General features: G+C 32.2%; 5 protein-coding genes across 5 annotated transcripts; 3 read left to right on the plus strand and 2 right to left on the minus strand.

The window, feature by feature from the left end:
• Nucleotides 1–2,812: 2,812 nt before the first annotated feature.
• On the minus strand, nt 2,813–12,646 carry LOC139518238 (protein aveugle-like). The gene is made up of 6 exons (XM_071309897.1): nt 12,533–12,646; nt 9,537–9,662; nt 8,999–9,164; nt 7,984–8,050; nt 5,280–5,356; nt 2,813–4,636 (listed from the first exon to the last, which is right to left on the minus strand). Exons 2-6 carry the CDS (start codon nt 9,582–9,584, stop codon nt 4,566–4,568), a joined length of 429 nt encoding a protein of 142 aa, XP_071165998.1. The 5' UTR covers nt 9,585–9,662; nt 12,533–12,646; the 3' UTR covers nt 2,813–4,565.
• A 3,006-nt stretch (nt 12,647–15,652) lies between these two features.
• Nucleotides 15,653–16,450, plus strand: LOC139518222 (profilin-4-like). The gene has a single exon (XM_071309896.1). The coding sequence runs from the start codon at nt 15,725–15,727 to the stop codon at nt 16,199–16,201; it is 477 nt and encodes a 158-aa protein (XP_071165997.1). The 5' UTR covers nt 15,653–15,724; the 3' UTR covers nt 16,202–16,450.
• A 5,747-nt stretch (nt 16,451–22,197) lies between these two features.
• On the plus strand, nt 22,198–67,066 carry LOC139498878 (cell death abnormality protein 1-like). The gene is made up of 26 exons (XM_071287503.1): nt 22,198–22,452; nt 23,544–23,632; nt 31,669–32,135; nt 32,874–33,043; nt 33,221–33,451; nt 36,623–36,754; nt 37,912–38,049; nt 39,127–39,261; nt 40,219–40,330; nt 41,077–41,186; nt 41,452–41,504; nt 47,145–47,286; nt 47,442–47,564; nt 48,166–48,481; nt 48,852–49,039; nt 49,659–49,853; nt 50,958–51,073; nt 52,576–53,054; nt 53,344–53,507; nt 53,706–53,948; nt 55,574–55,705; nt 56,343–56,477; nt 62,478–62,612; nt 64,098–64,209; nt 65,303–65,427; nt 66,498–67,066. Exons 1-26 carry the CDS (start codon nt 22,407–22,409, stop codon nt 67,004–67,006), a joined length of 4,797 nt encoding a protein of 1,598 aa, XP_071143604.1. The 5' UTR covers nt 22,198–22,406; the 3' UTR covers nt 67,007–67,066.
• Nucleotides 67,067–80,385: 13,319 nt separating this feature from the next.
• LOC139518254 (uncharacterized) lies at nt 80,386–99,080 on the minus strand. The gene is made up of 15 exons (XM_071309898.1): nt 98,920–99,080; nt 95,396–95,489; nt 93,771–93,865; nt 91,791–91,924; nt 90,735–90,833; nt 89,939–90,091; nt 89,209–89,367; nt 87,324–87,437; nt 86,659–86,787; nt 86,186–86,290; nt 85,821–85,979; nt 84,035–84,130; nt 82,973–83,666; nt 82,334–82,467; nt 80,386–80,504 (listed from the first exon to the last, which is right to left on the minus strand). Exons 1-15 carry the CDS (start codon nt 98,987–98,989, stop codon nt 80,412–80,414), a joined length of 2,328 nt encoding a protein of 775 aa, XP_071165999.1. The 5' UTR covers nt 98,990–99,080; the 3' UTR covers nt 80,386–80,411.
• A 180-nt stretch (nt 99,081–99,260) lies between these two features.
• Nucleotides 99,261–110,627, plus strand: LOC139518416 (coiled-coil domain-containing protein 25-like). Its single transcript, XM_071309962.1, has 9 exons — nt 99,261–99,371; nt 102,523–102,570; nt 104,369–104,408; nt 106,560–106,611; nt 106,866–106,941; nt 108,052–108,155; nt 108,477–108,679; nt 108,828–108,873; nt 110,231–110,627. Exons 1-9 carry the CDS (start codon nt 99,347–99,349, stop codon nt 110,261–110,263), a joined length of 627 nt encoding a protein of 208 aa, XP_071166063.1. The 5' UTR covers nt 99,261–99,346; the 3' UTR covers nt 110,264–110,627.
• Nucleotides 110,628–125,331: the final 14,704 nt, after the last annotated feature.

Genomic DNA, 125,331 nt, shown 5'->3' on the forward strand with positions numbered 1-125,331 from the left:
AAGGTTTGTTTCTTATATACTATAAGCAATAACAGGCTTTTTGGTTTACTGTATGATTTTATGGTTTCTGTCTTTAGGGGGTTTCCTTCAATATTTAGTTTTTTCTTTTGGGTTTCTTTTTTTGCAAGCAAGTGCATGGTTGAATCAAAAGTAGCTATGCAATTGTAATAAGACCAGTTCTGTTAACAAAAAAGTATTGACTACCATTGATAACAAATATCTTTATTACAAATAGAGTTTAGTACTAAGTAACATGTATAAATAAAATTCATACTTCACAACTCTCAATATACATAAAATATAATTATCATATTCAATGAGCCTAATAATGAAATATTTTTCTAAATAAAAATGAAGTCAGTATAAATTCTGGTCTGAATAATTTGAATTCACCCTACTTGCAGTGTTTTATCAATGCCTAGATTGAGCTTATGGTTGTACATTGTACGTATTAAAGACTAAAATTTTCAATTTGTTTTTCTAATTAGTATGTTGATAAAGAAATATTTACTTTAAATATTTGAGTAATAGAATTCTATGTCTTTTAAATCAAAACATCAAAAAATTACAACATCAATGCCATAATTGTCTTATGTACCAGAAATGGAGAGAAAAAAATCCTTTCAAAATGCAAAATGTAACAATTTTTAATGATTTGTTTCTTTTAGAATCATTGGAAAATGAAAAGGTTGCATGTTTTTACATATTTGACTTTACAACATAGAAGAAATCTTATATTAGTTTTTGCTTTGAAAATTCTCATTTTACAATTATTTAGCAAAAGTTCTTTTTTGAAAATCTTTATAACTGAAACAAAAAGAGAAAAATTCAAGTGTTGCCACTTAATTTTCGTTAATATTTTAGGGAACAATTATATGAAAAACATGATCTATGCTCAGAAATGTTATTGGATAGTAAAAAGTAAACCCATTTTTGTCCTCTTTCATAAAAACATGTTTAAGTAATCATTGAAATTCCTTCCAAAAAATGTTGAACAATATATCTGTAAAAAAATAATAAAGTCTAGATTGTTAGTAAGATTAATAACAAAACTAAGCAAAAATCAACAACAAAAATAAAGAATACACTTTAAACAAGAAATAAACTTTAAATAACAAAACAGAACCAAAATCAAATGCAAATTGTTAACTCACACAACCTAATGTTACCTATGTAAATGAAACTAGCAACTACCATATAAGTCTAAGCTATTACCTAGACTAAATATGTATTACAAGAGACTGAATGACAGAAGAATTATAACCTAATGTTACCTATGTAAATGAAACTAGCAACTACCATATAAGTCTAAGCTATTACCTAGACTTAAAATATGCATTACAAGAGACTGAATTACAGAAGAATTATAACAATTATCAAAATCCAGCAAAAATATCTTGCCAAACATTTTTTTCGGTAAATGCAATTACATTATTCTAACATTTTGTACAAAGATAATTGAAATTTTCATGAAGAATGAGCAAAAGCATTTTCACAACCATTTTACTTTATCATTTCATGTGATAACTACTGGCGTAAACATCTACATAACCAAAACACATTCTACGACAGCAAAGCTTATATGCCCATCTTTAGACTTTACTCACAAATGTTCAATATTTTCATCGAGTTATCAATTTATCACTTTTCATCTGTATACTTGATTAAGATGCACCTAAATCTAAATAATTAACATTTTCACTAGACCTGATAAGATAAATTGATGAAGTAAGAAATCAAAATAATCATACATTTATCCAATGTACATGATAGGCCCTATTGAAGTATTGCACACAAACTATGATTAATAAATGTTCATGAAACTGAAGGAATATGATTTAAATTTGACAGTTAATGCCCCTTAAATGGTTGAGATTGGCCTATTGAATTTAGTGAATATTCAAAGGTCAACTGGTACCAAGTGATGACAATAACTTACACATACCTTTGGTAAAAGGTAAACTCAGTGTTTTCCATTCGGCATTTAAGCCGGGTGTGTCGACCACCTTCTTTTAAAACCCGACCACCTTTCGATTTTAGGAGGTGGTCGGGTTTTTTTTCAAAATCGGAATTTTTTTTGGTTCCGTACCGTTAAAATTTGAATACTAATCCCGCCTTGTTTTCATTGACAAAGATGGCGTCCAATCGTCAAATTTCAATGCTTTCATTAATCAATCGGGGGGAAAGAAAGGAAGATGACGATGATGATAAAGAAAATACTAGACCAAATAAGTTAAATAAAATTGATAGTAATGTTGAAGTTGTGGAAATTGAACAAAAATCAACCAAACAACGGAAAAGACACGCAAGTGAAGACAAATATGAGCAAGACTTCAAATGACTTATAGTCACAGAGGAAGGATACTACTGTTCTGTGTGCCAAAAATACGGCACAAAAGCAAGAAATAGAACAGAAACCTAGATCGAAAGGCCTTAAATCCATGCTGATGCATAAAATTGTAAATGAGAGAAGAGATAAAAGAGATAAATTTTTGAAAAAATAAAATCAAAGAATATTTGACAATTAATATGATTACTTCTATTTATGTTTGTTCAACTCCATAAAATGTGAATATTATACTAATCTTTATTTCTGTGACCCCCACGTGCACCCACAGTAAATTAAAAAAGGTTGGACACTTAAAAAAAAACCCACCCGGTTGCAAGTTATTTTTTTAAAACACCCACCTTACCTTAGTGAAAAAAGGAAAACACTGTAAACTGAAAAAGATATTTCATACCCTTAGAAAATCTAGTAAGTAAATCAATGTATAAAAAGCGCATTCCATATATACCACATAACTTTCATAAATATTTCAAAATATGTATAATAATTGTCTAACATTGTCTAGTGTGTTTTCAAAAATTTAGTTCAATTTTTCCAAAACTTCTCAAAGGAAAAAACAATGAAACATGGATTTAAATAAAAAAAGAAGAAGAAAGAACTGAATTGAAAAGAAAAATAATAAGTATATTTCATGATATAAATCATACTCAATGCATAACTAACCTTGCAAAAAGGCCAGGTGTATTTCATTTGGTCAACATAATATTTTTTCCATATAGATAAGAAATGTTTTGTCTATGTATAAGAGAAACATTAAAACAGGTATATTTACTGATATTCTAAACATGTCAGTTCCAGTTGACTTCCTGAGTTATCTCCCTTTCTTCATAATAATTTTTTTAAAGGTCGTGCAAAATAGGTCTTGTTTTTGTTTAGTTTATATTTTGCTAAAGGAAACCTTTTCTTTTTCATATACACTTTTAATTTCAAATTCTATGATGGAATATGAGATAAATTTGCATAAGTAAGTTTGAAATCATTCATATAGATACATTTTAAATCAAAAGCACAGCTGCTTTAATTCATAAATGTGGTTCTTTCTTCTTTAATTGGTCAAGTAAATCTGTATAACTTTCTTATCTATCATTGAAGACATAATATTGGAAGTGAGTGAAAAGTTTTCTTGTTGATATTTAGACATATTGTAAACAACACTATCATAAAATAACAATTTGATACAATATTACCAATATATGATTAAAGCAGTTATATACTACCAAATATTTAAAAGAACTTGATTAATTGATTATGATTAAACCAGAATTGAATAAATAAAACTCATAAACTTATTTAATTTACGGTAAGAATGGTAAAATTCAAAAGAATCCACAAATATAAAAGGGCAGACGAGCAGATCTAAAGTTATTTATACAATTATTATGCTTCATCTCAATGACAAAAGCACCCCTAAATCAGACTGACATATAAACTAACAAAAGAGGTACTGTGGATTCATTATTATTTGTTTAATACCAATTTTCATTGGTACAGATGAACCTCAAATTTAAATGTTCAACAAAAATACAATCATAATTTCAACAGGCTTTGTATACAGGGAATGGCAAAACCATTAAATCAAATATCAACGAATATGCAAGTTTTCACCAATTGATGCCCACCAAAATAAATGAATTCACAGTATGATAGTCATTGTGAATGCAGTGAACCATTTAACTTATTAGTAGCATGATTGATGATATTAATTTAAACTCATGGAATGATCTGAAAGAATATCATTTATAACATGTGTCATACATGCTTTGACTAGATTGTTCTTTCTCAGTACTCTATTTTCATATAGACTTTAATATCAAAGAAATCTTACTTATAGAATACCATTTGTTTTTCAAAATTTACTTTTAACCTTTAAAAACCAGATAATTGTCACTATGACAAAAAATAAAATATAGTTCATTTTTAGTATAAAATGAACACAGGTTATACTCTACAACTGAATATATTTGAAATAAACAATATTATGACTATAATGCTTTGGTTAACCATACTATATTGCACATTGATTACACATATATAATGACTTTTCATTTACTACTTATTTTCTTGAATTTCTACTGGAAAAAAAACCTTTAAACCAAACAAGGTAATATGTTATAAATATGAATTCAAAATAATATATCTACAACATTTAAATGCAAAACGGCAATAATAATCATATCTGAAATTGCATTATATGATTTAAATAACTCGTTTCTAGTCTTCACTTAGGCGTATCTACTTTTGGTGGCTGTAGTCTATTTGTATTTGGCAGACGAAGTTCAAATCCTGTCCCTGAAAAATAATAGCATTAAATTGTTAAACATAGCACTTTATGTGTACATGGGATTTTAAAGAATTTGTTACATAAATGACCACATGATCACTAAAAATACAGTGCAAAGCAGATGAAGGCAACTATTTGCTGTTCCTTTAATTAAACAAACTATCTTTATTGACGAAAAAGACATAGGTGACCTGCTTGAAAATAATACAACACTATATTTAAACCAATTTGAACAAAGTTAAATGATACTCTCATCTTATTTCAACAAATTCTTATCATTGGTTGTTTATGTTTCCTTGTTTTGACGACTTTCGGATTCTGAGACATTCTAGCATTTAACCATAGAATGCTTATATTCTTATATCATCGTTTAATGATATCATTTACACTGATTGACCTCATGTAGCTCATTCATAAAAATTATACCATGCGGAAGTATGATTGTAACAACCCAAATAAATCATGACATTGCAGATCAGATGACATATGATTTATTCATATTTTTTTAAATGGGTGTGTTCTCAAAGCTTTTTAGAAATGTCATATAAGAAATATAATTATAGATTTTCTGTAATTATTTAAAGTCCAAAATCAACTAAATTCAAATTTGGCAATAAGGTGATTTAAAAATATATCATTATTGTATATTACCCTTTTGTTCTAAGTTTTTTAGGTCTATTGCTTCGTGTTTCAGTCTTAGTCTCAGAATGTGTTGTATTATCTCTCTCCTGTTACAAAAAATAAATATAATTACTAATAATTTTCTTGGAAAAAGAATGTTAAGGACATAATATTATATATATATATCAGAATTAAAGGATAACTAAATATAAATGTTTAATTACATTCTATCACTGTTGGTCTTTTTTTTTTTTAGCCTTGGTGTTGTCAGTTTATTTTTGACTTGGATTTTGAGTTTGATGTCCCTCTGGTAAATTTTGCTTCTCGTTTGCAAAAACATTTTAACTATATTATACTAAATCAATTTGTTGATGAAATATCACTGTAAAATTATAAAAGATATCTGAGTACAGAACATTACCTCTGAGCTTTGCCAAGACAACCCAAACAGAAAATGTCTGCAATAGTGACCAAAATATTACTGATCAGCACTGTATTTGCAATACCAGTTAACTGATTTATCTTTCATATTAAACAGGGTGAGCAGATTAAAGGGGAACCAGAAAAAGAGGACCTATAAATGTCTGAGAAATAGAAGAGACTTTAAGGTTGACTTTTTATATCATGGAACTAAAATGTCAAGTTTACAACAATTAAAATTATACCTTTAAAAGGCTAGCCCATAAACGAATGATGTAACTTTTTATCAAATTTTACAAAAAACTATATGACCTAAGAGAAGGTGTGGCTTTAATTTGTTTACAGATGAATCATACATGTGTTCCTGAGATGTTATTTCCTGTAACAATATCTGGTAGGAAATCAGTAATTGTTTGTTGATTATGTTAACTGTATCTTATATCTATTATAACATACAATGTAATTGTTTTAAGTGTTACAATACAGGAGGGGTTACTTGTTTGAGATTCGTGTAAACAATCCCTTTTATATACATTTGCTCTTTATAATAAACATGATAAATTTTGCATTTAATATTTTTGGTTTCTCTTTTTCCCTATATCCTTTGTGATAATAATATTCATAGTTAATCTGATAAGATTTTACATAATGTATTATTTTGATTGGTATATTTTGATTTTTTTTTCGTTTTTATACCTCTTGAACAATTTTAGCTCTTATCATGTTTATAATAATACATTGAACTGCTTGACTGTAAATTAAATATGTGTAAATATCCGTTTTTGATTGTACTGTAATTTGAAGTGAGTGCCTCATGAAAGATTATAATACAAGAATGTGTCCCCAGTACACGGATGCCCCATCCACACTATCATTTTCTATCTTCAGTGGAACGTTAAAATGGAGAAAAATCTCTAATTTGGCATTAAATTAGAAAGATCATACCATAGGGACATGTGTACTAAGTTTCAAGTTGATTGGACTTCAACTTCATCAAAAACTACCTCAACCAAAAACTTTAACCAAAACTTAAACCTGAAGCGGAACAGACGGATGAACGAACAGAGGGACAGATGAACGGACAGACGGATGAACGGACGGACGCACAGACAAGAAAACATCATCCCCATAAATTGGGCATAAAAAGATGTTGTCAATGAGACAACTCTCCACAAGAGACCAAAATGACACAGAAATTAACAACTATAGGTCACCGTACTGCCTTCAACAATGAGCAAAGCCAATACCGCATAGTCAGCTATAAAAGGCCCCAAAATGACAATGTAAAACAATTCAAACCAGAAAACTTATGGCCTAGTTATTAGTTTGTTGTAACTTACTAAATAAAGAATTTGTTATTATATTATGTTTGGCAGAAAAACTGGTTTTTAAACTGATTTTAACATGTATTTGTTAGAACAAATTATTTATTCATTTTATATAAAAGTATCTTATTACATGTACTTCTCCTTAAAAGTATATGCTATTTTTAGGTTTAAGTTCACTAGTCATTTATCTAAAACATAAAATTTACTAAATAATCTTTATCAGAAAATAATGAAACAAAAAATAGTAATTTATATCCTGTAGATTTAATATGTGTGACTTGAAGTAGCCAATTATCTGTAACTATCTCTTAGACACTTATTTAAAAATATTGTTACATTGTTAAAAGTTTCATCTGTTTTTTTTCAGAATTTGAAGATATTTTATAACACTTTGTAACACCTTCATTGAACTTTCATGAAATTAGCTTGCACATACTTTTTTTGTCATGCCTGTAAATACTGATTTGATTTCAGTGTATGCAAATTTTTTTATTTGTTTACATGTATGTAGCTCTGGAAGGATCAGTTAAAGATTGCAAATGTGATCCAACTCATTTACTTTAAATGAAAATATATCAACTATGATAATTTCTTTGATATTTTAGTTCTATAGAGATGAGTTACAGATTGTTTGGACTTTTTTCTGATAGACCTTCTTTTAAGCAGAATTTTAGGCTGTATCTCAACCTTATTTTTTGCAGGAGGAGGTTTGTTTATATTAGAACATTTGTTTAATATCACTAATTCTTTATATTAACCTTTTCTTGAATTGTGATTTATATAAAAGCTGCTCAGCAACTATAATCAATAAATCTGTATATCAACATTTTCCCTGTGATATACTGTTTTGATGACAGTCTATATTTGTTAATCTACACTGATATTCACCATTTATTGGATAATGTGTAATAATTACTTTATCATTATAACTTAACTCAATCATCATTTTTTACCTGTGATTTGACCAAAGAAAGTCAATGTTTTACCTGTGATCAGCTGATGTTATGCCTAGCCTCTCTAGTTTAATATCATTCATTCGTATCAATGTTCTACCTACAAGATATTAAAGAAGCAAAGTTAAGACATGTGAAATTGCTGAGGTATATGGCTCATCTAGGGCTGAAACTAACTTATAAATCTTATATGATTTGCATATCTACAAATGCTTCAACTGCATTGCTTCGTTAGCATTTTTTCCCTTGGTTTAGACTTGAAAGACCATGTTTCTGAACTATTTTCATAACATTCATTGTGATCAATTCATGTGCGATACAGTTGCATGGGATGAAGGGGTTAAAGCAAAACAAATACACAGAAACTGTTCTAAAGCTTGGGAAATGTATAAATTTACAATAAAATAAAAGTCTTCAAAAGTTCATGAATGAGCTTGGCACATTAGCATTACAGGAACCTCTCCATCCAAGTCACAATGTATGAAAAATAAACATTTATAGGTCAAAGTACAGCCTTCAACATGGAACCTTGACTAAAACGGAACAGTAAACCTGTATTTTCAAAGGCAGGTAAAAACAAAAAAACTACTCATGTGACTTATATCAATGTGCAGGTATACCCCCTAACCTTTAACCCTTACACATTTGTTCTTGTCCTCTAGAAATCAAAGTAACAAAAGGTTCATTTGGTCAAGTGAAATTAAAATGATAAAAATTGCAAATTTTATGTTTAAAATTTTAAATGCAATTTGATAATTCAAAATGTATTTTAATATTAGATCACTCATTTAGACAAAAAAACAGGAAAAACATATATTAGAAATATTTGAATCTGTCATTATTACATTGGGTTCTCAACTATGTGAGATAGTTTTAGTTTCTTAAGTGTCGTATTCTTACCAGAATTACATGTATACCTACATGTATACTAGTACTGTTGTCAGACATTAAAATTCATCGTTATTTTTAAAGCTTTCATTGAGAATACTAGTTTTGAAATTAAGGAATTCTCATTCCACCATGTAAATTTAAATATAAGTATGTGTACCTGTTATTTCTTGACTAAGAAGAAGATCTCCATACAGCTCAAAATATTTTCCTCCATATTTTTTCAGCCACTTATTAACATCAAAACTATTCCAAAAATACAATGGCTTTGTTTTGGTTTTATTAGTTTTTTTCCCTGAAGTTCCAGAGGTTTCCTTTATTTTGGACTAAATGAAGTTAAAAGAAAAACACAATTAAAAACATAAATCTAAAGTTAAAATGGCAAATAATTTGAAAGTTGCTTATTTTTGTAATCATAAAACAATGTAAACAATTTTCAAATAATTTTTTTCCTGTATTTAAAATTAGAAATAAGAAAATAAAACAAGCATTTGTATAAAGTTTACTTTAAAGAACTTGCCATCTCAAAATCATACCAAGACAGAATAATTAAGAATACTGATCGCCTTCTTTAGCTAATCCAGTGACTATCTTTTATAAAATGCATGATGGACCAGGGTGCTAGTAAAAGTGTTGTTCATTGTACATTTGTAAGCGCTTGTGTTGAGATTAGATCTATATTAATTTGAAATACATACATGCATCTTTGGTTCCTGTTTGGTAGTTCTATCTATCTCGGCTTCCATAGTTTAACCATTATTCGTCTTTCCATATATGTGACACTTATCTCCAATATTTCATGTATGTAACAACAATCTACAAATCTAATTAAAAAAAGACATTTGTTTTTAAATGTACCATATTTATTCTAATTCACATTCCCCATTTCCATTCTAATAAACGCCCCGGGGGCGAAAACAATTTCCGACAGGGGGGCGTCAATTAGAGAAACGAATTTCGTACCTTACTTCATTGACCTTTACAATGTATCTGAATTTTGTTGAAACAGTCTAGGCATGACACGGGTTATGTTCTTCTCATATATGTTATGATGGTATGATACTAAACCCCTAACGGGAAGGATTGTGCCTGATATTCATATGATGAAATCATAATCTTTCAATCAGTTTAATTGAATCTGGAGCTGGCATGTCAGTTGACTGCTAGTAGTCTGTTGTTATTGATGTATTATTGTCATTTTGTTTATTTTCTTTGGTTACATCTTCTGACATCAGACTCGGACTTCTCTTGAATTGAATTTTAAATGTGCGTATTGTTATGCATTTACTTTTCTACATTGGCTAGAGGTATAGGGGGAGGGGTGAGATCTCATAAACATGTTTAACCCCGCCGCATGTTTGCGCCTGTCCCAAGTCAGGAGCCTCTGGCCTTTGTTAGTCTTGTAATTTTTTTAATTTTAGTTTCTTGTGTACAATTCAGAAATTAATATGGCGTTCATTATCACTGAACTAGTATATAATTGTTTAGGGGCCAGCTGAAGGACGTCTCCAGGTGCGGGAATGTCTCGCTACATTGAAGACCTGTTGGTGACCTTCTGCTGTTGTTTTTTCTATGGTCAGGTTGTTGTCTCTTTGACACATTCCCCATTTCCATTCTCAATTCTATAGTAACATACACGTGTTTCTTATTGTCTCCATAGTCTATGAATAGCGTTTATCGGTAATGTGACCTCATCAAATAATTTGTTAAAATTTTCGAATGAACAAGCGTGCACATCAATGGAACATAATTTCAACAGCGTACTGTGTAACTGACATATCTATTTTTGGAACTTGTACACACTGTGTTGGATTATCGGAGTGGATTAAAACATGGGCATTATTGATTTTTCGTTTCATGTTTCTGAGTGACCGGGTCGATGTCTTTGCAATATTGTAATGGTTAAGTTTCAATTTTATTTTTTAACTACAAAATGGGGGCGTTTATTAGAAGTCAAAAGTTCTGAACGCACGATTTTCGGTAGGGGGGGGGGGGGGGGGGCGTTAATTAGAAGGGGGGCTTTAAATAGAATAAATACGGTATATTATTTTATTTTTTTTTAATTTACTTGTTCAGGTTAATGCAAATATAATGGTTGAGGGAATCCATAAAAATCATCTGATAATACCATCTACTTGTATGGGAGAAAGCAAACAAAACATTCCAAGAGAGATCAACAAAATCATGTTAAAAAATTAAAAGACAATGAAAAGACCCACATCAGTCCACAAAAACAGTTATAATATTTTAACAAGCTTCAAAAGGCCCTGAGAAGGCAAATGTAAACCACACTTCAAGCAGTAGTTTAAAGTTACCTTGCATGGAATCATATCTTATTTTATATTTACATTTGGAAACATTCTGAAAATATATTACACTGAAGAGCACACAAAAGGTAAGAATTTGTAAATATGCAAAAATTTCTAGCCATCATTGAAGATTTCTTGGCTAAATTGGGTCTCCTATTTGAGAAGGAAATTCTCTCTCAAAGTCCCACTGTAAAAAAGGGCTTTGGTGTTATGAGCAAAAAAAAATGAATACTGTAAATTCAGAAATTATAAAGAGGTTTTTATTAATGCAAAAATTATAAGTGAGTGACTATTGCAATAATAAGAATTTGCATACAAATACCTGTTATACATGTAAATACCTGTATAAAAATGTTCCTGATATCCCAATAACAAATTCTTATTTTTTGTGCATTTCCATTCTTGAACAATAGCAATAATAAATATACGCAATAATTTCCACACTTACAGTAGCCTTTCAAGATGTTTTAATTATTTGGACTAGTGTCCTACATGCACATGTACCTGTTCACACTTCATTAAAATTTTTTTGTAAAATTCCATGGATGGTTCCATTGAGATTCAAACTCTCAATCTTGTGATCTAACGTCAGTGTTCAAACCAATTGAGCCACAGAAGATGGCCACTACTTTACAATCGAGTCTTTCACTTGAACACCCACTGACCAGATCCTTACAGGTCACCCAGACACGTCACAGTCATCCAATGACCATATCAAATTACCAGGCACTTACATAGACCAGTGTGTACATGTACTAGTACAAATGTAGTAGATGCTGGCAGAGCCAATATTGTGAAAATCCATTAAATGACCATGGATAATACATGCAAGGTTCAAACCCTCAATCTCATGATCTAATGGCTGCACACTAACCAATTGAGCCAAAGACTTTACTTTACTCAACAAAATAGAGAACCCTTATACATTGTGTGTAATTCCAGGTACATATGTACATGCATATGTACATGTATACAACAAAAACTATCATTTACCAGTTTACTGCACCTGAATGTAATACACAAATACCAATTACTGTCCGTGCACAGGGATTTGTAACAATTAGCCGGGTATACTATCTATACGAACCCAGAAAAAATCACCTTCGTATGGATAGTAAACCCGACAAATTGTAACAAATTACTGTGGTTCCGTGTTAGAATAAAATAGGTAAAATACTACATGATCAGTTTGGCAAACACAGGCACTTGTCTTTGTAAAAAAATATACATAAACTAAATACTTTTACTGAACTGTAAACAGGTAAAGCCTAAAGGTAAAAATGTATATATTTTTGAGACATGTCACAAGGGGAAACTACTATTTTCAATAATCTATGTGAGGGCATGAACACATTAAAACGAAGAACATAGTGTTGGAAGTTTACCTTAAAATTGGTATTGTAATAAAATGTTGATTTTAACTGCCCTAAAACACTATTTTCACTTTCAAAATATTTGTTTTCCTCTAACCGGAAGTTACTTGAGAAGAAAAAACTAATCGAAGTTTTGCGGAGCAAGTTCGGAACGGATACGATCTTTTCGACGGATAGTAGTAGCAAGTTTAGATGACCAGACATCTTGTGTCTTGAAAATAGGAGATAAGTTAGAACATTCCTGGTATATGAATGATCAAAAGTTAAATACACCGACTTATGCTACCCACTTAGGAATAAAAAGGGACATAAATTTTAAATTTGGAGTTAAAGAAGTTGTACCAGATAGAATACAAACTGCTCGTAAAACAGTATATGCGTTGATGGGCGCTGGTCTCTGTGGTGGCGGTGTATAAGTGTATAAAGAAGATGTTTTTAATCCAAATGTGAACATTCAACAATAAGGGATTCTACACTTCAAGAGGATTTTCCAACTGAAGTGGTTCATCTGCTAAAGGTGGAAAATACAGAATAGGTAACAGGTAACAGCTAGTAGCTACGATTTTGATATTCTACCATGTATAACAAAATTATGTTAATCATTGATTTTCTTTCTCATCTACCTTAATATTGGGTGGGGTTTTTTTCAGAGACAAGTGTTATATATCTTTAACACAACTAGCATCTTAGTGGCAAGGTTCCGCGGACCTGCAAAATATAGTTGACATGCATTTTGTGTCCGGACATATGGACACAACGATAAATTACAAATAATGAGTTTAAAGGCTTGATTTAATACAAATAACCAAATGACAAATGACACAAATGTAAATTTCAATCAGATACAATTTTCTTAAAATTAAATACAAAATAAAGTATAACTACATGTCTACATCCCCGGACACAAAATGCATGCTAACTATATTTTGCACCGAAAATAGGACATAACTAACACAGGCACTCGTCTCAGAAATTTTTTTTTAATATAAAAGTATATAGGAATTTGTTTTTCTGAGAGCGACTGCCTGTGATCCCTAACCATGAATTCATTTAGCAAGAATTTTTTATAGCAAATATACAAATTCTTGATTTAAGCTGGGACTATTATAGTAATAGTCCCAGATTTAAGGCTAGCCTAACGATTTATGTCTAGACTTATGGCTAACCCTCCGATGAAACTATTCATGCCTAGGCATGAATATTTAGGGCTAGCCTTAAATCGATTTATGCCTAGGAAAGTTCCCTGGTAACCAGAATAGATTATCATGTAGTTTGAGACATTTGGAAATAATATGCGTATTATGTGAATCAATGATTCATCCCGGCGTGACATCGTTTGCACCAAATATCTGAAATATTAAACATTGACTTAAAAAATGAGCTGAGCATCTAAGTTGAGTCAAAATGAGGTTGCTTTTACGATTTCCAAATTAGGTACTTATGTTTTGAGCTTTTAAATTTAGTTTTATATTTTTTAACTTCGGTTACCCAAATATTCATTACTGCATGTAAACACATTAAGGTTATTCCACAGTCGTATGGTTGAAGGTATACAGGATATTAGGTACATAGGTTCAATGACAAAGAACAAATTCATATGTTATGGCCGGCCGAGTGTATGGATGGAGTTTAATGAATTTACACAAAAGGTAATACTTACATGACTCTATCATCGGCTGGGCCAGTACTACAGAAAACTGGACGAAAAAGTAAAGAATAGAGAAAATAGGCAAAAAAAGGAAAGAAAACAGGATAGTGCAACGTTGTAAGCATATCAGTGACAGCGCATACATGTACTATTCACCAAGCACAGAATTTCTGATAGAATATGATTACCAATGCCCATAACTCAGTGATATACAATGAATTCTTTTAACATTTTAACTATCGAAAGGAAATATGACGGAGTACAAATTTAACTTCAGTTGCTCTGGTATATAGCTTTCATATCTTCAATGATGTCGGTAATATTAAGTTAAACAGTATGCAAAATAATGATGCTACTCATTTAGGCACTGCTTTAGAAATAAGGAGATGTATGATTGCCAACGAGTAGCTTTAAAAGATCATACTCGGCATTTACGATACAAGGTTTACCTATAAATAAAACTATTTTCACCAAATCATTGACATAAGCTTATATATTGAAATTGAATTTCAATACGTAATATGTACCCGCTATTGTCATACTGAATTAAATGAACGGAAATTAATGGTTGTGAAAGTAAAATATTGAAGATATAGGTATTTAATAATTGCCTTTCAATTTAGATACCGTAAATTATCTAAGAATCGCATACGGATATGTCGGTTGTATTGTCCGACAATGATGTATACCGATGGTCATTGTCTGCTGCAAAGACAGATAAAGGCCGAATAATGTATCCTGCGAACTGAAACCTTGTCAGGGCTAGCTGCTGTTAGTTTGGGGGTATAGAAAAATGCCGGATTCATACTTATATCACATTATAATTTTATCCTCGTTCTGAATATGGTAAAAGGTCGATCGCTGGAGGTTTGCCAGCCATACCTAATCTTTCCATACTTATTTTGGCTTAAACTTGATAATATTGAACTAATTTTTTTTTATGAATTTTGCAAATACTTGAGAAATAATTTATAAAACATTTAACTATAATCATGTTCAACCCGAATAAGTGAATAAATAAATAAATAAATAGAGATAAGGTTAAATCGAGATAAACTTAATCAACAGACATCCATTTTTATCAACTACATTTCTAAACAGCCAGTGAATAATTCTAAACCAGATCTTAGAACCGTATATCTAACAATGTATATGTTCCTGGCAAGATGTATGACTTGGCCAGACATACGGAAAAGCATTGACTTGTTTACAATCGTCATCTTTTACTTATAAATACGATCGAATTTTGTTTACTTGTTTTCAACAATTCCCATGACAAATGCATGAAGAAGAGCGAAATTAATAATTGAGGATTGTTTAAACTTTGATTAGAGTGCATTTAGAAAATAAAACATTTTTCACACACAAGTCCAGTTGTGACATGCTTTAATCAGGTTTTATCACACATTTACGGTAAGCTACTCTTTTGATCGCACGTCAATACAACTGATTAACTCTTTCAAAAAGTTTAAATGGGCTTCTAAATATTTCAATTTAATTTATTATCAACAAAACATACCTATATTCTTAAGCTTCATATTATGTGTGATTTATAAATGGCCACTGTCGGTGAAACTCCCGTATCTTATGACAACAGTATGGACGTTTCCCGAATCGGCAATACTAGTCTACAAGAAGAGTGTCTTTTGAAATTGTGGAACGAATATATTACTGAAAGTCTTATAGAATCTACACCATGTGAGATCGGGATATATGAATGGAAGAATAACAGAACAATTGTTACTACTAAAAAGTTCAAAATTTCTGCTGAAGAATTGGACCATATCAAGGATGGAATGGAATGTCCGAACATTGTCTACAGGAAAGGTGTCACCGTGGACGGTTATCATTATAACGTACAAGTAGCTGACGGTAAATATGGGATATACGCTCGGACATTAGACAAAGGTTGCACCGTGTGTAAAACATTTAGTATGTTGATTATCGCTACCAATGGGAATGGTGTCAAGTCCTCCAAATGTAATGAAGAAATCATGAAGTTGGGGGACTATTTACAGAGATTAGGATTGTAGAGAGAAACGGAGTATTTCTTCTAATTTCAACAGTATTAACAATCATCTTTTTTGCTCACGCATTTATCAGCTTCTGCATTTAAAATGTGATTTGCCTACCATAGCGAGATTTTGTTCGGCTGATGTGGAATAAACACTGCCGTCTTGATTTAAAGTCTTTCTTTGTATAATGTGATAAATCTATGTGCAATGACTGGTAACTGTGGTATTTCTATTGTTAAACTTTTATTAAATATTTATTGATATAAATAGTCTTTATAATTTAAATTCCATGAATATACAACACACACTAACTTATGGTTCTTGTTAAATTCTGTTATTTCTGTAGACCAATACATATTAAGATTTTGACAACAACAATATTCCAAACAATTAACAACAAGACTAAATTCACTAATGCCTTCTTCACAGAAATCTAAATGATACCATGTATTCCCTTATATTGATTAAATAGAAATTAAATAGTGTATATGCATACAGAATCTAGTAAATTGATATTTTTAAATGTCTGGTATATTATATTGCTTAGACAAATGAATTTTTGCTGATTGGTAAATTGTAATACAAATACATGTACCAGTATACAGAGATTATGGTCCGTTATTGGTAAATTGTAATACAAATACATGTACCAGTAAACAGAGATTATGGTCCGTTAAAATTTTGTGGTTATTTATTAAAATAGACCATATTATCATCTTTAATTACAACAACGTTTTTTTCAATTTTTCGTGATAAACGATTACTCTCAACGGTCAGATTCACGACTTAACTTTTATAAACGAAAAGGGTCAATTTAAATGCATTCGTTTTGCACTTAGATTAAACGCCACTATCAAGAGATTGTGATTTGGAGTAAAAGACAATGAAACAACGACACAATGACAAAACACTTTAAATTTGGAGCCATCCCATCGAAGTTGTGTTAAAAGATATAACAGATACGAAGCCTCATATTTTAACTTGAATCTAGAAATTGACAATGACGCTCGGATGAAAACAAAACTTTACGACAAAAGAGATGACTTCCACTTCCTAATTGTGAACATACCAGTTCTATGTAGCAACATTCCAGCAGCGCCCACATACATAGTTTAGTTGATACGATATTCAAAGGCTTGTATTTCCTATCAGGATTTCCTCAAGTTGCTAGTGGGTTGCTGCTCACAATAAAGTTATCAAACCAAGAGTTCCAAGTGGTGAAGCTGAAATCATTCCTTCGTACATTTTACGGACTCCATCACGAGTTGGCTGACCGTTATGTAATATCTGTTTCACAGATGACAACAGATATGTTCCAATTAATGTAACTACAATTATTGTCCCCTTTCCTGCAAATAGGACCTACCGAATTAAACTCATAACTGGTTTCCTACTTACATGAGTAACACGACGTGTGCCAGATGTGGAGCTGGATCGGTTACCCTTCCGGAGCACCTGATATTACCCCAACTTTTTTGCGGGTGTTAATGTTGTTTAGCCACGGTCTTTAGATTTCTATGTTGTGTTTTGTGAATTGTTGTTTGTCTGGTCAAGTTGTCTTTTTTTACTTTTTTGGCCTTGCCGTTGTCCGTTTATTTTCTACTTATGAATGTCGCTTCGTTTTTGCCTCTCTTCTATTGTTTTCAATAACGTATAACAGTCTAAACACCCCTGTACTGTATATAGTATGAAATTCAAAACAGTGTAGCTGTGGCCATTGATTGACCCATCAAAATCATCCATTGACTGGGACAATTTACGTGAACGTTTGTCTGTAACAACCACTGTTCATGACGTACCTACGATAGACATTTAAACTGTGGGGTCAACAAAGGTTTCTTAACGCCTTTAATTATAAAATAATTCGAAAAATTAATCAGGAATAACCTTTGTGTTTTGATTTATATAATTGATATAAATCAAAATATCGTGTTATTTCTGATTAATTTTTCGAATTACTTTATTTAGGTGTCGAGAACCTTTGGTGACCCCATAGTTTAAGTGTCTTTAAAAAGTACATAGTGAGCATTGGTCGTTACATACAAACGTTCACCTAAATTGTCCCAGTCAATGAATGATTTTAATGTGTCAATCAATGGCCACAGCTACACTGTTTTGAATTTCATACTATATACCTTATGCACGCTGGATCTTTGTCATGTTCTTAGTAATAAGCTGAACGTTATTAATATCACCCTCTGACAAAACTTACAGGGGATAATACAGTATAAATTGATGAAACCTTACATCTTATAATTATTATATCATTTATCACGTGCAACTCTATATATGTCACAATGACTTGACTTATCTATGTATGTGGTATCACAGTGACAGAGCACTTTTTAAGAGAAATGACAGTGTGTCACTTCATTTTTGATCAATTAAATAAATTGTGTAAGTTCCAAGGGAAAGAAATATACTGTTACGGAGTAAAGGGTATAAAATACTTGTTTATATGAATTGCCCTGCCATAACATTTAATTGAAAATAAAGTAAAAATATTACCTCTCTTGCAGTTAAGAAAATTGAATTATTGATACCCGAACTCCTATTAATTTTTATGTTGACTATAAGTTCACAAAAAATATTTAAATCTGCAAAGATTATTTGTTTTTCAACACAGTAGTTACGAGCAATTATCTCGATACATAATGTAATGATGCATTTTAATGTATATTGTATATTAGTACAAATGTGGGAAAAAAAGGACGATTGTAAAGTTTATCCTATATGACAAGAAGACTGGTACTTTCCCGCACCAATTCGTTCCCTTTCATAAAGTCAATCATCATAGTTAGTCAATCCGAGTAGTGCCTGTTGATGAGTCATACCCGTATGAAGGATACTTTGGAGCCCTGTAGGTTTTCACTTTGTCCGTTTGTCTGTCAATTGTTAACGCAAATACTTCAAGTGTAAGTAGAAGGCTAATTAAACTTTACCAGTTGTTATGCAGAGGTGTATATTTTATATTGGTAAAATTCGGTTTGTAATTTTGGAAAAAACTTTTTTCTTTTTCATAAAGCACAAATTTGAAAAAAAAACCAACTTAGAAAACTTTTTTCTGTGGTAGGATTATAATGAAAATTTAAAAATAAGCATACTATACTTTACCGAAATGATTCAAAGTCTAATCTTTGCAACAAAAACTTGTCTTGTGTCAAAATATATTTATCTGTCAGTCATCTTTTTCAAATTTGCGCCACAGTATCTGATTTCAAAAAGGGTCGAAAGATACTCGAGGGACAGTCAAACTCATTGATCTAAAATAAACTGACAACGCCATGGTCAAAAAATAAAAATGACAAACAAACAAGAAATAGTACACTAGGCAAAACATAGAAAACTAAAGACTAAGCAACATGAACCCCACCAAAAACACGTGGCACCCGTCGTGTTGCACATGTTATTATAAACCCGGTAAATAGTCTAATTCGGTAGGTCAAATTCGTGGTGAAAAGGGAAGTGGATAGTAGTTACAGCATAAGAAACATATCCGATATCATCGGTGAAACGGTTATTCCATAACGGTCAACCAACTCGTGATGGCGTCCGTAAGATTTACGAAGGAAAGATTTCAATTTCAACCCTTTATCAAGAAAATCATGATAGGAAATACAAGCGTGGGAATATCGTATCAATTGCGAGATATATACTCCATATGAGGGCGCTGCTGGAATGTTGATACATAGAAATGGAAAGTTCACTATTGAGAAGCTGAAATTATCTCATTTGTTTTAAAGTTTTGTTTTTTAACCGACCCTCGTTGTCAATTCTAGATCTAAGTCAAGATATGAGACAGACTTAACTGTATCTGTTTTATCCTTTATCTCTAGTTCGATGGAATAGATGCGTTCAACATAGTCACCAAATTTTGAATTATTTAGTTTAGTGAGAGAACATCATCTATACTATATATAGTGGAAAGTAAAGTTAAAGGATATTGCTAACTTCTTATCTTTCTTCCTAAAAAAGTTCCTGCATGAAGGCAGCATCACAGTAATAAAGAAATAAGTCGACAAGAAGAGGGGCATAATTGGTTTCCATTGGAATGCCGACAGTCTATTGAAAAACACGTCCTTCAAACGTAACAAATATGTTGTCAATGATAAATCTCGTCTGTATATATATATTATATATATTTTATTGTGAAACTACCCCTTTACAACGGGGGCAAGCGCCAGCGGGGTACTGACACCTGCGTCATCAAACATGCACATCATAGTATTTACAAACAACATTATATGATTGTAGTTAAAATGATATAAGATACTTGCAAAAGGCTTTATAAGTCTTATAAATACATTAACGCTAAAATATCATAATAAATTGGTTATTTCGTAAAAGTACATTACAGTGACAATTTCATATGCATAAATACTTTAAAATCTTTCATCCATAAAAGATTAAAAAAATCAAACTTAAAACTAAAAACGTTCACACACAGTTCAAGATATTATACATTGGAAATCTTATCAATTTGAAAAGAACGATCATTCATTACGTCTACAAGGTATTTTTTAACGATCTTATCTAAACTATTACCTAAGTCTGGAGAATACAAGTAGCCCAGATCACCTATCATGAACTGTATTTGTGATAAGGGTGGTAACTCTGAAAAACAGATATCCATTTTTAAATTCTCGAAACATGCTTGTATGTTAGTACCTGTTCTTTTTCTGATAGCCGAGAAAAAAGGACAATCTAACATAACGTGAAAGATATTCTCAATCGCATTTGAGGAACATAGCTGACACTCATTATTTGTTGTCAGATTCATTCGTTGAAGCGTTGCATTTATAGGCAGACAATTCGTTCTTGCCAAAAATTTTAGCCTTGTTGAGCGGAAATCGTCAACATTTGATAGATACGGCTGCTTACGACTAACAACCACAAAGGATTGGTACAAGTTTAGGCTACTCTTTCCTAAAATATTACATAGTTGAGTATTGGTAGTTTCGTTACCATAAAAGGAGTAGGTCCGGTAAGGACCGATTTTGGCCTCAAATTTCAGGTTCATCTGACGAAAGATTTTGACCACTTTTTAAACACTTAAGTGTCTATTTCATTTGAATCAATTAGTTTATGTGAAAGATTTTAACTGATTTAGTCATTAAAAACGATCCGATTCAAGCTTAAATATGAAAAATCTACCAAATATGCCGAAAAATGTCACTTTTCAGATAGTTTTTGTCAAAAATGAAAGTGGCCGCATCCATGTTCATCCTCAACCTTTATATATGTTATGTATTATCATAAAATACAACTTACATTTCAATATTAAGGATGAACACGAATGCGGCCACTTTCGTTTTACACGAAAACCGTCTAAAATTTAACTAAAATGCTAGAATTGTGAACATTTTAGTAAATTAGCATGACTTAATGGTGCTAGTACCCGATATATGTGCATTGTATTGTAAAAAACAGCCCATATTTATGTAGCAGAAACATTCTACTGTCCAATAAATAACTAAACGTTTACATTTTAACAAATTTGTAAAACTGCTATATTTTGGGGCCAAAAAGGGGTCTTACCGGACCTACTCCTTTATTAAAGATGTTAACGTTTATGTTTCCATTTGCATAATGGTCAAGACCCGCAGTCTGTAAAATAGTTTCGATATTTTCGATATATTTCCATTCATTACATTTAACAGGTATAATTTCATCTAGGATAATTTTAGACAGCCGATTATTGGGCAGGTTTTTTAATCTAGCGTAGTATGCAATTCTTTGTCTATCCATAAATCTGTTTATTGACTCCCACCCAAATTCAGCTAGGAGCGCACATTTAGGAATATTCATTTTTGTGTTTAAGATTATTTTCCCCACTTTATATTGAAAACTTTCTAGTAATTCTTTACATTTACATTTCTTTACATTTCTTGTAAATTTTCGCTAGTATAAATACTATAATCTTGTAATTGATTCAAAATTAAGGTTTTAACGTCATATAAGCCCTTTTGGTCTGTAAGATATCAAATGTATGTTTTCTTTCAAAAGTTTGAACTAAATCCGGATTGAATCCCGACATATGTGTAGTGGTCACGACACTCATTTATATAGTTTTTCCCGTTTTCTTAGTATTTGCCCGGTCACGGAGGCGGCGATGGTCAAAGATATACAACCGAAACTTGTATTTCCTGCTAAATCACTTTTATAATTATATTTCCTGTCAAATCATTCATAACTGGTTGCTATCTATTTTATATGTATCAACATGGACAATAAACAGAATGTTATAGTGATAAACATATTCCTTTTATGTAAGTTTTAATTCTATAATACTTTGATTTAAGAAACAAATTGCTAGATATTCCTTAATATCTGGAAATATATTGTTCTTGGTAACATTTGTTCTAAGTTGATATGAGTGAGTTTAGTGTAAAACAATATCTTATTTAAAAAAGTTAATGAATTGAATTGGATTGTGCAACAGGCTAAACCACACCATTATGTCCACTAAATTGCATTCAGCCGACATAATTTTTACATTATGATACCACAGAATTATTCATTTTAAAACTTCCTCATAATTGACTGGTAGGATGCTTCAATTAAAACCTTTTTTGGCACATTTGAGATCCATAAATGTTTAGTAAGCTATGAGTGAGTGTTGCTTATGATGACAAATTAACAAAAATCCGTCATCTTTCCACGAATATATGAGTTCCCCAATTGCTTCTTATTTCCTCATGGTTACATGACATAACTTGAAAGCAAAACGACGGACACTTATAGTGACACAGGAACTATCAAACTTTCCGTTATTCCTCTCGCGGTTAAATAGGGTTCTAATTTTCCAATCTTTAGTCATTTGTATTGAGTTTCATAAACTTTTAAACTTTTGTTTTTTCTTTATTTCTATATTTTTTAAAGAGAAGATGTTTAAAAAAAAAAATCACAAATATATACAGAACTTCGAGGAAAATTCTAAAAGGAAAGTCCCTAATCAAATGACAAAATGAAAAGCTCAAACACATCAAACGAATATTCCTGACTTGGTACAGGCCGATTTCTAATGTAGAAATGGTCGATTAAACCTGGTTTTAAAGATAGCTAAACCTCTCACTTGTATGACAGTCGCATCAAATTCCATTATATTGACAACGAGGTGTTAACAAAACAAACAGACATAATAGGTAAAAATGCCATAAGTAGGGATACAGCAGTCAACATTGTGTTATAATCTTAATCTGTTAATTTTGCAATACAAGTTATCCAGAAGAAGTTTCGCTTCATTATTTCTACAGTATTCAACAATAACTCTGTTTTCATAACAAAATAATTGAATAATTATAACAACAAAATACCCAATGTAAACCTCATACAAGAACCTAATTTATTTATCATGCAGGTTTCCTTTGCTTCGGAAACATATTTTGTAACTATGTATGCAATACCAAGACAGAATGTAGCAATACAGCTGGAGATGGTGTGTGTGATGTAAGTACAAAATAACAAAACAGAATGTTACATAAAATCTGACAATGGCAAATGTAAAGTAAGTACAAAATAACAAAACAAAATGTTACATAAAATATGTCAATAGCAAATGTAAAGTAAGTACAAAATAACAAAACAGAATGTTACATAAAATATGTCAATAGCAAATGTAAAGTTAGTACAAAATAACAAGACAGAATGTAACATAAATCTGGCATAGGTAAATGTAAGGTTAGTACAAAATAAAAAGACATAATGCGACATAAAATCTAGCAATGGCATATATAATGTAGCAGAGAAGTTAAAAACATTTTGAAAAAAGAACCAAAATATCGTCCGCCATCTGAAATAGATTGGAAACAGTGTAGTTAGGTCACAAAAGACGCCTTTTCCTCGTTTTGTAAAAATTGGTATAAACGGGGAAAATCTGATAAAACATCTCTTGATTGTTATTTAAATTAATTTACGAATGTTGTGGATATTCGAATTTCACATTTAGAAAATAACTCAGAACTTAATAAAACAGTACATAATACGCCTATTTCTAGAATAAGAAAAAAACTTCAAGAACTCTCAAATCGATTTGTGTTTGTACCGGCCGATAAAGCAGTCAATCATGTGTTGTTGGTATGCCGTAAATACTACACGGACGTTCTAAAGAATGAAATTATAAATTCATCTACATCAAGTCTGTGCTGTCTGAAAGCAAACATATTGCCTTCTTCCCTAAATAGAAAGGTAAATGTGCTAGATATACTTACTAGAGTCGTGGTGAGATAATTGAAGCTGTTAATTTTCTCCTTGATATTATTTATGTACGTTTCGGTAACAAAGTTTGTCGACAGGTTATAGGTATTCCTATGGGCACTAATTGTGCCCCTTTGATAACAGACATGTTTTTTGCACTGTAATGAATCACAGTGTATGACCAAGCTTAGTAATGATCCGTCAAAATTGCATTTAATTGACATATGCACCAACACTTACTGTTATCTTGATGATATTTTTTCGGTAAATAATCAAGAATTCTATAAGAATAATTCCGAAATTTCAAGAAACGAACTTACTTTAAAAAAATTCAAATGAAAACGGTAATAACTGTCCTGTCCTAGATTAAGATACATTTAGTTTTACACGGGAAACCCCACACTTAAATTTACGATATTAGGGACGATTCTTCGTTCCCTAGGCCTATTGTTAATTTTCCTTTTTCGGATGGTGATATTCCTTTGGCACCAACTTATGGTGTTTAAATTTCACAACTCGTTTGTTATGCCCGTGTCTATTGTGACGTTTTTTATTGTAATGAACGTAATCTATGTATCACTGGTCAAGGATTTCGTTCCCTCAAATAACTTAAAATAGTTATCAAAGGTACCAGGATTATAATTTAGTACGCCAGACGCGCGTTTCGTCTACATAAGACTCATCAGTGACGCTCATATCAAAATATTTATAAAGCCAAACAAGTACGAAGTTGAAGAGCATTGAGGATCCAAAATTCCAAAAAGTTGTGCCAAATACGGCTAAGGTAATCTATTCCTGGGATAAGAAAATCCTTAGTATTTCGAAAATTCAAAGTTTTATATTCAGGAAATTTATAAAAATGACCACATAATTGATATTCATGTCAACACCGAAGTGCTGACTACTGGGCTGGTGATACCCTCGGGGACGAAACGTCCACCAGCAGTGGCATCGACCCAGTGGTCGACCCAGTGGTCCTTTACTAAATTCTTCCATAGATATAAAGAGTTGGTTTTGAAGTTTGGTTGTACCTGTAGAAAACTAATTTCAAATCTCTGACTGTCTTTGACGTCTTTACACTAATTCAATTGGATGTTGGATGTGTACTGATTGCTAATAAGTCTTAGATAAATGTGATTTTTATTAGTTGTTATTTGCATTGAACAAATGTTGAACTAGCTGTCAGTAACTACGAACTCTCAGATCTGTGTTTTTGTTGTTGGGATGTACAAATACCCGTCCACACCCACTCTGTGTTTTTTTAAGTTGTATTTCTATTTGTATCCATCAGATGAGTTTATCCTTTTCTACTGATTTTTATGCAGTTAAGCTGCATTATGCGAGCACCCTAGATTTGTGTTCTACCCAATAAATGCTGAAATACTTGCCATTGTTATTATCTAGCTTGCTACTATGTTATATATGACTATTTGAACACTTTTTTAATACTTTTTATTCTGGATTACAAAAAATATGACCAGAAAAACCTTAAGTGATCGTCGATTTATCCAAAAGTTTTGAAGTTACACATAGGAAGTAGTGCTTATTGAGAATCCTTGTGTAGTTCATTATGACTTGTGCTTTTGGCCAAGATGTCAAAGAACAATTGTATGAAATATTTAATCGCCGAAAATCTCTTAAGACAAGTAGTTTAGATTTCCCAAATGAAAGTCGTAGGAATATTGTTTGTCATCAATACGTAGTACAACTACGTCAGTAGTCTATTATATAATAAGTTCAACTAGTTCAACTGTACATGCTATTGGCGGCAATTTCAAATTAGAAAAAGAAATTTTCGTATCTTTTCAATTTGGAGGCAGGTGTGCAAATTAGCGGTGGTCCGAGGTCCGCGACCTTCCACTTTTGCAAGCGGAATTTCGACTAGGATAGTTGGTTTCTAGCTACGCCCGACGTAGTCACCTTCCACTTGAAAGAAAATAAGAATTAACTTTGCAAACCTTTTCACCATGTTCATCGTATCTGATTGACAAAAACAACACTGTAAACACATAACAATGGCGGCCGTGAAGACAAAATTTTACAATATCGGATCCGATTCCGGAAGCGGATAAGGGTAATTCCGGGTTTGGCGATCAATTACAAAATTAACCCAAACAGGTGAAAAAATACATCTATGCATGGTAAATGAATATAAACACTAGAATTGTAAACCAAAAGATATATGTAAAGGAAAGAAAAATCAGAAAAATATTTTATACAGAAACTCAAAATTCTTTTTGACAAATTTTAATTTAAAAATCCAATACAACGTGACAGCTGGGAATAGTGTATATCTAAGAATATACATGTTCATGGTCACAGTCTAAATTTTCTTTATCAGTGATAAATGATGATAATGCATGTGAGATGCTTTTAAAGTGTAAACATATTACTGCAATTTCGAAGGGTTATTTTTTTATCTCAATTTTGAAGGGTCAATTAAAGTAGCTGAACGTTTCTTTCTTTCTTTACTATATTATATATACCTGAATGTAAGTAAATCATAAGATATATAGGTGGCATCCTTTGGGCCACTCTACCTCCTCCTGTTTAATAACTTGGAAACGGTCGAGATCCACACCCCTTAACCATATATATTCATGTTTGTGACAATATGAAAAATCAATGAAATATAGGAAGAGTCGCTGGGGGTCACCCCTACCCTCCTGTTTTGGAATTTAGAAATGGTCGAGATCCCCACCCCTAAACCATATATATTCATGTATGGGACAATATAACAAATCAGATGAAAAATAGGGGGAGTCCCTCGGGTCACCCCACCCCTTCCTGTTTGAGAATTTGAAACCCGTTGAGATCCCCACCCCTTTACCATATATATGCATGTACGGGACAATATAATAATTCAAATGAAAGATAGGGGAGTCCCTTTGGTCACTGTACACCCTTGGGCTCCTGTTTGAGAACTTGGAAATGGTCAAGATCCTCACCCCTAAACCATATATACTCATGTATGGGACAATATAACAAATCAAAAATGAAATATAGGGGAAGTCCCTGTGGTCACCCCAACCCTCCTGTTTGAGAACTTGGAAACGGTCGAGATCCTCACACCAAAACAATATATATTCATATATGGGCCAATATAACTAATTAAATGAAATATAGGGGGAGTCCCTGGGGTCACCCTAACCCTCCTGTTTGAGAACTTGGAAACCAATGAGATCCCCACCCTTAAACCATATATATTTATGTATGGGACAATATAACAAATAAAATGAAATGTAGGGGAAGACCCTAGGGTCACCCTACCCCCAGTGGGGGATCCAGAAATTTTCATAAGTAGGGGCCCACTGACTTAACTAAGAGGGGGCCAGCTCCAGATACGCTTCAGTGATTCCCTATATAAGCAACCAATTTTTTTTCCCAAAAAAGGGGGGCGCCCCCCCCTAAATCCTCTGCCTACCCTACCTGTTTGAGAACTTGAAAACCGTTGAGATCACCACCCCTAAATTATATATATATTCATATGTATGGGACAAAATAACAAATCATTTACATTTACTATGGGCAAGTCAGTCAGACCTCACCTTTGATCCCTATTGTAGTGAACATTTGTCTGATTTGTGTCTCATAACTTTTGTACTATAGAACACAAATTCAGTTTTCTTTCCAGGGAAACCAGTCCATTCATACTATTACATGTTCATACTAAGTCAACTTGAACTTCTAGCATTCAAATAAAACCAAGGTTAACTACCAAGTAGAACAACTGCAATCATTGGGAACTTGTACCACTGCAGACTCACCATAAAAAATATACATTGCTATATGCATTGCTTTTGAAACCTTGATAACATATAAATTATTTGTCTTAATAAATAAATCATTAGATAAACATAAATGTACTATATATGAATGTTTAATGTTGAGGCAACTTTGCCACAGTTTTCATAATTACGGTTGCCTTGGTTTTTGGTTAACTGCCTTCAGCGCTTACAGCGCTTTGATTATAATTTGTTCTTATGTTGTACTGTAACGTTACACCAATGTTCCTATGTAAGGGGGAGGGTATAAACCCTGCTAACATGTTTAACCCCGCCAAATTATGTATGTAAGTGTCAGTCCCAAGTCAGGAGCCTGTAATTCAGTGGTTGTCATTTGTAGCAGTGTTACATATTTGTTTTTTATTTTTTTTTGTACACAAATTAGGGTTTTATTTCGTTTCAATTGTTTTACATTTGTCATCGTGGGGCCTTTTAAAGCTGACTATGCGGTATGGGCTTTGTTAATTGTCGAAGGCCGTACGGTGACATATAGTTGTTAATTTCTGTGTCATTTGGTCTCTTGTGAAATGTTGTTTCATTGGCATTCATGACAAATGTAAGGTTAGTACAAAATAACAAGACAATGTAACATAAAATATGACAATAAGGTTAGTACAAAATAACAAGACAGAATGTAACATAAAATATGGCAATGGCAAATGTAAGGTTAGTACAAAATAACAAGACAGAATGTAACATAAAATATGGCAATAAGGTTAGTACAAAATAACAAGACAGAATGTAACATTAAATCTGTCAATGGCAAATGTAAGGTTAGTACAAAATAACAAGACAGAATGTAACATAAAATATGGCAAAGGCAAATGTAAGGTTAGAACAAAATAACAAGACAGAATGTAACATAAAATATGGCAATAAGGTTAGTACAAAATAACAATACAGAATGTAACATTAAATCTGTCAATGGCAAATGTAAGGTTAGTACAAAATAACAAGACAGAATGTAACATTAAATCTGTCAATGGCAAATGTAAGGTTAGTACAAAATAACAAGACAGAATGTAACATAAAATATGGCAATGGTAAATGTAAGGTTAGTACAAAATAACATGACAGAATTTAACATTAAATCTGTCAATGGCAAATGTAAGGTTAGTACAAAATAACAAGACAGAATGTAACATTAAATCTGTCAATGGCAAATGTAAGGTTAGTACAAAATAACAAGACAGAATGTAACATAAAATATGGCAATGGTAAATGTAAGGTTAGTACAAAATAACATGACAGAATTTAACATTAAATCTGTCAATGGCAAATGTAAGGTTAGTACAAAATAACAAGACAGAATGTAACATAAAATATGACAATGGCAAATGTAAGGTTAGTACAAAATAACAAGACAAAATGTAACATAAAATATGACTATGGCAAATGTAAGGTTAGTACAAAATAACAAGACAGAATGTAACATTAAATCTGTCAATGACAAATGTAAGGTTAGTACAAAATAACATGACAGAATTTAATATTAAATCTGTCAATGGCAAATGTAAGGTTAGTACAAAATAACAAGACAGAATGTAACATTATAACATTAAATCTGTCAATGGCAAATGTAAGGTTAGTACAAAATAACAAGACAGAATGTAACATAAAATATGACAATGGCAAATATAAGGTTAGTACAAAATAACAAGACAGAATCTAACATAAAATCTGACAATGGCAAATGTAAGGTTAGTGCAAAATAACAAGACAGAATGTAACATTAAATCTGTCAATGACAAATGTAAGGTTAGTACAAAATAACATGACAGAATTTAACATTAAATCTGTCAATGGCAAATGTAAGGTTAGTACAAAATAACAAGACAGAATGTAACATTAAATCTGTTAATGGCAAATGTAAGGTTAGTACAAAATAACATGACAGAATGTAACATTAAATCTGTCAATGGCAAATGTAAGGTTAGTACAAAATAACAAGACAGAATGTAACATTAAATCTGACAATGGCAAATGTAAGGTTAGTACAAAATAACAAGACAGAATATAACATTAAATCTGACAATGGCAAATGTAAGGTTAATACAAAATAACAAGACAGAATGTAACATATAATATGGCAATGGTAAATGTAAGGTTAGTACAAAATAACATGACAGAATGTAACATTAAATCTGTCAATGGCAAATGTAAGGTTAGTACAAAATAACAAGACAATGTAACATAAAATATGACAATGGCAAATGTAAGGTTAGTACAAAATAACAAAACAGAATGTAGCATAAAATCTTGCATGGATATATTTATGATGAGTACTAAAATAAACGAGACAAAATGCTAACTAAAATCTAGGAATGGCATATGTAATGTTTCAAAATAATTAGGCAGATCATTAGAGATTATTCTGTTATATGTCCGTTTTATCAAAGTTCGGTTAAATCAAAGAGCAAAGTTTAGATGTTTCATTTTTCTCTCATTTACTATTCAGGCAGATGATTGAAATGCAATGTTATATGTCATTACTTGGTTAATCAAAAGTATAATGAATAACAATACAACCAAAATCTGTTAATGCCATTAGTGATGCAGATAGACATATTGATGTTTTCAGTTTCATATTTTTACAAAAGGATTTTTTTAACTAAATTAATAAGTTTGCTATAGATTGAACTTTCGTATTATATGTAACCTAATTATTGATAATCAATGTATGAAAATGTTAAATATGGACGAACGATGAATATAAGATACCTTTTTTTGTACGAGTCGTTTAAACCCGTTGTACGTCATTTGTTTGCGTCTAATGTATTAACATGAGCAACACGACGGATGCTCAGTCTTTAGTTTTCTATGTTGTGTTATGTTCATTTTTGTTTTTCTGTTGGTCGTTTTGCTTCTTCAGCATGGCGTTATCAATTCATTTTCGACTTGTGAGTTTGAATATCCGTTTTATATCTTCGCCTCTCTTTTTCAAATTTTAGAAATTTACCTGTGACATCACTTTTTGTGGCGTTTATGCATTCATATGTCGGACAGTTCGTGATTCTATTATGCTCTCTTTGTGAACTGTTCTAAATTATTTTATGTTTTCGCTGTTATAACGGATTAACATGTGGAAATGTACATTTATATTATTTAAATATTTCTCTGTCCTGAATGTTCTTGCATTTATTTGTATTGTATTCCTGTAATGTAATGTCATTTTATTTGTATATTCAACATTGCCATTAAAGTGCGAAGTCTTGTTATCAACAAAACCAGGATCAACCCACCATTTTTTCATAAAATGTCCAGTACCAAGTCAGTTTTTTCAATAGTTCGTTTCTATGTATGTCCCATTGTCCTTTGTTTTTTGTTGCACTTCAATGTTTCTGTTGTTTCGTTGTTTTCCTCTTATAGTTGATGTGTTTCCCTCAGTTTTAGTTTGTTAATCGGATTTGTTTTCTCTCAATCGATTTGTGTTTTTTGAACAGCGGTATACTACTGATTCCTTTATTTTAAACTGTTATAGTAGCATGCTGATCTTTATTTCAGTCAAGCTGCAATAATCTGAACTGTAGTTACGACAGTGGTGATTGCTTAACGAATACCAATACGTGGAGTAAATGTACTGAAGCAACCAGATGTCAAACTAGCTTTTATAATGAAACATGTGATCCTGCATGTAACAATGAACTGTGTTTATACGATCAGCTGAAATGTAAGCCTTCATTCACAACTGATTGTTTCGCTACCTGCTTGAATGAATGGGGAAATGGCGATTGTAATAATACATGCAATAGTGTAGAGTGTGGATATGACGGGAACGACTGTAATGTTGTCGGTAGAACTGTATCAGGTACCATGTTAGTTTATGCTAAGTCAGTTATGCCACTACCAATCGACACGGCAAGGTTCATTGGGTTCTGCTTGAGTCTAGCAACACGGACTATTGTATCTATGAAATTAAGTGAAAAATACAATGAAACAGTCCCAGAAGTTGAATCTTTAGGCGATCCTGGGTAAGTACCGTGAATTCATGTATTAATAAGTTGATTGTAGCGTTCTGCATAGGCGTCTTATGTTATCCATGTAAATTAAGGCAATAGCAGTTACTAGTTACTATTTTTCAAAAATGTGTAAATAAATTAATTTATAAAACAAATCTAGTTAAAAAAAAAAACTGAAATAGGAGCGGGAACGGGTAAGTTGTCAGAATAAGCGTCTCCTGCTGTGCACATATTACCCATTATGCGATCTTACGCTGAAGTATGTTACAATTAGGAATAGGACACACTCGATATTATTTACAGATTAAAATGTATCTAAACGAGTATATAAAACAATTTTCTCACCTCTTTAAATGACACCTGAATAATTGAGTTTTGAAACAATAAATCAATCAATCAATAATAATTATATGGATATTCATCTAGTACCTAAAGATATAAGACCTCAAAAACATGTAATTCACCAATCAAAACTACCTCAAAGATTCTTTTAAATTAATTTATTTCCGGTTTGACCTATTAAAGAAATGAATATTGCTACATAATGGTTGTTGCCACATTTTATACGATTTTGTAAACCGATTTATATATTTAAAGAATAACTCGTGTACATGACTCATAATATGTGAAAGATATATTAATTTTGAAAAGACTTAGTATGGACATTTTAGAATAACATTGTCCTCATATTCTGCAACACTTATAAATCATTATTTTTAAACTAACAAAAAAAACCTTTGTATTTTGAAGAATACGTATGTTATACCAAGTCAAGAACACACCAGACTGTAACACAGATACTCATACAGTATGTTGGAACCGTATGAATCAGTTGGCAATGTACAGTGCCGCTTTCAGCAAAGAGATGAACAATTTGGTACACTCTCTGGGTGTTAACGTGACAATTACAAAAGTTTTAGGTATATACAATCTCTTAACTTTTAAGTAAAATATATTATGACAAGGTGGTCATATTTTATTGTCGAAATGAAGAGATATATATATATATAAAATAACACATAAAGCACATGAGAAATGAGAAAATAGCCAGTTTCCGTATGTTTATAACGTGCAATCATTTTTTGTTTTTATTTCAGCTTGTCAAGATGGTTTCTATGGAGATGAATGTAACCTGCCATGTAATATTAACTGTAAATCTGGTTGTTACCTTTTTGATGGATCGTGTATTGGTGGTTGTCTGGGCAACTTTAGTGGAGATATGTGTCAATCCATGTGCAGTTCTAATTGTAGACTGGGTTGTTTCTCTGGTAACCAATGTATAAGCGGTGAATGTAATGAGGGGTATACTGGCGCTGACTGTACTACAGGTAGGTTGATAATGTAAAGTAAATTGAGAAATTTGGTTTGAAAAAACACAACAGATGTTCTTCGAATACAATTTATTATTTACAAAGGTAACAACATTTAAAAAAAAAAATCGGCAAAAGTACATTTGTATAAATATCCTTCACAGGACTGAATTGGAATAAAATCGTAGACGTGTGTCTTTGAATACTTCATGCAGTCGAGCCTTCTGAAACAAATACCAAAAAAAATTATTACAAATTCAATAATTACAAAAGTGTATAAAATTTAAAAGTAACAATTTGCGATTTCGAGTTTCGTTCAACCACCTAATGACAAATAAAGATGATAGTTTGCTTTTAAACCTTTTTTTATTCGAGCATCACTGATGAAGCTTTTGTCGACGAAACACGCATCTGGCGTGCAAAATTGTAAGACTGGTTTCTATGATGACTTTATATAAGAAAAGCACTAGAAAAAGCCTTGTGCAAGTATGTGCTTTAACAATAAAAGCTCAATACTCAAAAGAACAGAGTACGTTCAACGGCGCACTAGATTTTTTTTACAGCAGTAATATATTTCCATTAATGCTGTTGAATTGTAGATTCTTGCATGAATAGTCGATGTGGGGAATCTAAAGGGGCGGACAACTAAAGTATTCTCTTTTATTATATCTAATTGAATGAACTTTATATTGTCCGACACTACAGTATTCCATACAAAATAAATAATTAAAATAAACATTAAAACAGATAACACACATGTGCCTCTTTATAACAGGCCTGTTCTTGTACTGTTTATGGCCAAACTTAGTAAAACCAGTCTTAATTCCAATTTATTGATAAATGTAACAAATAAAGGCAACAGTAGTATACCGCTGTTCAAAATTCATAAATCGATAGAGAAAAAACAAATCCGGGTTACAAACTAAAGCCGAGGGAAACGTATCAAATATAAGAGAACTACGACACAACAGAAAAACATCACCGAAATGTAACACACACAGAAACGAACAACACTTACCGTTCCTTGAGGATATGTCTCGGTATATAATCACGAATTATCGAAATATACTGCCGTAATTTACTGCCGAAATATACTGCCGAAATTAACTCAAAGGAACTTACTTTAGATAAAGCAATAACTGTTCTGTCGTAGATGTAGACATTTCAATTTTACACGAGAAACTCTGCACAAAAACTTACAACAAAACTGTCTATTTTTTCCCTTATTGCTAGTATTTTGGACGGTGATTGTCCTTTTGTTTCGTCTTTCGGTGTTTATTTATCCCAACACGTTCGCAATTACCGTGTCTGCAGTGGATTTTTTTATTTCAAAGAGCGTAATCTAAGTATAACTATGTATAACTGGTATGTAATTAAGTCAAGGAATTCGTTACCAACCTTTACCAAATTCTTCCATATATGAATATATAGTTATACATATTTTGTTTGGCTGAACCTGTAGAAAACTATTTCAAACGGAGTAACTCATAATTTTATTGATATTGTTTACCATTAGTTGTCTCAATTGATTAATTTCTAACCCATCTCCTCATCTTTATATCAACTATATTGTTTCAAAAGTAACAGGGTTTACCATGCCCTCTTAATCATTTAAAGTTTTCCGTTTCAAATATATTTTCAGTTTAGTATCATTTGACAATGTTGGGATAACCCTTAATTCTGTGAGGCAAACACAACCCGCTTACTTGTAGGATAACAAATACCAGTTTTCCAAAAGTTACTACATTTTGGATTTTTTTTTATGTAGGGAAACACAATTACAGGAATAGAAATAACATTTACTTAACATCGACTACTTGAATAAAAATAGCTTACAATATTGAGTTCTTTAAGAACTTCTATAAAAAATGCCAAACTTGTGTGTTTTTTTTTAATTGTAGCATACAATATCTAATTCTTTGAAATTTCTAAACTAGAGGCTCTTAAGAGCCTGTGTCGCTCACCTTGGTCTATGTGCATATTAAACAAAGGAAACAGATGGATTCATGACAAAATTATGTTTTGTTGATGGTGATGTGTTTGTAGATCATACATTTCTAATCATTCTTGCTACTTACAATTTTCTCTATCTGTAATGAACTTGGCCCTTTAGTTACAGAGGAAAACATTTTGTAAAAACTTACTAAAATTTACCAAATTAATGAAAATTGTTAAAAATTGACTATAAAGGGCAATATTGGTCATGTTGACTTCTTTGTAGATCTTAATTTGCTAAACATTATTGCTGTTTACAGTTTATCTTTATCTATAATAGTATTCAAGATAATAACCAAAAACGGCTATTTTTTTTTTTAAAATTACCAATTTGGGGGGGGGGGGGGGGGGGCAGCAACCCAATAACAAGTTGTCTAATTCATCTGAAAATTTCAGGGCAGATAGATATTTACTAGATAAACAAGTTAACATCTTGTAAGATTTGCTTTAAATACTTTGGTATCCGAGTTATAAGCCAAAATCTACATTTTACCCCTATGTTCTATTTTTAGCCATGGTGGCCATCTTGGTTGGTTGGCCGGGTTACCGCACACATTTTTAAACTAAATACCCTAATAATGGTTGTGGCTAAGTTTGGTTAAATTTGGTCCAGTAGTTTCAGAGGAGAAGATTTTTGTAAAAGATTACAAAAATTTTTAAGGGGTCAACTGACCATTTTGATCATATCATTTATTTGTAGATCTTACTTTGCTGAACATTATTGCTGTTTACAGTTTATCTCTATCTATAATAATTTTCAAGATAATAACCGAAAACGGACAAATTTCCTTAAAATTACCAATTCAGGGGCAGCAACCAAACAACCCATTGTCCGATTCATCTGAAAATTTCAGTGCAGATAGATCTTGACTAAATAAACAATCTTACCCCATGTCAGATTTGCTCTAAAGGCTTTGGTTTCAGAGTTATAAGCCAAAATATACATTTTACCCCTATGTTCTATTTTTAGCCATAGCGGCCATCTTGGTTAGTTGGGCTGGTCACCGTACACATTTTTTAAACTAGATACCCCAATGATGATTGTGGCCAAGTTTGGTTAAATTTGGCCCAGTAGTTTCAGAGGAGAAGACTTTTGTAAAAGTTAACGACGACGACGACGACGGACGACGGACGCCAAGTGATGAGAAAAGCTAAAAAAAGGGCTAACATTGTTTTTTTTTAAATTTTACTTAGAATGTAGTAGTGGAACGCATGGCTATAATTGTGAACGTAACTGTAGTTTAGGATGTTTAGATGGTAATTGTAACATATTAGACGGATCATGTAACTGTAGAAGTGGATATAATGGTACTCAATGTGAAATAGGTAATTACAACTAATGACACCACAATATACATAACCCCTCCTCATGTAAATATAGAAGTGGATATAATGGTACTCAATGTGAAATAGGTAATTACAAGTAATGACACCACAATATACATAACCCCTCCTCATGTAAATATAGAAGTGGATATAATGGTACTCAATGTGAAATAGGTAATTGCTACTAATGACACCACAATATACATAAAAAGTAAAAACACAAAAATACTCAACTCCGAGGAAAATTCAAAAAGGAAAATCCAAAATCAAAAGGCAAAATCAAAAGTCCAAACACATCAAACGAATGGATAACAACTGTCATATTCCTGACTTGGTACAGGCATTTTCTAATGTAGAAAATGGTGGATTGAACCTGGTTTTATAGCTAGCTAAACCTCTCACTTGTATGACAGTCGCATCAAATAACCCCTCCTCATGTAAATATAGAAGTAGATATAATGGTACTCAATGTGAAATAGGTAATTACAACTAATGACACCACAATATACATAACCCCTCCTCATGTAAATGTAGAAGTGGATATAATAGTACTCAATGTGAAATAGGTAATTACAACTAATGACACCACAATATACATAACCCCTCCTCATGTAAATATAGAAGTGGATATAATGGTACTCAATGTGAAATAGGTAATTGCTACTAATGACACCACAATATACATAACCCCTCCCCTGAAAAACTAATGGGATACTGTAAACCACAAGATGGGTAAATAGCAGAGAACGAATAATGTGATAGAGTATATATTCACAATCGATGCAAATAAAAAGTAATAAATAAACTCATCATAGATACCAGGACTGAAGACGATCAAAGAAGAATATATTTGTATGCAAGATTAGACCATGGCTTTCATTAATACTAGTAGTAGATAAATACTTTTGTTCCGATTTATATGACACAAATTGGACAAGACAAGACATGACAAGACACTTTATTACACATATAGTGCTACAAAAGGGTAACAATTATACTATTATATATATGACACATGATACATTCCAAGTGTGCTTTTTAAAACTGAATCACAAATTTTAATTTACAATTAGGGAGAATTTTCTTCTTCAGCAAGACAGTATTATTGTTAAATGGTATGTTTTACTAAGGCTACTAATTATTCTATTATTAAACAGAATGTACAGAGGGCACTTATGGCTTAAACTGTAATGGAACTTGTGGGAACTGTTTATATGGAGTCTCCTGTGACAAAATGAATGGATCCTGTCTTAATGGTTGCAGTGCTGGATACTATGGATCTATGTGTACAAACGGTATTGACTATTAAATAACACATCCCATTTCATCGTTACGAAGTAATTAATTCGACTATTATTTTGATTAATGAGACAAAGTCTTAATATAAATCGCTTGTAACTAGAAGAAAAGCTCACATTACAAATTTTTTTGGAACAGTCAGTATTTTGGATCGTCAACAATATGTACCAATTACGCCAATTAATTCTATCAATCGCGAAAATAGACGCCATTGTATAAATGACGCGATGTCAATTTAGCTCCTAAAAACAGATAAATTTATCCACATAGAATCATTACCATTTTGAAATGACAATTGTATTTTAAAAGACAAAGATATATATACTAGCTATTTAGCATCATGTAATGGATATCTACGCCTTTTTCAATTAAACAAAGCAACAGTAGTATACCGCTGTTCAAAAGTCATAAATCGGTTGAGAAAAAAAAATCCAGTTTACAAACTAAAACATAGTGAAATGCATCAACTATGAGAGAAAAACAAAGGAACAACAGGAACACTGAATTGAAAAAAAAAAACCAAAAACGCCGACATATATAGAAACGAACTCTTTGATTACAACTGCCATATTCCTGACTTGGCAAAGTACCTTTTAAGAAAAACACACATACCCTTGTTATGGCTCATTGAGAAGATAATGTGCTTGACCCGTATATTTTTTTTGTTGGTATTGTAAATGTTATTTTATCAAATTGTAGCCTGAATATACAAATAAAGAGAACCTGAAGCGAGACTGTGTATCAAAAAATGTTGCTTAATACGTTTCCCAGACAGTCAACTCAAACAAGCTTGAACATAAAAGTTATACCTAATTTTCTCTTTTTGATGAATTTGTTTTTAAGGAATTTTTCCAAAAAAACTGTTACTAGGGATAGAGATGTAATTTAACCCTTTAAAAAGACAAATCCTTTTGTTTGTATTTCTATAAAAAAAATTACGGTAGAATTTATGCTTTTGCACAAAAAAATAGATCCGAATTTGCTGCTGCAGATTATTTATTATTAATGCACGTAGCAAATGTTGAATGCTTCAACATTTCAATGATAAACAGTACTTTTTTTTTATCTTTCAGTATGCCTTGATGGAACATATGGTTCTGGTTGTTCAATGAACTGTACACACTGCGTAAATAGCACATGTATCCCAAAAACAGGAAACTGTAGATCAGGTTGCGTAACTGGTTGGACGGGCGAAGACTGCTCAACTGGTATATATAAGTAATATGCCAGAGACAATGTTAGTCTTTGTCAACTAGGCATATATCTTAAATTCCAAGTGACAAGTGCCTTCATTTCATTCATATTTTGCTTTTTTAGTAAATATAAAAAAGAAGATGTTGTATGATTGCCAATGAGACAATGAGACCAAAATGACACAGACATTAACAACTATAAGTCACCGTACGGCCTTCAACAATGAGCAAAGCCCATACCGCATAGTCAGCTATAAAAGGCCCCGATATGACAATGTAAAACAATTCAAATTTTTCTTATATTTCAATCTCACAGACAAATGTTTTGTAAGTACCTTGGAGTCTGTTTAAATTTGAAATATAATTCATTACACAATTATTTATGAACAGAAGTGTGAAATGTCTATAGATTAATTAAAGTAGGTTCAGAATAAGTATTTAGTAGTAAATAAACTCATCATATATACCAGGATTAAATTTTGTATTTACGCCAGACGCACGTTTGGTCTACACAATACTCATCAGTGACGCTCAAATCAAAAAAAGTTAAAAATGCCAAAATGATGTTCGAATTTGAAGAGCATTGAAGACCAAAATTACTAAAAGTTTTGCCATATACAGCTAAGGTTATCTATTCCTGAGGTGGAAAAGCCTTAGTATTTCTAAAATTCAAAAGTTTTGTCAACAGTTAATTTATAAATATGACCAATTCAAAATATCTATGATTTATAAATTAAACGTATGGATGTAACATATCATCAAGGTATGCAATTATTATTACATAATGCTAAGGACAAACATATCATACATGAGGTATGGTTCCTAATCAAAGTCACAAATATCCCTGATAATGAACGTTGGAAGAATAATGTCCAGACACTTTTCAGTATAAACGGAAATGACGTTGATCGTTGCAATATGTCTTTGAGTTTATTACTTTTATTATTTCCGATTAAATATTTATGATTTCAGAAATAACAACAATAACATATACAACGAACACTACAACACAAATAACCCTTGCCATTGTTGGTGTTATAGCTGCCTTGTTCGGATGTGGCATTATTCTCTTTGTTCTCGTCTGGTAAGTACATGTACTATTATTAATTGCAAGTATTTTAAACATATAATTAACAGCAAACATGCTTAAATGCGTTTCGTATTGCTTTTGTACGAAATTGAAAAAATAAATGACATAATTTGTAAATTCGTTTTTAGAAAAAAACCAATAATAAACTTTCATTACAGACGTTCAAGCTCTGAATGATTATGTGTTATCTGATTTGAAGAAACTTTAAAAAAAAAAATATCGTTTTTATTTAAGCATTATCTTGTAGAGTATGACAGGACCAGCAACATTTCAGGTTGACTGAATTCGTTTGTGGCGAAATGATTGTTTATTATTTGTGCGAAATGTTGATAGTTTACAAGTCTTAATGAAGCAATTTGAATCCTTTCAAATGACAATACTTGTTGCTCAAACTTTAGTCTCTGTCTAAAAGTTAGATATAGTAATACTGAACTCTAAGGAAATTCAAAACAAAAAAGTCCCTTGTCAACGACAAAATCAGAAGCATACACATCAAAATATATTCCTGACAGACATTTCCTTACCGTAGAAAATTGTATATTAAACTAAACTAAGTATTTTAGCTAAATCTCTCACTTGCATGACATTCTATTTTCTTGTTAGCATTTCTTTGTCAGTTCTTTTCTCTGGTCGTTACGTTGTCTATTTCTTTTTGACATATTATAGTGGTGTTTCCTTCCCTCTGTAAATAGGTAAATTCTAAATGATTAGCTTTATTTTTATAATGATGTATTATACAGGAGAAGAGGCAAGAAAGACAATTACCAATCTCATCTTGATACACAAATTATCATAGGCGAAGGGAAGAAAACACAGCATTCAGATACAGAAAGTCAACCATCTACATCAGGTATACCTGATCAAACAAAAAGATCCTTCACTTTAAGTTCCTAAGAGATATATCATTACATCATGTTTATCAAAATGAAAAGGGATTAAGGTTACCATGAATATTTTGTTCTTTTGTCCAGTTGTAGATAAAAAGGACATTTGTTTTAGATGAAAAAGCTTAATAATCTACTTTTCGTCAAGTTATTTTTTTATGTCGTCTATAAAATTCTTTTTTACTTCAATTAACTTGAATTTACTTGAAATTATTTGATTTATCTTTGTAGATGCTTGCGGAGTTAATGAAGCAATACATGAATCCGATGATGAACAAATAACTGTAATAGGATTATAATCAAATTACTATGAGTGTTCATACAACATGAAAAAAAAAGGAAAAGGAAAGAAAAACACTAAAAGAATAACAACCAAAATTTAAAAAAAACCAGACAATTACTATTTACAAAATCACAAAACACATCAAAGACAAATGCTATAAGAATGCTCAGAATATTCAACATGTTAAATGTGGGCAGTAGACGCAAGATCGAAACTTGATCAAATGATACAATTTTCTTAATTGTTTTAAAGGGGAATGCTTTTATATAAAATGAATGATTTTTGAAATATAAGATATATCTCACATGCAATATCTTATTTTTAAAATCTCTAAGCTAGACATGTAACATATTAGATACCATTGAAAAAACAGCATTGATATTAAATGTACTAATGTAACTGCACCTGGTATACAGTTCGACAATTAAATGTCTCATCACTCATAATGTCAAAAATATTTAATATTAAAAAAAATCATGCTTTTTGTGATTTTACTTTTTAATAATGTTTTGATTTGAGTTTTATATAATATAAAAAATGGAGATGTGGTATGATTGCCAATGAGACAACTGTCCACAAGAGATCAAACTGACAAAGACATTAACAACTATAGGTCACCGTAAGGCCTTTAACAATGAGCAAATCCCATACCGTATAGTCAGCTATAATAGGCCCCGATATGATATAAACACGTTATTATTATAAGGCTTTTGACTAAAACAAATGAAACAGCAATATTAAAACCGCCTCTACAGAACTTAGCACCACATCATATCGACAACACTGCCTTTAAAAACAATGGAACACTATGTTTATAGAAAAAAATGAATTTGAATGCTTTTGAACCAAATATTGTTTTGAAAGGCAAATAAAGGCAATAGTAGTATACCGGTGTTCAAAAAGTATGATCATGCAAATTATAGGTTGTGTATGGATTCCCATATATTAGAATATTGCACTGAAAATTTCACTATAGACTTTATGTCCTTTTTTGCAAAAGTAAGATATGATAAGAGACATGAAGCGTTGTATTTCAGGAGACACTCATTTATGAAAATAAGGAGATGAATTATGATTGCCGATGAGACAAATATCCACCATAGTTCAATGAAGTAGATATTATTTGTCAACTTTAAAACCCGGCTTCTTAATCAGTTTAGTAGATTCGAAGATACTTTTATACCCTGTATATACACCCAGTCTCGCTACATTTGGAGTTAAAGCGACTCCCCTAATTTATCTTCTTAAACGACCAATGGGATTTGATTTAAAAATTGGTAAACTACTGTTGACTATAGAGATACTTAATGTAACCTTTAGATAACTACTTATTCTTAAATTCAGACCATTATACATATTGTATTGTTTGTAGCACAATAAGAAAGGGATTTACTTTTATTGTTTTTCATAACTTAATTATCACAATAATTATTCTAATGCAATTATTTTGTATCTATGATTCTGATTGGATGACAGTAAGCGTAAAATTCTCTATCTCCTTGTCTGTAACTAAGGAAGCCGACATTTTGAATTGCTGAATGTATTGACATGTAATTTCTACAATAATAAGCAAAAATACTCACATGTTTCAACTAAAAATCTTCTTTTGATCAGATTTTATTACATTTTGAAGCGGCACAGAAGCCAGAAAACGCCCGGTGTTTATGTTTGACGCCGGAAGCATACATATGGCGTCACCTAGTGTAGGGACCAATTTGAAAGAAGATAATTTCTTTTCGCGGAATTTTATATAATGAAGATTTTACCACTGAAATAATGATTAAAATTTAATTATAAACTTGTTTTGCATTAGAATAGAGATAACTGTATTGTATTTGAAGCTTTGCGGACGTCTATCGGTAGTTTTACTGTCGCAAATACCCGTTTACCTGTTTCCTCTACGCGTCGCCAGGTAAACTAAATTTGCGACAGTAAAACTACCGATGGACGTCCTCAAAGCTTCAAATACAATACAGTTATCTCTTAATTTATAAATTTGATAACTTCAAGTAAAGCAACAATTGGCATTAATAATAGGATACTCAAGTCATTAATATTTCTTTCAACTTGGAAATAACATACAAGGGATATACAGGCGCTGCTACCGTATTGTTACAGATATGTAAACTTACAAATCGGAAATTAGAATATCTATTTTTGTAAACCGAATCTTATTGTTAATGTTTTGATGTGAGTGAAGAATAATTCTTTAACTTCATTGTATTTTCAATGGGTTCAATAGAACAATTGGGACCAGCAAAGTCACTTACTTTCTCATTTACAACAATGATATTGTGTAGATTTTGAAAAATAATAGAACAATAAAATCGTAGGTTTCGAAGTAAATGGTCGACATCTTGATTCCTGATCAAACAGTTGAATTAGTGTGATTTACACATCAACCGATATTTTTTGTCGAATTTTTCTGCAAGGATATATACAACAATATAATTTGTTTGTACAGGTGTTTACTAACATATGTTAATTCATAAAAATATAAGAAGGGTGGGCGATTGTATATTATATAGTGTATTGTTTTTAATTCTTATTGCAATGAAACATGCAAATGTGGAGCAGGATCGATCTGCTAATCCTTTTCGGAGCACCTGTGATCAACCCCAGATTTTGGGTTGGGTTCATTTTTCTCAGTCTTTAGTTTTCTATGATTTGTTTTGTTTTGTGTTCTGTTGTTTGTCTTTTGGTCTGTTTCTTGTTTTGTCATGGTGCTATCAGTATATTTTCGAATTCTGATAGAAAAAAAGGAAATGAGGTTTCCATCCATGACACAAATTCAGTACATATAAAAAGAAGATGTTGTATGATTGCCAATGAGACAACTCTCCACAAGAGACCAAATGACACAGAAATTAACAACTATATATAGGTCACCGTACGGCCTGTATCACCATACCACATAGTTAGCTATTAAAGACCAATAAATATCACTGTAAAACAATTCAAACGAGAAAACTAACGGCCTACTTTATGAACAATAAGGGAACGAAAAACATATATGTATAAAAAAATGACAATAACTGAATTACAGGCCCCTGACAAAGGACATGTTAGCGGGATCCCAACCGTCTCATAACCTCGAACAGTGGTGTGACAGTACAACATGCACAACAGAATACACACTAAAAGCAAAGGAACAGCGGTTTTATCGTTGTTCTTCAACTCAAAGTCACAGTGAGACTATCAACACGTAGTAAAATCACTTTCGCCTCACTCCAGTTTAAAGAGTTTATGGTGTGAGCGGAATTCTTTTTAAAATACGTTGGGTACACTCTGCAAAAAGAACATACTGAAAAGTAGAACATATTTAAAACAAAATAGTTTGTACGTAAAAAGGGTCTATAGGCCGCCCCAAAAACATACTTGGATTAAAAAGTTTTGAAATTGCGATTGAATCTCTCTTTGGTATATTTCTCCTCTCTAATAAAAAAAATCTGGAAATATAGATATGCCTTTTTTCATCTGTTGCCAATTATCTCGTATTCTGGTTATCCTAATTTTGGCTCACAGCGATTCAACCCATTGACCAAAAAATTTCGTAGAAAAGTATGATTGACAATATTTAAGAACGTGCTAGTCAAATTAGATTTTAGACTCGAATTCGTCAATATATAAATACTGTAATGCGTAATTTAGACTTGAACAATATTTGAAAGAGTTAATGGCTTACAGTATATCATCAATATCAACATATTTGTTTGCAAATTAAGATTTAAAAAAGACCATTTCTATTGTGTTCTTTTGATGAATACCAAGTAGTTTGGAAAGTCGATAAAGCAAATTTCCAAAATAATTGACGATAAGTTGATTCTTATTGATATGATATACCATATGGCTTATGTAAAGATATTAGAAAGTGAATTGATGATGACCATTATTAGCGCTACGCCGAGAAGAACATATGGAATATACATAAATCAAGCTACAGGGGAATTTAGATAGAATACCTATGCCACTAATATCAAGGTAATACAACAATATGGTGATAGTTCCCAGTTCTAAAGGGTTGAGGTATCAGATTGATTAAAATGCCCAAACCACAATTACATCGACCCAATAATGATATGAAGTCGAATAATAAAAAAAAGAGACAAACAATAAAAAAGGTAGTGTAAACACTGATAAGGCGAAGCCAAGACCGACAGAACACAATAAAACAAAAAATGCCGAAAAGACGGACAATAGCTTACAAAACAATACACGAAGAACAGAAGACATAATATCACAAAACCCACCGTAGTAGATATCGGGTTATAGTCTATAGGTATATACTGCGCAACACGTGACATCCGAAAAAAGAACACGAGAGAATGACTACGACTGTTATAAGATTTACATAGTCATCTCTGACACAAGTATTTCGTAACAGTCATCCAACTCATAATCGCACTCGTTAAACTACCGAAGGGATATTTGCATGAATAATAATAGACAAAACCTATATCAAATGTGTCCCGGCAAAATACATCTAATGTTATCAATACAAACTATTATACTCATTGTCGTTAATATCATTGAATTAAACATAATCAGTACATCCAGAAATATAAAGTCAATAAGATCCATATACGAAAACTTTGTTTTAATTGTACAGTCCCCTTCATGAATGTGACCTACCGAATTAGACTATTTACCAGATTTGTTATCTCATTAGCAACACGACGGGTGCCACATGTGGAGCAGGATCTGCTTACCCTTCTGGAGCACCTGAGATCACCCATAGTTTTTGGTGAGGTTCGTGTTGTTTATTCTTTAGTTTTCAATATTGTGTCATGTGTACTATTGTTTGTTTGTCCTTTTCATTTTTAGCCATGGCGTTGTCAGTTTATTTTCGATTTATGAGTTTGACTGTCCCTCTGGTATCTTTCGTCCCTCTTTTAAACTAATTTTGATCTGAAACGATAACTTTGATCTGAACAGCTCTTAAAAGACTAAACAATAAGTTTAGTACTGTTTAGCTAGTACGCTTGGTGTCAATTATGGTCAGTTAAGGATGACGTTGACCGAAGGACTGAATATGACTGAATAATTCAATGTTCAGACTTTTAAGATGATGTTAAGTTCAAAATTACCAGTACAGAACGAAATTCATTTACTTGTGGTGAAAGAGAATAATTTTTGCAACTTTAATTTTTCGCCATTCTTAAAGACTTAATAAGCATTGATTAATTGCAAAGTAATTACATTGAATCTACATGAATCAAGCAGTGTTGTGTAAGTTATCTAAGGAGGAAAGAGGCCGAATATTTTTTGTTATATATATATAGGATCGACATTAACAAAGTCGTTAGAATATTTGTTCACATATTCAAAGCGAGGTACAAGGTTGAAAAGTAAATACATCCCACAAAATTTCTTTTGTAACTGACACATTGATTTGTATGGTGAAATAGGTTTTGGACATTGAGTTAAAATTGAAGTGTTAATACATCATCTAATTTATAAATCCGTTTAACTATCATTATTGTGTAAAGATACGATTTGTTAACATTCATCAATTTTTCAACTAGGTATTAACTATCCTTTTATGCGGTTTTGCGTGTTCTCTCTTAAAAAAGGAAATAACTAATTACCAAAATTCCATCTATGCTTTCCTATATGGGGAACAGTTAAGAGTTTGTAAATGTTTATCAGATCTCAAGTATGCACGACTAAGTACACATCCGAATTTGAAATCACTTCCTACATAAGGAAGTGTTTACTCATCATCAACATGGCGTTACATATAACATTGTATGTTTATGTATCGTTATATATACTTCTTCAAAGTAAGTTTTTATTTTCAATGCAATAATGTACTCTCTAGCGAAAAGATTATCAATCCAAATGTTACTATCAAATTCTTCGACAAGAGTTATATTGAAATGAGTACGCCAGTGTTCCTTTTCATACATTATTTATGTTATCTTGTCTTTTGTCAAAGTAGTAAGCTGTTCGGCTGATACTTCATGTAATTGTCCATATCCAACATATTGTGATGGTGGAAGGTGTATGTGCAGAGATGGGTTCAATACAACAACCTGTACTCAATCTACTGACATGTGCCGTAAGTAATCTATATGTGTATCACAATGTTCTATGCTCTTCATCGTAAATACTGTCTAATTTCTAATAGAGATAAGGAATGACTGCCATGAGAAAAATTTACACTAGATACTGAATGACGTGGATGTAAGCACATGTAAATAGATGCACGATGAAACAATCGGAAAAAAACAATATCGTATAGTAACTTATATAAGGTACCAACATGACAATACGTAAAAAGTAAATTCACCAAAATACCAAACTCCAAGGAAAATTCAAATGGCCTTTTAATTAAAAGCTCAGGCTCATCAGACGAATGGATAACAACTGTCTTTCCTGTTTTGGTACAGGCATTTGTTTTCGTATAAAACAGTTGATTAATCCTGGTTGTTTAGCTTGATAAACCTCTGACTGTTGCATAAAATTCAATGATATTGACAACGATGTCAACAGGTCAAACAACAGATCCACCGTCCTAATTGATGAGTTTGTACAAACGAAGGAAAAAATGAATATTACAGAGAATAATTACAATCAATCAATTACAGGCTCTTGACTTGGGAAATGCTACTACAGATACCAATAGCATTTTAGCGTTTTCCTCTTACTTCTGTTTGCAGACTGTTCCAGTGGAGAAGAATGTATGTACGGAAACTGTACATGTGCACAAGATGTCCAATTCTCCTGTATGATGCTTCCATTATGTGACAGCAATGTAAATATTTCGTGTAAACATAACGCAACGTGTGTAATAAAGGAAAATCAACCATACTGTATATGTCCATCTAATATAACAGACTGTAATCCAAATCGATGTGATGAACAGCCGTGTCCTATTGGTGAATGTATCCCCAGAAAAAACAATGATTATAATTGCAAATGTCCGAACGGAGGTGTTGGTAAAGATTGTAAACTGAACATACATTGCACAGAGGGGTGAGTTCATTCGATTCTAACGATTTTTGTGAAATATTTCGCATAGATTTTACCAATTAGGAATTTTTCGCTAAACACCATAAATATGTTAGTATTTGTTGGACAACTTAAGTTTTATGTGTAATTGATTGACTACTCACTCAAATTTTACCTCAAAGACAAAAAAACTGTTATCGATTTGTATTATAGAAAACCACTTAGTTAGACAACAGATCGTCTAAACATTGTCGAAGGGTATGCAATGTACCGGTCATAGTTAAGGACCGTTCAGTTACTACTAGAATCAAGACGAAGAACATCAACTGGAGTTGCTGTAATAAGCAAATGACATTCACCTTGTGTTTACTTCTATGTTTTTTGTTTGTTTTAGATTTTGTACAAATGGCGGAACATGCTTTGAATTCCAATATGCTAAATGTAGATGTATGAAAGGTTATGATGGCCCACGATGCGAGAACAATCACATGTTAAGCGAATGTGATCAATTCGCAACAAGAAATATAACCACTAATCCCATCTCGAATGAAACAGAATGCATATGCAAGCCAAATTTTAAAGGTGATTCTAAATCTACGGCTATAAACATAAACGCCGTTAAAAGGCTGTATGTTAAATTACCTTTAATCTGAACGATATAGAAATGTTATGTTTTCAAATTTTTACAAAAGTGTCTTTGAGACACTTTTCATAAAAAAAAATACAGTAACATAAACCACATTTAAAACTGCGGATGGAATCCTGATTTACTTTACAAAAGAGAAAAGAAGGGCACATTGATAGTGCAATGAACTGAAATTATTTGTTTCAACCTTTGATGAACATTGTATAATTCAGAAAACTTTGTGATTTACTTTAAAACAAAGGCATTTTTTTTTCTTTTTCTTTTATGTTTTGTCGCGTATTTATACTGATTTTTTAAAATGCATTGATACTTTTTGCTTTAAAATTGTTTAACTCTAAATACTTTGCTTTAAAATTGTGTAACACTAAAATCCTTGCTTTAAAATTGTTTAAATCACAAAAATATAGAAGAGCAAAAGTAATCTTCCTAATTCACCTTTGACCTACGGAGTGGACACTAAGATTCCATTGCACGACGAATGATGCCAGTTACTAAGATGTTTTAACTAGCGTGGAGTTGATAGAACATTAATGCTATAAATTATTTATAATTTAGGAAAGACGTGCAGTTTATTGGACTGCACAAAACAGAATGAATGTGTATATGGTTTGTGCTATTCAGATCCTTCGACACCTCAAAAATCTAAGTGTGTCTGTCCATCAGGAATGACTGGGACCTACTGTAATGATGATATTGATGAATGTCAAGACACACCTTGTTCCAATAATGGGACATGCAAAAATATATTAGGTAAGAATTTTAATTACGTATATACCAGTTTTAATTAAGATAGTTTTGCCCAATATTTTTGATTTAACGCCATGCATATATATGATGATCTGTCTTTATATCCAACTATAGACCTCCTTTCTGGTTCATAGTTTGCGTTTAAGTTTATATCAAAGAATAGAATGACAATAATTTCTCCATTAGTGTCCTAATGTCAGATAAAACTAGTCATATATTAAACAATCAAATCATTGCCAAATTCCATAGTATGGCATCTTCTGAACATTTGAAAATACCTACTATGTTTTGGTTATATAAACTATATAAAACACCGTAGAATTCTAGGAATTGTTTTACAACTAATCTTACTAGTTCCATCGGGTAGGTTAAGAGCATACCATCACATTTGATTGAACAAAATATCAGCACACAATCGATCTTGTTCTTTGCTTAAATCTGCAAATTTTGAAATAGATGAACAGTAATATGTACAAAACTTTTGAATTTTTCGAAAAACTAAGGATTTTCTTACCCCAGGAGTAGATTACATTAGCCGTATTAGGCACAACTTTTGGGAATTTTGGGTCCTCAATGCTCTTCAACTCTGTATTTGTTTGGCTTTTTAACTATTTTGATCTGAGCGTCACTGATGAGTCTTATGTAGACGAAACGCGCGTCTGGCGTATAAAATTATAATCCTGGTACTTTTGATAACTATTTACACCACTGGGTCGATGCCACTGCTGGTGGACGTTTCGTCCCCGAGGGTATCACCAGCCCAGTAGTCAGCACTTCGGTGTTGACATGAATATCAATTATATGGTCATTTTTATAAATTTTCTGTTTACAAAACTTTTGAATTTTTCGAAAAACTAAGGATTTTCTTACCCCAGGAGTAGATTACATTAGCCGTATTTGGCACAACTTTTGGGAATTTTGGGTCCTCAATGCTCTTCAACTTTGTATTTGTTTCGCTTTTTAACTATTTTGATCTGAGCGTCACTGATGAGTCTTATGTAGACGAAACGCGCGTCTGGCGTATAAAATTATAATCCTGGTACTTTTGATAACTATTTTGCACAAGTTGAAGACACAGCAAAATAACAAATTTGGTGAATTTTGTAGGATCTTTTGTATGTCACTGTCCAGACAATTCCACTGGAAAGAGTTGTGACAAAACGCTAAGTGATTGTCTGATTCCTGATAAATGTTTAGAAGTGGCACAAGACGGAACATGTGACGTATGTATTAAACATTCTATGAAAGAGACCGTTTAAATAAGCTTCTAGGATAAATGTGGTCGTTTTAGCAATTATTTCGATAAAGTTTTTATCTTAATTGACTTATTCAAAAAGAAATATGAGGCTGAAGTTCGGATTTGTTTTTTATAAAAATACACTGGGAATTCATTATATAGGAAATGTAATAGATACATAAATGGTAGAATAATAATAAATCCATATCAAACGATATAATTAATAGTCATAGTTACATATTTTCGTAGATTTCACATCAAACACGTTTTTGCATAAACTTTCAATCAGTAATTAGCACAACAACATTATCCACACATTCCTGAATGAAGTGCTTCCACGCTTGCTTAACACTCCAATAAGTAAGTAAGTAAGTAATGACTTTATTTAAAGAGGGTGACTCAATTTCGGTAATACAATTTCGGTAATCTACCTTGAGGCCCTCACAAATCATCTTATGAAATAATCAAAAGAGGCATACCCATTGTGGCCTTGGACTGTTGTCTTCTCTTTGGTTGGTTGTTGTCTCTGAGACACATTCTCTATTTTCATTTTTAATTTCATTCAAATCTTATCGGTACACGTTTTACTCTAATCATGAAATCAGGAGTTTAATCAAGCTTTTCGTTTCTAATAAAATGCATAGCTGTAACTTTATCATGAAGTGCACGTACAGTCATATATTTTTTTTATTTTATTGAAAAATAATTTATTTAGCAATGCCCCCTGATTGTTTTCTGTCTATCAAACTAACAAAATCATATGAAACATCTATGTAATAAACGTATGAAAAAGACTTCAACGTTAGGTCATACAAATGCAAAAAAAGATATAGTTATTCTGTGTTGCATTATTCTAAACATGTGTTCAACCAATGCAAGCAAGTTCCCCGCTAGATTTCCAATGTGTGTTAAGATAAAAGAGGCAGAAGATACCAAAGGGGAAATAAAAAGACATAAGTTGAGGAAAAACGACCATCACTATCGTCAAAAAGAAAACCGAAAATTACTATAGTCAAAAGAAAATCGGTAATTACTAAAATCAAAATGAAAAACGACGAAGAAGAAAAACAGAAAAAATAATTTAGAAAACACTTCACAGAAAACTTAAATTTGAATTATACTGACGTGTAACGAGAATATTGTCTTCAGCGATCGAAATCATTTCAAAAATATACGATTGAGTAATGCATTTTTTTTTATACTGAAGAAGCAGGCGATTATGACAAAATCTTAAAAATCCCAAAGAAAATATTTCTATAAAAACAAATTTCAAAAACAATATGCGTCTAACAACAAGGTCAACATTTTCTTTTTGATATTTTGAAAAACAAAAACCATATCATTATATGTGATAATACAGAAACACCAGCATTCTACGTACTATGTTTGTAAGAACATTTTAAGGTTAATAACAAATTATTAAGCTTGCTTTCATTACATTGTTTGAACATATTAAAAAAAACCTTATAATACCTATAATGGTTGTAGGCAAACTGTAATGATTTGGCATGTAAATTTGATGGCGGCGATTGTATCTTGAGCAAGGATCCTTGGGACAGCTGCAAAGAAGAAAAAGGGTACTGCAGGTCATTGTCCGGTAATGGACGATGTGACCAGACGTGTAATAATGAAGATTGTCTATATGACTTATCAGACTGTAACAAAATAGACAACACGACTTGTTCGGTTAATTGCACTGAGGCATGGGGCGATGGACAATGTCAATCGCAATGTACTTCCCGTGTATGTGGTTATGATGGCTCCGATTGTATTAGGACTGGAACTTCATCAATAGGAACAATAGTAGTGAATTACTTTTCAAGATCAGCGGAGGGATACCGATCAGTTGGACGTTTATTAAGCAGCCACAGTGGAGCATACTTTACCTTTAAATCACAGACCACTCCCATGCTCATGATAAATACAGAACAACAAAAGCTAATGTCTACAACTAGTAGAGAATCAAAGTATGTTTTATGAATATGACACTCTAATGAGTATTTGATAATTACATTTTGAAATTTACATCAATTTCATCTGTAATCAATATGAACAAAATGATAAAGCTCAGCAATACTTTCCATTATATTTTTAAGAGTGGCCGTAGTTTTACTCAAGTAACTAGAAAGTTTTTTTTTTTATCTAACAACAGTAAGGTCAAATTTAAAGATGCATCTGTGACACTAACGACTCTTATTAGTTTTGAGTTGAAACTGTGACACTAGTTTGCATCGGTAATTTCTTTTTATTCGTTAGGTATACAGCCTTTTATGACGTTAGTAATTCCGTGAATTGCACAACAACTGTTGGGTGTTGGAATGACACTGAATCATTGTCCAGATTTTCTGCAGTGATCTATATGAGGAATGGGTTGCTCTTTCACCATAACATGATGCCACTTACGATACAAAATATAAGAGGTAATTATTTCCAATTGTATTTCACTGAATTTTAGATGTGTTCAAATAGCATTGATAAAACAAATAAGATGTTCTGCATTTTTTGCTACATAAGTTTTCCCTTTTCAAAATTATGAGGCATAAACTTATGCAAGTATTGTTCATTACCAGAAAACATAGTTGCTTCAAAAACAGAATAACTGCTTGGTATTATTTCAGCATGTTTGGTTGGTTACTATGGCGAAAATTGTGACCATCCCTGTCCTACACATTGTAATAATACTTTGGAGTGTAATATTGCTACGGGAACATGTCTAACCGGATGTGTTGAAGGCTTCTGGGGGGAAAGGTGTACAAATCAATGTAATGAGCACTGCGAGAAAGGAGGATGCAATGGAATTGATGGGAATTGTACAGATGGCGCCTGTAAAATAGGATACGAAGGAGCACAATGTGACCAGAGTAAGTAATTCCTTAAAAGTAATATCCAAAAAAATCATTTAATGTTATTATAACAAATGATAAAAAATTACTCAAACATTACGCTTAGCATCCACAAGATAAATAGAAATAAATAGCATATTTTGTTTTTATGATAATACTTTCCTCACTTAAAATTTGCAAAAAATTTTTTCAGCCATATGACTTTTTTTTTACAATACAAATTGTTAGCAAATTTAAAACATTTTCCCACCAAAAAATATTTTTTTACGTACATTTGTTGCCCAAATGAATAATTTTAAAACAGGTATTTTTCCCAAATATTTAGAAATTTTGCATCAATTTGTGATTAGGTGCAAAATGAGGATTGATTTCTACTAAATTTTAGTTTGGTTTACATTTTTCTTCGCATAAAAACTACCTTAGGCTAAATGTGAACTATGATTTATAATTTTACAACCACATAAAACAGACCATTCAATTATTATTTAATAACGTCTCTCAGTCGTCTCTTAGACGCTATAGTATTCTTTGATTTGTATTTATGAATATCACTTTTTAATATTTAAGTCTGGATTTTCTTTTGGTATCCATTTGACGTGGGTCTGTACATCCCGTCATTGTGTTATTGTTCTATGATAAGCGCATGTTTTGTATTCTTATCCGACATGTTTGCTAATATGCGTTGTCTATATGCCTTTTTGTGTTTCTTTGTTAGTATGAATTGTCTTTGTACTCATACATCCCGTCATTGTGTTATTGTACCATGATAAATGTTTGTTTACATATTTATTTGTTTTTATAATGATTAAGATAATAACTCAATGTTGAATGCTGTGACCCTATATTGACATTTTTACCTATTTTCTCTGGGGTTTTTTTCACACATCGTTGTCAATATAATGGAATTCGTTCGATGTGTTTGATCTTTTGATTTTGCCGTGTGATTAGAGACTTTCCGTTTTGAATTTCCTCGGAGTTCAGTATTTTTGTGATTTTTCTTTTATGATGTTTTTCTCTAAAACAATAAACAAGTAATAAGTAAAGAAACCGAACTCTTTGTAATTAAGGTAAACCACGCCTACTGACTTCTTGAAAGAAGAAAAAAACACGCCAATTCACCTTGTATTAAATATACACGGTTTGCGTTTTTAATCAATGATATCTGTTTTTTGCTGCACTTCAGTGTTTCTGTTCTTTCGTTGTTTTCCATCTTTTAGTTGATATGTTCCCTCGGTTTCAGTTTGTAATCCGGATTTGTTATCTCTCAATCGATTTATGATTTTCGAACAGAGGTATACTACTATTGCCTTTAAATCCATAGAACTGTATAGGTTTAAGATCAATGAAAATATTTTGGGAGTTAATCCCCAAAAGTGCTTCGGACACATAACATATGTAATAGCAGTTGTTATCCATTCCTTTGGTGTGTTTTATCTTTTGATTTTGCCATTTGACGAGGAACTTTTAGTTTTGAATTTTCCTTTGATTTCAGTTTGTTGGTGATTTTTTTTATTATTTCATAGGACTTGATAAATTGTACAGACACTTTATTTGCATTGATGAACCGTTTACGTTTCTTTCTTTTTGTATTGTTATTGTCTCGTCAATTTCATATCTTCTTTTATTCATATCTTTTATTAAAGAATGCCCAGTCGGGACGTATGGAATGAACTGTATACAGAATTGTAGTGTTAACTGTGACACTGATACATGTGATAACGAGAACGGTTCATGTACCTGCATGGCAGGATATAAAGGGGAAGATTGCGCAACAGGTAAAGTTGTAAACGGAAGACTGAAAATTATAGTTTACGGCCAACTGTATATTAGATGTAATAAACTAGATACCAGGATTGAAATTTTATATTTGCGCCAGACGCGCGTTTCGTCTACTAAAGACTCATTAGTGACGCTCGAATAAAAAAATGTTAAAAAGGCCAAAAAAAAAAAATACGAAGCTGAAGACAAATGATAACTGATGAGACTAGAAATTGAAGTTACGTACAACTATCAGACAGGCATGGTAATAACTAATTGCTGTGAGACTATGGAAGAAATATAGCTCTAGTACAACTTGTTTTGTAATAAGGTAAGTGTGCAGCTAGTTGGAGACTTAATCTGTCAATGAACATTGCAACATCATTTATTAGTCGTGTAAAGCTTCGGAAATTAAACAAACAATGAGAAGATTTTATGTATCCCTTATACAATTCACATTTTGTTTTGCTCACATATTGTTATAACTTAATTCTATGCGACTATCATACATTATTAGCTATATAATCAGGTTTTATCCACCATTTTTTACATCAGGAAATGCATGTACCAAGACAGGAATATGACAGTTGTTTTCAATTTGATGTGTTTGAGCTTTTAACTTGCCATTTGATTAAGGACGAAATTTCTTTTTAGGATGTGAAAGCGGAAAATATGGAAGAAACTGTATGCTAGACTGTGGGATGTGTTTAAATAAAGAAGCTTGTGATGGAGTGAATGGAAAATGTCAATCTGGCTGTGAAGCAGGATATAGTGGCGAAATGTGCAATCGTAAGTATCAAAACCTCACCTTTTTCATTTTTTACTGATAGAACCTCTTGATATTGGTGTTACAAGCACAAGTATCTATACCTCACTTCTTTCATTATTGACTGATAGAACCCCTCCATCTAGGACTACTAAATTATAACACTAACTTGATTTGATCATACACCTCTAACCCTTAAGACAAAACATTCAATTCGTTTGCAACAAAGATATAAAAAAAAATCGTAAGTAAGATGATATGAATGAGCATTATAAAACAGCGAGTATTGAAAATGATCTACATTTGAAAAAAGTGATTTTTTTCAACTAATATAAAGTATCATATACCGATTTCAAACCGTGTGACGGAATAACCTTTATCAAGTACAATGAAAGCATAATTTAGGTAAGCCTGCCGAGCCCACTTTTCCAAAGGAAAAAAACCGGTTTGGAATTAACGTTCTTAACACTAAAATAGCATAAATGGGAAACATTAATTAATAATGATTTAAATTTTAAAAAAAATAGGGTCAAATATAGTTACTATTACTCTATTATCATAGAAACGAACAATAACTCGTTTCGAGAACGGTAAAAAAAACTAGTATTTTTTCAAAGGCAAAATTCCATCATCACAGCCTGAAACCCTTGGTTTAAAAGCTCCCATGTGATCAGCAACCGTCTATAAAGTGAACCCTGATATGATGACACGAATTGTAAGCGACATAGAAATGTAAAGTTTCCAATCGGCAAGCTAAAATCATCTGTTTTGTCGCAAGGTTTTGTAATCAATCGACCATCATTGTAATAAGGCAGACTTAACTGTATTTGTTGTATCTTCTATTTCAATTAAGATGGACTATAAACTACGTTTAACAAAGTCACCATAAAATAAAATATTTAGTAAGAGGGCATTATCTATTTAACAGAACGTGAAGTTAAATAAAGACAACAGTAGTATACCGCTGTTCAAAACTCATAAATGAAATGGAACGTCACGCACGCTGTTCCTACAACCCCTATGATTTAAAACAGATTCGAAATTTCATCCGCAAAACAAAATAAATTGTTAACAAACAGTTTTCACTAACCACTATAAAAACTAATTCAGTATGTATTTCCCTTTATGTTCATATAGTTCTTGGTTATATGCTTAGTAATATCTAGTATATTTGAGGATTAAAACAACAAAGCTATGTGAAAAAAACGGATGTCCAACGTTCCATTTTTAAACAACTGTTTTAACTCTTATGTATAGTGATCCTATTTCTTATTCTCTGATCTTCCCGAAACTTGACAGAAGCAACGAAGTGTGTCAGTTCTCAATTAGATTAAATCCGTTCTTTTTTTTAATTTCGTTTGACTCGGCGGCTGCATATTAAGCTGGAATAAGAAAAATGTCCAATGACGTTTTTCGTTGACTTAACGGCTGAAAAGTAGTTTTATAAGTAGACATAGCTAAAAATGTCTAAAAAATGTGAGATAATTATAACATTTACCGAAAGAACAAACATTTGCCTCATTGTTGGTGAGTTCAAAAATTGTAGATTCTATAAAACCATCTCTACACAGTCGTTTTTCAAGCGGTAGCCATTTTGTCCAAGTTGATATTTCATTTGTCCAAGCAATTAATGCGGGTTTTTTACCTGATATTTCAATAAGTAATTTATAATTTACCAAAACAAAAGTTAGATACACGAATAGTTCATAAAGTCTAGATTCTTTTTTTTATTAACTGCATGTTTGGGTCTTACAGGAACAAAATGCTACGAAACATTACAAAACGGTAGCCATTTTGTCCAAACGTCGAAAAACGTCGAAAAATCCAAACAAACTCTTTTTTTTCGACGTTACATGTGCAAAATTTGTTCCATTGTATATTCCTGATACTTAAAACTAATCGCGTGGTGAAATTTAAAAAAAAAATGCTGGTTGTCGAAAATAAAAAAAAAAACACGGTGCATGAAACGGAGGTAACTGAAAGACTTATTGGAAACAGCGACAAAACAGTTTCATTAAATTAATGCAACCCCGTATTATACGGACGATTCAGGAGTAAATTAGTACATTTCAAAAGCAAGCGACTTCAAATGACTGGGAAAATAATTTTCAAGATCGGGTTATAGTAATTTAATTTAATGGTTGTATTTCGACAAATTATGTGTCAAGCAAATTTTTAATACAATTCAATTCAAATTAATCAAGGGTAAATATGTTTTTATTTCCTTGCAGAGTGTCGGATATATTTGTATTAGGGTTGAATCACGATATGAAAAATTTACAATGACAGATGATATGCACCATACAATTTAACAGCCTGCGATTAAAGTTTTGTTATAATTTATTTATTGAAAACCGTATACTTCTGTCCCATTTTTCCTTCCTTCAAGTTCATTACTCACGACAATACAACATTTTAAGGTGAATTAAGGGTAAAAATTATTTAATCGGATTCCACAACTTAATGTAAATAAATTCATGGTAAATAGACATCTCTTCGACATCGTGGTGGTGTAACGTCGTGTTGTAAGAACATCGTGCGCAACGTTTGGATAAAAAACAAAATCGGGGTAACAAACTAAAACTGAGGGAAACGCATTAAATATAAGAGGAGAACAACGACACAACATTAAAATATTACACACTCAGAAACGGACTAGTCATTAGACAAAATCCTATGAGAATAACAAATATAACATCAAAACCAAATACATGAATATGGGATACGTCTCAAAAATAAGAGAAAACAAACGACACAACGTTTGGATAAAAAACAAAATCGGGGTAACAAACTAAAACTGAGGGAAACGCATTAAATATAAGAGGAGAACAACGACACAACATTAAAATATTACACACTCAGAAACGGACTAGTCATTAGACAAAATCCTATGAGAATAACAAATATAACATCAAAACCAAATACATGAATGTGGGATACGTCTCAAAAATAAGAGAAAACAAACGACACAACGGAAACACAACGTTAAAATGTAACACACACAGAAACGAACTATAATATAACAATGGCCATATTCCTGACTTGGTACAGGACATTTTTAAAGGAAAAAATGGTGGGTTGAACCTGGTTTTGTGGCATGCCAAACCTCCCTCATTTATGGCCATGTGAAATATAACATTACAATGACAACACACCATTACAGGACTACAATATAAATAAATAGGATAACATAATTGACAAAGAAACACACGAATAATAGCTAACAAAAGGCAACAAGTTTAAAATTTTAATACGCCAGAAGTGCATTTTGCCCACACAAGACTTACTACTGACGCCCAGATACAAAAGTTTGAAAGCCGAAACAAGTACAAAGTTGAACAGCATTGAGGACCAAAAGTTCAAAAAATTTGTGCCAAAAACGGCCAGGGTTTTCTGTTAGGTACCAGAACATCCCTATTATTTAGAATAATTTATACCTTTGCAAACAGTAAATTTTATAAAATGACTTTACAAAAATGATTTATTTAGTTTCTTTACATTCTTCCTTAGAATTTCCTGTGTGAATTTTCCTAAAATGAATTAAGAAACAAGAGAAGCACAGTTTGTTCCCAAGAACATACCAATTGTTTGTTAAAAAAACACACCATGCAAACGTAACAAGTATGTTGTCAATCAAGATATCAAGCATTTTTTTTGTTCCGATCCAAGTGGATTTTTACATGATACGAGTTATCTATTCCTAAGAAAAGATACGTGTATCTAAGTTAGGTTTTCTTTTTGATGAAACAAAGCAGAACCAATTCTTTCAGTTTGTCTTTTAGTTTGGTACAGGTAATAACTGAGGTGTAAATGGTAGAAAAGTCGAATATTTTTATGACATTGCTAGAGGAAAGAGATTGTATGTACTCTTACAGATCTTTGGAATCTCCAGTATCCACATCCGATTATGTAAAATAGTTTCATGATAACTTGGAAGCTCGGTTTTGATTACTGATAAAATAATAAATACCTGATTGTTATGATTTAGAACGATGTTACATGGAACACTTAACATTTGTTATATTGTAAATCTTCTATTCAAGTTTACGGATTAGTGTATAACCTTTGTGTGTGAGTATATGTCGGTAAAAACTAAATGAAGACAAAAGAAAAAAAATGTGCGTCAATATTGAGAACTAAAACATGTGCTAGACCCCATGAATAAAAATTACCGCTGGTCATCTAAATACTGATAACGTTATAATTGCGTTAATAGAATGCCATTAATCCCGGGAGCTTAAATCTATTAATTTAAAGGACAATTGGACCAATAAATTCAGTTAAGGATTATGCCAGCCAATAGGTAAATGGTAGTTTCTGAAGACAAAGTCTACTGCACCTCGTTTTTGTTTGTTAATTATTAAATTACATAAACTGTTTGATAAACGACTAAGCTATTGACCATTCACCTGGAAACTCATACACTCCTTGACACTAACCAATGAAAAAATCCTGTACAATATCAGGTCTGTTCCCTTGGGATTTCAACTAAAGGCGAAAAAGTAGGTCTTCCTTCACTGTACTGGAACCAAAATTGCCTCTATAGAATACGTTAAGTATTTGACAAAAGCTCCACAAAGCCTCTTTACAATTAATGATCATCTACGTTACAATCTACGTCCCTTTTCTGTGGTAATTGTATAAAAGACATTCAACTACACTGCGCTTTATGTGAGCCAAAATTTGTTCCTGTGAAAAAAGTTCCAGTGGAACTAATTTCACATGAAATATGTTCTTGGAGAACTTTTTTCACAGACAATTTTCATATAATTTGTTCCATCTCTATGAAATAAGTTCCACACTTTACCTGGTGAAATAAGTTCTGGGTTAGTGAAATTTGTTCCTTGCCTAGTGAAATAAGTTCCATGATTGTGAGATTTGTTCCTTACCTGGTGAAATAAGTTCTGAATTTGTGAGATTTGTTCCTCACCTGGTGAAATAAGTTCCTCTTCTATGAAATATGTTCCACTAGTTAAACAAGTTATCTTATATACTGAGCACTTGTCATCAGTGAATTTAAAATCATTATAAGAAACATGTATTATATTGATAATGTAATAAATTATAAGTGTAAACATTCAATTTGGATCCTTTTGAGTAAATCAAAAATCTAATAACGTTCTCAATTAATAAGACTGAAAATGACACTTATGAACCAGGAAAGAGTAGAATAAAGAAATAATAATAAAAGTAATTTTGAAAAAAAAGTATTATAGTTTAAGTTGAACATTTGTATTACTTTGAAAAGGACAATGTAACTGACCAATTATTTTAAAGGCATACAGAAATAAAAGACACACTCTTTTAAAACTTAGCAATGACCATAGATAGGTACATTGTATGATTAGAACACCCATGATCAGCAGGAAACAAGGAGGTTGAATACTACATAAATGATAAAACATACATTGTAGATACAAATAATGATACATTATCATCGCTTTTATTTCTTATCTTCATCCTACAGTCATGCCTTAATTGCAAATGTACCCCATGCAAGCATAGTACAGCATCCAGCTTGCTTTATAATTTTTCAGGGTAACAAGAAAATATTTCGCTGTGCAATAGGTTAAAGGTATTTATTTTCTGTAAAATAGGTCCGAGCAGAACATTTTCAGTGATTCTTGAAAAATGTTTTCGTTTAAAACTAATATCACAGGAACTTATTTCACTTTTTTTCTTCAAATTTTAGTATTGGAACAAAACTCATGGAGCTGTGATTTTTGTTCCGGAACTTATTTTACATTAAGTTAAAAAATTAGTTCCGGAACAAATTTTATAGTGCTGGAACAAATTTTCTGTGATATAAGTTCCAATGGAACATATTTCATATGAAATTTGTTCCGCTGGAACAAATGTCAAGCCGGAACAAATTTTTTGTTACATTTACACTAGTATTCCTCAATCTAGACTGAAACAGATTAAAAGAATGAGTCTAAATTTGTGTCACGAAAGAGAATGTATAAACTCAATAATTTCTTTGCATGGCTCAGACATTAAATCTAATACTTTTTCTTCTTTAGATTGTGAACAAGGAAAATATGGCAAAGACTGTAAACTTTCATGTTCTAATTGTGAAAAAGAATTGTGTAATCCTGACACTGGGGCCTGCACTCACGGATGTACACCGGCGTATACTGGAAAAGACTGTAAAAAAGGTATTTTATGATTAAGTATGAATTTTATCGCTGTGCTTTTTTCGGTAGTGTCAGAAAGCTTTTTTTGTAACGGCTAGAACGATTACAAATAGACAGTTTTGTAAGGTGAAGGGAGCGTAGCTTTAGCCATATACGACGCTATTGATTTAACTTCAACACACTGACGATGTGACTAGAAGTCATATTTCACACAGAAGTTTTTTTTCTCTCTTGGGCTTCGTGGCCTATTGACCCTTTTTGTAAATCGTTTAATTCATAACTTAATCTAAAATTGTAGAAATACGTCACTAGTTTAATATGAAATTTCTTTTATCACTGCCAACTATGCTCCTTCCAATATATAGGTAAACTTAAAACGATTATAACCAATCGAGTGGACTTGTTTAACAAACCTCATTTGAAATGGAAATAGAAATCCACTTCCTCTTGTGATAACCTTAATGGTCCTTAATGTGTAGACACAAATTGGTATAATTTGAGCTAGTATGTAATACTGATTGAAGTGAAAAAAAAACGTCTTGTATTGTCATCCGTATGTAGCAAACTGTTATGTGTGTCAATATTTAACAGTTGAAACTTGCATTCGCTTTTAATATTCTCACATTTTATAAATACAATACATGTATATAACTGTATATAGTCTTGCAGTCGGTGACCTTACAATACATGTTGATCCCTCTTCAGCAGGCATGATGGTGAAATGCCAGCTTTGTGTATTTCCTCGTAATATTTTGCTAATACTTAAACTATTGTCTATCAATATCAATACATGCATTTCAATTTTGTCCATGATCGTCTATAACGCACCGTGCAATGTAGCACCATCCCTTTGCGTCTTTTTTTGGCTTGGGTTGTTAAAAAATGTCTTATATTTTTTTAGCATGGAGTATCCACAGAACACCATTTTATCCCATTCGATAATTTAGCATGGGAGTTTCCCATTTTCGAGGACCTTATTATCAATCACTTTGATTAATATAATGTTTACATAAAAAAATGAGTCAAATTATAAGTATTTTATAACTGTAAAATGAAGTGTAATCATTAACAGTCTATATAAGTTTAACTTAAAGTTAACATATTCCCTTAATAAAATTGAGAAAGGAAATGGTGAATATGTCAAAGCGACAACCACCCGACCACAGAGCAAACAACAGCCGAAGGCAACCAATGGGTCTTCAATGCAGCGAGAATTCCCGCACCCGTAGGTGTCCTTCAGCTGGCCCCTAAAATATGCATAATAGTACAGTGATAATGGACGTCATAATTTATAGGAACAAGTTACCCCATATATTTCAATTCTTGTTTGTGGACCAAGTGTAAATAAATAATTTGAGTTGCCTAGATTATTTTCTTTGGTTTTAAATAATAGACATATGAATAAACAAACAGAGAAAAATGACATTTGCTTGAAAATGTTTATCTTGGTATGATCGTAAGGACAGGAGGAGGATAATACTTTTTGTCTGAATATTTCTATTTCAGTTTTAAAGTCTGGACAGAAGCAAGATAATGCCAACAGCTCAACCATCATAGCAGTGATAATTGTACTTGTTATATTGATAGTTGTTGGACTAGCAGTAGCATGCATATTATGGTTCGTATACATTTCTAACATTATGTCTTATGGTATATATTGCTCATATAACAAACCTGGTAAATAGTCTAATTCGGTAAGTCACATTCGTGAAAAGGGGACGGGATTGTAGTTATGACATAACATATCCGATATCATATGTGAAACTGATATTCCATAACGGTCAACAAACTCGTGATGGTGTCCGTGAAATCTTTATAAAAAATGGAAAACAACACGTTTAATAATTTATTGCGTCCGAAGCGCTTTTCTGGATTTACCTTCATCAGGAACGCTCAAAGCCAAACATTTGAAATCCGAAGATGGGTAAGTACCGAAAATCGTTGAAGAGCTATATGTCAAAAATACCTAAAATAAATAGCCAAATTCATCTAAAGCCAACTTTGCCTGAGGGAGTTGTAAATAACCCTACATTTATGTGTGATACATTAACCGATTACAAAATTGGTTAAATGGATTATACTGTAGTTAGAATCCAAAAATCAGTCTGGTAGTCTCACACAAATAAAAGGACAGTGAATTTTGCACAAGTAATAAAAAAGCGTGAACCTCAAGAATGAAGGCTCAAATAAAACTAAATAAGACGCAAAATATAGTCATTGTAAATAATTTGGGGAAAATCATCTCATGTTTTAATCCAGATCATCCCATGCCATATTTTTGGTTTAAAAAGATATGTTTGATCAAAAATTGAATAAATATTTCGAAGAAAAAACCTTTCTTGAAATAAAATCTTATTCCAGGCTCATTGCATTTTAGGTTAACTGTTAATTTCAAACAATAGGGCTCTTCACGGTTAGTTCGGCCATATTGGATAGGGGGCAGATTTTCATAATAGAGGTAAAAATGGTGTGAAAAATACGGGAAAACATCATTAAAACAGAGCTGTTGCTTGGAAACACACATAGGATTTCCCACACTTTCATACCATTTCCACCTCCTTCCAAAAAATCTGCCCCCTATCCAATATGGCCGAACTAACCGTGAAGAGCCCTATTGTACGGAATTTATATATAACATTATTTTAGTTATTTGATGCAAATGATTGAAATACCTTTGGCATACATAATTGATTATCCGATTTTTACAACAGGAGAAGGAATCAGGAAGGTTCTTATGTTATGGACGAAAAATTGTCAGACCAGAAAAACATATCTGCATTAGAACTACAGGCGGTTCATACAGAAGAGGAACCTTTAGTTGCCGTCACACCTATTGGTAAATCAAATGTTGATACAAATCTTAGCAAAAACAAATATGTTTTCCTATACAAGATACAAAGCTTGGAAAATAGATATGGTATCCTTTACTTCAGCTGTTCCATACACATTCCAAAGAAAAAAAATAGACACAAACAATGACATATGCTTGAGTATAAATGTCATAATAAATAAAGGAAGGTAGAAAACTATCTTTGACCATAAAAACTAGCTCACACACCGAAAAGCAGACCTTTTATAGACCACTTTTGGATTCGTTTTTTATTCGTCAAAAACTATCGTTTTATTGAACATCAATTGTGCGTTTACGGTTTTCGTCACTTTCTTCCCATGCTAAGGAACGGATGAAAAATATGATGGTATATTGCACGAATTATTCGGCAAATATTAGTACAAATTAAATAATTCATAATCAGCACTGAAACCAGATAATTGTGATTAAGTCCCTACGGAACAAACATTGCTTCCAGTTTATCCTTGCATAATGATGATCCAGAAGACGCTTTATGAACTTTAAAAGTGCATGTGTACAGGCTGGTCATTATATCTGGTGAAGAACGCCTTAAAAGCATAGTTGAAAATTTCCGATGAAGGACATTACTAGAAAGTGGTCTAATCATGTTACCTATTAATGATATGCATTATTCATATATATCGAAACCCAAGGACATGCAGGACGTTGTTCTTGAGAATAAATAAATTCGATAATGGTATTTATTTCTCCAAGAAAATTTTCACGGATAAAAAAAGATGTAAAAGGATGAAAAAGTAAGAAGTAAAAGAAAACGTTGTTTTATGTCGTCATATATATTATTTGACAAGATCCTTTTAAAGAGAAATGAAGATTCGTAAGGGATATTTAAACTCATAAGCCAAACTGACAATACCATGTCAAAATAAAACGAAAACGACGAAAGAGAATCAATATAGATATAAATAATATATGTAAGTGGAACGATTTGGTTCCGAAGGCTATTTGTTTAAACACAAAGAAAGAGAGTTAATATATAAAAAAGTTGAAATTTTATATATTGAAGATAATTCTGATATTATAGTATCCCTTTGTAGATAAAACCTTCCCGGACGCAAAACTTGTCATAGAAAGTGAAGGTGGTAACCAAGAAGAAGATGACAAACAGCAGAGTGATACAACAAGGTCAAGTAAGGCTAGTGACTTCCGTCCGGAGAGTATTCATGGCAACGGTCCAGGAGGTGTTTATGTCGGCACAGCTGAAAACGGTGGTATTCAAGTTGAAGCTAACAACAGTTCGGAGATACAGGAATGTAAGACCAACGAGGACAGCCCCGAAAAAGATGGACAGCAATCTGAACCAATAGGCGTTCAGGAAACTAGTAAGGAAGATAAAGAACAATCTGTCCAACAAAGTGCCGATAGTGTTTCAGCAAATGACAACCAACTACCTTTAGATGACCAGAATGAAAATACTTCAAAGGCAAGTGAAAAAGCCCAGGAATCAAATGAAGGAAATGAAACAGTCGAAAAACCAGACATGAATCAAGCAGAACCTGTAACTACTGTAGACAATAACGGTGTAGTAAACACCAATCAGTTGTAAAATTGTTGGTATTTTGTTCATACGTATGTTACCAAATCAAAATTAAAACAGTTTGCATTATAATGTCCCTTTTGGTAGTAAACTCGTTCTTATGCATCCCTTCTTTACACATGTTTAAATCTAAACGTTCCTGGTGATGATTGATCCAGAAATGTGTTTCAGATGCTTTGGAACTTCAGTATATCATCTCGGTCTTATTGATATGAACCCATCTGAACTTTTCTCTATTGACATCATGCATATTACTCATATGAGACTAAGTGATAAGAAGTTTTCATGCAAATGTTTAAATCGAAATGAATGAAATAAACATCTATGAATTATACACATGATGATCGCTTATGTTTAAAAAAAAACAATATTAGACAACAATTATTATGTCAACTTGCTCAAATTCCAATTAGTAAAATTTATTGATATTTTCAAGGAATATGATCACTGTGCAGCATCACCAACGGGTATACGTACCCAAGAAGCGATAGCAAAAACAAATATGAATGTTGAACTTGTTTTTATAATATTCTACGTATTGCTGAAGAGAAACGTTTTGTAATACTGATTCCTGGTAATGTAGCTACTACTAAGAGGCTGATAATGGTCCTCAATTAGCTTTCTCTCCCTAATAAACGTCAGAATCTAATAGGGAGTACCTGTTTATCGACGCACATTTATCGTTCAATCATTCATTTGATGTTTTCGTAGAACACATGTATGTCTTATTTCAATCTTGAACAACACTGTATTTCAAAATAAACTATTGTTTACACAAAGAAACTCGTGTAAATAAAGAATATCAATTGTACGGCTTAAAGTGGCGAACAGCTGTTTACAGCACAGGGATTATGATAGGTACTTTTTACCATAATTTTTTCTTTGCTTTAGGGTACTTATATCCGATAGTGATGCTACACAATTATGGTGGTACACTCTTATATTTTATTAACTTGTGTATTTCATTCATTCAAAATTTACCACTTAAATTTGTATAACTCCTTATCTTAATTATTAACTCATCATAGATACCAGTAGCCTTTTTCACAAAAAATCTTAAGTGTAAAATTTATCTTACGATAAAAATATTTAATTGAATTGTTAAGGAATATTTTTGACACAATCTTTTTCAACTTTTGATCTTCAGTGCTGTACAACTTTGTACTTTTTTTCCCTTTCGATCTTTTATATCTGGGCGTCACTGGTGAGTCTTGCGTGGACTAGGCGCGTTTTTGGCGTATTGAATTTTAAACCTGATGCTTTTTGTTATCTATTAATCATGTGTTTCTTTGTCTAATACGTTTTCCTATATATTGGTATTGCAGTCCTGCAATATTATGTTGTCATTTCAATGTTATATTTAACATTGCCATTAAAGTGCGAGGTTTGGCATGCCACAAAACCAGGTTCAACCCACCATTTTTTCCTTTAAAAATGTCCTGTACCAAGTCAGGAATATGGCCATTGTTATATTATAGTTCGTTTCTGTGTGTGTTACATTTTAATGTTGCGTCGTTTGTTTTCTCTTATTTTTGAGTGTAAATTCACATTGCGATAAGACGTGTCACGGTACTTGTCTATCCCAAATTCATGTATTTGGTTTTGATGTTATATTGTTATTCTCGTGGGATTTTGTCTGATGCTTGGTCCGTTTCTGTGTGTGTTACATTTTAGTGTTGTGTCGTTGTTCTCCTCTTATATTTAATGTGTTTCCCTCGGTTTTAGTTTGTTACCCCAATTTAGTTTTTTGTCCATGGATTTATGAGTTTTGAACAGCGGTATACTACTGTTGCCTTTATTTAGACTTACGATAAATTTTACACTTAAGATTTTTCGTGAAAAGGGCTACAGGATTTAAACAAATGCACACCAGACGCTCGTTTCGTCTTTAAAGACTCAGAAGTAACGCTCGAATGAAAAAAAAAGAAGAAAAAGGCCAAGTTAAATACGAATCTGTAGAGCGTTGAAGTCCCAAAAATTCGAAAGGTTTTGCCAACTACAGCTAGGGTCATCTATCTATATGGTAGATAATCCTTAGAGTTTCAAACAATTCTTTAGTTTCATTTTTGTAAACAGTTAATCTATAATTGAGACATAAGTTTTGACTACTTGGATTTTTGTACCTTTTCTGGGGCAAGATTCAGGTACAAAATTGAATAAGATTGATACCAAAAACTCCGAAAGGTGCTGCCAAATACAGCTAATGTTATCAGAAGAAAATCCTTAGCATTTTGTCAATTTCGAAGTTAATCCATATATTATATGAAGTTGAAGAGAATTGAAAATCCAAATTAACGACAGGTTTTGCGAAAGAAAAAAGGCAACAGTAGTATACCGGTGTTAAATTAGTCTTGCAAAACTAGCACATACTGTATAGCCGAGTCTGCTCTACTCGTAATTTTAATGAAATATGTTTGCACACTGTTACTGGTGAAATTGTTCAAGTTTTATTTTTCGTTTTCGAGGCAATGGTTATACCTCGCTTAAAGTGATAAGATTTCTCGTATCTACTATAAGATGAGTATGCACACCTTAATATTGTATATATACATTTAAATAAAAGCGTTGGAAGACTAAATCAGATTCGAAGTTGAAGTGAGAGCCGACAAACACATACGGGATCTTCAAACTCGTAAGTCGAAAACAAACTGAGAATGTCATTGAAAAACACTCGAAAAATGATACAAAGGCAAACACGAGTTTACAAAACACAACATAGAAAACAATACTCAGTATTACAAATCCCACCAAAAATCGGTGGAATTACATGTGCTATAAAGGGTCGAATCCTTTGCATGGTCTACCATTCGTATAACTCATATATGTACAGACCTGTGATAAGTCTAATTCGTTAATTCATATGCAAGGAAATTATGACGAAATAAGGTAACAATTGGTACATATTTGTCGTGATCTGTGATGACAGATATTCCTCATTGATCAACCAAAATATTGATAGCGTCTGTAATATTTTCGTAATGGGTGATTTCAACTCAACCACTTGAACTCTTGGTTTAATTAATAGACGTATTTACTCTTGCCATTAAGTAAAATCACACAGGTTCCCGTAATTTGATGTCACAACAAAAAAGTGATTGTTTCTTGACGTCGTAAGGTTATTCAGAGCAGATTTAAGGTCATTTGGAGACAAAATTCAGCTAAATACTTAAAGTGTAAATTAGTTTATAGCTTCCTTGTTATTATCAACAACTCTCTAACAAGAAAACCATGATAGGAAATACAAGATGTCGAACATAGATTTCCCTCGCAAACTGTTATCAAACACTAAAATTTGCCGATTTACTTCATGCAGTCATTCATTATCATCATCAAGCGTCTACCAAATGCTATTTTCCTTTCACCATTGTTAACGTTACGTTTTAAAATTGACATAACACGGTCAAATGTTTTAACCAATACAGTTATAGCATAAATCAACACAGTAAATCAAATGAAAATAGAGCTCACCAAAATCTCAATCTAAATGGAACAAACCACCTTGAAACTCAATATATTTCTACTCAGGACATGATATGCATTACAAATCGTCTATGAGCAGAATAAATGTCAAGCACCTATCACAAGCTACCAAAATTTAACCATCTGTATTTTAGTTGCCAGGTTTTTTTCCGGGTGTGTAACATTCTTCAATTCATGATGATCAAGCTCTTGACCATGTCCAGGCATCGCTGCACATTGTTTTGCAATAATCCTACTTACAAACAATAATCCTACTTACAAACAAGCATTAAATTCTCCCTCGCCCTGCTCGTCCGAATTTAAAGTATTTAATCTCTAATTCAATAGGCTATAAACAAGACAAACACAGATATAGGATTAGTTGCTCGCAGTAACTTCTTTTTTTTTCTCTTGCGATACAATATTTTATTTTACTGAATTGTAAAATTGAGAAAGGAAATGGTGAATATGTCAAAGCGACAACCACCCGACCATAGAGCAAACAACAGCCGAAGGCAACCAATGGGTCTTCAATGTAACGAGAATTCCCGTGTACATATTTCTTCAATCGAAACATTATATAAACACATGGCATATAACATTGTTCCTCTTTCGCATCGTTTCTTTTCCCCCGGCTAATGCCTCCAACGCCTGTACGTACAATAAACATAGCAGCAACTGCACATATACCTATGTGACCAACTTCAATCCGACGTAACTGCGAGCACCTTCGATACTAATACATTTAAATCCCAAACTTTATATAGTACCTTTAAACACCACCCATAAAAACCGCCAAAACTTTCCTCGTGCCTCCTGCACCTAACATCAAACTTATAAATAGTACATACTGTTACAAAACCAGTATCCGAACTAGTTATACTAGTTCCCATCTGTAAATATTAACTACAAATAGCAAACGGGAAAAACCCTATTTCAAACGAAATAAAATACATTTAAATTCTCCCTCGCCCTGCTCGTCCGAATTTAAAGTATTTAATCTCTAATTCAATAGGCTATAAACAAGACAAACACAGATATAGGATTAGTTGCTCGCAGTAACTTCGAAACAAAGGAAATGAAACAGTTCAGAATAAGATGCTGATATAAAAAGTCTTTTGAGATATTGCTAATTGAAGATAAATCTTCAACCACTAAACTGAACCAATATCAGTTTCAAGTCGACAGTCGGAACGTCAAATACGACATATTGAACCGGAAGCTTCCGCAATAGATGGTTATGCAGACAAATGTTTTGCAAATCTTGAATCGATGGATAATTTCTCAAACTGTTTTCCTTGATTCTGTAAATAGAAGAACACAATCAAAACTTCATACATACATGTACTTGTATCTTAATCAGATAAACATTAAACTCTATTGATATATACATATTTCATATCTATATACATCAACTTCTAATCATACTATGTGATTCTTTATGTTACACAATGCAACATAGCTCATGAAAGTCTAAACATATAGATATCTCAGGTCTACATACATCAACTTTATATCACACTGTGTGATTCTTTTGTTAACATTCATAAAAATCTAAACATATATACCGTATAGCGGGTTATTTTCGCGGGTGTAAAATCACGCGATTTTCATTGAACAAGGTATACGAAATATTTTAGCGGTTATTATTTTGGCGGATGAAAACTTTTATTAATACCTTTGCATGTACACCTTTAATTTGGCGGAATTTATTTTGGCGATTTTCTTCTATCCGCGAAAATAAGCGAAAATTTACACCCCGCGAAAATAACCCGCTATACGGTATATATATATATCTATTATATCAACAACAACAAAAAACAAAGTCTACAGCTATGTCTGAAGCTCTGACTTTGTACAAGGTTTCTTATCATCTTTATTACATTCTTATTATCGATTTTAAATTAAACAAGTTTTCCACTCAATATGTTATGTACCATGTGTACGGACTGTAAAATATTACTGCTTACCGTTTTAAAATCTCTCCAAGTTGAACTCTTGGTACTGTCCGATATATCTCACATAAAAACGGACTACTTTTTATACCTACACCTGCATATTTGTGGCATCCGGGAAATAATTAGCACATACATAAGGTCTCCAATATGGTACTAAAACTCTGATCGTTTTATAGTAAATGCGACCTGCTGATAAAATAAAATCAAAATTGTGGTATTTAATGAAAAAACATATAAAACTGATGATTATTACAAGTCTCATCTTCAAATCGATTGTATACATATATTTAATTATGTACAAAAGTTAATGCCTTCATATTTAATCTTTTGTTTTCTGTATATTAATTTAACTATACAACATTCCATGGTGCATTGTGCAACCAATCACATCGCTCCCAGCGACAACATTCCATGGTGCACTACACTGTGCAACCAATCACATCGCTCCCATCGACAACATTCCATGGTGCACTACACTGTGCAACCAATCACATCGCTCCCAGCGACAACATTCCATGGTGCACTACACTGTGCAACCAATCACATCGCTCCCAGCGATCTAATAAAATAAATTTCATACATACCATTTCAAGCTCATCTGTAACTCGTATCACTCTTCGTGACAAAATCATCTCACTGCGAGAAGATTTAAACATATGTTGTTTCCATGTCTCAAATCTAGTACAAGTCTTACAAATTCTTTACCTGAACTTTGTACTGAAACAGTAATCAGATTTTATACAAAAGATGGACACTGTAATATTTAGTGAGCATTTCATCTATCAACTTTTAAATAAAAGTTGCATGCTTAAAAGCTGTTTTGTTTTTCATATTAATGAACTCAACTTGGTTCACATGGTTCAGTATTGAATGGAAATATATAAGCCAAATTCTGTAGTATTTTAAAATAAAATCATAAACCTGTAAAACGGTTTTTAAAAAAAGAACACAAATATATTGATATTCGCTTCTAACTTAATAATACGATCTCCAGGCATGATTTCAGAATGTAAATAAAGTCAACATTATACCAACTCCGTCATGTGAAAACATGTTCCTCTTTCGCATCGTTTCTTTTCCCCCGGCTAATGCCTCCAACGCCTGTACGTACAATAAACATAGCAGCAACTGCACATATACCTATGTGACCAACTTCAATCCGACGTAACTGCGAGCACCTTCGATACTAATACATTTAAATCCCAAACTTTATATAGTACCTTTAAACACCACCCATAAAAACCGCCAAAACTTTCCTCGTGCCTCCTGCACCTAACATCAAACTTATAAATAGTACATACTGTTACAAAACCAGTATCCGAACTAGTTATACTAGTTCCCATCTGTAAATATTAACTACAAATAGCAAACGGGAAAAACCCTATTTCAAACGAAATAAAATACATTTATTTTCAAGTCAGAGAGAAATCTGATCAATGACTGATTACATCAAGACTTTGAAAGATTTACTTGTGAAACTACCTATTCTAGGGGCGGTGTGATACTACAAAATTCTGAGGATATGTAATAATATACATTGAAATCTTTTTCATCTTGAAAAAGATAAAACAATCGACTTTCTATCCTTTACACAAGTATTCCCCATTCCAAACTAAAAGACAAATGTAAATAATAAGTCCCGATTTGTTTGATTAAAAAGAAAGACTAATGAAATGTACATATCTTGTTTTAGGGAATAAATCGCAAATATGAATCATACATGAGAGAGGTTTAGCTAGCTATAAAACCAGGTTTAATCCACTATGACAGTTGTTTTCCATTCGTTTTATGTGATTGAGTTTTTGATTTTGACATTTGATAAAGGACTTTCTATTTTGAATTTTCCTTGGAGTTCAGTATTTTTATCATTTTACTGTTCGTGTTTGGATAAAATCAACAATCTGATTCAAACAAAAAATATTAGAAACTTACATTAGACATATGCTGATGATTTTAGGTATATTTGTTTCATTTGGAGGACTGTCGGTATTCCCATCGGAACCAACTTTTCTCATTTCTTGTGGACTTGTTCCTTTATTCATATTAGACATACTTCATACAGCACTGGTATTAAAGAGATAATAGTAACTGCAATTACGATTATCCCAATATGGCGACGGTAGATATAGGTAAAATCTTTACACTCGTTTTTCTTAAATGTAGCATGTTTTTGTCAATAGTTACTCAGCTGCAAGGTTTATCTATACCATTACATCATATTTGAATCGTAACGGTGCACTGGAATTGTCTAAGAGCTGTGAAAATAGCCGTTGAAAAATTCGGGATGATAATCGTAACTCTATGGTATTTTTCTTCTTTGATAATCGTAATTTTCTTTATATGATAATAGTAACTGAAACATAATAAATGTGTCTTTCAGCATTTCAATGGTATTTTGTGTGTTAAAAATGTAAATGCCCAGTTAAACGATGACATTAACGCATATAAAAATAAATGAAGAAACTTACAGGTTAATATCTAGGATAAATTTACCTATATATCTCTAATTGATGAGAAAAAGGATGGATTAGCTATATCCCATATTCCAAAAGTGCAATCCTTTCAATTCATTGCTCAAAATGAAAGTCACGTATACCACATTTTCATATGTCAAAAAAGATATATGCCTGTTTCATTGATTTCAGGAAGGCATTTGATACTATTAATAGAGATGCCCTCTTTTACAAATTGTCTTATTACAACATAGATGGTCCTTTTTTTTTAGTATAATGAAAGATATGTATAAAGAGGTTTTGTACTTGGTAAAGATCTCGGAAGGTATCACTGATTTTTTTAATTCCTCAGTTGGGGTAAAACAAGGGTGTATTTTAAGCCCTACATTATTTTCTTTATATATTAATGATTTACCATCTATTTTTGACTCAACATGTGAACCACCCAAGTTAAATGATAATGATATATCATATCTGTTATACGCTGATGATTTAGTTCTTATCAATAAATTCAGCCGTCCATATTTTTCCTTTGAATTCACTTTTTTCTATTTTATACTGATATATGATTTTAAAAATTAAATTCAAATGTTTTGATCAAATTCCCATGTATTTTAGGACGTTTCTTTAAACAGTGTGGATGGTAAAGGATCTAGAATAGTTACCAGTTTATTGTCACTTTTGTTTTTTGTTACTTTTGTTTATTGTTACTTTTGTTTATTGTTACTTTTATTTTTTGTTTTTATTAGCCTTACCTATAGTCTTACGAAGCATTTGACAGACGAAAAAAAACACAAATATGTATATTGATAAATTACATCAAAGGGCCAAACATGTAGATTATCACAGTCGGAACTGGTTTAATTACAAAGATTTTTATAGATTTTAAAACAAATATGTTGTGCTTCAGAAAAATGCATGAAAATTAGGAAAGGCTAATTTATGTTTTCATTTAATAGAAAAGTACTAAAATACAAAAATGTTCCTTGTTTAGTACCTTCAATATTTTTCTCTACAATATCTTCCAAGCATATGTATGCAGCATACTTTTCATATACCGAGTATTAATGAATTTTTAATAAGTTTGTTTCTAATTTTGCGGAATATGCGTTATTTTATTCTCATCTTTGCAGTAATTCTTTGAATAAGTATTTCTTGTAAGAAAATTTAAAGCTACATCAATTTTATTTTTTGATTTTCGGGCTTTTGGCCAAACTATAAAAGAACACAAATCCATGTTTGTCATATGAACTCCACGTTACTTAATTTCATAATACACAAAGAATCCCATTTAGGGCCAAACATTCTATAGTCTTATATAGCATTAAATGTTTTAAGGATGTCATATTATCATAATTCAAAATTGAATTTGTGTTGTTTATAGTTTATATCTGAGATACTGAAATTTCAGTGACAGTCAAAAAGTAGCTAATATGAATAAAAAGATGTGGTATGTTTGCCAATGAGACAACTTTCCACAAGAGACCAACATGACTCAGAAATTAACAAATATAGGTCACCGTACGGTCTTCAACAATGAACAAAGCCCATACCGCATAATCAGCTATACACTTTTCAAAGTTATCCCTTGTTCATCATAACTTTTAAGTTGTGATATCATCCATGAAAAATGATCGAAGTGACATGAAAACTGTAGCCACTAATTTCTCGTCAAACGGTTTTCTACTTCGTTATGGCATAATAGGGTATGTTCTAGAATTAAATCAGCAGTGGCTTCCCGGGGGCAGAAATAGCACATATAACCACCTACAATAAAATAATTTAAACAATATTAACTATATTTACTATTTACTTAAGGATAAATTATTTTTTGTTACTGTCTTAATCAGAAATCTGATGTAAGGTGACACATGCGTGTCGCCTGACAATTATTGTCATGTATCATAATTTCCATCGCTCATTCACATATTTTGTGGCATACCTAGTTTAATAAATTTCTGTATATTAACAAAGTTCGTGTTTTCCCATTTCCAAATTTCTTGAAGCTTGTTCACCCTTCCAATTTTATAATATACTAGAATGTAGCTGTTTTCATAAGAACAAATAATTATATATGCATAAAAAGAAATGTCATAAGATGTTGGGACGTTTCGTAAATAATTCATCGCCATAATTTCATAATATGCTATCAGATATACGTTTTTAGTGTCAATATCAATAAAACAGTTTCCAGTTACGATTATCTTTTTTATTTTTAAATACCATAATTACGATTATCTTTTTTCCGAGTTACGATTATCATCCCGAATTTTTCAACGGCTATTTTCAAAGCGCTTAGACAATTCCAGTGCACCGTTACGATTCAAATATGATGAAATGGTATAGATAAACCTTGCAGCTGAGTAACTATTGACAAAAACATGCTACAATTAAGAAAAATGAGTGTAAAGATTTTACCTATATCTACCGTCGCCATATTGATATAATCGTAATTGCAGTTACGATTATCTCTTTAATACCAGTGATACAGGTGCTTCATATGAAGAATCAAAAGAACCTAGCATTATTTACAGATACAACATATAGTTTATTATGCCTCCTATTTTGACTTGTATTTAGAAATTGACAATGATGGTCAGTTTAAAACAAAACATGCTGACAAAATAGATGATTTCTGCCAGTGTTGTTTTTTGGTAGCCACATTCCAGCAGTGTCTTATTAAGGAGTGTACACCTCATAGTTAAGACGATAATCCAAAGGTTGTGTTTCCTTTTATTGATTGCCTTGATAGAAAGTTTCTATTTACTGCATGCTATCGAGTTCAGAGTTTCAAGTGGTGAAGTTGAAGTCTTCCCTTTCTTAATCAGTTTACCCTCCCGAAGCACTAAGAAACTCATTTGCTTTTGGTGGGGTTCGTGTTGTACAGTCTGTAGTTTTCTTTGACTTGAAGACTGATGTTTGTCATTAAGTCACTGTGGAAACAACCACTGGTTAATTTTCTAATGCATGAAATTACAACTAAATTCGATATTTCACACAATTCCTATTTTCCCCCCATTTTGGTTTTTAGATAATCAATTTTAGTTCATTCTAGATACCACCGTACATCTCAGCTAATGGTGTTGCATTTTGGTGTCCCCAAGTATGATAGTAATTTAGAGAGTTAAACTACTTAAAGCATTAACATATTATCTTTAAGCTCAATTTTCCTTTCAAAATTGCTAATGTCACTTTTCCTTTTGTGGACTTTGTTCTATAATATTATGATAAATTGTATCAATATATAAAATTCGTCTAAATATCAGTCGTACAATATTAGATCTGTAAAGGAGTAGGTAGGTTCAGTAAGACCCCTTTTTGACCCCAAAATATAGCAGTTTTACAAACTTGTTAAAATGTAAACTTTTAGTTATTTATTGGAAAGTAGAATGCTTCTGCTACATAAATATGGGCTGTTTTTAACAATACAATGCAGATTTATCAGGTACTAACATCCTCAAGTCATGTTGAATTACTAAAATCTTCACAATTTTACTATTTTAGTTAAATTTTAGACGGTTTTCGTCTTAAATGGAAGTGGCCACATTTGTGTTCATTCTTAATATTGACATGCAAGTTGTATTTGATGATAATACATAACATATATAAAGGTTGAGGATGAACACGGATGGCCACTTTCATTTTTGACAAAAAACCATCTGAAAAGTGATTTTTTTTTGCATATTTGATAGATTTTTCATATTTAGGCTTGATTCAGAGCGTTTTTAATGAGTAAATCAGTTAAAATCTTTCACAAAAACTAATTAAATCAACTGAAATAGACACTTAAGTGTCCAAAATCTTTCGTCAGATGAACCTGAAATTTGAAGCCAAAATCGGCTTTATCAGACCTACTCCTTTGAAGAAGTAGATTTTTTGTTCTTCCATGATCGGGATTGGATCTTGTGCTACTGAGATATAGTGGCATCAAATTGCCCTGTACTATGCCCTACGTGCTAGACCACTCGACCACCTAGGCTCTACTATATATATATTTTTCAAACTGCCTATCCAGATTTAAATGCTTACTCATACATCACATTCTATTGAGGAAACCTTTTAGGGTATCACCAGCCCAGTAGTCAACACTTCGGTGTTGACATGAATATCAATAATGTGGTCATTTTTTTTTTATAAATTTCCTGTTAACAAAAGTTTAATTTTTTCGAAAAACTAAGGATTTTTTTATTCCAGGCATAGATTTCCTTAGCCGTATTTGGCACAACTTTTTGGAATTTTGGATCCTCAATGCTCTTCAACTTTGTAATTGTTTGGCTTTATAAATATTTTGATATGAGCGTCACTGATGAGTCTTATGTAGACGAAACGCGCGTCTGGCGTACTAAATTATAATCCTGGTACCTTTGATAACTATTTACACCACTGGGTCGATGCCACTGCTGGTGGACGTTTGGTCCCGAGGGTATCACCAGCTCAGTAGTCAACACTTTGGTGTTGACATGAATATCAATAATGTGGTCATTTTTTTTCATAAATTTCCTGTTAACAAAAGTTTAAATTTTTCGAAAAACTAAGGATTTTCTTATTCCAGGCATAGATTTCCTTAGCCGTATTTGGCACAACTTTTTGGAATTTTGGATCCTCAATGCTCTTCAACTTTGTAATTGTTTGGCTTTATAAATATTTTGATATGAGCGTCACTGATGAGTCTTATGTAGACGAAACGTGTGTCAAGCGTACTAAATAATCCTGGTACCTTTGATAACTAATTAGGCTGTTTCAAAAATGTTTTTGAAGGAAAAGCTTTTGCTCCTACTTGAATTAAAAGAAATTAAGACAATACAAAGAATTTTGTCATAATTTTTGCTCAGATATCTAAGTTTTTTAAGGTAAAAACAATGAATATACAATTAAGACTATTTTCTTCTGGGAATGAAGAAAAGGAAATAAATGACATTATGATTCCAAATGTGAATGAGAGGTATTTTTAAAGTTATTGAGGCCTTAGTATGTAGGGCCTAGTTTATACCTGTTTGGTAATTGCTGTACTTTAAATTTATCATTTATTTTTTTACACCATTAGGTGTATTATACAGATAATATATATGGAAGAATATGACGAAACAAGTGAAACTGTGAGCTACTGCTCACTGATCACCCAAACACTTGATGGTAAACAGGAAGTTGTTGAGTGATGAATCTGAAACACATCACATGGCATAGCTGACTTATAAACCCTGAAACCAAATTTCAGAAATCCTTGTATTAATGTAGCTCCTGAGAAAAATGTGACGAACATTTTTCAACTTAGATGTCATTTATACAATGATGCAAGTGTTCACTAAAGAGGAAGTTGATAAGTGAAAACCAATCACACGGTATAGCTGACTCATATAAACCCTGAAACAAAATTCAAGAAATCTTTGTAATGTAGTTCCTGAGAAAAAAGAGATGAAATTTTTTCATGGGATGGATGGATGGACAGACAGAGGTAAAACAGTGTAGTGAGTGTACCCAACTTTTTTTAAGTGGTGGTATAAAAACAATGAAATAAATATTTAATAAATATGTATTCGAACAAATTTATTTTCTGTTCCTTCGGTTTTTGACATTGGCAGTAGCATAGAAATGAGTCCCAATCTTCGTTTCCTTGGCATCCCTTTCTAGTTTTCTTCTCTGGAATTAAATAAAAAAAACATTTTTAGTATTGAACATAATATACTTTTTCAACTACTATGAGAGTAAACCGATTGGTGCTGATGGCGTATTCGTAGATATTGTCCTGCTGATTGTATTTACTTTTTCAAGTTTGTATGTACATTAGTATTCATTAAACCATCAAGAATACAGGCAAACAAGATTGTGTCCACAGAACACAGATGCCCCATCCCACTATAATTTTTTTCTATGTTCAGTGGACCGTGAAAATGGGGTAAAATCTCTAATTTGACATTAAAATTAGAAAGATCATATCATAGGGAACATGTGTATCAAGTTTCAAGTTGATTGGACTTTAAATTCATCAAAAACTACCTTGAGAAAAAACTTAAATCTGAAGCAGGACAGGTGGACAGACTGACGAACAGACGGACAAACGCACATTCCAGAAAACATAATGCCCATAAATGGGGCATAAAAACTAAGGATGTCAAAAGATCTGAAATTTAATTCTCAGATACTCAGTCATGATACTCGAATGAATCTTAAACGTCTATCGAAAAGTTTAGATTTTAGGTGGGATGCAGTGTTTTTGTTATTACCTTTCATAAACATATTAATGAAAGACAAACTTACTACAATCATAGCTTGCTCCTCTGTTTTTTTTGTGTCAATTAAACAATGAATTACCGACCTCATTTTCTACAAATATCCTATCATAATAGCAATTATTGTTTGTGTACATGTTCATGAACCACATTCCAATAAAATCAAAAATATTTGCATATAAAATCCGACAAAGTAGACAATATATGTATCGTCTGTTCCTGCATGAGGAGTTGGTATTTTTTATAATATGACTTGTTCGTTAATTTGTCAACAACAATATTGGACTTCACTTGTTCTTTTCGGTGCTGCTCAGTTGTTTACTGTGTTTTGATTTTTTGCACTATCATTTGTCTGATTCCCTTTTTTTTTTAGCCATGACGTTGTCAGTTTATTTTCGACTTTTGGGTTTGAATGTCACTGTCGTACTTTAGCCTATCTCTAAATAGTGTATTAAACAACTATTGTTAAGTGTCAAAAACAGAGTAATTAAATTAATTTAAATGTATATCTCATACCAATCATGTTTACAAAGTCTTGATTAACAAACAAAGTTATTATTAGTTTTTATGAGTTAATTATTAATCCATGAAAGCATATTGATCTGTGTACAAACACTGTTAAAAATGTCTCTAATGAGTTGCGTAGGGCTCACCGCAGGTCACTTTGATTTTGTTCTTGTTAAGAAATATGATCTGGTCAACAATATCAGATGAAAGACTGTTTGACTTTTTTTGTTTGTTACAAGTAGTGCACATGAAAACATTCTCTCGGAAGGAAAAGACGTTGATGGTACTACTATAACAAAAATTATCCTCATAAACATATTGATGTTGCTAATTAATTTTATTTTGTATTACGAAAGGGATATTTCAACAGAACTAAAGTGAGTGGAAATGTGAAGAGAACTATAAGATGTATAAAAGGCAAACGACTATCCGAGTACTAAAACTGTACTCAAAAACTCGACCTTCCAAGCGAGTACCTGAGTACTCGTGTACTGGTTGCCATCCCTAATAACCAATAAACACAATAAAATGGTAAAAATCATCTTTAAAGGGAAAAAACTCCAATAACAAGTTGACTGAAAATTTCAGCAATGATGGCTTATTTGTAGATCTTTTCTTGCTGATGCTTTCTTGGTATTCAAATTTTCCATCCATCTTTTATATCTTTTTTAATTTAATAGGCAATATACTAAAAATAAAAATGTATGAAACAAATGATGTTGTTTAGCTCACCTGTTTACTGGTTAACTTCCGTTGAGGTACAGGGTCTTCAGGTATGATGTTTTTAGGTCTCTTGGGAGGATTACTAACAACATCAACACAAGTCACAGATGGACTGTCCTCTACAGTATAAACACAACTTCCATCTGTAACAGTCAACAAATGACACAACATTATATGAAGTATTTCATATCATTTCTGCCATAGCTTTATCTATTAACATTCTGAAAATATTTTCTTAGTTTTCATAAATAAAGCACTTACAAAACATCAGTTTCTGCAAAGGGATTTTAATGTAATTTTAATTCACCAACATTTCTCAAGCATGAAATGTGTCAGTGTGATCCAAAGTACTTCTTAACAAGACTGTAGTGCTGAAATATTTATGACATAAAATCCCAGGTTGCTCAGAAATGGACCTAAACCCAAAAGTACAAACAGGAATGTGTTTATATATAGAAAGGTCAGACAAGAGGTAAATTTACATATCTTAGCTGTATTCATGATTTAACCATAAAAACTAATCATAATGTATTATAAAATTGTAGAGCGTAAATTTCTGAAAATCTCACTGAAATGCAATGCAATGATTAACAAACAAATGAACTTCAAATACCGAAAATATCATCACTTTCTATGAGAATTACATACCTGTAGGATTAGCAATATCTTTCTTTTTCTTTGCAGGGGTTAAGTCTTCTACAACAAAGCTACCACTTGTTGTTGTCTTAAACTGTCTTTTACGACTTGGTGTATATTTATCAATATTTCTTAAATTGTCTGTTTCTTCCTTTTCTATTGATGAGGCCACTGTTACTTCTTTGCTTTCTTTTTTAACAACTTTTTGTTTATCTGAGCCTGTATATTTTATCTTTTTTGCTTTAGATTTATTGTCTGATTTGTTTTTTCCTTTTTTATCACGTTTAATGTTTTTTGAGTCAATAACACGTCTAGACGATTTAGTTGTTTTGTCTATATCAGTACTGCTATCACATTCAACCATACTAGCTTCACTTTGAGTGTTACTACATTCCTCTTTTACTTCAACATCAGTTTCCATCTTGAGGCTGTTATTTGAATCCTCTAACTCTTCCCCTTCATCACCAGATTCATCAACACTTTCATCCTCATCTGACATAGCTTCCATGTCTGATGCATCCTGGTCCTTTTCTTCGTCCAGACTTTTTACATCGTTTCCAGAAAACTCGGGTTCAACTCTTATTTTACTGAATTTCTGAGCTACTTGAGGTAACTTCTTCTCTTTCTTGTCAGTGGTAGCAGAACTCTGTTCACCTTTTTCTACTTTCTGTTCACCTTTCTCTACTTTATTATCAAAATCTTCTCCCTGAGAAATGAACCAATGCACAAGTTTATAAAACATCTTAAGATGATACTTAACATTTTTTAAAATATTTTCATCAACTAATAAAGAAATCTAAATATATCTGCAATATAAGATTTACACAAATATTTGTGGCCGTCACCACATCATTAACATCCATACATTCTCTCATTCTGCATTAGGCAAGAAAAAAATAACATAACCATAAGCAGGTACAGATGCTTTCTGTTGTCTTTATAGATACTTTGGAATATATACACAATAATTCAAAATGGATAGTGACTGGCTGCCAATAAATTTATGTATCCAATGTATATTCAGATTGCTCAAATAGCACTGTTGTTAGATATTTATTACATAGTGTATCTTACCTCAGTACCAGGTGGTTTAACAAAGTAGGGTATTTTGCCTCTCTGGAAATCATTTAGAACCATCTTAGCTACTGTAGATATATCTGGTTCACCTCCCTATAAAAATATATAACATTTATAAAATTAAACACATCAAAATGATTAAAACCAACTTCATGTGGTATTTATATTTCCTTACCATATGGTTTCTGAATCTCAGATATACTTTGGTCTATCATTTACTACTTGAGAACTGATGCTAAATAAAATAAAAGAAGAAAATGTAGATTGAACACAGATGCTTGTTAAATGCTGCAAATTCAGCAATTTCTTTATTCATAAAGGGACATCAGTCAGAACTGTGAAAGTGACACCAAACAAATTCAAACTTGTTCTGTGTTTGGTTAAAATAAGCATTATGTATAACTTATGTAACAATTAGCTTAGGCAAAGTAAAGTTAGAGTGTAGAAAAAGCAAATTCAGCAATCTTTTTTTTTATAAAGGGACATAACTCGAGAATGGCTTCCAAATTGAAACTTTATCTGCTTTTGGTGGTAATAAGAATTTCATATAAGTTTCATAAAAATTGGATAATTTATCTTAGAGAAAGGAAACTAATTTCCTGACTTACAGACTAACCTACAGATGGAAAAGGGTACACACTAAAGCCCCCTTTGCCTAGCAGCATGGAATAACATTTTTTATGTAAATGAAATTAATTAATTCTGCACCAAGCATGAAATTATAGTTAAAACCAAACCAAACCAAATACCAAAACTAAACAACTAAAATTCTTACACTGTTTTTTAACATGAATTTAGAATAAGAAATATTTTGGTCTTTTAATCTCTTACAATCTCTATTCTAAAAACTCTTCAAAATTTTAGAATAGTTAGTTTTTAAAAATAATTACATCCATAATATACGATAAGGCTATACAAAAACTATAAAATTGAGAATGGAACTATGGAATGTGTCAAAGAGACAAAAACCCAATCAAAGAGTCGAAAACAGCCAAAGGCCACCGATGGGTCTTCCACACATTGAAAATATCCCAACTTGGAGGCATGCTTTAACCCTCCCCCTATACCTCTAGCCAATAAAGAAAAAACAAAAACACAGCAATACGCACAGTAAAACTCAGTCAAAAAGAAGTCTGAGTATGATGTCCGAATAGGTAAAAAAAGAAACTACGCAAAATGACAATGATACTAAATTAACAAAAGAATACTAGCAGTTACTGACATGCCAGCTCCAGACCTCAATTAAACTGATTGAAAGATTATGTCTTCATCATATGAAAATCAAGCACAATCCCTTTAGTTAGGGGTTGAGTATCATACCATCATCAAACATGAGAAGAACTTATTTTCTCGTTTGAATTGTTTTACATTGTCTTATCAGGGCCTTTTATAGCTGACTATGCGGTATGGGCTTTGCTCATTGTTGAAGGCCGTACGGTGACCTATAGTTGTTAATGTCTGTGTCATTTTGGTCTCTTGTGGACAGTTGTCTCATTGGCATTCATACCACATCTTCTTTTATATATATTACTTCATACATGAGAAGAACTTAACTCATATCATGCCAATAACTGGTTTTTGAATGAAAGTATTTTTTTCCAATGCAGAGACCATATGAGTGAATCAATATTAAAACCAAAATATGCCATCTTTAACAACCTGACAACAGTATGGTAACTTTATCTCTTCTTAATAAGTATGTTAAAGGTTTGGTTAGCCTTTGAGGATAGTGCCGTCATTTTTGTGCTTTGTAAAGAATATTACCATAAAAGATATACACTACCTTGAGAAGCCTGCCAGATTTGCGACAAATCTGTTCTAAGAAATCTTCATGGCTATCCCAACTGATAAGACTGTATGTTGTCTTTATGTAATCTGTTTTCACTCTTTTCAGCATGGCCTCAATGTAATCTTCTGGGGTTTTTACATTCTCTATTCTTACCTAAAAATATATTGAATACAGCTGTAGGGTACAAACATTTCATTCCATGAGGGAAATTAATGATTTTTGAAAACTTGACATTATAATGTTTTTTTTTTTTTTTAATTCAAACATTATGCATTTTTTTTTTAATTAAACTTTTTTTTTATAATTGTTGATTATTTTTCAGTATGTTTATACAATGTTACTGTAATGTTGGTACTTACAACTCCTTTAAGAACAAATTCTGTTGGTGTTTCAGCAGTAGGGTATACTACCCCAGGACAATCTACCAAATATATCCTTCTCATCAATGCCACATATTGCCATACCTGTCATATCAAAATATATATTAATAGTATGCTACCATAGCTGTCTATAGAAATAAAAAAACGTAAACAATGTATAGGATTTCAAAATTTAAAAGAAAATTTAGAGGTTTTAAATAGTATCCTTAATCAAAATCCGGATTTTAAGTGATCATTATAAAGTTAGAGTGCTAGATAACTATACCATTAGGGGATCCAGGGAGGGGGTTCCGGGGGTTGGAACCCCCCTTTTTTTGGCCGATCAATGCATTCGAATTGGAACATATAGCTGGAACCCCCCCCTTTTCTCTGGTTTGGGAACCCCCCTTTTTAAAATGGCTGGATCCGCCCCTGTATACTGCTCTATATTATAATAATGATAATAAACTAACCTTTGTTTCACCAGCTAGAGGTGCTACTTTACAAACTTTCTTTGCTTTCAGAGTATTTATAATGGAACTTTTTCCAACATTAGGATATCCAATGAATCCTACACTGATTTGTTTCTTGTCAGAGTGCAACTAAAAAAGATAAAAGATTAAAACATGAAGTCTTATCATAAAAGGAAGGTGATCCAGAACAAAATGCAAAATCAGTGAGTTAGTAAGTCATGATTATCAACTAATGAACAAATAATCAGATTAACATCTGCACACATAACAAAAATTAAGCTGAACGACTGTTAAATTTCAAAATAACAGATTAACAGTATGATCTAACAAAGGGCATTTCGTAGCACTATGTGCTAGCCACTTAGTGGCAAGGGCATGAAAATGGTAACCTGTCATTTTTCTCTCTATAAAAGATTAGTTCATTATTTAATAATGGTTTCATTAATGATTATGATATGTTGCAATACCTATATATATGTTTACACTTTATAGTAACAGGGGCATAAGAATGGTAATTTATCATTTTTTTCTTTTCTTTCAAAGATTAGTACATTATTTAATCATGATTATGTTGTCTAATGTCAACATACATTTTTTTATGCTATATAGTAAACAACGATTTAAAAAAAACCAAAGATCAAGCTCTGTTTATGCATTTAACTAACCTTTGCAAATTGTCTCAGTAGAGTAATCATAGCTCCTTTACCAAATGGGTTTGTAATACTAGCATGGAAAGCCATTGTTGGATGTTCAGCAGATAGTATAGCTACCCACTTTTGCTGAAAAAAATAATTAAATATGTTCTTTAACAGGCTCTTAGAAAGTGTTTGCAAATTGAAGTCTAAAAATTTCCATCTATTTACACTGTTTGGCAAAATAGTGAAATATATTTTTTCTAATTTGAGAAACTAAATTTTGCTTTTTGTGTGTTTTACTGTGCATGGACTGACTTGGTGTCATGGATGGATAACCTGTATCTTTCTTTTCGATTAAATATGTGAAAATCTTGTTCTATCTTGTTTATAGAAATAAATAAAATCAACAGTAATTAACTTTTCCCATTTCCATAGAGCTAGAAATAAATTTATTGTTGTCTATACCATTAAAATTGGAACTTGTGTTGGTTTATGCATTGCCTAGGTCACACATTCAAGGATTTGATGCTGGATTAGCTACAGATAAAATATGGCATTAGTGGCAATCTGTATTAGTCCAAAGATTTCCGTATTGTAGCTGTTGTCATATGGAGTACTTGTATATCCTTGACAATTTTTGAACATGTGCAAATTTGACCACAGATCAAAGAACCCTTGAAAACCGTACTAAATTGTATAAGAACTTAGAAGTCCATTTTGGTCCCTATCAAAACCGTATTAACCCTTACTAATTCATAGGCCTGAATGATTACTACGGTTAGTTCTGGAGAACTACATACTAGTTCAGTTACACCACGTATTCGTAAAGGATACAATACAATCTGTTTCAAGTTTGTCACTGAACGGCACGATTTCATTACGTTGCAATATGGATAGATAGGGATCAGCCAGGGTAGGACAGTCTGTTACTGTCTACTGCGTTACAACACGACAAGATATGGAATATTACTGTCCAGGACAAACTGACATAAGGATTCTTTAAAAATTTCTCTCTATTTATAGGGTCCAACGTATTCTGTTTCTTGCTGTTGAGGAAAACAACATTATCCAACATGAATGATCAACAACTGCTTCTTATATTATATGGCTGGAATAGGATATTGACATGGCACAAAATTCCAGGGCAGTAGTCCAGCTTCTTGAGGGCAGACAGAGGTGACCGGAGTCAGAGTAGATAGTGGACAAGGGATGGACTACCTATCCATGGTCAGTATGAGTCCCTCATTACTGAATTTTGTGTGGAAAATACAGTCACATTCAAGAACTTTGTAAGAATAGTACCTAATAATCAAGAATTGCTGCATGTCATTGGTCCCAGGATAACGAAGAACAACACATGGTACAGATGTGAGACCAATAAATGATTTATTTAACAAAACAAAACAAAAATCTATAATTCACTGCCATAAAGAAATGATAAATTACAAGCTTCAGTATAGAAATGATGAACGGCTTTTATAAAACGTGGCAGTTCGTACTATTCCTTTTCAGACCTTTCTCAACCAAACTTACCCTTTCTTATACCTTAGCAAACCACTGTTTATCCACAGTACATATGCCTCGACACGTGTTGTTGTGTACTTAACCGTATCTCACTGTAAGAAACTGTATCACTCATGTCGCCAAATGACCCTTTTCCTTGATAATCAGTGGTAGAAACATCAAAACCCGTAGTCAAACCATTGTGTGTACGTATCGGACTAAGGAAACTGCATTTAGACTACATTTCTGGGATCATCTGTGAGCTTTAACCTGTAAAGGATGCGGGAGTTGATCCATGAATGTGTTACCTAGGCAAATTGCAAATTGTTGATTTTAATAAGACATTTTTCTGTAATTTATGTGGCATTATAATATGTGTGCTATATAAAATCATGTTGCAATAATTACTTACTGTAACCCAAACAGGAATAAGATCCACTTTATTGAGGACAAACATTAGATGTTTATGTGGTTTTTCTTTCTTCATGTATCTTTCTACCTGGTAACACCTGGTTCCCATTGGATCTCTGGCATCTAACACCTGTACCACAACATCTGATGAATCTATTACCTGATGGAAACAAAAATTAATTTACGAGGATTTTTTCCATTATCAAATCAGGAAATTCAGCATGTTGGTTCATATAAATAAAAGAATATGTGGTGTATACATCAACACTTGTACTGATTATCAGGCCATTGAACACATTGCCAAAACAAGTAAAACTGTGAGCTAATGCTCAAGAACGATACAGTGGCTTTGATAAATTTGGTATACAGGAAGTTGGTGAGCTGTGAATTTGAATTTTATATGGTATAGCAAGTTTACATGAAGCCTGACAACAAACTTTTGAAGCTCTTATATGCAATTTCATATAAAAATTTTATCCATGGCCATTATGTGGAGGAATAAATATATAACCGGTAAACTAAGGTTAGAGAACAGAAACCAATTTCAGTATGTATGAAACTTACAGACAAACAAGGGTAAAACTTATTGCCCCCTTTGCCTAGCAGCATTAAAATAAACTGCAACTATTTAGTAACTGTACCATAGTTTTACTAAGTTATATCAGAGAGATTTATAGAAAAATATTGATAAAGTCAAGGAATTTATCCAACAACAAATAAAAAATTCCTACCTTGTACAACTCATTCCATACTCTCTTTGACTGTCCAGCTCTAAATATTACTTCTATATTTTCCTTTCTAAATTCTGGTTCACCTCGTTCCAAATCCTGGTCTTTTTCAACATCATATTTCTCACTTGATTCTGTTGCTTTATTCACTAACGACTACAATCATTTAGTTTTTAAAATAATTTTACTTATAACTCTGATGAGATAGTTTACAAATGTCGTCAAAAAACAATTCATCTTACAAAATTGTTTGGAAGCAGAAATTTACAATTTTTTATTTCAAATAATCTACAGCGATATTATGTGAAGACTTGTCAGTTTAAAAGCTTATTTTTACTTGAATGCCTTTCAAAAGTGTTAGGGTACATACTATCCACTTTAAACTGATCAATTATGGTATTAAGAAATTAGTTATTTGAATGTTTAAATTTTTTTCTTCATTATCAGAAATGATTTTAATTGATTCTTCTGACAAACTCGGAAATCAAACTGTCATGACTGTATAACTGTATAGTTTACAATTTTCATGTATAATTGTTCTCTGTAATTTTTAACAGTGAGCAGAGCTGCATTTCACAATAATAATATGGACTAACAAATTTTCAAAGCCAATTTTTATTCCTACATGACTAAAAATGTACTAAACCATAAATTTTAGAGCATACTATGAATAACTGAATAAATTTCTTTAGTCTCGTCAATTCAATATAAAACTCTTCATAAAGTATATATTCTATGCTAATTACAGAGTATTATGTTATTAACATTGCAACTACTAAAAATTACTTTCATTACTAACCGTTAAGTCATCTATTTTTATATTTGGCCTTTTCCTTTGTGCCTTTTTACCAAATGTTGTTTCAAAGGATTCAGTGTCTAAAAGATGTACCCTGGCATGCTGAAAGAGATTGATTAAAGATACAGAAATGCTTTTCTTGCCCCCCAAACACTTTTTTTTACATTTCAATGGCAAACTAAAGCAACCAAAATGAACAGCAGGAAAAAACAAAGTGTTTGCCAAAGTTAGTTTGACCAGCATATAAAATATATGGCCTTGTGGTTTGTCAGATGGTTTGCTTACCATTTAACAAATGCATAATTTGATTGATATGGGAATGATTTTGCTCTACAGGGTCTGAAAGACTGTACTGTAAATATCTGCACTAAAAAAAAGAATAAGATTTAAACATTTGTTAAATATAAGGACATATTTTCTATAAAGTGATATACATATTAGAATTGAAAACTGTGGAAGTAGATAATTACAAAAAAAGTACATGGTATAGCCTATTTAGAAAATCTTGCTGGAAAGATTCAAGGACCTGGGTTAAAAATGTAAAAAAAAACAAGAATGTGTCCCTAGTACACGGTTGCTCCATCTGCACTATCATTTTCTATGTTCAGTGGACCATGAAAATGGGCTAAAATTTATAATTTGGCATTAAAATTAGAAAGATCATATCATAAGGAACATGTGTACTTAGTTTCAAGTTGGTCAAGCGGGACAGACAGACAGACCAGAAAACATAATGCCAATAAATGGGGCATAAAAATAATTACACAAATAAGTAGCCACTTTCCCCCTGCCCATCCACCCAACATAACCAAACTGGATGCTGTTTAGGACCTCCTCTAACCCAGCCATATTAAAGGTACTACAACATTTGATTTCATTTGAAGTCTTATATCAATTCTTCACCCAATTTAAAGACTGCGTTATTCCTTTACTTGATATTTAATTTTCAGTTTAAACATATTTTTTTTTTTAAATTGGCTGAAACCTAATATGAGATTTAAAGAAACAAGTATGTGTTTTGTTGATATAGTATACACAGTAATTAGATATTATACATACTTTAGCAGTTTCATTTAGTAAAGTAATAGGTAATTTGGTCTGCTTCATTACAACTTTATATGGATCATTTTTCACTTTAGCCATTTCCTCCTGGAAATTCTGTAATGCTGTCTGTGTGATTACTCTTGTATTACCTGTAAAGATATATACTCACACTGTAAAGTTGACAAGTCTTTTGAAATTTATTACCCAGCACTTATTCCAAATACGGACTTAATGTAATAAGCATACATGTAATGTAGTTTTCAATAAGAAAAATTACCTTCAGTCAAACAAGTTTTTTTGTGTATTAAGAAATTTATAATTACAGCTTTGAGGTTTCATTTAAACTACAGTAAGAAGTGGTTAAGAATTTACGATTATATACCAGAATTCTTCTGCTGTTAAACAAAAAAAAAATTTAAATGCCATCTTAAGATATAAGAAGATGTGGTATGAGTGCCAATGAGGCAACTCTCCATCCTAATCAAACTTTTTAAAAGTAAAACGTTATACATGTAGGTCAAAGTACGGTCTCCATACTCATTTAAAAAAATACAATAAAGTATAATTGAAGTACTTCAACATTTTCCATATTCCTACAGTTGCAATGATTTTCCTTGTTCAAATATTTTACAGTTGCTCGACCACATAATGAACAATAGTTTCCATTTTAATGTAACCACAACTTCATGGTGAACCCCCTTTAACCAAAACTTTATCCTGATACAGATAAATGGACCCAGACTGTAAAACATAATGATTGATAGGTTGGTGTTTGGAGCCTATTTCAGCTCTCTTGTGCTATTTGGTGGTAGTCAGTATTTAAACATAATGTCCCTCTACTATTGTTCTCATAGTTTGGCATAAAACAAAGTCAGACAGAACAAGACAAAGTCAGACAGAACAGGACAAAGTCAGACAGAACAGGACAAAGTCAGACAGAACAAGACAAAGTCAGACAGAACAGGACAAAGTCAGACAGAACAAGACAAAGTCAGACAGAACAGGACAAAGTCAGATAGAACAAGACAAAGTCAGACAGAACAGGACAAAGTCAGATAGAACAAGACAAAGTCAGACAGAACAGGACAAAGTCAGACAGAACAGGACAAAGTCAGACAGAACAGGACAAAGTCAGACAGAACAGGACAAAGTCAGACAGAACAAGACAAAGTCAGACAGAACAGGACAAAGTCAGACAGAACAGGACAAAGTCAGACAGAACAGGACAAAGTCAGACAGAACAGGACAAAGTCAGACAGAACAGGACAAAGTCAGACAGAACAAGACAAAGTCAGACAGAACAGGACAAAGTCAGATAGAACAAGACAAAGTCAGACAGAACAGGACAAAGTCAGACAGAACAAGACAAAAGACATCATAAATGTTTGGATCTATGTGTTGTTTGTTGCTATCTCAATGATATTCGATATGTATATTTATCCTGATTTAGAGTAATTTCTCGCAATTTGATTGGCTGATATTGTCCTAATAAATTTCAGTACAATTTTTTATTACGTCAATAGAAATTATCTCCCTTATTTATTACGTCAATTGGGATTATCTCCCTTATACCATTGACCTAATAAAAAAAATTAGTTGCTTCATAGTCCTAATATTTTAATTTTTCACAGTTTTAGATTAAATATATAAAATATATTTAGTTGATATTGTCCTTATATTGAATTTAAATATAATAATATGTAATATAACAAAATCAGGATAAATTCATTACACAGTGTTCAATTGTCCTAATACGAAATTTATCGGGTCAATAAAATTCATATCGAGTTTGGCTTCGCCTCACCCGATATGAATTTTATTGACCCGATAAATTCTCGTATTAGGACAATTACACACTGTGTAACTAATAATATCTTTATTATCTTAATATAACATTGAATTTAAGATATATTCAGTAAACATTCAGTCATCTCTGAGTGACTATATATCCTGACATGATATGACTTATTTTGTTAAATGAATCTGATTTCTTACCAAACCATTTTCTATTAGGTTCTACCCTAGCAACAGATCCTGAGGGCAACCAGGACTGGAATGGGGCCGCCTTTATTATTTCTCCCGACCTGTTTCTGTAAAAAAAATTAAAAAGACAAGTTCAAATACAGTTTTTAAATAAAATAATTAGATTCCTTGAGTACCTACAAAGGACTCACTGATTAATATCATCAATTTCACCTACTTCTGTACTCAAAAGGAAGTTGATACAATTTCAGGGAAGATAATCTTTAACATGATAATTAAAGTTAAAGTCCCTTTTTTACTGGTTTTGTTTATGATGATGTTTGAATACACAGTGTTGAAACAGGACTTCAAAACAACATTTTAAAATTGTAAAGAAGTACACATTGAATCAGATAAAAAAGCAATTTTGGACCTCACTTTTCTCTATGGCAAGCACAGTAGAATATGTTGCTTAAAGAGTTTATCTTGATGTACAACATATCTCAATATAAAAAAGAAGATGTGGTATGATTGCCAATGAGACAACTATCCACAAAAGACCAAAATGACACAGACATTAACAACTATAGGTCACTGTACGGCCTTCAACAAAGAGCAAAGCCCATACCGCATAGTCAGCTATAATCAGGGTTTCCGCTGGCGGTCGCCATTTTCGCAATTTGCGAAAAAATAATAATGTTGGCGATTAAAATTCGTCATTGGCGAAAGAATTTGGCGAAAGAAATACATATAACGATTTACTTTCAGCCATCTTGTTTATTTACTTTTTTCGGATTTCTCTGACTTTACCGATGAGACAACACTCGGAATTCACCTTGAACTGGTTAAGATTTTGACAGAAAATCAATAATCAGCTGATTGCATTTATACATGTAGCTATCGAGATCAAAGGACTAATTAATAAAGGTGTTGATTGTATGATATGACAAAATGATATGGTTAAATGGCTTCTGTCACATGTTACAAAAGGGATGTATTAACCACTTTGCGACGCACGTGTTTGAAGCAAAATGTTCACGCTTCCTCTCCTTTTAATGATAGTCCAGAAAAGAAAACTCTTGTTAGGACGAAAAATGTGCAAAAGCAAGAAAGGTTTCTGATTTAAAACTTTATCATTTAACTTGCATATAGATAAGTGATTTGAGTGGGTACTTTATTTAAAAGTCGTTTCAGTGACACACGTTTCAAGCATATAGTTTTACTTATAATTTAAGATGGTCTAGAATAGAAAACTGTCGTTATGAAGAAAAATATATATTCAAAAGGTTGGCATGAGAGTAACCCTTCAATATAATGACTACACCTTTCACGAGGGATCATTTTCAAGTGATAAAATGATTTGTTTTGTTGTAAATACGACTTCTTATTTAGGGGGGGCTGGAATTTTTTTTTTTAAAGAAAAATATATATTTGTGTTTCTTGGCGAAAAAAATAATACAGTGGCGAAAAATATATTGTTTTGGCGAAAGAAGTGGCGAAAAAAATAATTGACCCAGGGGAAACCCTGGCTATAATACATGTAGGCCCTAAATTCACAATTACATCTTCTTTTTTTGCAAGATAGTAATAGGCATCTGCTATACTTTTGTATTTTATAAATATTGCTTTCTGTAAACAACTGTTTGCCTTTAGCTTACCTTTTAGCTTTGAAGTTCTTGTACATTTTAAGCCGTTTGATTGTAGACCGGTCTCGCATGTTTGTGCCTCCTCCATCTTTTATTTTAGGACGATCTGAATAATGCAAAAAAATCATAACATTGCTTTTAATAGCACTCACAGTAGTCTAAAGTAAATCAGATTTTTTTTCTGAAAAAATGAATTGTAGGAAAGATCACCGAAAAAACTTAATAAAATAACTTTTCCAACATCACAAAGATTTGGACTCGCAATACACTAACTAAACTATGATTAAAAAAATATTCAAAATAAAACAACTTATGTGTGAACGTGAAAGTTAGTGAGCATGAAAGTAGGCAACATGGTTGGCACATACATGATTTTAGACAAACAGAACTTGCTTCCAATTTTCAACATGTTCAACAGAATACACCTTATCGTAGTCCGAGATTACTCTGACGTCCAACGGCTGTTTTGCCAGACAAGCTGGGGCCGTGGGACGTCAGAGCTCGTCCCACAGGGCTCACACTACTTCAGAGTTATAGGGAGAAGTGACTTCTCTTTTTGAAACTGATAGGGAGAAGTGGTGAATTTGAAAGAGAAGTGCTCATTCGCGCTGTGCACTACAATGTTTGGATTTTACAATAGTATAAAGGGCCATATGTAAATAATGTTCTATTTATGTTGTTCAATTCATATGAGTAAAAAAATACAATTAAAGTAACATTTGAAATTAAAAGTTGTTTAAGTTTTACTAAGGTTCTTGTGAGAAATTAAACTACCAACTAAATATCTAGCACTAAAAAAAAAATTTATTTTAAAAAATGTAAAGAAATTATAATATATCAATTACAATTTAATTAAAAATTATCTTGTGTATGAAATTCAGTGTTTCTCATAAAAAAAATATAAAAGTTATTAAGCTGGGCCATAATATATTGATATTAGTATAATAGTCTCAGAGTTCAGCAACTTTAATCAATAGTTTGAAACAATCCATAAAAAATATAGGGAATTATATACACCAATCAATTAGATGTAACCAAAAGTCTCTTAATGCGTGTGGAATGCATAATTTTCCCCTTTGGGATCAATATTCTTCTGTCAGCTGTTCCATCCGTGCGTCCGTAGTAATTATTGTAAAAGTACGGATTTCGGTCATAGCTGGTCCGGTTCAGATCTGTAGTTTAGAAATCGGTCAATGGCGGATGAATGCAAGAAAATTTACAAAAATAAACGATGTTTGACAAGTTTTTTGGAAAGGAACATGACGGTTTTAATGCAATAAATGGATTAAACATTTACTGGAGGCAACTTTTGTCACGTTTAAATTAAGTAACAAACTTATTTTGCCGCCGAAATTTAGGTTGATGTACGTTTTCGAGTAACAAGCACCGGAACTTGCAGAGATGAACGAAGTGATAAAAAGTTGTATTTTATCAAAAAACCTGCTACACACTGCGAAGACAATGCTTCAACCTCTTTTCTAAAGATAATGAATCGTTTATGTCTGAATTTCTTTAATTATCAGTAAAAAATTGATGTTTCATCAACTTGGTAAAAATTGAAAATGTCCGATGACGGAAGCGACTGAAAGCGACTATCGTCAAGAACAGGGCGACTTGTTTTCGCTTTTGGGGGTCGGGGAAAGCGAAGTGACGGTCGGGAAGGCGACTTCTTCGCCCAAGTCGCCTGGTAGCCTGAGCCCTGGTCCCATATCAAAAAGTGGATATTTGCCAACCCAAAATAGATGCGCTGCTCCGTCGCTTCAGGTGCCGATTGAGGGCCTTTGAATTATATAAATCGGGCATCAATCTGTTCATTTTTCATTTATGTAAGTTTCACCGACCTGCCAACCTTTATTTTCACATATTTTAACAATTTTCACAGAGACCCATCGATTTCTGCATTTTGACTTTCATTTTCTAAGATTATCACGTGACCACAAGAAAACAGTGCAAATGACCATAATGTAACACCTCGTTCATTTACGATGCAAGTTATCTAAATGTCTGAGAGCTTCCGATTGTTATCGTGGTGGGAACTAAATGCTTAATACCGATCTCCTGTAAAGGAGGTGAAAAATCGTGGTTGGCTTCTAAATGTTAAACATCAATCACCAAAAAGGAGGTGAAAAAATATAAATATTTGCATATTTGAGTCTCGAGGCCACGGGTGCTATAAACAGTTTCGTATAAAAAACTATGAGTTATTCCCCAACTAAAAATAGACATGGAGAGAAGTCCCTTTTTATCAACATAATTGGTGAAAAAGTATCATGTTTTTTGTATTTGGTTGTGAAGATATGTTAATTAACTTCAATTAAAACAGGTTGAATGATTAAAATAATTTAAAAAATTAGATTAAATATTCATGTTTTAAGGGGAGACAACACTGTAAACAGTTTGTTTTTTTGGCAGTGAAAATTCAAAACTTGTTTGCAGCCACTGTAGCTTTTTTCGGAGCAGGCGAACGTACCCTGAAGCATGAATTTTTTGAAAGACCAGGTAAATATCTATGAAATTCATACAACTTTGATTATGAAAAATGTGCAGGTATCATGTCTTCAGGGGTGTGCACATGACCTGATTTCAGGTTTTTTAAGCTTAAATTAGGCAATGTTTTTCCCAGTTTCTCTGGATAAAACTTTTTTATACTATTAAAAGTACACGTTTTTTTAATTCCATTATAAACTAGAGAACATTCTGATTCCAGTGATATCTAGTTTTATACAGGTATCTTTATTAATCAGTCCACCACTAAGGGTCACTTATACATGGTCCCTCAAAATATGACGTCATAGAAAAAAACTGTTGATTGCACCCCACTAACTCTCTCGTTACTTGACGTCCATTTGAAAGTGAAAGTTAAAATGCAGAAATCGATGGGTCTCTGTGAAAACTGTTAAAATATGGAAAAATAAAGGTTTGCAGGTAGGTGAAACTTACATAAATGAAGAGATAAATGAAAAATGAACAGATTGATGCCCGATTTATATAATTCCAAGGCCCTCAATCGGCACCAGAAGCGACGAAGGAGCGCATCTCTTTTGGGTGGGCAAATATCCACTTTTTGATATGGGACGAGCTCTGACGTTCCACGGCCCCAGCTTGTCTGGCAAAACAGCCGTTGGACGTCAGAGTAATCTCGGACTGACCTTATCGCTAATCCAGGCTGACCCAGCCACTTGAACTTTTGACGCATACAACAATCACTTTTCCATTGTGGCGTCAGATATTTTGTTTTATGACGTCAAAATTTTATGGGAACCTGTGTGATATTCAGTAATGGCGGACAAATAGCGATAAGGTGTATTTAAAATATGCTGGAATTCACATTTCCAAAAATAGTTTAGTCTTTGACCCCACACATAGGTTACTCCTGTCATACAGTGATATTGTATTATTTCGTATGAAAAAGAGTAGAAAATATTAAAAAAGAAAACATAGGTTAATATACATGATATATTATACAATATTTACTAAAAAAAAAGGGGGGTTCGGCCCCTGAAGAACTGTAATCAAACTATCAAACTCTTATTCACCTGGGTTCAAACTATGTTTTGCTTTGTTGATGCCATCCCTCTTAGTCGGCTTCATTCCAGGTTTTCCCATTTTAATTCTATCCAAATGAAGGAACACTAGAAAAAGATAAACGTGCAATTACCGGAAGTCAATACCACATGGATTCCTCTTTTAAAGTGATGATATTCGTGTATAAAATATCCTTACAATAACAGTGTAGTCTAATAGTAGTCTGTTTAAAGTTATTATTTAACGAATAAATGAATTCAGATTTATTAATTATATTCTCTTATATAGGCAAATACGATGTTAGAACGTTTTTGTATTTGATATTGAAAAAAATGTAGCCTTAAATTAGCACTTTACATGTTTAAAAATCTTTTTCATTGAAGTTAGAAAAATACTTTTTCCAAAAACGTGAAATTGATAATTTGGAAAAAAGTGAAAATGGTATTTTTCTTCACAACAAATGGTAATTTAATGAAAATAGAAACCCCAATTATCCAAATAAGTGACAGAAATTTTATAGATAAATTTAATCTGAACTCATAGATGCATAGATGGTTGATCGTCCTGAACATTCATGAAATATTTCCCACTGGACGATTGGCAAACAACAACAAATTATCAATCTATCACCATGACTGGTTCACTAACATGAACTGTAATAAGTGATACAGCCAAGTGCGGTTATTAAGATCTGAAAAATGTGATGCACTGTTTTGTTTGTTATTTTTTTTTTATCTCAATATGGCCAATTGAAGTTTTTATTTATCAAGTTTTATTTTGCGAAAATTGAAATTGAAGGAATCCTTTCATTATGTTCCTGTTCATTCCTAGAATTTTTTGGTTCTGATTCCTATTTTCCCTGAGTCATTTTTCTCTGATTTTTTTGTTCGTTTTATGCATCAAGAATCACAGGTACTTGTGGACAGGATACCCTTTGGGTGCCCCTGAGTGGGAGTATCCCAAATGACCCCCAATGTAGTTTAATTTTTATTTATTTTTCACTAAAGTAACGTTTATTTTAAGTGTTATTACTTGTAATATACAAGTGGAAGTTACTCACGAACAGCATTTGAGATTTTTGCCGGTCGACTGATATGTATATAGAGGGTGGTAAAGGGGGCCCTGAACACTGAAACACGTGAAATAAAAATCACAAAAACGTTGCACAGAAAATAAAAATTGGAAAAAAGAAGCAAGAGAAATAAAATCGTAAATATTAACGGAAAACGTAAAATAATTTATTAATCGTGCAGCCGTTCTTGGGTATCATCTTGTTATAAATTATAAAATGGACATGATGACCCTACAGTCACCTTTTAGCGTCCACTAGTTGCAACTGATTTGAAGGAAAAATATTATTCATAATAATAATTTGATAGCAATTTTAAATATTCTGGGAACACATAATTTTAAACAATCTCCAGACTAACTTTGAATTTAGTCCCGGTTTACCGGTACTTTTTAATCAAATGCGGGACAAGCAAGAGAAATTAATAGTTCCGACACGAAACACGAAAAATAAATAAAGGAGAACATGAGACACGCACGTCGAACCAAACACGAGAAATCGAGAAATAAAATCTCAAAACACGAAAACACATGAAATAAAAAGGCTAAAAACGATGCACGAAAATAACCCTTTACCACCCTCTATATACATGTAGAGAGTCAGTCGACCGGCAAAAAACTCAAATGCTGTTTGTCAGTAACTTCAACATATATTAAAGTAAAAACAATTAAAATAAACATTTAATGAAAAACAAACAAAAAATAAACTACATGGGGTGTCAATCGGGATACTCCCACTCAGGGGCACTCAAAGGGTATCCTGTCCACAAGTACCTGTGTCAAGAATGGCTTTTGAGACGTTTCGGCCACACTTAGTCACTAACAGTTCATCCTCAGTCGCTTCACCCATACATTCTTATTATTCTTATGCATTCATTGGTTTGATAGAAGTTTGTTTTGAAAAGTAATTTTACTGAACAAAAAGTAATGTGACCAAATTTTAAAAATAATATAAAGATTAAAACTTTCAGTGAGATATGTTGACCAACTGGTTTGTGCATGACATTAGTATTTATGGTTATCATTGCTGTCACCTATTAAATCAGTTGCTGTAATTTTTTCAAATCATGTTAATAGGACTCTATTTGGTGCAAATTGACCTGTTGTGAACAGACATCATCCTTAAGGACCTGTTAGCAAGTGGAAGATGACTGTTTTGAGTTGATTTTTTTTTACATATTCCTCATTTCCATTCTCAATTTTATTTCAGTGAATAAATATTTGAACTTAAAAAAGTCAGTATTTCCTTCTCTTAATAATTTATCGATACATAAGTGTTCTTTCCAGGTAATTTGAAATACATGTAGGACTGTTTCCCCCCAAAAAATAGTACATTGTACTACTGTTATAATACACTATGTTAAAAAAAAACTATTAGGCTCTGGGAAGAACAATGTCATTTAAAAAAAACTTCAATGTAGCTTATCAAGAACATTGATAATTGAGGTGGGTGCATTTTTGTTGCATGTGGTATGATTGCCAATAAGACAACCATCATAATCTACTACAATTCAAATGATGTGGATGTACATATAACTCCAAATGTTAAACATGTTTGTCCATATTTGTACAATATGTACATGAAGCTGTTGAATTTGATATCAATTGTTTCATAAATTTTTAGAAAAGAGAAAAACTTTTGTTCTAAAATACTTTTGTAGAATACGTTGTTGATGGTATCTGCATGTTTTTTTATGTTTAATGACTTTAATTATCCATGAAAGGTAACGTCGCGGTACCCAAATTAAACCGAGTACCCAAATTGCACCTATTCAGCAAAAATAGCAGCGGGAATCTTAAAAGATTTCTTAGAGACTAAACAATTTGTATTTTTATGATTTGATACTATGCACTTCTTTCAACATAGGTAAAAATATTTAGATATACACACAATGTTCACAGTATTTATCAACAGATGAAGTGTTACCTGAAAAAGCAAAATGTACGGAAGTGATGTCATCAAAACGTCATCTTTTTAAAATTAGCAAATACAATATGTTACAAGTATCCATTTCTAAAAAAAAAAAGAAAGAGTAAGCATGAACTTATATCCAATTGTTCAAAATATTTAAAGAAATTAAACAAAAGTTCTGTTATTCGACTTTTGACGATGCAAATTTAAGAATGGATGCAATTTAGGTACTCCTCATTACAGAATCATTGATGGTTTGAAGGTCAGTTCAGACCAATTTTTCTATGATTCCATAACGATTCAAAATTAAATTGGTGAAACAATATAGTAAATAATGATACATCTTCAAAATAAACACATAATTAAAACTTTTGTCTGAAGCATATATATAAATAAACGTAGGTTAAAAAAACTGTCAAAATAGGTGCAATTTGGGTACCCTGTCGCTACAATGTATATTAGACTTTGAATAATACATATCATGCTTTGTGCTTGAATACACTCTTGGTCTAATTTTGGAATTTTGTAAATGATATACATACATGTGCCAAAAATAAACATAAAAAGTAAAATGAAGCTATCATTGAACATAACAAAAAAATCTTTTGCATATAATTTTAGTTTATATTTTCAGTTACATCCCCACCTCACACTATTTATATGGGTCTGGATAAACATGAAAGTGAGTATGGCTATGCGTATTAAACATGTAGAAAATTACCTATAAAAGGGATAGATTAATGAGTAAAGTTTATCTTTATATTACTATTTTATATCAGTTTTTATTGTTGTACATTGATATTATGTAATAGTACATTGGCAATGATTGTATAACATTTATTGATTGAATGGTGTTTAATGCCACTTTCAGCACTATTGTGCTATTTCAGGACAGTATTATTTTAACAAGTAGAAGAATCCTGAGTGCCCAATGAGAACCACCCATTTTATTATGGAAAACTGACAATCCTCATCAATTAATTCCCCTTGCGGAATATGAACTCAGTATTGAAAGGCTAGTGATACAGTTCATTGTGTAATTGAACTACTTATTAAAAAGAAGATGTGGTATGATTGCCAATGAGACAACTATCCACAAAAGACCAAAATGACACAGACATTAACAACTATAGGTTACTGTACGGTCTTCAACAATGAGCAAAGCCCATACCGCATAGTCAGCTATAATAGGCCCTGATAAGACAATGTAAAACAATTCAAACGAGATAAATAACGGCCTTATTTATGAAAAAAAGTCAACGAAAAACAAATATGTAACACATAAACAAACGGCAACCACTGAATTACTGGCTCCTGACTTGGGACAGACACATACATAAATAATGTGGCGGGGTTAAACATGTTAGCGGGGATCCCAACCCTCCCCTAACCTGGGACAGTGGTATAACAGTACAACATAAGAACGAAGTATAAAAATCAGTTGGACAAAAATACAAGTGGATGTGGCCGGGTACTTATACATCCCGACACAAAAAGACGCAATGAACAGATCTGAGAGTACTCACAGTTATCTGACAGCTAGTTCAAAGCAACTAACAACTAATAAAAAAATCATGCATCTAAGACTAAACTATCAATCCGTAAACATCCAACATCCAATGGATTTAGTGTAAAGACGTCATAAACAGCCAGAGAAAAACATGACCTTGTGCAGTGCCAAGTTACAGGTATAGACCTCTCTCCCTGTGAGCCCCCTTTAGATTACATTACAGGAGCTGAGTTTACTGTAACATATGGTGTTCATTAAATTGCTACTGGAATCTTTTTATGTAAATCCTTTGGTGAAAGTAATCAACAATATTTGCTGTACAGGAATACTTGATGCATGTTCATGAGCAAGCTGAAGCCTGCCTCCTGCAGCTGTGTTGAAGACCCATTGGTGGCCTTGGGCTGTTGTCCGCTCTTTGGTCAGTTTGTTGTCTCTTTGACACATTCCACGTTTCCATTCTCAATTTTACCATTGAACATTAAGCTGACAACAGTGAATTAATATATGAAAGAACTGCTATACCTTAACAGAAAGTTGCAGTTTGCTGTAAATGGGTTGTTAGACTTCAAAAGAGATATATTAAACAACTGAAATTTTTAAGGTCATTTCATTCAAAAAGATAATGATGAAACCTAGCAAAGTATGCATATTAAGTTTTTCTTGGAATTATTAAAATCTCTTATTTGATCCTGATCCATATAATGCATTGTTAACAGCCTTTTCCATTATAATGTCCACCTTTCGTCCAGTGGAATTTAACGAGTTTTTATTTCTCCCATGTCTTAATATTTGCAGTTAAAAAATATATTTGCAGATTAATACTATAGTTATGATGGTAAAGGTAAATGCAGGTGAAGTCTGTAGTCCAGCCCTGGCCTCAGTGACAACAACAAGAAAATGATACAAGTCACTGAGACCAGGGCTGGACTATATTTTGATGAATATTATTTGATTTTCAATTGTATTGTAGATGAAGACTTAATTAAATGGGGATTCCCTGAGGATGTATGGTGAGTACTTAATATTGGACAGTAGGTGAGATAATTCTTAAAAATCATAAACGTGTTCAGTATCCTTTGATATCTTCATAAGAATGCAATTTTAAACAATAGAAAACAGTGGATAATTAAAAAAATATGCATGAGAAGTCTAATGATATTTGTCAAAAAGTTTCATGACCTTCAGGGGTCTTGTACAAGTATTTTTTATTTACTTGAGGAAGTAAAAAAAAATATACACATATAAGTTAATTATAATGTTTAAATAATCTCCCTTTAATTTTCTCAAAAATTTACTTGTATAAATTTTTCTTACAATCCTCAAAAATTCTCAAGTTTTGAGATGTAAAATCATGCCTTTATGATTTTTCCTAGGTTAGCTCATAATATTTTATAAGGGTTCAATGTTTCATCATTAATTCAACAAAGAAACTGATTGGGCAAAGATCTTTTAAAAGTATTTGCGCAAGGCCTTCAAAAATTGCTCCTTGGGGCCTTATAAATGAGCAGGGTTCTGAAGATCACAGACAAAGGGGATTTTCATTGTCCATGAAATTACACTTAAATGATTAGTAAAGACTCTGCAAAGGGAAGACAATTTAAAATTCTATTAGAGCAAAGAAATCCTAAGAATACAAGAAAAGTAGATAGGATGACTTTTTATACGACTGCAAAATACAACCGCCAAAAATTCTTGTGTTTGTATAATGGTATGATGTTGTTGTTGTCTGTGTCGTCGTTGTCTGCGTCGTCCGAAGACACATTTGGTGTCCGGACAATAACTTTAGTTTAAGTGAATTCATCTCTATGAAATTTAATTAAGAGGTTCAATACCTCAAAAGGAAGATTGGGATTGATTTTGGGGATGATGGTTCAAACCGTTTTAGAATAAGGGGCCCAAAACAAGTATTTTTCTACTTTCAGGATATCAACTTGTGTAATAGTATTTCAATTGCTCTGAAATTGTACCACAATGTTTAATACCACAGCTAAAAGGTTTGGATTGATTTTGGGGGTTATGGTCCCAAAGGTTTAGGAAATAGGGGCCAAAAAGGGGGCCCACAATAAGCATTTTTGTAGTTTTCAAACAATAACTTGTGTTTAAGTGCATGAATCTCTCTGAAATTAAACCACAAGTTTCCATACTATGGAGGGATGGTTAGTATTGACTTTGGGAGTTATGGCTCAAAATGTTTTGGAATTAGGGGCAAAAAAGGGGAAAAATTAGGTTTTTGGTCAATGGACAATAAAGACAATTTAAAAGCAGTGTAAGGGAGGTAACTCAAAAACATTTAACATACAATGTTGGGTATGTTCAGATTTACACTACTTGTAAATTATGTATAAAGAAATGTCAGGTTTTGGACTAATTGCAAAAAGGAGAGGGATGGTAGTAGTTTTCAATTTTTTTCCCAAATTTCTCAAATTCCAAATTTTTTAAAAGTTTGAAGAAGAAATCTTTAATTGCACAATATCGCGCAATATATTTGTAAGATCTTGACTTATTTTTTGTGTCAGAAACTCATATTATGTTAAAAAATCGATCACAATCCAAATGCAGAGCTGTATCAAGCTTGAATGTTGTGTCCATACTTGCCCCAACTGTTCAGGGTTCTACCTCTGCGGTCGTAAAAAGCTGCGCCCTGCAGAGCACCTGGTTCACTTATACAAGTTGAAAAATCTAAATGTCTAAGGGACATAACTAAGTTATTTTTTTTTACCTATACAAGTAAATAAAATTCACTTGTACAAGTATCCTACAAATTAACTTATATATGTATTATTTATTTTTACTTCCTCAAGTAAATAAAAATAACTTGTAAAAGTAGTACCCCTGACTGACCTTGTTGTTTGGAATGATTAAAAATCTTTCTTATAAATGTCATTAGTCTAAAACAAGTTGTAGCTAGATAGTCTATCAGAAGAGGTTTTGTTTCATTGATTTTTTCAGATTGAAGTACATGAAGGGCTGGTTAGGTTTACAGAATAGGTTCTTGCTTTTTCAAACCAATTTTATATATTAGTATATGACTGTATATTAAACTTTGTAATGGAAAATATTGAGTATCAGTTCAGTAGCTTTTTAAATGCCATAAAACAGTCATTATGTAAGTTCCATAGTACAGTAGTTTTCTCCAAAGTCCAATGGTTTTACTTTTGTAGGTTCCATGTAGATAAAGTATCCTCAGCCCACGTCTACCTCCGACTACATCCAGTAAGTATCAGTTTGTTTAATACTAAATCTATCATGTCACATGAATATCCTATAAGTATCAGTCTGTTCAGTTGGTGTGTCTCATGAATGTCCGATAAGTATCAGTTTATTCAGCTTGTTGTGTCACTGTGTGTGATCTAGCTCAGACTATAACCAGTAATTTAAAAAGTGTGACGGGATACATCTTTCTTAAAATTGACAATAGTAGCTAGTGTACTTTTTAAATATTTTATGCAATATTTTGTATATTTCAGTATGAGACATTAGATGATCTACCACAAGCAGTTATAGAAGAGTGTGCTCAATTAGTTAAAGCCAACAGTATATCAGGTTTTAAATTAATTATGTCACCAACACCAGGGATGGTTCTAGGGTTAAAGGAAAGGGGGTGTAATCATCTGTAATGGTAAAAATAGAATTGGTCATCAACACTTTTTTGCACCCCTCTAAAAAGAATTTCAATCATGGGGGTTTTGTACAACCCTACCTGAATCTGCCCCTAAGCAATTTTTCTTAACATTATTTCAACATCACTAAGAAGTCTCGTAAGGTGAGAAATAGGTGTTGCATTAGTGAGGGTGGTAAAGGGTTATTTTCATTTCACGTGCAGCCGTGTAAAAGTTTCATTATTCACTGCTTTTCGTGAAATTGGTAAAAAGATCAAGGTGCAAGAAATTTTTAATGGCAATTTTGTGTTCTTTTGTGCAGATACCCCCCCCCCCCCCCCCTTTCCCTTTACGCCCCTCATTAGTGGTATCAATAATGTACTGTACTGACTTGAAGTAAAAATTGGGTTTTATTGACTTTTGTAAAGCTGATATTCATTGAGGCCAATACATCAATTAAGCCACATATTTACCGAAACAAAAGACAATAATTATTTTATTCCATATTCAGAGATAATGCACTCAGAGATAAATGTATGTAATGACAATTATTTATCAAAAATTATTGTACATCACATTCATACAAAAAAACTACAAAAGTTCTATCAATATGGAATAATTGTTAATATTGATAACAAAATCAAGGTCAAGTCAAGATTGACAATTTTCACTAATACCATTGAAGACTTATGATTCTTGATAGATTTTAGAATTTCACTTTATGTTGTTTCTGTCTAATATTATATGAACTATTCAACTGAGGGTTTTCAAATTTAATATGTTCTTAATGATAACAAAATGGAGGTCAGTTACAAATTGATATTTTTTTACTTTTGTCGTTCAGGAGTTAAAGCTTTGAAAATATGCACAGAATGTTTGGCATGTGAAATAAGCCTGTAAGTGCTCAATAAGACAGCTCATTCCTTGTTTGACTTCAAAGTGCAACAAAAGAATAGCATTATCATGCCTATTTCTTTTGAAATTTAAGTAGAAACACTTAAAATAGTTATACTAGATACAAATATCTGTACATAATTCATATGATAATTTGCAGGAAATAAAATGAACAATGTAGATGTAGTTTATACAATGTGGGACAATCTGAAAAAGACAGGTGGTATGGATGTTGGACAAGTTGGCTTCTTCAAAGATAAAGAGGTAATACAAATGTTGTGAATTTTTTTTAAACAAATCTTTGAACTCAATGCATGATTACACCAACGGACATGGAGTTGTGAATATGTTATACATATCCTCCTTGGGAAATTCATTTTTTTTTAATACAGAGTTTGTTTAGAGATTGAAAATGGTAACTGTTTCCAAAAAATTTGAAAATGATAAATTAATTCTTTTGGTTCCTTGAATATGTGTACCAATTACAAAATACATGTGTGAACTGTTTCTTGTGGAGAGTTGTCTCATTGGCAATCAATCATACAACATCTTCTAATTTTCATAGAAAATATATTTTGATTTTAGGTGCGGAAAATCAGAGTAGAAAAAAGAATAAATGAAATTGTAAATAGACTTAATAAAACAAAAACAGAAAGAACAGTAGATTTACGTGCAGAGAGAGAGCAAAGAGATAGAGAAGAAAGAGAAGATCAGAAGAAAAAATTACTAGAACAAAGAAAAAGAGAAAAGGAAGATGATGATAAAAAGAAAAAGGATGCTGAAACTAGGTATGAATAGTAAAACAGAAAAAACTGTGAATACATGTTTAGAGGCAATAAGGTAAATTTAATACAATATTCTGTGACATAGCCTATTTACTGTTCTTTGACCTTAAACAAAACCCAAAAGTAATGTTTATTTTTTTAAATTTTACAGATCTTACGACACACTTATGAGGCCAGAAAATATGACATCAAATTTGGTAAGTTTTATTAATGTTGTGAAAAGTAATGATTGCAGAACTATTTTGTTCACTCAAAGCATTATGCTGTGCATTGATAAAAATAAAATGGACTTTATGGGCCATACTTCCATTTGTAGTTAAAGAACATTTCATAGAAAAAGGAAGAAAAGGGTTAAGGAATATATTATTAGAAAAGTTAAATAAAAACATGATTATATTGGTGAATTGTTTATTGAATTGATATGACATTACATATGTAGGACTCTAAAGTGCGATGGGGACGCTAAAACACGGTCTACGCTAAAGTGCGTTTGTTCGCAAAATTATGGACATTAGCGTAAATATCATTATGAAGTTACAAATAAAAATGGACATGCCGTTAAATGAGAATGTTTGTGTTGATGAAGGATTTTTGTAATTGAAAAGAGAAACAAATGATCCCAATCCAGAAATTTTTTGGTCGGTGCTACAAAAGTGTGTATGCAGAGGAGTTATTTCCCCAAACTATCCTTAACAGTGACAGGAATGCAAAACTTTGATCTTGCTGTGTAGGCGGGGACAAACTTGTTTTTGTTAGTATACTGGACAAAAAAAAACTTCTTATGAATAGAAAAACTGACTTATTTTGTCCAAATCTATGTTAGAATATGTTTTTAATCTCGTCCCTCGTCATTTTCTTGCGTGAAATAAAAGCTACTTTTTAACTTTCTAATTGAATTATTTTATAAAACATTTTTTTTTAAATATGTTCCGTCAATTCTGTGAAAGATATAGATACTCGTCAACAAGACAATAGCATAACAACGAGATGTGTAGTATGGCATGCTATGATTGATAATATTCTATAAAAACCAAAGGGTATCAAAACGACCAGTATAAAACAATTTAAACGAGACAAATAACGGATTGATTTATTTACAAAACAATAAACAAACAAAAAACAGATAAGAAGATGTGGTGTAATTTTCAACGAAACAAATATCCACCAAAGACCTAATGTCGTTCATGTATGCACCTAATAACATTGTGACCTTCAACTCCAAGCCTTGGCTTACATCTCATAGCAAGAAATATAGGACCACAAAATTACTATCTATAAGAGAATTTATAAACAACACAAAAGACGAAAAACTAATATGAACACAGCAAAAAACAAAAATCATTTCCTGAACCCCATTCCCATTACATCATCGTACTTTAGCGTAAGACACCATCACACTTTTAGTGTAGACCAATGCATTTTGCGTGACCAACGCACTTTAGAGTACCATCCGCTTTAGAGTCCTACACATATATGGTAAAGATTGGCATATAGGTAACTTGGAATTAATTTTAATTTTAAGATCTAAAATGTTTTTTCCTTTTTCTATTTTAGGATGCTGATAATGACTCTGATGATTTTATGTGAGGACAATTTATGAAACTACTCAATGTCTTTCATCCAGCTTTGCTATTCTCTGTTGAAAAGGAAAATGCTATCCGAGTGAATTTGAATAACATAAGATGCCAATCATGGCATCTTCGAAATTAAAAATCACAGATTGTATCTACAAGAAAAAGAAAGAGTTAAACATTATAGGTTATCAAGTGTTTTCCTGAAATTTTTCTTTTTTTTTTTTTTTTGCTATTTAATTATTTTTGGAAATCTATTATTATTTTCAATTCTTATAAATGTAGAAAATTGAAGAGAGCTATTAATGAGATATCCAGTTTTTACAGTTTGCTCAAGGTTAGCAGTTGAAACAAAGGAATAAAAAAGAATAATGAAGATATATATTTGTTTTATATATGTATGTTGATGCAGTGAAAATTATGTTTTTATCAACACTTTCCCGTTTAATGAATCGTTGAATTGCTTTGAAAATGGTTTCTTTAAGTCCAGTGCTGCTTATTCTTTCCACATTTTTATCTCATCTGGGATGAATTACAAGGCCAGACATATGTATTTCAATCTATCTATGTCTGAGAATACAGGTATGCCAATCTATTGTTGACAATATAAGTACATTTATATGCCAATGGCAATCTATAGCTGACACCATAAATATGTCAATCCATGGCTGACAACAAAGGTATGTCAATCCATGGTTGACAACATAGATATGTCAGTCAATGGCTGACAACATAGGTATGCCAATCCATGGCTGAGAACATAGGTATGTCAATACATGGCTGACAACATAGGTATGTCAATCCATGGCTGACAACATAGGTATGCCATTCCATGGCTGAGAACATAGGTATGCCAATCAATGGCTGACAACATAGGTATGCCAATCAATGGCTGACAACATAGGTATGCCAATCCAAGGCTGACAACATAGGTATGTCAATCCATGCCTGACAACATAGGTATGCCAATCAATAGCTGACAACATAGGTATGCCAATCAATGGCTGACAACATAGGTATGCCAATCCAAGGCTAACAACATAGGTATGCCAATCCATGGCTGACAACATAGGTATGTCAATCCATGGCTGACAACATAGGTTTGCCAATCAATAGCTGACAACATAGGTATGCCAATCCAAGGCTGGCAACATAGGTATGCCAATCCAAGGCTGACAACATAGGAATGCTAATCCACGACTGACAACATAGGTATGCCAATCCATTACTGACAACATAGGTATGCCAATCCATGAGTAATAACATTAGTATGCCAATCCATGGCTGACAACATAGGTATGCCAATCCATTGCTAACAACATAAGTATGCCAATCCACGGCTGACAACAAAGGTATGCCAATCCACGGCTGACAACATAGGTATGCCAATCCATGGTTAACAATATAGGTATGCCATTCCATGTCTAACAACATAAGTTCATTGTATGCAAATCCATGACTGACAACATAGGCTGACCAATCAACAGCTGACAACATAGGTATGTCAATCCATGGCTGACAACATAGGTATGCCATTACATGTCTGAGAACATAGGTATGCCAATCAATGGCTGACAACATAGGTATGCCAATCAATGGTTGACAACATAGGTATGCCAATCCAAGGCTGACAACATAGGTATGTCAATCCATGCCTGACAACATAGGTATGCCAATCAATAGCTGACAACATAGGTATGCCAATCAATGGCTGACAACATAGGTATGCCAATCCAAGGCTAACAACACAGGTATGCCAATCCACGGCTGACAACATAGGTATGTCAATCCATGGCTGACAACATAGGTTTGCCAATCAATAGCTGACAACATAGGTATGCAAATCCAAGGCTGACAACATAGGTATGTCAATCCACAGCTGACAACATAGGTATGCCAATCCATTACTGACAACATAGGTATGCCAATCCATTACTGACAACATAGGTATGCCAATCCATGAGTAATAACGTTAGTATGCCAATCCATGGCTGACAACATAGGTATGCCAATCCATTGCTAACAACATAAGTATGCCAATCCACGGCTGACAACATAGGTATGCCAATCCACGGCTGACAACATAGGTATGCCAATCCATGGTTAACAATATAGGTATGCCATTCCATGTCTAACAACATAAGTTCATTGTATGCAAATCCATGACTGACAACATAGGCTGACCAATCAACAGCTGACAACATAGTTATGCCAATCCACGGCTGACAACATGGGTATGCCAATCCATGGCTGAGATTATAGGTATTCCAATCTATACATTGTGCATAGAAATTCATTAAAGGTGGTAGAAGAGCTTGAATATTCGATGTATAAATGCAGATATCATATAACTTTTGAATTTTTCATTTTGTATATGTCTGTTGTCTTTTATCTCAAGTTCATGGTTTACTAATTGCATGTAGGTTATATGATTTTCTACTTTTGTTTCAATTCTTTCCTAAGGCACTTGCCTCACCAATCAAGATGTAGCTTGGTTTTCCACTAAATGTATGTTGAACTATAGTTATACCATTCTCCAAAGGGGGATATACAGATTACCCCAGTCTGTCTCTTTATCTGTCCTTTCGTCTATCCATTAATAGACAGTCCTGACTCAGGAACAACAAGTCCGACTTGAAATTTAGTATCAGACTTCAAGTAAAGGTGTTGAAATGTGTGATTTGTGATTCAGTGATACAGGGTTGGAATCCTTTTTAATTGAAAGCTCATCCATTTTGGTTTAAAACAACCAGAAAATTTAGTTCATATTTGATAAAGTGTACACAATTTATTCAATGAATTAACAAAGGAGCCTTTAAAAATGTGCCTTACCAATTAATGCAAAAGTAATACTTTTTCAACAGCATTTATGGCATGTTAGCACAATTTTTTTGTAAGGTGACGGTTTGCCTTCTAATGTATCTCCCCTTAATACTTTCTTTGTGGTTACTTGTTTCTTTATTGTTTTCAAAGCCCATTCTGGTAAGTAAAGTTTATATGCTGGTATTCCTTTTCCCAAAGTCTTCAATTATTTTATATTACTAGTACCTAGTGCCTTATTCTCATTTGTCCAATATTTTTACCATTTTTGCGGTGCTCTTGTATTTCCCTTGTTTGGCATCATGTTATGTTTTTATGATCTTTTGTATCTATCAGATGATTTAAATTAAGCCATTCTCGAATGAATGTTATTGTTTGTTTATAATGAGGAGGGGGCAAGGGGTTTAGCTGTTATGCTGTTATGGGGCTTTTTAATTCTTTGTTATCTGTTATTCTGAAAATATATTTGCTGTTAGCTGTTATTGTCTTATTCTTTGTTAGCTGTTATTGGGTTTTTAGTTTTTTTGTTATCTGTTATTGTCATAATGTATTTGCTGTTAACTGTTATTGAAAATTGGGATGTTAACATTTTTGAGACAGCCAAAATTCGGTAGAAATTGAAGATCATTGGACATTGGAGTCTACCACTACTAATATGTTGGTCTCGTATTTGGAGAAGGATTCCATTAACATATACCCATCACAAAAGTGAGGTCCAGGACAATTCCATTATATCTTACGATTATCCTTCGTAAAAGCTTTTATATTATATGGTACATAGACTCAGCTCTTTTCAAAGCAGAACCAACTACATTGTACAATGAAAGTTCCCACCATGTACTAGGTTCCGAAGCTGCACATAACTCATTACAATTAAAGATGTATTTCAACTTCAAGCCATAGTTCCCCTATTGAACAATGTATTCTACTTACTAGTAGACTTGGTACAATCAAAAACCTGATAAAAATTTGTTCAAATAAGGCCTTTGAAAATAGTGGAATAAATTACTTTTGGAGTGTCAAAATTGGTCCTACTTGATAAATTGCATGCTTATAATTGATGCTTTTGATTTTTCTACCCTATATACAACTTTGCCTCATAGTCTTATTCAGAAAAATTCACACACCTCATTAAATGGGCATTTAAAAAAGTCAGAATGCGAATATATATATTCAAACTCTTTTAGGTATTTTTTTAATAGCAACAAACACAAGAACTATGTCAATTGGACCTACTTTGATACCATAACTGCCCTTGAATTTTTAATCTATACTATTAAACGAGAAGACCTCATTTTTGGTGTCGCTTCTTTTCTTTCCACAATAAATTAATCAACACGACTCTGTGTCCTATATGTACAGTGCATAGTCGCATTTGTCATCCATTCATATGATTATTCAGATTGAGTTATTTTGGGAGAAAAACGAGAAAAAATGCATCCGGATATTGTCCCGTCATTGGACGAAATTTTAAGACAGATTATACTTCCGGTTTGCGTTTTTCTGTATACGTTGAATAAACAAATAGTACGAATAAAGTGTATTTTAATTCTGTTCAGAGTTTATTAAATGGAGAGGGTCTGTATACTATGTCAATTGACCACAATGGATCGATTACTAAACTAAGAATTGAAAGTAAATACACTTTATTTATACACTTTATTTATATAGTAATATACAGATAAGCGCTAAAATTATTCATGTGAACTTTTGATACCTTTTCTGAAATTCTCCATTCATTAAATATTTTACAAAATTCATTGATTACAAAAAAAAAAGATGTGGTATGATTGCCATGTTGAGACAACTCTCCACAAGAGACCAAAATGACACAGAAAACGAAAAACAAATATGTAACACACAAACAAACGACAACCACTGAACTACAGGCTCCTTACTTAAATGTTCATAACATACTAAATGTATGTTCATATTGAAATTAATAGAAAACCAAAAATTGGGAATTTTGGAAATGAAGAAGGAGGTATAAAACTTCATTGATTACAAAATAAAAGATGTGGTATGATTGCCATGTTGAGACAACTCTCCACAAGAGACCAAAATGACACAGAAATTAACGACTATAGTTCACCGTACGGCCTTCAACAACGAGCAAAGCCCATACCGCCTACTCAGCTTTAAAAGGCCCCGAAATGACGATGTAAAAAAATTTCAAACGAGAAAACTAGCGGCCTTATTTATGTACAAAAAAGGAACGAAAAACAAATATGTAACACACAAACAAACGACAACCACTGAACTACAGGCTCCTTACTTAAATGTTCATAACATACTAAATGTATGTTCATATTGAAATTAATAGAAAACCAAAAATTGGGAATTTTTGAAATGAAGAAGGAGGTATAAAACTTCATTGATTACAAAAAAAAAGATGTGGTATGATTGACATGTTAGGACAACTCTCCACAAGAGACCAAAATGACATAGAAATTAACGACTATAGTTCACCGTACGGCCTTCAACAACGAGCAAAGCCCATACCGCCTACTCAGCTTTAAAAGGCCCCGAAATGACGATGTAAAAAAATTCAAACGAGAAAACTAGCGGCCTTATTTATGTACAAAGAAGGAACGAAAAACAAATATGCAACACACAAACAAACGACAACCACTGAACTACAGGCTCCTTACTTAAATGTTCATAACATACTAAATGTATGTTCATATTGAAATTGATAGAAAACCAAAAATTGGGAATTTTGGAAATGAAGGAGGAGGTATAAAACTTCTAACAAAACTTTACATACTTTTAACTCCGCTCTGTATGCCCGCGATTTCGCGGGTGTGTTCTAGTAGATATAATTTTTGTCTCTTTGACATGTTCCTCATTTCCATTCTCAATTTTATTACACATTGTGTGAGTTTCGATATTTGTACAAAAATAAATGCTGAAAAAAGTATTCCATAACAAATAAACAGCTACGCCATGAGTGCATGATACGCCCGTCACCCTTTTGAAATATTCGATAACTTCTCAATGTCATATCAGATATTTATAAAAATCAGTCAATATATATCATGTACATATAAACAAAACATCAAAGTTTCATGAGAACTGCAGAGAACATTTTTAAGTTATTGTCCGAAAACTCGATAATACCCTCTTTTTTAATGAATAAACTCCTTAATTGAATAACAATAAAACGGAAATAAAAAAAAATCGAAAGGGCGCTTACAACAATAGACATAAACTATTCAGCAAAGTTTCATGAGAACTGCTGAAAATGTTTTTGTGTTAATGTCCAAAAACGAGAAAATCCCCCCTTTTAATTAATAAAAATCCTTAACACGGAAACGTAAAATCTAAAATTTATAAAAATTGAAAGGGAGCTCATGTCAATAGATATAAACAATTCACCAAAATTCCTTGCAAATTTGAGAAAGGATTTTTGAGATATTATCAGAAAACTGGAAAAAAAAACATTTTTATTGAATCAAACCCCATTACTCAGAAACTTAAAATCTAAAATTTACAAAAAAAAAACAATACGGAGCTCACGTCAATAGATATAAACAATTTCCAAAAAATTTATGTAAATTAGTTAAAGAATGTTTGAGTTAATGTCCGACATGTTGATGACGGACGGACAAGAATATACCAAATACATATCTAGATAATTACATAATTCCTAAAACCATGTTCATAGAAAATGGAATTCATTTCAAAGGATTGTACCCGTAATAAGAAATACTGGATTTGTCAAGGACCCGACTTATTTTAATATTTCATTTACTGTTATCTGTTTTTGTCCATTTTAATTCCTTGTTATCTGTTATAAGCCAAATCAATTTGCTGTTTTGCTGTTATTGGGACCCCCCTTGCCCCCCCTCTTTAATGTTGTTCTGTTACACCGCTGTCCCAGATTAGGGGAGGGAATGGCTCCAGCAAACATTTCTTACCCCGAGTCAGGAGCCTGTGACTCAGTACCGTTTTGTCGTGTACATAGATAAGGTCGTTAGTTTACTTGGTTGAATTGTTTTACATTTGTCTTTTTGTATCTTATCGTATGTGGAATGGTTGCGACAAACAGTCTATTTCCTTACAATATTGATTCGGCGAATTTTGTTGCTGTCTGTTACCTTATATCCATCCTCGATGACTCGTAGGAGGGTTATTATTAAGAAATGTCAAGTGTTTAAACCATATATACCATGTAATGACCTAGTATTATCAAGCGGTAATAAAACCAAATCAGCTGTGGCGTTACCCGTATAAAAGTTTTCGACTTCGATTTGATACTGCGACGTCAAGATCAAAGGTTATTTGGGACAGAACAATTTTTCCTTCGCCCTTTTTCTTGAATCTTTATTTTTTTATTTTCTTTTAATTTCAATTACTTTCGTGTTTTTTTCTGTAAAAATATGTATTTACCACTACAATCAATTAGTAGTTTGCCGAATATCCACAGGGTCACTGATATAATAGATAAAACAAGAATGCTTAATTTGAAGAAGAAGTGTATAAAAACATGCTTACAACAAAAAAAATGCAAAATAAGAACAGAATCCAGCTGACACTTCATCACAGAACTGTAGGCCCATGCACAATAACAGGGTGATAAGAAACACATTTCATGCATATCTATCTAGATCTATCAATTACATTATAGAACTAAATAAGGTCAAAAGACAGGCAATCACATTTACAAAAATGGCTAAGGCAAGACAGTTACAACTATTATCAGCATTAGCTACAGGATATATATAAAACAAATTGTTGGGTTCAATCTTTAATGAAAGTGAAATAATAATTCGCTTTTAGCATTGCAAGTGAATACTTCCATCTCATCGAATCTCATTGAATCCGTATTCATGTAAGCTTTAATTTAACCACTTGAGTAGAAGGTTACTCAGTAAGAAGAAAGATGTTTGTGTCATTGAGTAGCATATATATATAGAATTAGCATCTTCCATAGATTTGACTTTCGAAAAGTTAAAATAGTAAGATATGAATTAATATCTTTTTTGATGTAACCATGGCACAAAAATCTGCATTTATATGATGCAAAATATTGCAAATATGGGGAGAGGGTGAAAATGTCACAAAAGTACCCGAAATTTTGTTCAATGGAAAATTTCAATCGTTCAAAGTGATGCCTTTACTGAAACGGTAACCAGGCATTTATCTATGAAGAGGTTCAAGATAAAAATCACCAGCATTTCAGCTCATTTTTCAAGAAAATTGAATTGAAAAGTTCGAGGGTAAAATCTTTGTTGATATTAACACGCCAATAATTTCTAGACCTATGGGCGTACTGTATGAATGTGAAAATACGGACTGTCAAACCGAAAAATGTCCTATAAAACATGCAAAAAACAATCTTAATGTTTAAATTTTCACATAAACCTATTCGGAAGGCTATAGTATCCTTCAGCTATCTTAAAATCAATTTTTGATATTGTACAAAAACTTTCATATTCAAAACGTCACCATATATAATAAGTATCGGAAAATTGGATCCGAAATCTACTATGAAAACAATAGAGTTGTCTCTCTTTGTCCGAATCTAGATGGATATTTTCAATAAAAATACAATAATGTTGATATTTCAATTTTAAGATTAAAGAAATTAAAATATACGATCAATACTCATATTATGCAAATGAACCAGTAATGCCTTAATAGTTGATACATGTATTGCTTAGTTTGTTTTTTACGTTACACATAATTAAAATGAAGATCGTCTCAGACGTCTGCCCATAATTATTATTCTATATTTACTGAATCCAACATGTTTGCAGTAAAGTCGTGTGCGTGCGAGTAAGAATGAGCGAGTGATTGGATGTGTAGTCAAATTTCATTCGCATGTCTGTTAAACTTGTTTATAAACTTTTAAAAAAATCGTTGTTAATATTGAATCTGTGTATGATTATGTTGAGGAGACCCACACGTATGCTCTGGCTGTTGGCAATCCTCTTTAAAAAAAAAAGAATTCAATTAAATTAAATAAATAATTACATGTATAATATCGTAATTTAGATGCACCCTGGTTGGTTGATAAAGTTATCTGTACTGATTTGTACAGGTGTAAGACAACTTTACCAGAAGACAACTAGGACGATATAAGAACCCAACTCGTAGTCTGTGTCAAACAGAAATTTCAGCATTTTTGCTAGATAAAGTAAACAAAATCCAACTTAACTTTCACTAGCCTTCGAATCAGAAACGTATATAATACAATGTTACATGTGTTTGTCAGAATAAATTTTTACTGGACTTGGGCATATATGGCTATAGTGGCTAAAGGCACACACTGCATGGACTCAAACTATCAATAAGTTAACTTGGACCGCGTCTATAAAGTCAACTAATACCGTAATGTCAACTCAGACAGACAGCGGAAGAGTATTTACTATATAAAATTAATGATTTAATAAGTGTTTATACGAAAAAGACAACTTGAACTGTCTAGATGCAAACAATTTAGAATCGCGGCCTGACATTTTGTGAAAAACATGCCTCTGTTTATTTTTTCAAGGTTTTAGAACAATTTATATTAAGCCATATTATTGGGGAAAAAAACATCGATGTACAAATTTATTAAACTACTGAGTACACACAAAAATAAAAGAACTGTGTATCTTTTAAGCTAAGAACCAAAATATCAAAACAATGTTTATGTATTACTACAACACCTTTATCTATTCTGTCGCATATAGGTTGCATTTTGGGGTATGTATTGTATGTATTATCAGAATTCCATTACTAGTAATGGACTTCTGGTATAATGGATGCTGTCCTGATGTAATTCAAATGTGTACCTATAGTTTATATAGACTTTGGTAATAAAGTTATATATATATATATGTATATATCATACTTTTTCAATTCAATTCTTTATTTACATTTAGAAGCAAAATATGTGTTACATGAGGACAAATTACAAATCAAATACAATAAATGACAGAATACAAGGCCGTAGCGCACGTTCTTTTAAAGTGAGGCAAATTCGCCGAGCGGAGCGAGGGGAAAATTTTTTGAGCCTTTTTTTTTAGGGGGTTTGGGTGCCTGAAACGGGAGAAGCTTATTTCAGCATTACTATTTATAATAAAAAAAAAATATATAACAGAAATGTGTTTTTTTTTTAGCAATCCTAGTAAGTAACAAATTAAGTTTCAACTTATTAAAGTTAATATCTGTTGGTCAATCAAAACTTTCCGATTCTCCTGTGACCTGTACTATCGAAAAGCTTCAACACACGTTCTTATGTATATAGTTATATATTATATATTTATGTCCAATAGCAAGTTATAAGCTTCTAAAAGACAAGAGTATGTTATAAGCATCAATTAATATGTATATTTGATATACATGTCATTAACGGTTAAACCATAAGATTAGGTACAGAGAGGACAGTAGACCAACATTCCGTTGGAAGACATTTCAATCTACCTGGACACATTATTCTACCAATTTTTAAGTCATTGGTTTGACCTACTGGGGTTCGAACCCACGACCTACCGCACTAGAATCAATGGAACACGCTAGCATACAACCAGACAATGCTGATCATAATAGTAAAAAGAAAAACGAAAAAATTTAAAAAAAAAAACAAAAATATATTTCATACTTTTATAAAAGATAAATAAAAATCATGAATTGCCTTATACATCAAAGACTTCCATAGAAAAGGCGCTTCATGATTTTGTTTAAATTAACTATAAATATTAATTATTGTATTTTTGGTCAATGAATTATTTTATCGATTAACATTTGTTGTTCAGTGAGTTGATAGTGTAAACATTGGTATTACTATAGCGTTATCGATTCAAAAATAAACCAAGGAAAGTAATAAGCCAGCATACTTATAGGTGGTGTTTATACCCATGAATTACCTTTTCCCTCTTTTTTTCTCTTAAAGATTAGATAAGATAAGATAACTTTATTAGCACTAACACATTGACAATAAATGGTTATGGCAACAAATTAAAGACTAAAATAACATATATACAATGAAGGAGTGACAGTGGATAATTATGAGAGAAATATATTAAAAAAAAAAAAAAAAATGAGAAGCATATACAATTATTACAGAAATCAAGTACCTTTTAATAATGAGTTTCTCACCAACAAGCATTCATTCAAATAGTTGACAACAATTTTTAATATTGTTTGGGAATTACTATTTAGAATTGATATAAGCAAGTTATATGATAAGGAAGGAAATTTGTTGTTCAATAGAACATTTTTTTTTTTTTTAATAAGGTTATATCTCACATATTTATAGGAGGAACATTTTAAAAGAAAGTGAATTTCATCTTCAATGTCTCCATTGTTGCAGCAAAGACAAAGAACCCGTCTTCAACCAGTTTTGTAACGACATTAAGATTTGTTTCAATTTTGTTTATTTTGATTTGTCACGATTCGGAACACTTATTTTTTTACAGTCACCGCTATGGTAGAAGCTGTAATCGCTGCTGCATAATTGGACACACTGTATATAGTGTGCAAGTAGATAATTTGAAACTCGAAACTCGCATATTGATAATGTAAAAAACATAATTAAAAAAATGACACTTCTAAAGTTTGGTCGTCGTTTCAAAAGTGAGGCATTTGCCTCATTTGCCTCCATTACGCTACGGCCCTGGAATAGACAGTTAACTAATAACAAAAGTGTACTTTCTAAAGATAATAAAACTTGTAAGATACATACATCTTACTAAATGAAGGTAGATAGTTTCATAATAAATATAGCTAAAATGTGCAATAACCGACAGTGACACAATGACACCATCCTTTGCATTTTCAGTACAGATGGGTATGTTGTATAATATTTCGGTATATATTTCTTTCGAAGTTCAGTAATAGTGCTATTATTACATACATATAAATAATGATATTCATCACCAATACATTCATTAAATAAAGTGCATATGATATCGGTTCTAGCGATGTTGTACCATCTGCCAGTTTCCACAGGAATTTTCCGATTGCATGTTCTCAGCGATCCTACATTCCGTCGGCGTCCACATTTATTCACTCTGTGGTTAAAGTTTTTAAAATTTTAATAACCGTCTTTAACTATCTATTTGTACCAAAGTTGGACAGAAGCTTGTTTATGATCATTATTACATTATTACATTCAATTATGATTAACATTAAAAAAAAATAACTTTTAAAAAAATGCAATTAAATTTGAGTTTATTCCAAAATTAGTATACGAAATGTGATTATGAGAGAAAATTGATGCATACCGTTACAAAAATAAAAAAATAAATATGTGTTTCCACCTTTATCTGCTATTCAGTTTTCTTTGATATCTACCCGACAATAAAGATATTTTTTCAGTATCCGAGCGAAATACGAAACGCAACATGCGTATGGGTCCGTGTAACACTTATCAATTCAAAGTTTCAAAAAGTTTTGAAATTTTCGATTTTTGGATATTTTGATCAAAGTTTTAAAATATCAAAATTCCAAATTGTGTAAAAGTTTTGAAGTTAAATATCAAAATTCTAAATATCGTTTTTTTTTTTATAGTTTGGAAATTTGATCAAATTTTGAAAATGCTAAACCTGACGTGTAATTTTGATTATTTCACTTTTTGAAAGTTTGATTTTTAAATTTTCGATTAAGATATCAAAAATAGAAAAGGGGCGAAAAGAGCGGTACCTGTAAACTGCGAAACGAAATAAAAGCAGAACGAATCAAAACAAGATGAAATGCCGGAAAACATACTGATACTCAAAAGTTAATGTATAAAAAAAAAACACAGGGCGGCAGACAGTTGTAATTGTCGAAAAATTGGATGCCAAAATAGATATTTCTCAAAAGAAGAGAATTCATTTTAAAACAAGACGCACGGCTTTGATAATGACCATTTTACTTGCTAGTTTTCCCTGCACCCATATTTTAGGAGCAAAAGTAAAAACTGACCAAATCGCATTAAATCAAATAGTATGGTTAGGTTGAGTATGTATATGTTGTGTACAAGTTGTAATGTTGTACAAATTATAATTTGTACTGAATTTGTGTACAAGTTATCAGTGTTTAATGACCTGCTGTACAAACAAGAGGCTCTCAAGAGCCTAAATCGCTCACCTTAAATTTTTTGCTTAAATCTTCCATCAATGATTATTTTGGGTTTTCAATTTATATAAATGGTTCTTCGATTCTGTCATATCTTCTTCAAAAGCAAAAACAAGAGTGGACACACTGAAATGTCTCGTGTTCATAATATAATTTATGATGAAAGTATAAAAAAAACATTGTATACCCCAAGCATTAACGTATTTACACTTTAGGTATTTAGCTGAATCTTGCCTCCGAATGACCTTAGATCTACTCCGAATCACCTTTTGACGTCAAGCAACAATCACTTTTAAATTGTGACGTCAAATATTTTGAATTATGATGTCAAAGTTTACGGGAACCTGTGACGGTGATTTTACGTAATGGCGGACAAATTTGCATACAAGTGAAATACGTCTATTACATTATTGCTGTTTACAGTTTATCTACATCTATAATAATTTTCAAGATAATAACCAAAAACAGCAAAATTTCCTTAAAATTACCAATTCAGGGGCGGCAACCCAACAACGGGTTGTCCGATTCATCTGAAAATTTCAGGGCAGATAGATCTTGACCTGATAACAATTTTACCCCATGTCAGATTTGCTCTAAATGCTTTGGTTTTTGAGTTATAAGCTAAAAACTGCATTTTACCCCTATGTTCTATTTTTAGCCATGGCGGCCATGTTTTTTGATGAAATGGGAATTAAAACACAAACTTTGGAGTTTAGTATGCATGGCGTTCATTATGATCACTGAACTAGTATATATTTGTATAGGGGCCAGCTGAAAGACGCCTCCGGGTGCGGGAATTTCTCGCTACATTGAAGACCTGTTGGTGACCTTCTGCTGTTGTTTTTTTCTATGGTCGGGTTGTTGTCTCTTTGACACATTCCCCATTTCCATTCTCAATTTAACATCCTTAAAATGTCAGGATACTGTTATAAATCCCATGTGATGTCTTATATATTTTATAAAACGACTTCTTCTTTTAATTATTTATTTCGTAATTAAAAATGATTAGATATATTTCTTGCTATTTATTCCTAGCTAAGAATAATTATAATCAGGGCCGTGCTTACGGGTATCCCTCTTTTTGCCCCTTTTGTATTTTTGATAAATCAAACTTTCAAAAAGTGAAATAATCAAAATTGCACGTTAGGGTTTAGAATTTTAAAAGTTTGATAAAATTTCCAAACTATGAATTTAAAAACGATATTTAGAATTTTGATATTTTAATTGTTTGCTTAAAATTTCAAAACTTTAAAACTTTTACACAATTTGGAATTTTGATATTTTAAAACTTTGATCAAAATTCCAAAAATCGAAAATTCCAAAACTTTTTAAAACTTTGAATTGATAAGTGTTACGGACCCGTAATCGTATGGCGTATAAAATTAATGAAATATAAGTAAATAGAATATTTCCGCTCTTAAAATTTAGATAAGGGTAGAGCTAATTAAGGGATTGAGCCAAGGGAATTTTTTTCCTACAAATCTAGATCTAATATTGTTAGGGAGCTACCATTTGATTTTTATGGGGGGGGGGGGGGGGGGGGGCTAGGATGAAATTTGAAAAAAATAGGCAGGACAGGAGTTTTGAGTAAAAAAAAAAAGGCAGGATGAGACACTTGCAAAAAAAAAGTCAGGACAACAATTAATTTAGGTAAAAAAAGTCAGGATAAACTAAAAAAAAAAAAAAAGGCAGGACCAAACAGAGTGAAAAATAAAAAGGCAGGACAGAGATTACAGCTAAAAAAAAATGCAGGACAAAATGTTTCATCCTAGCCCCCCCCCCCCCCCCCCCCCCCCCCATAAAAATCAAATGGTAGCTCCCTTAAATTAATTCAGTTTCACAAAAAAAATCCTATTCCTTTTTGATTATGGACTTTCCGAATTGATTTTCCTCTGAGTTCAGTATTTTTGTGATTTTACTTTTTATTTCTGATAAAAAAAAAACGTAGACCATGCCTTCCCATACTAGAAACGAGACTATATTAGTGATTAATAATATAAAATAAATAAAAAAAAAAAAAAACACAAAAAAAAAAACCAACTCCAGTTCCCCCGTTGGCCTCATCAAATCGAAAAGCCACGTGCGAATGTAAATATTTCACGTGACCTATGCTAACGGTTATTTTTAGCTCCAACAAGTAGCTTATAATTTTCAAAAGGGTGGAAGCGAAGATTTTCGCTGTTATCTTTTTATTGATATTGTTATCTTTGTGTT

The sequence above is a fragment of the Mytilus edulis genome, chromosome 1 (assembly GCF_963676685.1).
Source record: "Mytilus edulis chromosome 1, xbMytEdul2.2, whole genome shotgun sequence".
In the NCBI taxonomy this organism is placed as follows: Eukaryota; Metazoa; Mollusca; class Bivalvia; order Mytilida; family Mytilidae; genus Mytilus; species Mytilus edulis.

Bases quoted from the DNA above. Each gene is read 5' to 3' on its own strand.
- LOC139498878 (XM_071287503.1), top strand. From the start codon at position 22,407: ATGGACAATAAACAGAATGTTATAGTGATAAACATATTCCTTTTAT. The intron at 22,453-23,543 runs GTAAGTTTTAAT...TTTATCATGCAG, and splicing joins GATAAACATATTCCTTTTAT to GTTTCCTTTGCTTCGGAAAC. The intron at 33,044-33,220 runs GTATATACAATC...TTTTTATTTCAG, and splicing joins GACAATTACAAAAGTTTTAG to CTTGTCAAGATGGTTTCTAT.
- LOC139518416 (XM_071309962.1), top strand. From the start codon at position 99,347: ATGGTATTTTTCTTCACAACAAATG. The intron at 106,612-106,865 runs GTAAGTATCAGT...TGTATATTTCAG, and splicing joins TCTACCTCCGACTACATCCA to TATGAGACATTAGATGATCT. The intron at 108,156-108,476 runs GTAATACAAATG...TTTTGATTTTAG, and splicing joins GCTTCTTCAAAGATAAAGAG to GTGCGGAAAATCAGAGTAGA.
- LOC139518222 (XM_071309896.1), top strand. From the start codon at position 15,725: ATGGCCACTGTCGGTGAAACTCCCGTATCTTATGACAACAGTATGGAC.
- LOC139518238 (XM_071309897.1), bottom strand. From the start codon at position 9,584: ATGGAAGCCGAGATAGATAGAACTACCAAACAGGAACCAAAGATGCAT. The intron at 9,165-9,536 runs GTATGTATTTCA...AACTTCATTTAG, and splicing joins AACAGGAACCAAAGATGCAT to TCCAAAATAAAGGAAACCTC. The intron at 5,357-7,983 runs GTAAAACATTGA...TTTTTGTAACAG, and splicing joins ATAACATCAGCTGATCACAG to GAGAGAGATAATACAACACA.
- LOC139518254 (XM_071309898.1), bottom strand. From the start codon at position 98,989: ATGGGAAAACCTGGAATGAAGCCGACTAAGAGGGATGGCATCAACAAA. The intron at 95,490-98,919 runs GTGAATAAGAGT...TGCATTATTCAG, and splicing joins AAAACATAGTTTGAACCCAG to ATCGTCCTAAAATAAAAGAT. The intron at 93,866-95,395 runs GTAAGCTAAAGG...TTTTTTTTACAG, and splicing joins AAGAACTTCAAAGCTAAAAG to AAACAGGTCGGGAGAAATAA.